The 139,970-nt window shown below is 50.7% G+C and overlaps 7 protein-coding genes across 22 annotated transcripts in view; 2 read left to right on the top strand and 5 right to left on the bottom strand.

Moving 5' to 3' along the window:
* MSLN (mesothelin) overlaps positions 1-7,474 on the bottom strand; it is a 44,618-nt gene extending 37,144 nt beyond the window's left edge. Inside the window, exons 1-2 of one of the 2 annotated variants that reach the window (XM_074885856.1) lie at positions 7,425-7,474; positions 5,086-5,187 (exon numbers count right to left, since the gene is read on the bottom strand). The gene's annotated coding sequence lies outside the window, so the exon portion shown is untranslated. Of the gene's footprint in view, positions 1-5,085; positions 5,188-6,528; positions 6,584-7,424 lie in introns of those variants that run through there. The other variant, XM_074885855.1, reaches the window with a different exon arrangement.
* Positions 7,475-7,891: 417 nt separating this feature from the next.
* Positions 7,892-22,914, top strand: CIAO3 (cytosolic iron-sulfur assembly component 3). Of its 3 annotated transcripts, XR_012631144.1 has the most exons (12): positions 7,892-7,996; positions 9,840-9,935; positions 11,438-11,581; positions 11,912-12,044; positions 12,418-12,552; positions 12,902-13,020; positions 14,142-14,271; positions 14,517-14,589; positions 17,827-17,964; positions 19,017-19,174; positions 20,943-21,314; positions 22,534-22,914. XR_012631144.1 is itself a non-coding variant. In XM_074885992.1 (11 exons), exons 1-11 carry the CDS (start codon positions 7,931-7,933, stop codon positions 21,179-21,181), a joined length of 1,431 nt encoding a protein of 476 aa, XP_074742093.1. In that variant the 5' UTR covers positions 7,892-7,930; the 3' UTR covers positions 21,182-22,914. The 3 variants fall into 3 exon arrangements, 2 of the variants coding, with proteins under 2 accessions (XP_074742093.1, XP_074742094.1); XM_074885992.1 differs by having other exon boundaries at positions 20,943-22,914; XM_074885993.1 differs by lacking the exon at positions 7,892-7,996 and adding an exon at positions 8,446-9,654 and having other exon boundaries at positions 20,943-22,914.
* Positions 22,208-28,538, bottom strand: HAGHL (hydroxyacylglutathione hydrolase like). Of its 5 annotated transcripts, XR_012631146.1 has the most exons (10): positions 28,150-28,536; positions 27,166-27,230; positions 26,973-27,090; positions 26,277-26,385; positions 25,967-26,070; positions 25,760-25,861; positions 25,595-25,674; positions 25,034-25,273; positions 22,415-22,471; positions 22,208-22,330 (listed from the first exon to the last, which is right to left on the bottom strand). XR_012631146.1 is itself a non-coding variant. In XM_074885995.1 (8 exons), the coding sequence occupies exons 1-8, from the start codon at positions 28,252-28,254 to the stop codon at positions 25,108-25,110; spliced, it is 846 nt and encodes a 281-aa protein (XP_074742096.1). In that variant the 5' UTR covers positions 28,255-28,538; the 3' UTR covers positions 24,197-25,107. The 5 variants fall into 5 exon arrangements, 3 of the variants coding, with proteins under 3 accessions (XP_074742096.1, XP_074742095.1, XP_074742097.1); XR_012631145.1 differs by lacking the exon at positions 22,208-22,330 and having other exon boundaries at positions 22,386-22,471; XM_074885995.1 differs by lacking the exons at positions 22,208-22,330; positions 22,415-22,471 and having other exon boundaries at positions 24,197-25,273; positions 25,595-25,671; positions 28,150-28,538.
* Positions 28,539-29,315: 777 nt separating this feature from the next.
* Positions 29,316-41,846, bottom strand: HAGH (hydroxyacylglutathione hydrolase). 9 transcript variants are annotated; one of them, XM_074885981.1, is made up of 11 exons: positions 41,520-41,846; positions 39,140-39,170; positions 37,499-37,680; positions 36,967-37,031; positions 35,230-35,347; positions 34,047-34,155; positions 32,982-33,085; positions 32,406-32,507; positions 31,857-31,936; positions 31,205-31,328; positions 29,316-30,895 (listed from the first exon to the last, which is right to left on the bottom strand). In XM_074885981.1, exons 1-10 carry the CDS (start codon positions 41,844-41,846, stop codon positions 31,229-31,231), a joined length of 1,218 nt encoding a protein of 405 aa, XP_074742082.1. In that variant the 3' UTR covers positions 29,316-30,895; positions 31,205-31,228. The 9 variants fall into 9 exon arrangements, with proteins under 9 accessions (XP_074742082.1, XP_074742081.1, XP_074742085.1 ...); XM_074885980.1 differs by having other exon boundaries at positions 29,316-31,328; XM_074885984.1 differs by lacking the exon at positions 39,140-39,170 and having other exon boundaries at positions 29,316-31,328; positions 41,520-41,618.
* FAHD1 (fumarylacetoacetate hydrolase domain containing 1) lies at positions 41,845-43,045 on the top strand. The gene has a single exon (XM_074885990.1). The coding sequence runs from the start codon at positions 41,845-41,847 to the stop codon at positions 42,517-42,519; it is 675 nt and encodes a 224-aa protein (XP_074742091.1). The 3' UTR covers positions 42,520-43,045.
* A 119-nt stretch (positions 43,046-43,164) lies between these two features.
* MEIOB (meiosis specific with OB-fold) lies at positions 43,165-58,565 on the bottom strand. Its single transcript, XM_074885989.1, has 13 exons — positions 58,497-58,565; positions 55,101-55,158; positions 53,604-53,735; positions 52,789-52,861; positions 51,234-51,429; positions 50,645-50,745; positions 48,896-48,948; positions 48,716-48,811; positions 48,239-48,340; positions 47,585-47,738; positions 47,027-47,210; positions 46,453-46,539; positions 43,165-45,583 (listed from the first exon to the last, which is right to left on the bottom strand). Exons 1-13 carry the CDS (start codon positions 58,563-58,565, stop codon positions 45,455-45,457), a joined length of 1,434 nt encoding a protein of 477 aa, XP_074742090.1. The 3' UTR covers positions 43,165-45,454.
* A 22,544-nt stretch (positions 58,566-81,109) lies between these two features.
* Positions 81,110-121,559, bottom strand: HS3ST6 (heparan sulfate-glucosamine 3-sulfotransferase 6). Its single transcript, XM_074885899.1, has 2 exons — positions 121,192-121,559; positions 81,110-82,123 (listed from the first exon to the last, which is right to left on the bottom strand). Exons 1-2 carry the CDS (start codon positions 121,557-121,559, stop codon positions 81,505-81,507), a joined length of 987 nt encoding a protein of 328 aa, XP_074742000.1. The 3' UTR covers positions 81,110-81,504.
* Between the last annotated feature and the right edge of the window lie 18,411 nt (positions 121,560-139,970).

Here is a 139,970-nt window from a genome sequence, read left to right as displayed (position 1 = left end):
ATACTTGCATTGTTGCTCCAATGCTATGGCCTCTTCCTCTTACTCATGGGATTCAAACATCCAGCCCCACCTTTAATACTAACTCCACTGAGCACTTTTAATGATGTCTTTTTCTTCTGGTTGAAGCATAACCTATCTCAGCTTCCTCATGGTGACGTGAGATGATTCATCCTGGGGCAGATCTTCTGTCACTTAAGCACAGTATTTGAGCTCTTCTCTACCAAGGACTGAGTTACCTGGTTTGGAGGAAGGCTTGGCCTCTTCCAGAGCAGCCTCAGTGCACAGAATCTCGACTTCTTACCCAGTGACATGACTTGTGACTCTTGCAGCCATGTAGGTATCAAGCCCATTATCATTTCAGTGACACTCTTATTACTTCTCTCTTTGTCTGTAAAAACGGGAGCCCAACCCCTGGGTGAGGAGAGCAGCTTCTGCTCTGCCAAACCACCAGTGCCAAACCGGAGATTCTCACTTGGTAAATACCATTATGATCCTACTTGGCTGCCACTGCAGTTTTCATATTTCAGGCCACAAACAGAAGACCCTAAGCAGAGGCTCTGCTTCACTCCCATAACACCTGCAAATCCACATAAAACCAACCAAAGGGCCTCTTCTCCTGAAGCAGTTTTGGTCACATTCCAATTGATGTGTTGGTTCCCTGGCATCAAGGGAGGGGAAACATCCCCTGAATGCAGCCCTAACACCACTCCACTCACCAGCAGAGCGCTCTGCGGGTTCTGTCCCAGTGGCTGTGGACTACCTGGTTGTGGCTGGCTCACCCTGACTATCCATGTCCCGCAGAGTGAAGATCCTAAACAAACACAAAGCACAAGGGCCCTATGAGAATCCAGAGCACATCTACTCCTTCATAAAGGGAGCTCTTCACTTCCAACTGCAGAATCCGGGTAACGAATGTCTGAGCCTGCTCGTCTCCAGATACTCAGCAACACCGAAAGGTGTAAAGATTCAGTCACCTCATAAAACATCCTTGATTTCAGGTGACATGCAGACCTTTCAGTGGGAAAGTCATTTTATCATTTCAGCAATCTGACAGTTAAGTGCCTAACCAATGCTAGGTCTTCAGGGTCCGCCAAAGTCAGCAGACAGAGAAGTGTCTCTGCCTTTGGATAAGCTGCTTCCCTGGAGGATAAATATCCTGAATCTCTTGCTAATTCCTAATGGAGTCCCCCCTCACTCCTCAGCCCTTCAGCTCACAGTGGTCAGGGAAAGGTACTATCCTGCTCTTTGGAGGACTGAAACCTCTCTCAGATGGCACAGAGAGCTGAGGTCAAAAAGCAGAAGCTGTATCAAGAATGAGACTAGAACATGCTGACACTGCAGGAATCTGGCAACCCCAGCACACTCAAAAGCCAAACGATTCTCCCATCCCCTCTCTGGTAGTGTCTGGATCCCACGGGGAGCTTGCAACACAAACTATAACATATATTTCACTGCCAGTGAGGACTCACAGTATTACACGCCTCAGCGATCCCCTGAAAGAAATCATGTATCTTCTGAACTTTGCTTTCCCTTTTGCAGGCTCCGGGTGCACACAGAGCAACACCGCAGAGAATGGCTGCTACAGTATTTTGGTTTGTTGACTGCTTTTGGGTCATACTCAGATTTTGCAACACTGAAAAGCAACTTCCATGGGGTAAGGGCTAGATAAAAAATATCTGGCATTTTATTCTTAGCCATGAAACATGCTGACAAGAACAGAGTTCAACTGGATTAGCTCATTATTGGTGTTGCTCGTTTTCTCCTATGTGCTTCCATTTTTTTCTCATTAAGTTTCTTCTCGTGAAGTTTTAATGATAAAATAGTGTCAAAAGCACTGCCCCTAGGAGATAACCATCTTATCAGGAGAATATAAATTCCGCAGGAAGACACGGATTTCAATGACAAGCTCCAAACAGCAGTGGCTGATAAGACACAGGAAGAGCAGATACTAAATTACACATGGTCTGCTGAGAACATTCTCACAAATCACCTGTCTAGCAGCAGAGAACAGCTATTATTAAATTAAATCACAGTAAACACTGCATACTGCTGGTTGTCTGAAACCCTGTCCAGAGAGGTTAATATTTCTTAGATGGCAAAGCTCCTGTGGGCTGAGAGAGGCGAGCAGAGGGATGTGGATCAGTCTCCAGGCCTCACTCTATGCTTCATCTTCTTCAGCACGACTCCCTAGACCTTTTCTCAGCTGACCGATCAGAGCACAACCATCTACAGCCCCTCAGCCATCCAGATGGTCCTGGAGGTAACTGGGAACAAGGAGGAGCCTCTCCAGTACCTCAGTGCCTTCCTAGAGGACTTCAACACTTTTGTCCTGAAGGAAAGTAACCCAAGCGCCTCTGATAACTGAGTCCTGGGGAGCAGAACAGGCCACAGGTGAACTCTCAGACTTCCAACTCTGGTACTCTCATGGCCAGATATAAAGTCAATCTGGAAGATGAGCCAGAAAGGAGTTCCTGCTGCTCCAGTATGATCTTGATCTCAGTCCAGCCCTTACTCTGGTTTAACTTCTGTGCACAGACCCGTGTAAAAGGTTATTCCTCAGAGGAACTCCGAGAAGCACCCCCACTACTCCAGCCTAGAACCAGGATGTAAACAGCAAGGGCTTCTCTACTGCTGATCTGTGTGAGTATAATGACTTATGAAAGGTGCTGGACCAGGCCCCTAAAACTGTTAACATCCATTAAAACGTTTGTGCATGAGTGAGCAAGAGGGAGACTGCTGCTTGCCCTGGTCCTGCTGGGCTGAAGCTGTTTGTAAAAGTTAACGATAAGCCAAGCTGAGAAGCCTGAGCACGCCCCAGCCTCGCTTCATACACAGTGTGACCACTGCTGACTGCTGTAACAAAAGCAGTGGCTGTGGGAGTGTAAGGGAAAGGAAATTCAAGCACCTGGCTTGCTTTGCTGTCCAACTCTGCTGACAAAAGAAAACCTGAATTGCCAAGGTCAGCTCCCCAACAAGGACACAGTCAGGTCATATTTCCAACTTTTATTGTTAAGCAGGAGAGGAAGGAAGGGGAGGAGAGCAGCAAAGAAGAGAAACTGGTTATTTTGTCAATTTTTCCTTCACCACTTTTTCTGTTTAGCTTCAATATTCAAGGCTTTCTAACAGCTCTGCTCATCACCTGCTTCAATTTCTCCCTCCTTCCTTAGAGCTCTGATTTCCTAGGAAGCACTAAAGTTCGAGAAACAATGCTAATGATGTCAGCTGAGATCGTCTTCCCACAAATTACCGACATGTCCCTGGAAGACACAGCTACGTGGCTGCACAGACTGTGCACTCTGCTCCCCCACGTGAAGGTGACAGTGCTGGAGCTGCTGCCCCACAGCACGCCGTGCCCGCACTACCAAGCTTTGTAAGTGCCTGCGGGGCTGCAGCTTTTGTTGCTACAAGGGCAGTTGCTCTTGCATCACTAGTTATCGATCAGGCAAGAACTGCTTTTTATCTTCATATTTACCATTGGGTAGAATCAAAATCAGTCAATGACTCTGCTCCAAAGGAGGCGTTTTCTTGTAGGCAGATACCAAATATTAATCCTTGCTCTCAAGCACACCATAAATTTCATGGCCCAGCAGAAAACAAAACCAATTACCCACATACTACAGCCAACTACTAGCACCTGCCACCTTCAGTCTGTCAGCTTTAAGAAGTTCTCCTCACCCCACTACACTCACCTCTGCTGCTCACCCACATGGAAATCATCTGTTCTGTGGTTTGCTCCCCAGCAATTGATGGAGTCTACCCAGTGTTGTCAGCAAGGAAGAAACACGATGTGTATGAGTTTCAGAAGGCTGATTTGACAGCCCAGTTCACAGACTCAGGTAAGGTGCCTACACAGGCTCCCTGTAAAACACTAGTATTTGTATGGACCACCATTCATATTCCAAACATTGAAAATTTTTATGCCTAACAATCACACATCTTCCCAACACGGAGATTCAGGCACTTCTGCTGTTCATTATAACCCTGGGAAGTTCACAACCACCCTGTGAAAGAGGAAGGGAAATCCCTTCTCCTTTTGAAGCTGCAGGGGATACTGGTGTAAGGAGGTGTGATATTATCGAATGAATAAGATATAGGCAGAGAAATAGGATTTCCATTTGGTGTAGCCATCTCCCCAGTCTGGAAATGAATCAGCAAGCAGAAGATCAGACCCTGTGCTTGCAACAGATTAGCCATTCTTCTGTCAGCAGACATTTAATCATTCACTTGAAGGATCGATGGTTTTGCTTTTCTTCATACCACAGGTAAATCTGACCTCCTTACCCAGCACGCCGGTTAGAGACACGATACCGAAGACAGTACTGCTAAAGCTGAGACCTGAACTCCAAAACTTCTCTAGTGAAAGCTGGGCAACCTGGTTCCAGCAGCAGCTGCTCCTGTTGCTGTCTGATATGAACAAAACCTGTCTGGGATGGCTGGGGCCCAACGTCTCTTGAGATTCCTATCAAGCAATGCAAGTTTACCATGACTCTTAGGGTTATGACAGCGCTGCAGTTAAAAGCTAGTGTTTCAGCTGAGAGCTCCACGTTTTGGATTTCTAAGACAGAAGGACTGAGCTCCAACTCCCTTACTGTTCTGTTTATTAGCTGAAACCAAACACAGAACCACTAGGCAGGAATCTCCTAGAGATCTTCCAGGTCGCTTAATTTGCTTGTGACTGTTGGAAAGCTGTGAGCAAGTCGCACATATTCTAAAACATTTTTCTGTTCATATAACTGGAAATATTCATGAGGCTCTTCTGTGAAGTCCAATTAAGAGTTGTAACAGCCTCAGGCACCACCCAGGTGGTTAGAAACAATGGGGCAACTTGCTTAAAACTCCAAACGCAGTTCCTTTCTGAAAATGTCCTCTTCTATTTCCGAGTCAAAGGATTCAACATTGCTTATGAGTCCCTTTCACCTTCCAACAAAATCAACAAATATAACAGCTACATTAAACCCTACCTGAGCCAACAATCACGTTCAACAGGTACCAGCCCCAAAGACACAGAGTAATTCTAATGCCCAAATAATAGTGAATGAAGACAGAGTTAGTTTCCGGGCTACAAAGTCAGTCAGGGGTTCCTACCTTCACTCAGCTGTCCATGGGGCCACTGAGCAGGAGCAGAGCAGGTCCAGACTTGATCTGAAGTCTCCACGGAGCTGGTCGGGTTTATGGGTCCTACTTACACTGCATGGGGACATTTCCCAGAGTGAGAACTGGCTCCCATTTAGTCTCTTAATTCAACAAATAATCTAGAACAGTCAGCACCCAGAGGAGTGGTGTCCTACTTCTGTGCCTCCCATTAGCATCATCATGCCTGCCCTGAAAGGACATCAGTTGTCTTACTTTGTAACGGTGTCTTGTCAATAGACTTGTAGGTTTTTTTCCTCGTTCTAGGGATTGCCTGTGACATCCAAAGAGGAATTAGAAACTGGATTGACATAAATCTTGGGAAATTCATAGAACAATCCTCCATGCCAGATCCCATTCGCTTCAATGCCAAATTTAAGGTATTGAGCTGAAAGTCTGTACGGAGGGATCAGCAATGCCAGAGTTCATTCTTGGTAAGAATGTGTTGGACTGGGCTGCAGAGGAGTTAAAGTTTCCTACACAAAGGCCAAATCACAGCCCAAGAGGTCATCAGATTTGCCTCCAGCTACCTCATCACGGTCACTAATACATTCATAGGCCTTAATCCAGAAGAAAGAACATAACACACAGTAAAATTGAGCACTGCTGCTAGCTCTGCCTTGGAGACACCACCATTTCTGTACAGACCAGGGCCAGGTTCTTGCACAATCCCACCTGCACTTTGCCTGGGAACAGCCAACACGACCCAAGCGTTGCTGTGCAGCTTAAAAGTCTATTATGTAACTACAGAATGAGCAACTCCACATAATGTTGCATGAATGTACCTAATTCTTGTATCACCATTTTTCCTGCATAGGAACTAAGTACTTAGAGCCTGAAAGATTTACTGGGACCTAGTTTTGGGTTTCACCTTGAAGCAGGATATTCACAACAGCCATCAGCAGGTGACTGAAAGAGGACTTGGGAGTTACCATCAAGTTTTCCCTAGTAGTGACACACTTGTATTTGTTCAGAATGCAACAAGTTCCAAAAGGCTTATGTCTGCATAGCAAAAGTATATAAAAAGGTTATTCCTCATCTGCCTGATGGCAGAGTCTCTCCTGCTGTATAAAAAATAATAGCTTATTACATGAAAGAAAGGACATGCCAGATTTTGCACTGGGATCTGGCATACACTCTGCTGTAAGCTCAGCATCACTGCACCAAATACTGCAGAGAAGGTCAACTAGAAAGTCACCCTGGGTCACGCTCAGTCCGCTGTGAAGGAGCAGCAGGACTTGTTGCACACCGCATGTTCCCCAGTGCTTTGCACAACCTAATTGTAACTGACTTCACAGATGACTTTCACTCCTTCCCTTGGGAGTCTATTCCACTAGTAAAACATTTCCAAATGGGCTTATGGGAAAACTATCAGGAGATGGAATGGTTATTCCATACCCTTGAACAGATCGCTGTCTCAGAGGAAAATCTCTGCAGATTCAGAACTGATTAGGTGCCTTAATATTAATTTCAGCTCCTCCTGTAACTGGGAGAGCAACAACATATACAAAAAACCCACACATTTCAGATTTTTTACCATCTTCTCCCCCTCTGGCTGCTAAACACTGTTTTGTAAGATTATATCCTACCCCTAAACGATAAGGTATTCTAGCACAGAGAAAGCTACACAACACGTCAATCAACAACAGCATTTATTTTCTTCAGAGCTTGTCCCTTCTTAACAATAATCTAGAGGTGCAACTGCAGGATGTTAAAGTTGTATCAAAATCTGCAGTGCCTGGTGCATTTGTTGGTAAATTATGTATCCTGGAACCCCAGCTGCAAGGACAAAACCCAGTAGTACTTTCAGGATCAGATCAGGCCCTAGACACTACTAGTTTCTCCTTGCATTCTGCCTACAGCCAGCTAATAAGCAGCTCTGCTTATTAAAAGCACACCACACTTAGCACTTTCCATCAGGGTAGTACCTCAGTGTACTTCTACAAACAGCACAAAGATAATTTTTTGTTTCATTTTGTAAGAGCCCAACTTTGCAAGGCCTTCCTTGAAACGGTGACCTAGGGAAATCTCCAAGCAGGGTCTGCAATTACAAAGGTGCCAAGTTCTCAAGCAGACAGCTCTACAGCCTTACCAGCAACCTTGAAAACTTGTTACACCACTTTTGCTACCGCTTCTCATGGAAATAAAATTGTCCCCTTAAAGAACTAATCATTTCTCACACTGAGCTTCGAACCTCTAACACACAAAACACCGTGCCTTTCCATGAACGCAGCAAGCTGTTCAGGGAGGATTTACAGCATCAAATCCCCATGCTACATGGGCAGGAACCTCACCAGCTGCCACCTCGGTGGGAGTGCGGTCCCAAGAAGGGTGGTGGGTATCCAAAGCACCCCCACAAACTTGAGGGCTTTGAGGACTTACTCCCTGCAAGAACATAAAACCAGCACAGACCTCCCACTATTTAGAAGGCCAAGGGCCTCGATACCTCCCTCTCTACAGAGCTTACATCTTTCCTCAGACTAAAACACCTTCTTCCGTAGCCTATAAAGCAACAAATGCCGCACAGACAGCCCGCCGACAGAATCCCCTCCCTCCAGCCCCTCTCCCGCTATCATGGCCACTCCCCCCTCAGAACCCTCCCAGCCCACCCAGCCGCTCCGCGCATGCGCACTCCCCCCCCCCCCCCCCCCCCCAGCGGCGGGCGGTAGCCTCGCACACGCGCATCGCCGCCCCGCTTTCCTTTCCGGCAGTGTGGCGTTTTCCCCTTTTACGACAGTGTCGTCGTCGTCCCCCCCCACCTCCTCCGCTGGCTGCCGCGCTCGGCGGCGGCGCGGCCGGGATGGCGTCTCCCTTCAGCGGGGTGCTGCAGCTGACGGACCTGGACGATTACATCGGGCCCTCGCAGGTGGGTGCGGGCCGGGGGCTGCCAGGGCTGGGGGCGGCGAGGGCCGGCCGCGGGGGGCAGCCCTGCCCCCCGGCCCGGGTCGGCCCTACCAGCGCCGCCTGGGAAGGGTGAGAAGATGGCGCTGAGGGGAGGTGGGTGACAGCCCTGGCTGTGCCGCCGGCCGGGGCAGCAGCTGGGGATGAGTCTCTTTAACCAAGTAACAAGAGATAGGACGAGAGGTAATGGCCTCAAATTGCGCCAGGGAAGGTTTAGTCTGGATATTAGGAAACATTTCTTTACAGAACGGGTTGTTAGGCGTTGGAATGGGCTGCCCAGGGAGGTGGTGAGTCCCCATCCCTGGAGGGGTTGAAGAGTAAGGTTGACTTAGCGCTTAGGGATATGCTGTAGTTGGGAACTGTCAGTGTTAGGTCAATGGTTGGACTGGATGATCTTCAAGGTCCTTTCCAACCTAGACGATTCTGTGATTCTGTGAGCTCTCGGCCTGGGCTGGGCCCCTCGGCTTGGCAGTGTGAGGGAGGCGGCACAGCGGGCACGGGGGCAAAGGTGCCGAGGCCGGCCCTTTCAGACGGTTTTCGGGTGCTGGGAAATAAAATGGTAAAAGGAGAAAAGCACAGAGATACCTCACTGTCTCTTCCAGCCAGCATGCAGGGAACAGAGAGGGCAGCAACGCTGTTCAGTGCAAGCCTCTGTAAGCAGATAGAGAGAGAAATCTTGGCCCAGCAGCCAAATCATTCCCACCCCGATCTGGAAACTGCCCTATTAAATGTTCATCTAGACCCCCCGGAAAAAAAGCTTAAGCCTGACCAAGTTTACTTGTGCACCACTCATCTGCACAGATGTTCGTGCCAGCGTAGGGGAGCAGGTGGCAGAGAGGTGGGGATGAGCAGCAAGGATGGGTCAAGACTATTCCTTTCATAGTCTTCAAGCACTAGCAAAAGTACAAAATACTAATCCTGGATGTATTTGCTGGCAAGTACAGCGGAAAAACTATCCTGAAATGGGATCAGCGGAACGGAGCGTAGCAAACCACATAACTCTCCTTGCAGTACTTGGGTTTCCTAGAGAAGTCTTTCATGTAAATAATGCCACTTGCTTTGCTGTTTCAAGTAGAGATCATTGTTTGTTTTATTCAGTGAGCATAACTGAAGAATTGTAGCATGTTCCTGCTGGTCTCTGCATTTTGCAAAATGTAGTACAGCTGGATTAATTCAGGGGGGGAAACCTGAAGATGTTGGCAGAGCCAGGATGGTAAAAGGCAAAGAGAATCCTAGCTGTGGAAATAGGACAAGGAGTCATAAGGTGCCTAAAGAATAAAAATTGCACAAAATGCAAAAACACCCTTGAGATCTCACTTCATCACAGAACAATACAGAAAGCTGGAAGCAGGCCATCTGAGGTCGTCAGAGTCCTTTCGACATGAAGTGAAACTTCATTGGCACTAGCCACATGTTGACTGTAGTGACCACGCCTCCGTCGGTTAAAATTTGCAATGAAGAATGCACGATCATCTGTAAGATTTTAGAGAGGAGGACTGTGCAGGCAAGCGTCTGTTCCTTTCAGGGCTCCGTAAAACACAGCTGTGTTCTTCAGAAAGAACAACAAAATTGTCCTCTGGTTTTGGTATGATGCTGGAAAAATGCTCCTTCTGTAAAAAAGGGGTAAGAAGTTTTTGCTTTTACGTTTTCCCTTGGTGGTTATAGAAGCTGTAAGTAAATCCAGCATAGCTTAAGGGAGAGTAAGCGGCATTCACTCTAGAACTAGTGTTTGGATTTAATCATTCTAGGTTGTATTAAATCTACCTCTTCATTGCTCATCTCCTTTTCGGGCTTTATTTCTCTTTCAGGAATGTATCAAACCTGTAAAAGTGGAAAAAAAGCCTGGAAAAGCAGCAGCTAAGATCAGAATTGAAGCTGATGGAAGCTATTTTCAGATCAATCAGGTATGTGTGATTTTTCTTCATTATGGTGTAAAATATCCAGAAAATGTATTATTAAGTATTTGCATAGCCTACAGCTGACTAATGCCTCAAAGAGGACTAAGATGTTAAAAAAGTGTCACTATTGCTGTCAGCATTCTCATATCTTTTTTCCAAAGTCCAACTTCTTTATTACTCGGTTTTATAAGCAGTAATTCTGATTTTGTGTCGGTCTTTTATGCTCTGAAACACTGACAATTAGCAATGATTTTCAGTATAAGAGCAGATAAGCTGAAAAGTCTATTTTGCCATCAGTACTTAAGTTTGAGCAATTCCTAGATTATTTGCAACAATGTCTTTTCTTATTGCATTACGTCATACAGCAGAGCGCTCACAAAGAGATTCAATTACATACTCCTAAATTTTGCTCTGATTTTTTTTTAATAATATTTCAAATTATTTGTTAAATAGCCTGCAGAATTCATAAGCCTCCTTCTTCCAAAATTAATGCTGAGTTTTGCAGAACAATTTTCCTGTTTACAAAGAAAAGGTTAGCATTTCTTAGTTAACCAAGCTGGGAATTCATCTAGAACTTTTAACTTTAGGTAGATGATGACCTTTTGGCTTAAAAAAGGGGGATACAGCACTTCCAAAGTAGTCTGGTTTCTTATTTTAAAATTTTAATTTAATAGTACCTAATTGCTTGGTCTGTTTCTGACTTTGTTGAGAAGTGACATTTAAGAGGAGAGTCTCATGGGAAAACTGACTTATTCAGGTCAAATATTATGAAAAATATTTCCAGTGGCAAGCCACACACTGGTTTTGATACGCTGCCACGCAGTTTTCCCACCAGTGTCCGTGCAAGTTTTGCACGAAAGATTTCAGAACTCTCCGTATCAATTAAAAATGTTAGCGAGCTTATAGTCTGGTCACACAATCTGTTTAGAAGGAGTGAAATTCAAGTTCCTGTGAAGAAACATCTCCAGTGCTGTTCAGTAACGTGAGCAGCATCTGATAGAGGTGCCTTCTCCAGGGTGATACTCAATGCACACTGCAGGTGGGTGCTGAAGGGCTTAGGATCTCTGTGATCGACAGTTTTGTGGTTAAAACAGCAGTCTTCAGCCACCCACAAGTTGAAAAACCAAGCAAGATAGACCCTATTTGCTTCTGGGACAGTATAATTTCAGTGTTTTGGAGCAATGTTAGCCCACCAGAGAGCACAAATAATTACGGCCTAAGCAACTGTTCTGTGTTTGGTGAAAGTTATGTTCTTGGTCTTGCTAAAATTTTCCTGAAGGTCCTCAGCATATTTGCATCGATGTGCCAAATAATCCTATTAAAAGCAGCAAACTTCAAAGATATTTCTCTTCTTTCTCATCTTACTAAAAATAAAAGATAATTTTTTTTAAATGATAAACCGAGCATGAAAAGGGTAACGTCTTTGTTACTAAATATAGTAAAGGTGGGAAAAACGCTACGTCACTCTACACTGTGATCAGAACTGAGTCTAATCTGTTTCTTTATAGGATGGAGGAGCACAAAAACTGGAAAAGGCTAAAATTACTCTGAACGACTGTTTAGCTTGTAGTGGCTGCATTACATCAGCAGAGAGTGTTTTAATCACTCAACAGAGCCACGAAGAGCTCTGCAAAATGCTGACTTTTAACAAGGTAGGTGACAAGTCATGGCTAGGTAGGCTGCAGAGTCTGAAAGTCTTAATAGAGTGGTATGATGCATCTGCAGAAGCACACGTGGAAACAGCAACATAAAAATTGCTTTCAGAGAGCTGAAGAATCTGAGGATGTTCTCAGTGCACTGTTGTGTTTTTTCCGATTTTTACAAAGAAATCCTGGGTTTGGAAAGGGCCTTTAGTGTAGTAAGTTACTGACGTCAGAGTTAAGCTGGGAGATGCTTTCTGATGTTCTGGTGTGCTGAAAGTTCTGCATGTGCCATATTAATATTGTCTGAATAGCGCTGGGTTTTGTTTGTTTTTTTCAAAGACTGCCGCTCCCGATGAACGGAAATTGGTGGTGGTTTCTGTTTCACCACAATCCAGAGCTTCACTAGCTGCAAGATGTAAAATGGGTGTTCTGGAAACAGCAAAGAAGTTGACTGCATTCTTCAAGAGTTTAGGCAAGTGTGGCACTGCGTTCCGTGAATCACAGAGGGGGCTGCTGCGGCGTACGTGGAGGTTGATGTGATTTAACCTCCCCGTGGACTCATCTTGTTTCGTAATTGGCATTAGCTAAAATACGAACTGTCTGCAACTTCAGTCACATCATAAACTTGGAGTGAGGGAAGGAAGGAACTTTAAATTTTACATTTGCAGTCCTCCTGTCGCTTCTGCTCGCCTCACTATGCGGGCTAGGGAGAAAGCTTCACTCTCAACAGCAGGTTGCTACCTGTAAATAAAACGTGCAGTTTGAATTTGCTTTGACTGGAGGCTTTCTGTTGTAGTTTGCCGTATCTTTCTTGTGAATTTTAACACAGCTGCTGTATTGCCTAGGTGTGCACTATGTTTTTGATACAACCTTCTCAAGAAACTTCAGCCTGCTGGAGAGCCAACGAGAGTTTGTAAAACGCTTTCGAAAGCAATCTGAAGACAAAAAGGCTTTGCCGATGCTCGCTTCTGCCTGTCCAGGTGTGGTATGAAATTAGTTATGGAAATAATAAAATGGCATGCGAATAGTACACTGGAACAAAAAAAAAATCAAAAAGCTAGTCAGAAAACTTTAAATGGATAAATTAACTTAGAGGATTACTCTCTTCACAGTACACAGAGACCTTGGTGTTAATAGCAGTAGTGATCTATACAGTTACCTGGTGATCTCTCAAATTAATCTCCTGTTACACTTCCTTTGCTTTTTATGCAGGAGTGAGACTGAAAATGGTTATTAATGGGTGCTAAGCCTGGGGCTGGGGGGAAGGTGGACAGAATGAAGGGCTGCTTGTTATTTTTAAATGTAATTTGCGAATTACACTCTTGCCAGGTTGGATCTGCTATGCAGAGAAAACCCACGGCAGTTTCATCATTCCGTACATCAGTACCACCAAGTCTCCACAGCAGGTCATGGGCTCCTTGATCAAGGGCCATTTTGCAGAACAGCAGGTGAGGGGCTGACCTATACTGTGCTTAATGGCAAACTGCTACAAATGAACACTTGAAGCTGCTGGTTTTTTATTTTGCTACGTGTTAGATTAGATTAGAGTTTAAATTAGTTTAAATTAGAGTTTAAAGGCAAAAATTGTCTCGCAGAAGCCAGCAAAGGCAGCATCTTTCTCACTTCTGTTTCATCAGGCTACTTCAAACCTCTGCGTGTTATTTGGGAAGACTGGAGAAACTTATTTTTCAGTGTCTGTGCTCCCGTCTTGTCTGTGTGTGGTATTTTCATGTTGTTTAAAGTTGGTGAATAACTTAAAATAAATTATCCTAAGACAGAACTTCAGTCAGTGCATACGTGCAGATCATGTCTGGTCTAAAAATTACTTGCTCGTTCCCAACTTAATGTTCTGTTTCAGTTTGACTTAGTTCTGTTCTCAGTCTTTAACCTTTGGAATCCTTCCAAATGTAAATTTGATACTTAAAGACTAGTTGTACTAATAGCCTAGATTTGTCCAGTAAGAAACTTAAGCAGCACTTCTGATTGTATGATTTATTGTCCGTTAATGAGCAGTGGTTTAACACTTGCATTAAGTAAATGCTGACATCTGCATACTCCTTACAAAAATTGGCAGCTACTTAGAATATTTGGCACAAGATACTGAAACAGTGGCCTTGAGTCAATGACTTGTTTCCTCGGTCTGTGCTTATTTCTTGGATGGTCGTGAGGTTTTTGTCTGACTCCAGATCGTTTCTTAGTTGCTGATGCAGGGGCTGGGTTTTAGTAGCACGGAGAAAGCACGTTCTCTAACTGCATAATTAGGAATTCACTTCACTCACTGTCTGGATCATCTGCACTAGCAAAAGGAGGTGGGGGGAAACCCGTAAAAGGCCACACTGCTGACACTTGCTACAAACTAAAATGGTGTTCTAGGAGAGAAGTAATTTAATGTGTATATAAATGTGTGTATATATATATATATAAAAATAAGTGTTCAGTAGCAGTGAGGAGTATTCCCAGAGGCATGGTGGCATTAGTTTCATCATTCTCATTTGTACCTGGAAAATACCTCCCTCGAGATAGGTCTGATATTGGTCAGTCCAACCCCACAGCTTTGTCTTTCTTCCAGCACCTGACACCCAACCAGATCTACCACGTAACAGTGATGCCCTGTTACGACAAAAAGCTGGAGGCCTCAAGGCCAGACTTTTTCAACCAGGAGTACCAAACTCGTGACGTGGACTGTGTAATCACCACAGGTAAGCAGAGCCAGAGGTAATCCAGCTAATTTCTGGAAGCTTCAGAGCAAGGCATTTGCTAGTTTGAATAACCCTTTGTCTCTGGTGAAGGATGTAACTTATGGATGTTGCTGTATAATTACACTTGAATCATGCAAATCATATCCTGGTAAAAATTGCAGATGCAGTCTTATGTATTGGTCTGTGGATTTTCCTTTCCTTTATCTCCAAAATAAGAACTTTTTATGTCTGTGGTTCTGTTTTAGGAGAAGTGCTAAAGTTGTTGGAACAAGAAGGAGTGTCTCTGTCAGATGTAGATCCTGCTCCATTGGATACCACGTAAGAACAAAACCTCATTGGTATCTTCAGTCATGTTCTTTTTCATCCAGTAGTTAGAGTTCTTCAACAAAATTTGCCTTTCCACTACTGTTCTACACAAGGCTGCACATGTTTGCATTTGATTTGCTTTCTTGGGCCACTTGAATCAGCACAATTGTGCATTAAAATACTTATATCTACAGAAAACGATGAATTTCCACTTTTGTACAGTCTGCAACTATTTGTTCTAGATTTTAGTAGCCCAAGGATTAGCAGCTCTCACCGTAAATCTGCAGGATTGCTAGAATTAGCTCAGTAAGAGTATAATGGCAAACTAATTGTGCAGAGAAGCACAAATTGCATGACAGTCATTTACTTCAAATGCTGTTACACTACAGCTGGTGGAATCCTGCAGAAATCTACCTGCAAACTTTGAAAAGTGGAAGAATCCAGATCAGTGATAAAAGAGTTTGCTAAAACAAAGCCTGTTACATCACTGTGCTCCGTTCCTAGCTATCGGAGCTACTATAGGGATTCCAGAATTAAAGCCTAATTAGGAAATATTTAGGTCACTCAGCTAATCTCTAGGAGTCTTTATTTGTAAAAAGAGGAGATCTAAAACATGTGCAAACCAGATGAGACTTCAGTTGCATTGACAGAAAAGTAACAACTTCAGCTGCTTAAGCGACAACTGCACAGGAATCTAAGTGACTACGGAAACATTAAAATCACATTTTACTCATCTAAATTGACATGCAGAGGCGGTTCCATGCTGAATGCTAAACCAAAGCATTCTCCAGCTTAAAAGAAATGTCTTTGTAGCACTTTGCACGTTGTAAACAGAAAGGCTACATGTGCAGCACCCTTTAAGAATTATAAAAGATGATTATACGATTCAAAAATTTACTGCTCAGGCTCCTTAAGTTTTTAGGAGAGATTTTGATACCCCAAATACGCAGCGTCTGGCACATGATTAGTCTGTGACACTAGCCTGTTTTCAGCTGTACCCCTTGTGGATGTGACACTCTGGGTGTGAAATTTGGTTTATTTCTAAATAGGCTTCAAGTCTTTGTAGTGCAACCAAGTGCCCTTGCTCAGGAATTGTCTGATCAGCGCCTGTACGTTGACAGAGCTGTGAAGGGAAATGTCCTTATGTGCAGCCTATTTCCTAGATTAGTTTTAATTGTTATAAACATTGGTCATTCCTGTGCTTCTGAAAAGGAGAATGTGAGCTAGGGATGGTCTGTTGCTGTCCAATCCCTTTCATGTAAGGGATTATTAATTTAAAAAAAGAGATTTAAAATAACATGCATGCCCAGAGCCTTGGTTTCCTTCTGCTACATCTCAGTGGATCAGTAGGTGCAGGTTTCACAGAACACATTTACTAGCACAGATCTATTCACGCACACTTTTTCCAGGATTAAGTGTCTTTTTCTGACATAGCGTACGCACAGATTGTTTTCACATCAAAAAAGAAAAGCATCCTCAGCTATAATAAGTATCTGCATGGTTGAGTCCCAAAACTTCAGAAGTTGCCCCTGTAAACTAGAACTTCTGTTCTACCTGCTTTATTGTTACACCACTGATAGCAAATTGAGGAGAACGAAAAGGTTCTGAAGTGTTTGGGATTGCTTAGGAAATGACATTATGGAAGTGTCAGTTATAACAGAGAACTGAATGTCTAATAACTTGATAAAAATCTCTGGCCTGGTTCTTAGGAGCGCATTCTGAGTGCTGGGCCTCATGCTTGGGGTGATAAAGTGCCTCTATAACCTTTTGCAAGCTTTAACATACTCAGTAAATTGACTGGTTACAAACAGCACGTATTCCTCAGAACTTGGAGCGTTCACATAAGCAGGCCAATGGCTGTTGTTCTGCTTTGTCCTCCAGCACGTGGAAAAGCCCATTAAGGGGTTATTACATTTGGCAGCAAGAAGGAGGTGAAGTGCCAGAAATCCCAGGACTTTTGCTGGTGTAACTGCGTGCCCCAGGCCAGCGCTAAAGCTTACTGGCAGCCTCAGTTTAAGAGAGTAGCAGTACGTGAGGCCAGACACACTGAAACATTTTGTTAATGAAGCTCAGTTCCTGTAAACAAGATCAAATTAAAAATAGTTTCTGAGGGTGATTGCAGGCCCAAGTGTTGCTTTCTGCAGCTCTTCCAAAGCTGAGATTTTATCTGCAAGAGGCAACATCTTCGCTTTGACTTAAAACTCTTTGGCCTGGGTTCAAGTGTTTTCCCTTCTGCAGCTGTTGGGAGCAGAATGCAAGTGTCGCTGCCTGATGAGTGCTTCAAGCAGATCCCTCATCTTGTTATTCTCTCGTAACAAAAGCTATTGTTGTGGCTTCCATCTGGTGGGCTGTTCGCAAGAAACATTCTCTTGACCTCTGAATAGTTGGTTGTGTTCTGGCACGACAGTGAGGTGGAATTACTTGCACAGAACTAGAATTACAAAACTTCTGTTAACGTTCAACACCAAAAATGCGTTGAACTCGAAACAGGATCCCGCCGAGGACAGTGTTGGATGGAGGAAGCGCCCTGGCATCAGGGGGTTTGGTCACCTTTGCTGTGTGACTGCGCGCAGAGGAAACCACGGCCGCAGGGATTTCACCTCTCTGCATGCTGAGACCCCCCCAGCAGTGCTCTCGTGTGTGCCGCCAACCACATCTCAAGGAGCTGGTTTCAAAAAACGTGTTGTAACACAGAACTAGAGCTTTCCATAAGGAGCTCTGCTTCTGTTGATGCTTCAAAAAAAGCTTTAGCGCTGGTGAGATGTCCCTTGTCTGAGCCAGGACTTGTGCTGGGTTGCGTTCTCCAACATACTGCCATTGCTTCAGTATTTCCCTCCCGTTTCTAAGTGTAACCCAGGATGCTTGTAGAGTTATTAAACAGGAAGCGAACAAAATACACGTCAGGTAATTGCCCTTGTAACTCAAACATTCCCAAACGTGTTTTTCATACGTGAAGATTTAAGTTGGCAGTGCGTGGGTCAGGCCTTGCTGTGGCACGTGACTGTTTCCACTGAGCTTGACCCAAAGGCAGCTGGGCAGCACAGGGTTAAATCCCCGGGCTCTGGAGCTATAAATAGGGGGTTCCCAGGAGAAGGGGAAAAGCTGGGAGCTCAAAGGGAGCTGCCCTGGGGCTTGTTCTGTTGCTTTTGAGTCCCCTGGACCTTTGCCTTTGTGCTGGCTGTTCTGTTGGATCAAAGAGTCCCGTCAAAGTGCTGTTTTCTTCCCTCCCTCCCTCCCTCCCTCCCCCAGGCTCAGTGGCGCTGCCGAGGAGGAACTCACCAGCCACTCTGGCGGTGGCTCGGGGGGCTACTTGGAGCACGTGTACAAGTACGCAGCCAAGGAGCTCTTTGGAATTCAAGTGGATACAATTCAGTACAAACCTCTAAAGTAAGAATTTTAAAGTCCTACAGAAAGCCCTGTTTTTGTTGCAGTTCTGTTCATGCTCTTATCTTGCTGATGTCGGCTGAAACTTTCTTTGCAATGTTAAACATTTTACTTCAAGGCATGGGAATGGGCTTCTCCCTCCCACAGTGGCTGAGCAGTAAATCAGCCCCTGCTCCCTCCGAGACTTGTAGCCCCTTCACCACCCACGCGCTTTATTTTGGCCTGATGGATTTTCCCAGTATCCAGTTGCAGACAATTTTTAGAGTAGTTTAGAAGACAGAGCTCGCCTGGATCTGGGCTTCCTCACCTGCAGTCAGAGCAATAAAGTAGATTTGATGCTAATGTAGCGATCACAGGAAAAAAAATCTCCTGTCAGGGCTTTGGGGCTCTGTTTTAACTGTGTTGTAAGACAGAAAACAAGTCACGGGAGTTTGGGCATGGAGGCTCATTCAGCTGAGATTCCCACTAGCTTCCCTATTATGATATTAATGTACCATTTGTAAGGAATTATATCCCTGATTAGCAATTATTTATGTTTAGGATTCTCTGGTCTAGGAAGCAGAAGGAACAACCCCCCAGAGTCTCAATATGAAATACTTAATAAAAATCAAATTACTTACTCTTTTATCAGGAACAGGTATTTCCATTAACCTCTGGAGTCTGGAAGCCTTCAATAATGGTTTGCTCCCCAGTTTTATGACCCACTGCAATTTCAAAGTTTCCTCCGAGGCCCCACTAATGCATAAGTTGGCTGAAGCCAACTCAGAAGGTCCATCACAATGAAACTTTTGTTCAGGCTCCCTTTGCTTTGCTTTTAAGGGTTTATTCAACACAGGTGTTCTTCCACAAACTCAGTTCAGGTGGCAGGTCCTCAGACAAGGCTGGAGAAGGAGCTGTGAGCTCCTTCCTTCATCCCTTCTGTTCGGGTGGCAGAGAACTGGGACAGCCTCCTTGAAAAAGATTTCACAGAGAGCTTTGTTTTAGCACAGGGCTCTTTGAAGTTTAAAATAGAAGTTAATTTAGATAAGACATTTTTCTCTGCTCTTGTTCCTCAGAAACAAGGACTTCCAGGAGGTGACATTGGAGAAGGAGGGGGTCGTCCTGCTCCAGTTTGCTTTGGCGTATGGGTTTCGAAACATACAGAATTTGGTGCAAAAGCTGAAACGTGGGAAATCGCCCTATCACTACGTTGAAGTCATGGCCTGCCCGTCGGGTAAGACTGCTGGGGGCCTTCCGTGATACACCCGAAGCTGTACGAAACTGGACCTAAAATACAAGAACGACAGGCAATTTCTACATCATGAATATTGTGGCAAAGCTGTCAAATTCTTGAGATGTGATAGTCACAGCTTCAGAATGTCAGAATTGTTTGTGTGTATATTTTCCTACCTAGAAGCTAGTAATTCTTCAGGATTTAAGTAATTACGGTTAAATTCCGTTGCACAAAATTTGCACAATTAGTGCTTTTAAGGAGGTCCTCCTGGTTTTCTGAGCTCTTTGAGACATGGGGAGATTCACCCTCTAAAATTGCACAAAATTGACCATTGTGCTTTTAGAGAACGCTTGCTCTGGCTGGTGAAGAAAGTCTCTTTCTACCCATTTTAATCCTTTTCCCCTTACAGAATCCCAGAATTGTCTAGGTTGGAAAAGACCTTGAAGATCCTCCAGTCCAACCATCAACCCAACATTAACAGTTCCCAACTACACCAGATCCCTCAGCGCTGGGTCAACCCAACTCTTCAACCCCTCCAGGGATGGGGACTCCCCCCCTGCCCTGGGCAGCCCATTCCAACGCCCAACAACCCCTTCTGCAAAGAAATACTTCCTAATATCTAGTCTAAACCTTCCCTGGCACAACTTGAGGCCACTCCCTCTTGTTCTATTGCTTATTACTTGGTTCAAGAGACTCATCCCCCCCCCTCTGCACCCTCCTTTCAGGGAGTTGTAGAGGGCCATGAGGTCTCCCCTCAGCCTCCTCTTCTCCAGACTAAACCCCCCCAGTTCCCTCAGCTGCTCCCCATCAGACCTGTGCTCCAGACCCTGCACCAGCTCTGTTGCCCTTCTCTGGACACGCTCGAGTCATTCAATGGCCTTTTTGGAGTGAGGGGCCCAAAACTGAACCCACTCATCGAGGTGCGGCCTCACCAGTGCCGAGTCCGGGGCTAAGATCCCTTCCCTGTCCCTGCTGGCCACGCTATTGCTGATACAAGCCAGGATACCATTGGCCTTCTTGGCTACCTGAGCACACTGCTGGCTCATTATCAACCCACCCCCCCAGGTCCCTCTCTGACTGGCAGCTCTCCAGCCACTCCTCCCCAAGCCTGTAGCGCTGCTGGGGGTTGTTGTGGCCCAAGTGCAGCACCTGGCATTTGGCCTTATTGAAGCTCATACAGTTGGCCTTGGCCCATCGCTCCAGCCTGTCCAGGTCTCTCTGCAGAGCCTCCCTACCCTCGAGCAGATCAACACTCCTACCCCATTTGGTGTCATCTGCAAACTTTCTGAGGGTGCACTCGATCCCCTCGTCTAGATCATCAATAAAGATGTTAAACAGGAGTGGCCCCAAAACCGAGCCCTGGGGGACACCACTCATGACCGGCCGCCAACTGGATTTAACTCCATTCACCACAACTCTTTGGGCCCAGCCATCCAGCCAGTTTTTTACCCAGCAAAGTGTGTGCCCATCCAAGCCACGAGCAGCCAGTTTTGCCAGGAGAATGCTGTGGGAAACTTTTCCCTTTGCACAAGCCCTCCTTTCTCACCCTCTTCGACCCCGCTAGCAGAGCGTGGGCAGCTCGCGCCCAGCCCTCGGCTCTCAGCCAGAGCTCCCCGCTGCTGCTTACCCCTCTTACACGGGGAGTAAACGCCAATTATAGTGTTTTCATTTCGGTAACGGCAGGTGCAGATTAAATTAACTGTTTTTTTCTGATAAAGCTGAAGTGCTTTCGAAACCCAGTGACATTTTCTCCTTTTGTTGCACGCAGGCTGTTTAAACGGGGGTGGTCAGATCAAACTAGACAGTGAATCCAGCAAGGACCAGCTTCACCAAGTCGAGAGGTTGTATGAGTCTCTTAAGACCACGATTCCCGAGGAGAACTGGACTGTAAAGGAACTGTATGAGCAGTGGCTGGGGGGCACGGAGTCCGAAAAGGCTGCCCGAGCTCTGCATACGGAGTACCATGCCGTGGAGAGAGCAAGCACCGGATTTAACATCAAATGGTGAAGCTTGATGCCGTGAAGCCCAGACACTTGGTGCCTTTTTAACTCTGTTGTATGGTGGATTCTCAAAAGACAGCTAAAAGCTCTGTGCCCTCACTGGGACTTGGCAGTTTCTGACTCTCGTTAGGGATGAGAAGGTAATGTGCGTCTAGGCAGGCAATATTAATTCCTAGAGCCTTATAATTATTGAAGTGATGTAAATAAAGACCAAACACTGACTTAAAACGCACGTCAAAAGGAGCAGTAGTGCGACCCAGCCTCTGCGCAGTCTTTAAGGACTAAATCTGCGCTCCCCTTACACCCCTAAACCTCCCAGAGCTGATGAATTTAAGGTGCTGGAGGAGTTGGCTTGCAGGAGGCTGTAGCCTCACCCCAAGGAGCTTTTTGCTACATGATGATGTTACTCGTCCCGGCCTCACTGTGTTTGGGGCACTAGGTTTTGGGGCTGGCTCTGTCAGGACACCCTCACTGAGTTAGAAATGCCCTCATTAGACCCTGGGGTCTGGTTTTCCACTTCAGGGGCTGCCTGCCCCTGCCCTGCAGCTGCAGCATCCTGGCCCTGGCTGAGGGCGTGGGTACCAGCAGCGTGAGAAGCAGGACTGAAATGGGGCCTAAATGAATGTTTCAGAAGAAAAAGCAAGAGTGATTTTTTTTTTTTCCTTTTAATTATAACAATTGTCTCTAACTGTGGGCAATTACATCTCTCTTTCTCTCCCTAAATTACACAGTAGGGAGAGTCACAGAATTGTCACATCTACCCCATCCTCAGCAGCCAGTTACTGATGGATAATATCCTTAAATTCAGAGAAAGCAACTTTTTACAGTGTTTCAAGTAAGAATTTACTGCCAACTTTCCAATGAAGGACAAAGCCCTGGGTGTCTCTGAAAGGTGTTCCTTTACAAAAGTTAATAGAACGCAGCTGTGAGCTGTAATCATTACGACGAGTAGTTTACCAGAACAATCCAAGAGGTTAGTAAAAACACACCTGGTTTAATGCAGCATATTCTTATGCCTCGCCAGAAGAGAGGTGGATGTGGAACAGATTTGGTCTTTTGTTGCTGGAGATGACGGGTGCCTGTCATGCTGTCAGTGTTTTTACATACGGGTGTTCTCAGAAGATGTGTTTGCAGAAAAACAGCTACTAAGTCTGGTCTATTTAATGAGAACATCAGTTTTTGTGGAGTTGCAGTGTGGCTGGGGAGGGGCAGGCAGGAGTGGGAGGCTCTGTGGCTGTACCTGAACTCGAGGGGACGGGACGCCAGCAGATGTGGAATCTCCTTGTGCCCGCTGCAGCTGCAAGTGAAGATGAACTTGGAATCATTACTGAATCACTTCAATATTTCTCCTTTTTCCAGTTACTGCTATGTGAGGAAGAAGGACTGTACAGAAAGTAGAGTTAAGTGGACGAAAACTTGAAAACAAAGCTGCCACATTGCTTTGTTGCTTCAGAGTAAATACAAATGCGGAGCCGGTTACCGCAGCTAATCCTGAGAGGACCTTGCCCGGACTCTCGCCAGGGAAAACCCTCACCAGGGAAAAGCCAGGGAAAACCCTCACCACGTTACTGCCGCCCGCAAGCGCAGGGCTCAGCCCTTCACCCGCCTCTTGTACCGGCTCCTCTGGCAGTGCTGGCCTGCGTCCTCCTCAGAGCCTCCTCCGCTCTTTACTAAAAGTAAGCCAACAGTGTAAAAGACTTTTTTTTTTCATGTTTTTAATTAAAAGCTTTACATTTTTCAGGTGTTGCTGCTCAATTAGTGAATTCACAGTGTTCATAAGGCAAGAATCTCCCAGTGCTTCCCCCTCCCCACCCCGTTTATTCCCCAGGCGAGGCGGCAGTTCAGCGAACGCCCTTTTCCACGCAGATTTAGGACGCAGATTTATAACAGAGTGTTGTGCCAGACCATAACATTGTTATCTACCGCCGGAGATACTCAGCCCCATGTGCTGAAGGGCTGAGAGCAGAAATGCTGTACATCAGTGCGAAAGAAACACATTCTGTTTCTGTTGAGAACACACACGTCGAGCCAGAAGTGCACAAATAAATAAAGCTAAATGAGCTGTAAATCAAACAACGGGGGCTCTACCTTTTGTCTCCTCCCCAGCTACCAGCGCACACACGGCCTGAGCCACCGCAGGAGTTGCCCCTCCCAGCGCTCCTGGGTGTCTGTTCCTGCGAGAGCAGCTTGAATCCTGCCCAGCCTCTGAGTGGGTGGTGGCTCAGGGACACCCCCCAAACACGCAGGGGTGCCCCTCTGCTCCCAGTGTAAAAAAACATCCAGAGGAGTCCCCAGGTAACACCTACAAACTGCACCGTTACAGTTAAACTGAGCAGCTTGGGGCAATAGTACCGAGGCAACTTGTGCAGCAGGATTAATTCTTCCTCTCCTGGCAGGGAGAGTAAATTCTAACACTATAACTTAATAAAAGGAAAAAAGAAAACCTTAATCTAGTTTCTGGCAAGGGAAGAAACAGCCACAACCCAGGCTTCAGCGGTAACGGGTGCAGCCCACAGTCCATGCATGAAAGATCCTGAAGTCAACTCAATTCCAGTGTTACGAGCTATGAAATTTATAATCGACGCTGATTAAAATGACAACACGCAGTAAAGGATTACGGGACCAGCTCCTCTGCTCCGTGTTTTCACCTGAACTACATAGAATGGGTGTAAACTCGGCAGCACCAAGACAGTCGCACATGCTCTGCACGCTGAGGTAAAGGAGAAACCAGAGACTGTCCCACACGGAACCTCCTGCCCACACCCAGACCCTTCAGAGGGATTTTCACAGCTATTTACAGAGCTACCATCAAACTCTACTTTTTTTCCCCAAAAAAACTACTGATTTGTAATGCACCTCCCCACCACCTACAAATAAAAGCTTTGCGCATTTCTCAGACCTGAAAAAAATAAAATACAGTACTGATTTTGCACAAACTGAAGGCTGAAAAGGCTTAAACTCAGCTGTTCCCCACCTCTTTTTCTAAAGACAAGGCAACATAAATGTAAGTTGAAGCCAAATGTTTTTCTTTTCCAATTTTTTATCTTCGGGGGCGGGGAAAAAAAAGCACATGTTGTTGTTTGCGGCCTAAAAACTGTCACACCTTGAGAAGTATTTCACAAAGCCAGGGGGTCAGAGCGCGCTCTCCCCCAGGCCTGACCTCCACCTGAGCGTGTGCTGCACGGTTCGAGGGGTTTGGACGGCTCCTGTAAGTCAGTGATCACGTTACAGATCCCTACACAATGTTTCTATGTTGGCCTGCTATAAAAATAAGGGGGAAAAAAAAATAAAAGGGGGGAAAAAATACCCAAACCCCCACTGCAAGGAGGGTTTCTGTTAGCCCAGGTCTGGAGTCGCGCAGGTGCTGCTGAGCGCCAGTGAAAACGCCTGTTCCCTCCCCAGCTGCGCCTTGCTTGGCCTGAGAAGGGCCCAGGGAGGGCCCGGCGCAATGAAGCACCCGGGTCTGGCAGGAGTACAGGCAGGAGTACAGGCAGGAGTGCGGGCAGGAGTGCGGGCAGGAGTGCAGGCAGGAGGGCCTTACAGCCCCGGCAGGGCCGTGGGGTCCAGCACCGCGGCCCCCTGAGGGTTCCAACCTTTTCCATGCTCTCCCCTGGCTCCCACACCACACCCCCCGACCTGACCGTTGCGAACGTGGGTGTTCTGCCCCCCAAAACACCCCCGACCCACGGCGGGGGGGAGGCTGAAGCACCTTCCCCCGAGCTCCCTTCCCCCGGGGAAGCTCAGCAGAGCTCCTGCAGGCCCCGGGGAGCCGGACATGGGCGCTGGAGGGGACGTAGCAGAGCAGCCTCAAAACGAGCAGGTTAAAGACAAAAACCACTTCCCAACTGCTGAGTCTTACGGGAGGAAGTCGCAGCCGGCCAGCCGTGGGGCAGAAAAGCCACCACCATGACAGGGATGCTGCGTTTTGGCCACTCACTTCTTCTCGAGGAAGGGGCTGAAAAGACCCCAGTCAAACGCGAGCACGGCCTGGGGATTGGGCCGCTCCTTGGGCTTCTTGAAGTTATCCTTCTCGGTGCGCAGCGTCCTCAGCACCTCCACCGGGTCCGTCTTACCCGTGAACTTTTGCAAGGGCTCCTCCCTGCAAGGAGAGCGGCTCCGCTGTGACCATGGGGGATGGGATGGGGACCCCCCTCCCCGCTGGGACAGACGTCGGGGGAGTCACATCCTCATGCTGGGGGGCTGTCTGGGGGGACCCTGTGCAGGACCCCACATCCCAGCACCCTCCCCTCCCTCAGGACTTGGATTTCCCACTGGGTAGCGAAGCCACGGGAGAAGGGGTGACACTGGAAAGAAAAGGGGAGCAGAGTTTGGGGGCAGGACCAGCCAGCCGGGGCCCACCCACTTCGGGGTTGACCCACGTCAGGGCCCCTCATGCCCCCCAGGCACTGCCGCTGCTTACGTGACCCGCAGGAAGGGGTTGTAGAGGAACTCCTCCTGCAGCGTGGAGGGCACTGTGGGCAGGTCCTCGTCATCCCGCTGCTGCCGAGGAACCAGACACGTCCAAAAACCTGCCGGCACCCAACACCTCCTCCGCCCCTGCCCCGGCAGGGGCTCAGCCACTTACTTTGGCCCACGCGAGTTTCTTCTTTACTATTTCATTCTCCGGTTCCACTTTTAAGGCAAACTTGAGGTTTCGGACGGTGCATTCGTGGCCGCAGAACACCTTCTGCAACACCAGCGGGAAGTACCCGGTGTCACATGTGCCACCCTCAAGCCCCCTCCCGATTTTGGGGTCCCTCCCCAGGCTGGAGCTGAGATACAGGGCACTCACCGTTTCCTTCGGCAAAGCCCCCAGGATCTGGGTGAGGTTGGTGTACATCTGCTCCGCTGTCCCCTCGAAGAACTTCCCGCAGCCTCCCACGAACAGGGTGTCACCTGCAGGGAAAGGGGGGAGGTCCAAGCACAGAGGGGACCCTGCCCCGCGCTCCCAGGGCTGGGGGGCTGGGTGGGAGCCCCCCCCCACGCTGGATTCTCCCCGCAAGCGCTGAGCACAGGGGGGCCAGGCAGCACACAGACAGCACGCAGGCAGCACGCCCCACGTCCCCGGTACCCCCGGGGTGCCCGGCAGCAGGGTGGGATACCTGAGAAAAGAGCCGGAGCGTCTGGGGAACCGTCCTCCCACATGAAGTAGCACATGTGGCCCGAGGTGTGGCAGGGGGTGAAGAGACACCTCACCCGGATGGCCCCAAACTGCGGGGAGAGAGGGTCAGGACCCCACCGGGGCTGTCCTGGCGCTGACGGGCAGCCAGACCCACCCCCCCAGTCCTCCCCAAGCCCCACGGCATCGCCCACCCAGGGCTCAGCGGGTCACAGAGGTGCCTGGGGCATGGTGGTTTGGGTGAGTTGCACGTGTCTGCCCCGATGGCGTTTGGCAGCAGGGCCTCAGGAGAGGGTTGGGTCCCCCCCACACAATCCCAAAGGGAACGGGACGAGGTTTCTCCTCCAGTCCCAGCCCTAAATCCATGGTGCCATGTCTGCAACCACCCCATGACAATGGGGAGCCCGAGCACAGCGGGGCCTCAGGAGAGGGTTGGGTCCCCCCCACACAATCCCAAAGGGAACGGGACGAGGTTTCTTCTCCAGTCCCAGCCCCGAATCCACGGCGCCACGTCTGCAATTGGCACGGGGAACCCAAGCACGGCTCCATCCAGGCACCGATCCCGTTAGCTCCCGGCACGGTGCCATCGCCCGGCTGTGCTCCCCACAGCGGGGCAGGATCCGTGCACGGGGTGGGGACCGAGCCCCGTGGCGCTTCCACCGTCCCTACAGCCACATACCGTCAGCTCCTGGCTGTGGGTCACCTTGTGAGTCAGGGCCCCGATCCGCTCATCGGCGCCGTACACCTGCAGACCCGGGCAGAGCCTTGCCAGCTCCTCGTTGCCCCTCGCGTGGTCCCTGCGGTGGCAGAGGAGGGATGGACACCTAGTCCCACACCTGGCACTGCTGTCCCCGACCCCCAGCGACTCTTACCAGTGGTGGTGGGTGGTGAGGATCGCTCTGAGCACCACGTCCTCCTTCCTGATGATTTCCAGCAACTGAAAGGGAGGCAGAGCAGAAGGAGGTGAGCGCACAGAGGGACACCATGGCTGCTACAGCCGCCCAGCGCCACCATGAACAGCCGGCGCCTGCCGTGCCCGTCCCGTACGGCACCGCTCTGCGAGTGCAGAGCAGAGCAAATGGTCAAAACCAATGGCTGGAGCAGTGAGAGGATGAGGGTGGGAGGAAGGCTCAGCTCCCCACGCCTGACCTGCAGAGCGGAGCAGGCAGATGGGAACGGTGGCGTTTTATGGCCGGTGCTTTCGCACGGAGGCGCGGCACGGGGTCACTGCCACGGCCGTGGAACCCACCCTGGCGCCGGCGAGGGGCCACGTGGGGCTGCCAACCCCGCAGCTCTGCTGCCAGGAGCCTTTAAACGCCAACTTAAAATTCATCGCTACTCACAAACCCGCCGGCTGCTCCTGATTACGTTCCTCAAAGAGGAAGGAAACGTCCGAGTCAGCAACAAACGCTTAAAAACCGCGACAGCGTTTGGACCGGCCGAGGGTGGCACGAGGGGGTCACCGGGCTGGGGGGGTCACAGTGGCGAGGGGTGAACCCGGCCGCTGCTCTCCCTGCCTGCCCCCAGCTGACTCCTGGAAAACCAGGACTTCATGTGGGAGATGCACTCCAAACCCTAATTTTGGGTTAATTTTACTTGCTTTGGGGTCTGCAAGTCTTCCAGCTGGGGCATGGGGAGGGCTGGGAGGTGACAGTTAAGGCGATGTGGGGACCTCCCGCAGCCCAGGGGTGGGTGGGAGTGGGGTCTCGCACAGGGGTTAACCCAGCCAGTGGGATGCACCCTGGTACACGCCAAGACCCCGCGTGGGGCCACCGCCACGGACACGTCCCCCGAGTGGGACCCCGCAGCCCATCCGGGTCAGGGGGCTGCTGAGGGGGGGGCAAAACACCTCTCACCCTTTTGGGGACGGCGGCGTCCACCGCGATGGCGTCCCGGGTGCTCTCCTCGATGACCAGGTACATGTAGTTGTCCTCCAGGACAGAAATCACCTTCACCTTCATGGTCCCTCACCCACGGGACACGGTGGGGGGGCCCGGCCCCACGCAGAAAAACAGGGGGGTGGCCCCGGCCCCACGCAGCAAAATAGGAGGGCGGCACGGTCCCCACGCAGCCGCAGGGCGGGGACACGCGGGGCTGTGCGGTTTCCCCCACCCGGCACACACACACACACCCCTCCCAGCTCCGCCGCGTCGCCCCCAGCGCGACCCTCGGCGGAGCCCACGCGTGACGCGGCCGGTACCTGCGGGCGGCACCGCCCGCAGCCCCTCCCCGCAGCGGGCGGGCGCGTCCCGCCCCCACCGGTGCAGTGCGGGGCGGATCACGCTGCGTGGGGCGGGGTGACATCCCGCACGGCCCCCGCTGCGCGGCGTGGGGGGGGGGGTCCCTCCTTCCTGCCCTCCCCCCCCATCACGGCGCAACGCGGGAGGGGGGAAACCCCCCCCGGGGAGGGTGGGGGGGAGGCTGAAGCACCCTCGCAGTGTCTCACCGTGGAACCCCGCATCCACGCGCTTGCGGGGCCCCACGACCTGCCACCCACCAGCAGCCAGGCGGGAGCACACAGCGACCCTCCCCACACAGCCCCCCCCAAAACCGCAGCCCAGGCGCCCCGAGTCACAAAACCACGCCGCAAGGCTCAGGACAGGTCCCGCACACGGATGGGGGTCACGCAGGACCCAGCTGGAGCCCCAGCGTTGGCCTCCAGCCCACTCGAGCCCAAATCCCACCAAAAGTGGGGGGCAGGCAGGCGCAGGGCTGTGCCCCGCTCCCTTCCCAGCCAATTCGGCGTGACTGTGGTCCCCCAAATGCCACTTGGGAAGGAGGGAACGGTGCTGGGCAGTAGGAAATAAGCACCGAACGTGCTCTGTTCTTTCAAAATAAAATACAGTTGTAGCAAGACCTTGAATAAAGCCCCAGAGGATCCCCAAAATGCCACCTGCTGCCCCCCAAGATTAGATACAAAAATGCTTCCAGTTGCTCATCTTCAGTCGCTAGCACAAAAAAAAAAAAAAAAAAAAAAAGTGAGATAAAGGATCCCCTTTCTTCCAGACCGCCCCACCAATGCTCGGTTTCCAGCTGTTATTTATTTGCTCGTTTGTCAAAGAGCCATCAGTACAGTCACGCTCCGGTGTAGCAGCACAAGTTAAGGAGGCAGTAAAGTTTCAGGTACCACTTCTCTTTCTGAACTACATAAAATTTACCTTTTTAAAGCAAATAAAAAAACGGTGCTACGCCAAACCCTGCTCACACACCGCCACTCAGCGTGTTGGTTGGAACAGCAACGTTACAGCAGTGACACCCTGGCGGTTACGGACTCCAGCGTGGCGTTACTCACCAACACGCACGGGGAAGAAGGGGAGAAACTGGAACCAAAATCGGTTTTTGTTAGTTCCAGATGCAAAATGTTTCTTTGAAAATCTCTTGTACTTGAGCAGATCTGCAGTATGCAGCTGAGACCAAGAAACAAGGAAGAAACTGTAATTAGGAAGAAGATGCATTAAAGACACAGATGCCAAGCCCGCAAGGCTGGGTCCTACCACTCATCTCTTTTGTTTAAAGACACTGAGCTGGAGGGTGGGAAGAGCGGGAGGGGGTTGACCCACCCACTGAAAATCTGGATGTATTTTCCCCCAAAGTTTATCCTACTCATCCACTTCGACACCCCATCAGAAAAGCCGCCTGAGGGGACGTTCCCTCCCTGCAGTTTTCAAGCTGGGGTCACGCAGCACTAGTCCAAGAACAGAGATGGCTTTTAAGCCCCGTGGACCAACCAAGACAAAGAAACGTGCCACACTAATGTGGCTTCTCAGGGGGTCCGAGATCTGAGCCCTGTTTAATGTGGCAAGGCTTGGACCCCCTCACCATTTAGAACATTGCCTCTGTGGCCTCTCTAGCTGGGCTGGACCCGGCACAAGCTGCAGGGTGATTAATCCCAGCAGCACACAGCATCTCCTCTAAACCAGGCCTGTTAAACTGGAGTCTCCCAGGCCCAGCATGGCTACTGCCGGTGCTCCCCAGGACTGTTGCCTCTCTGGGGACCAGCGCCCAGCTAATAACCCCACATTACTTCCAGCAAGGTGCAAAGCAGCTGCTCTGGCTACCGGCAGCAAGGCCTCTGCAGGAAGAGCCTCACCGCTGCTCAGCTGTTAGACACGCACTTAGGCACTAGGTAAGTGGTTTCTTCTCAGGATTTTGAGCCAGCAGACAAATCCCTTCTTCGTTTGTGTGGTACTAATACAACACACAGATCACACTTAAGAGCAGTAAGCAGGTTCATGCAAACAGGCTTAAGTTAAAGTGACAGGGTATAAGGAACAGTGCAATCTCTAAGCCAGCACACTGCCTGGAGAACTTACTGCAGGCCACGACTGGGAACGTCAGAGCGAAAAGCTGGACAGTCCCCGTGTGCCATTCCCAGACCCGCGTAATTCACAAACTCAGCTCTGAGCTGGCGGTGGCAGAGCAGGTCTGTCACCCAGAACCGGGTTTAGCAGAGCCACAAGCAATAGACTCAGAAGTGTTTAAGTAGCAGCACAGAAGAAAAGTTCAAATCTTCAGCTGGCAGCGTAGCTACTGCATTTTGTCTCTGTTGTAAATGAAGACATCTCGGGCCACAGTCCCACTGTCTGCATTCGCATGAGGCTCCTACAAAAACAACAGGTGCTTTTTCCTAGACCTCAACGTTTGACCTTTCCTCAGCCCAGACTCTGAGCCACGTACCACTACTTGTAAAATGATCTGCATGTGACACACGTGACAGTTTGAGAGCCAGCAATAGAAGGATAAATATTCTTCATCATAATATAAATATGCTGTAAAACATCTCAACAAGGGCAAAGTGCTTTTTTTTTCCTTAATTAAAACAAAATAAAAACCTAAATATGACTGTCTCAACCACAACAGAAGGTTCAACTCCTAAAACATCTGAATAGTCTAAATTACACTTAAACTGACATTAAAGTGATCCAGGCAGGGTGCTCAGTCCTTTGGGACACGGAAATTATCCTTCTCCTTCCTGATGGCCCCCATTGTTCGGATGGGGTCGGTCTCCCCAGCGTGCTGCTGAACCGTCTTCTCCCTGCCAGGAGGGAACACCAGGGACAGCAAATGCAAAGACTGCCAGAAAAAAATCTCATGTATGAAGTCACCACTCTCACGTTTCGCCTGCATCAAGGGGAAATGTTGCACTTAAAGATCAAAGACTCGGGGCTTTGGCACAGGCTTATCAGCTCCCTTGGTTTAAACGCTCATCGGCAAGAGGAAATTGCAAACACTCTTATGCCTCGAACAGCATCTTTTGCTGTGCCCGTCTGCCAAACTCTGCTTGATGAAGGAACATAATTACACAACAAAGCTTGTTCTGTCTCCTGAGTCAGGGACTTCAGCGCTGGCAGAGATGTTCACCACAACCCTTCAAATTTCACTGCAGCAAGCTCCTGCCAGGACAGCCAGTATTTTTTAAGGAGGGTCTCAGGAGCATCAGAACAGGAATATGTGAGGCAGGAGAGCAATTCCCACTTAGGGCTCTTTCTTTGGAGGCCTCCCCCTTCCCACAGCCCCCACTCCCAGCACAAGGACCATCCCCACAGCCACATCTCCTCCATACCTCACTCGCATGAAGGGGTTGTATGTGAACTCCTCTGCGATGGTGGAGGGTATGGTTGGCTCACCACTGTCATACTTTGCCTGTAACAAGGGAGAGATCTCTGCTTAATGAGGCATGTTTTGGTGAACAAGAAATGTCCTGTACATTAACCACGCAGGGTTGGTGGTGCACCCAACGGCCTGAGCTGCTCTCCTCAGGCCAGGCCCTTCCCAGGGCCTTGCACACAGCTGGTCAGGCAAGCACTGAGCTACACACAGAGAGACCTGGGACAGAGCTGACCCTCCCAGACATGGGCATCAGCCTGTAATTATACCAAGAAGTTTCCAGGGAGGGTCCCATCTCCACCAGACAGCAAACCATCTTCTCTGGGCCACCCATAGACCCTGTTCCCCAACACGTCGCTCCCCTGGATGCACAACAGCTCCTGGCTCTTAACTCCCTTTCCTCAGCCTCTCTTTCCCCCCAGCATTGTCTTCTCTCCTCTACCTCCTCAGAGAGGCCCTGCCTCTACAAAAGCATCAAGCCTAGGGGAAGGATGCACCAGCTTACCTTGGCCCAAGCCAGCTTTTCCTGGATAGTGATGTTATTGGGTTCAACGTGTCGAGCAAACTTGAGATTGTTGATGGTGTATTCGTGACCGCAGTAAACTCTCTAGGAAGAGAAAGGAAGAGTGACACCGGGTAACTCTGCAGACACAAAGGGGGAGTTCCAGGTACCACCATCAGGTTATGGCACAGCAGGAACAACGGAGTCAGCCCTCCAGGACACACAACACTCTCCACTGGAGACGTGCACAGGAGAAGGGCCCGGAGTTATCAGCCGGTATCATCTGCCAATTTAACGATGAGCCTGATGAAAGAGCCCAGGCATCCCAGCTCATTAAGTCTTTGTTTTAATAAGCAGGCCCTACTCTTTCCCCACAAAGCACAGAAGTATTTGGGGTAGGTATTTCCTTCCCAGATGACACCAGCTATTCAGCATCAAAGACAATTCGTGATGTAAGCATTCATTCCTCCAATACGTGAGAAATTCTCTCTCTGAACAATTCTTAGGAATACAGTTTTTTTGATGTCTGTGGTAGTTTTTGGCCGGTTAACTTACAAGCACAAAAGGAGAGGTTCATACCGTTTTGGGGTCCAAGCTGCCCAAAATCTCAATCAGCGCTCTGTACATTTCCTCCGGGGTTCCCTCGAAGAATTTCCCACACCCAGCCACAAACAGTGTGTCACCTGCAAGGGAGGCGTGACACAGCATCAGGACCAGGCAAGGCTCCTCACAGCAGAGAGTGAGCACACGGTCCCCAAGGGCCCAGCCCTGCCCTCGCTGTTCTCGCCACAGCTCAGCAGGAGGCACGGGCTAAGCCAGGCTACGCTGCTGCCCCACGCAGGCTCAGTTCTATGTAAACCCACGCGGCAAACGCAGCTTCTAAACACAGAAAACCCTGCGGCCTCGCCAAGAAAACCGTGCCAGCGCTTCCCTACCTGTGGGCAGCCCCCTGTCCCCACTTGTCCTTTCTAGAGTGGACAAGGAATACTTGTTCTCTTTGCTAAAGGAACACTTGTTCTCTTTGCTAGGAAGCTGAACAAAGAGGAGTCGCCTCTGCGTTTTCTCCCCAGTGCGCTCTAAAATCTCACTTAAGCCATTACTTCTTCCATGCAGCAGCTGGTGCAAGCTCTAGAGAATGCCCGTCAGGAGAGGGATGACATGGCAGTCTGGGGAGACTGGGCGCAGCCCCAGGGAAGGGGGAACCCTATTCTCCAAAACAGGATCCAGAACCTGGCTACCAGCCCTCTCTTTCTCCCCTATTTTCTCTTCTCTCAGTTTTGTTACAGACATGAATACAGATCTGTGGAAAAGCAACAGGTTTTGGAATCAGCCACAGTTTGACCTGAGACAGTAAACCAACAGCTCTTGTTTCAGGGAAGAAACTGCTGTAGATGTAGGACTCATCCAGGGCTCGCTCTCGACATTGCTTGCAAGGTGTCCAGCAATGGATAACAAACCCAGAGGGGTTTCACCAGTTTCATCTACAATTACTACTGGGTAGCACTTGGTAAGGGGGCAAGACGTGGACATTAACCACTGGCAGAAGAGATGAATGCACATCCAGAGTCAGGAGCACACAGGCAGAGGGGTAGCTTAGTCCTTTGCAACACAGACTGCCAGCAGTGTAACCTCCCGACTCCTCACCTGTAAAAACAGCAGGTGGCTCGGAGCTATTTGGCTTAGTCACATAATAACAGATGTGTCCAGAGGTGTGACATGGCGTACAGAGGCATTTCACATTAAGAGATCCCACCTGAGAAGAAGGCAGAAGACTAGAGCTTTAGCTACTGTTTGCTAGCATTTGTATGATTAGAAAAGAATTGCAACTATCACAACGGTCTCGTAGTGCTACAGGCAAATTCTCACATAGCTGGCCAGTAAACATCAGCTCTGCTCCTGGGAGAGTCCAGCAAGAGAGTTTTATGGCAGGGATTTGGAAAGGAGCTGTCTCCTCCTAGCAGGTGCTGTGACAAAGAGAACTGCCAGATTTTTTCATTTACATGCAGAGTGACTCAGTGTCTGGTTGGCAGCACGAGCAAACAGATCCAGAGCAACACAAAATCCTAAACAAAGTTAATCGAGTGTAAAAAGCTCCAAACAAAAATGAAGCTGAAGGGAAGAAGTGGATGACACTCACAAAAAGGGAAGGATTAAACAAGTTCATGAGGCCAAGGGGGTGTTTCCCCCACAGCCCCAATCTGCACACCTTCCCATGTATTTCCGTGCTTCCTTCTTTGCTGCTGCCCCCCAGCAAATGTGGACTAGCAGTGACATTCACGCCAGCCTGCCCATTTCACAGCAGTTTATGTCACCTGCCAGCTCGTCTGTAAACAAACAGCCAGGCTCCATCAAGGTTTGCTGCTTTAGCTCTGGAAAAGCAAGGCGGGCAACTAGAACTGCTGGCCTACTTTCTCTTCACCCTGTATTCCAGCCTTCGTTCGGAGAGGACCACTTGTGTTTGTTGGGTGTTAACCAGGTTCCAGGCAGAGCACAAGCCCTGTCCTTTCACACATCTGTTCTACCAGCCCAGATAAGGTCATTGTTAAGGAGCACCCACACACCAGCACGCCCCAGGCAACGCCGGTGTCCGAGCCATGCCAATGTTCTCATCAGTGAAGTATCACCGGCCAAAACAAGACAGAGGGGTTATGGTTCACCGGGCTGGAAAAGGGCAAAAGTTGTACTTAAACTATCACCTATATCCAAGAGATGGTAAAGGAGCTGTGACCACAGTATTAACTCAAGTTGGACCACACTGGCCCATCTCTAAGGCTGCGACACAAAGGGGAGATGCCCCCGGCCGAGTCCTGCAGCTCACTCCCTTTACCTTGAGTGATGTAAGGTGAGACACTTTCTGCGTCAGTGCTCCCACTCTGCTGTCTCCCCCATACACGCGCAACCCCGACTCCATCTTTACGAGCTTCTCATTTCCTCCAGCATGGTCCCTGAAAGGTCAGAAGAGTAGATTTGGGCAGGGATAGAGACAAATTTATCATAACTCATATTGCAATGGCAACCTCCAGGTGACCATTTCTAATCAGCTGTTCTCCCAGTATCTACCACTGTCCTCATATCAAAGGATATGCTGCACCAACATGAGATAATTTCTCCAGTAACGGGCCAGCGAGGGAGGGAATAACGTCCCACAAGTTCATACCTAGTTGGGAAACACCAGCCTTAGGGGCTCACAGTCAACCCCCCAGTAACTAGGGCAGGAAGAGACTGGGATAACTGGGGTATGTGTAATTCAGTGTCCCACACGACACCGTGGAGCAGGCACACAGATGTCCAAACAGCTCAGCATCCGCCTGAGGTGCTGGTCCTGCAGGTCAGGGCACAGAGGTGGCTCCACTGTGACCCACGGGAGATGTTACTCAGGTTCAGCACTGCAAAACTGCTAAAGCAAAACTGGTTTTGGCTGGGATAGAGCTAATTTCTTCTTCTTAGTAGCTAGAATAGTGCTGTGGTTTGGATTCAGTATGGGATCTGGTATGAGGAGAATGTTGATAATACACTGATGTTTTTAGTTGTTGCTAAGAAATCAAGGACTTTTCAACGGGGGTAACACTTTTAAACTGTGAGAGTGGTGAGACACTGGCACGGGTTGCCCAGAGAAGCTGTGGCTGTCCCCTCCCTGGAAGGGTTCAAGGCCAGGTTGGACAGGGCTTTGGGCAACCTGGGCTAGTTGAAAGTGTCCCTGCCTGTGGCAGGGGGGCTGGACTAGATGATCTTTAAGGTCCCTTCTAACCCAACCCATCCTGGGATTCCCATGTCCTGCTAGTGCACAGGTGCCCAAGAAACTGGGAAGAAGCACAGCCAGAGCACAGGACCCAAACTGGCCAATGGAATAGTCCAGATCATATAATGTCATGCTCAGCGTACAGGTGAGGGTTGGCTGGGAAGCTCACTCTCTCACTTCCAGGATTGTGGTTTTGGGATTCTAGCTTCTCTGGGATCACAAGCCAGGAACGGGCTGGGCATTGGTCAGCAGGTGGTGAGCAATCGTATCGTGCGCCACTCATTTGTATTTTCTATTATTACTATTATTTTATTTCAAATATTAAACTGTTTTTATCTCAACCTACAAGTCTCCTTACCTTTACCCCTCCAATTCTCTCCTCCATCCCCTGGGTGGGGAAGGGTGAGTGAGCAGCTGTGTGGTGTTTGGCTGCCGGCTGGGTTTAAACCACGACAACAACCCTGGCAGAGTTAATCTGCAACGCAGGTAATCCTCCCACAAGTGCTGACTGGGAGTAGCATGCCTTACAGGTACGTCCTAGCACCTCAGTGTGCTCCCTCCCACACTCCACAGCTACCTTCACACACATTTATTTCACTGGCCACCCAGAAGAAGTCAGCATTTTAAAGGTTAAAGGCACCAGAGTTTGCAGTCTAGACAGTGAATCTGGTCACAGCAAGCCCAAGGAAACACCTTCTGAGCTCTGATCCTTCTCCTCACACCTAAGCTCCTGCTTAGAGAAGAACAACTTGATCCAGAAAAGCAACAATTGGCTGTTTGTGTTTCTGCAGAGGGAAGAGGGATCCCAGCACAGTAGATAGTTACCAGTGATGATGTGTAGTCAGGACAGTGGTCAGCTTCACACCGTGCTTTTTGACTGCATCCAAAACCTGCAGGCACAGGGCACAGCAAGGGCGTTACAACTCACATGAAACGACTTAACAGCACACCCGGTGCCTGGCATAACCTGGACACAACTGCTCCAGGGTCTGAGAGCCAAACCAGCACCTCTGCAGAGAGCTCATCCCTCTCCAAGTTGTAGTTACAGACCAGGACACAAGGTCTCTAATCCAACTAGCCATGACTAAGCTTATTTTCTCTTTTCTGCACTACATCAAACTAAGGGCAAAAACCAAAATCAGGTCAATAACCCTTGAAGTCAGGGACAAGCTGCCTGAGCCAGCAGCACTCTGCCTGTGAAGCCCTGTCCGTACCTATGCATGGCCAGTATTTCCTGCCTTTCCCCCACGCCTGAGTCAGCATGTGACTAATTCTCTCGTGGATGTGGCAACCTGGAAGGATCTCCCAGGCTCGCAGCGGTGAGCGCCCTGCTCACAAGGGCAGCAGACAGCATTACCTTCTGGGGCTGCACAGGATCAACTATTGCAGCCTCCTTGGTTTCCTCATCAATGAGGAGGTACATGTAGTTGTCTGTGAGGGCTGGCAGTAATTCCACCTTCATGTCGGCTTGTGTGACCGTCTTTGACTTCCTCTGCTCGTGCTCTGTGTGCAGGAAGACAGCTCGCAGCTGCGCTGGACCTGGGGACCCCAAAACAGACTTCAGGTTAGCCCAGGGAACAAGGGAGACAGAGAACAGCAGGTCCCCCAGCCCATGGCCCCAGAGAAGGAAAGGTGTGGACAGCCCAACCTGCCTCCTTCAGAGGAAGAGGAGAGAGGCCACCATGGGACAAAGCCGTAGTGCCTGGCTGTGTCACCTGTGCCCCACAGCTGCACCAAAGAGGGACGGGACACTTTGCTCTCAGAGATGTGCTCATGCAGGGAAAGCGCTGTACCTTGATCGGAGAAAAGATTTCAAGGGGCAGGAAAACAGAACAGAGAGGGAACAGCTGGACAAAGGTCAGCCTGGGATAGTGACTTTGCAAAAAAAAAAAAAAAGAAAAGCACAAAAGGCCATGTTACAGCCAAAAGACAGAAAAGGAGAAAAAAAAAAAAAAGACAAATACAGAAATAAACACACTGCTACAACAGAAATATCTGCTTCGTTACTTGGGGAAATCACATCCTGCACAGTGCATGGAGAGAAGACAGGCTCTGCGTGAGGAAGGCAAGGCTCCCTGGCTGGCCAGGTACCAGGCACGCACTGTGGGCAGGCTTCTTGCTCATGGGCTATCTTGATGCAACAGCAGTGCTTTTCTATTTGCTTTTAGTTAAATGTTTAATCAGATCCAAGAAGCAAATCTAATTCCAGATGCAAATAACCTGGGCTCCACTGTTCGACTCACAGATATGCAGTTCTTAAAGAAACAATCAATCCTTAAGAGGCTCTGCCATAAAAAAAAAAAAGGAAGGGAAGCAAAGGGGAGAAGGTCTTCCATCACTGGGGCCCTGCAGTTCAGGCCTGGGTCTGTACACATGCAGGGAAGGAGGCGTCAGTCTCTGCAAGTCAGAAATCAGTTGTCTGAAGGCCCAAGGCCCTCGCACACCCCTGAAGGTGACTGTCTGGGTCTGAACTGCGCTGGCTCAGCCGCTGTTTCATTTTGCACCACTGACTCTCTCCCTAAAGCTCCCGACGCTCGGGGCTTGGCCACCGCCATCGCCATCGGTGCCAAAGGGAGGGGTCACCACGCTCCTAATCAACCTGCCCCACTCTCCCAAAACAGGGCAGTCCTGCCCTGATAAGAGCCTGCTTTAGGGAGAAGAGGCCCCACGGACTGGCTGCAGCCAACACAGACAGCCCCCCCCGCAGCTCTGCAGACCCACGGGGCCAACCAGGCTGCAAAACCTGAGATCCAAGCTCTGACTGGGGCGTGCAGCTGCTGTCAACCCAGCCCTGGAAGGTCCCTCTGGTACAACTGTCCTGCCCAGAACTTCTTCTACCTCCACCATCTCACTTGCTTATGAGGGAAGGGAGGTAAGGAGGGGAGATGGTAGTAAAATTAAACACAGTGCTGCAGAGAAAACCACAAGGCACAACAGTGTAGGCATGCGCTGGGTATTTGGTGGTGAAGGCATGTAGCATTGAGAAATGCATCCGTACCTGCTGAGTGTTCCTCTGGAGCAGAAGAGTCCTTTCAAAAAAAGAGCAAAACAAAAAAAAACCCCTTACTATTCCTTGACAGGAGAAAAAAAACCTAAAAAAAAAAATCAATCGCTCTTTAACTGCGCCCTAACACGAAGCACTTCTGGATGCTATCAGTCACAATAGCTATATATACTGTGTGTTTGTTTGCATGCTAGACACTAACTGGGGAAAAAAAAAAACAACAAACAAATGAAAACAGAACCTTAACTTCAAGTCCAAGGAATTATTCACATATTTAAAATGCTTTCCTCCTATGAACCATTTCTAACCTTGGCCGTGATCCCAAAGTCTCTTTGCCTGTTTAATTCACAATTCTTGCAAAACAAACAAACAAGCTACACCGCATAAGGAAACGTTTTCCAAAACATAGTTTAAACAAAGGAATGAGAAAACATCCATGAAGCATGAAACTCATTCTGAATCCCCATCTGCAGCTAAGCTGCACCTTTCCAGCCTGCCCACTCAGCGAGCAGACCAGAAGTGCTCTCACGCACGGGCCAGTGCTGCTCTTCGGGGAAGGGTGTGCTCGGACCCATCCTGCTCACACGTAACCCCTGCCCTGGCCCAGCACTGACACAGATCGTTTCAGGATGGCTGTAACGCCTGCAGGTCTGCTCCAAAATTAATGCCCCATGACTTCATTTGTGCTCCGCTTTGTAACGCGTCCCTCCTGACTTCATGCCTGAAGCAGAGAGGACTGGGAAGAGCAGAACACCAGCGGCCTTTGAATCACACGCTTCGGCTTTCTGGAACGGTTCATTAGCGCAGCCTGAGTCGCCAAGAGGAAAGGGTTTGCAGATGAGAAGCATTAATGTTATCACACAAATGCATACATGCTGGAGACTGAAGGCAAGCAGGCAGCAGCACGGTGTAAAAAAGTAGATTCCCTCAGAAAAGGGGTGCTTCATATCTTTTCTCTATAGCATTTTGTTTAACTCTTTTTATTACAGAAAAGAGTGGAAAATTCTTACTTCAAACATGGCTGTCACTCAAAAAACACTGCATGCACATACCCAGATGAACATCCCTGTTGCCTCATAAGAAGAAACACTACATTCACTTTTTAGGTACTCTGCACACGGATATTTTTTGGATACCCAGCAGGTTTGTGGCTCCACACAATACCAAGTCCTCAAATCCAGGGCAACTCCCACTCCCACTTGACTTGCCCAGCTGGCCCACACTGCCGGCGGCACAGCTGGGTCCAGCCCGCACAGGCAAGGCACCCACCCACTGGTGGAGCAAAACCTCTGTGGAAGGTGCATCACCCACCCTGCAACCTGGGGAACTCGAGAGCTGCTAGTTCCTCAGTTTGCCATACTTGTTCTCAAGATAGCATCAGGGTTTCCAAGTCTGGCAGTTAAGGTCAATGGATTCTCACTCGTTAAGGCCAGGTCCCAAAACCGGAGTGATGCAATAGGCCTCTGGCAAGACTTCCCAGAGACGCTGCGAAGCTAAAGCCCAAGCTCTACTTCAAGGAGATGCTTTCAGAATTGAGGCCCTACATTTAAATGCAAAGCTTTGACAGTTTAGGGTTTGTTTTCTGTTTACATTGCCAATACAGACTGCCTCCATCAAATCCAGTTTAAATGCCAGCCCGCGTTGCCCAAGCCCTCCTCCCAGGGCAATAACCAGCGCTTTGGCAGCCCCAAAACTCGGCAGGAGCCTCCCAGATCGGTTATTGATGCAAAAAGCCACCGACAGACAGGCTCCAGCTGAGCAGGTACTGACCTACTTGGGGCTGTGAGTCAGCTTAAAAACCTCGGCGCACCCCTGAGCCTGGAAACGAGAAGAGAACCCCCCCCATCAAACTTCCAGGGGAGGACCCGCTGCCAGCCGGGCTGAACCCCACCGCCAGCCCCGGGGCCGGGTGCCTGCAGCCGCCCAGCTCCCCGTGGGTCCCGGCTGTACGGGGGAGAGTCGGGGGGGAGGAGGGGGGGGGGGCGGGGCACAGCACGGCAGCCCCCCCGGTCCCAGCTGCAAAGGGGACATCGCACACCCCCTCCACCGCGGGTACTGGCTGCAAGGAGGTCACCGCACAGCCCCCGGCCCCGCTGCAAGGGGACATCCCACCGACCCCCCCTCCCCGCCGCTACCTGGGGACGCGGCCCAGTCCCCCGCACCCCGGCCCGGTCGCAGAGGAGGCGCAGCCTGGCCCCGCGGGTCCTACCGGGGGGTATCCCCGGCGCCGGGCGAGCCGCCCCGCCCGCCCCACGTACCGGCTCGGAGCAGGGCCCCAGCTCCCAGGGCAGCCAGGGCGGTGCCGAGGCCCCGCCAGCCCCCGCCGAGCATGGTGCGCCGCGCCCCGCCCGGTGCCCAGGCCCGGCCCGGTTACCTTTGCTCCCCGCCCTGCGGCCGGCCGCGGGGAGGCGGGCAGCGGCAGGCAGCGGCGGGCAGCGGCGGCCCGGCCCCGGCCCCGGCCCCGGCCCCGGCGTGCGGCGGGGGCGGCGCTGCGCCCGGCCGGCCCCCTCCTTCCCTCCCCGCTGCCTCTCGGCACGCCCGGGCCGGGCGATTTGCTAAACCCCGGTAAGGAGGGCGGCGGGCAGGAAGGAGAACGGGGCGGGGGAGAAGCGGCGGCGGCGGCGGCAGCGCGGCTCCGGGCCCGGCAAGGACGCCCCAAGGGCACCCGCGGTCCCCGGGGAAGGAGACCCGCCGCGGCCATGGCTTCCTCCTCCAAACCCCTGTCCCGGTTTTGGGAGTGGGGCAGGAATATCGTCTGCGTGGGGCGCAACTACGCCGAGCACGCCAAGGAGATGGGGAGCGCACTGCCCCAGGAGCCCCTCTTCTTCCTCAAGCCTTCCTCGGCCTACGTGCGCGAAGGCTCGCCCATCCTCCGGCCCTACTACTGCAACAACCTGCACCACGAAGTGGAGCTGGGGGTGGTGATGGGGAGCAGAGCCCAGGCCGTGTCTCAGGAAGCCGCCATGGAGCATGTGGCAGGTTATGCCCTGTGCTTGGACATGACGGCCCGGGACACGCAGGAGCAGTGCAAAAAGAAGGGCCTGCCCTGGACCTTGGCCAAGGGCTTCGGTTCGTCGTGCCCGGTCAGTGACTTTGTGCCCAAGGAGAAGATCCCAGACCCTCACAAACTGAAGATCTGGCTCAAGGTGAACGGCGAGCTGAGGCAGGAGGGGGAGACCTCCTCGATGATCTTTTCCATCCCTTACCTGATCAGCTACATCAGTGAGATCTTCCCCCTGGAAGAAGGGGACTTGATTTTGACAGGGTCTCCCAAAGGAGTTGGGTCTGTGCAGGCCGACGATGAGATAGAGGCCGGGATAAGAGATGTCCTCTCCATGAGGTTTAAGGTGGCGCAGCAGACGCGTGGATCCTAACTGGGATCCAGTCTGGGACTCTTGTCTGCGTAGGAGGCGGCGCTTTTGGGAACATCTGGTGAAGGAAGAGGCACACAAGCTGTCCTGTACGTTAAACACTTACACCCAAGCGTTGAACGGACTATCAAAGACATGTAACCCATGAGCTCGAAAGGCATTTGACTAAAGCAGCCCCGTTTCCATGGAGGCTTCAGCCTCCGCCGAGCCTGTGAAAACCTGGAGACAACCCAGCTCGGGGCAGACAGTTAACACCAAAATGGTACCTTGGAAGTGTCGATGGAGACGGCGTGGCGGGGAGCTGGGCTGGCTTCACTGTGCACGCTCCTCTGTTCCGCTGATGCTTTGAGCTTTGCCAATGTATTGCCTTAAAATAAAAATTAGAAAATAAATGATGATTGCAGGAGCTAAAGCTCACCCATGCTATGTAAAATCAAAGATGTATGTGTAACACTAAATCAAGAATTACAGCTTCAGAAAAAATTTCTCTCCTTGGGGTATTCTACAATAAAAAGATGTTTGCTTTTTAGATTAGTTTCACGATTCCTCCGTGCATTTTTCAAATGTACAAATTAAATGAGGATTGCTTTCCCTCCCTCTCCAAGGGGTGTAATGCAGCAGGAAGTGTGCCAGATGCTTGGCAGATTTTTTTTTCCTAAACTGAGCTTTAAATATGCTTCTAAAAGTAAAATAACACAAAAGATGAAGAATAAGGAAGCTCATTGGTGAAGATCACCAGTAAACCTGTCTTTACTTTTACTGATTTAAGTATATTTTTAATAAAAATCTAACTGCAACAATTATCGTTACTTACACAACGCAGTTCAACAGTTGGACTTTTTAAATATTTCCAGCTGTTAAAAAGCTATGCTGTGTAACTTCTCCTGTTTCCAAACTCCAACTGATCTAACACTCTCTACCAGTTTGCATGACAGCGAGTTCCCTTTCAATTCAAAGGAGTGACAAAGTTGTAAAATATAATTAAAAAAACCCTCCTCCCCCCGCAAACATCAAAACTTACCATTTTCAAAGGTTGCACAGAACTGACTAATTTCTAACAAAAACAGATGGATTATTTTTTTACATATGTGCAAGCACCAAAGTTAAATGCTTTCATTTATTGGAGCCAGATCTTAATAACCACTTTGGTTTTAAAAGTGCATTTGGAGAGTCTTGCAGAGAAAATGACTGTAGCCCAAAGATGAGCACCTCTGTGAAAGAGCAGCATGGTCCAGGATACTGCAAATGGTAAAAGGACACGTGGTAAAAAGAAAGCAGAACATGTCGCAGAAGGAAAACAGACATTTTCCTATCAACTTACTTCTCCAGCTGCACGCATCTGCAGCACAGCGCTGTGTACACACCTGCACCGGGTACCGATCCTGCAAACACACAGACCCTTCATTTCACTGTATTTTGACTTAAGCCAATGACTTAAAGCGCATGTAGATGTTCTTTGATGAGGCCTAAATGCTGTGGACACAATTCAGATTTCATCGAAGGGAAGGCTGAGGAACCGAGGCCAATGGAAACAAGCATTCAGCCATTACATCTGAACAGAACCAGCCCCTGGCTCATCGAAGGCAAAATGCTCCTTGATTTAAGCCTGTCCCTGTCAGCGGGAAAGCCGTGCTCTGAATTTGTTGCGACTCGATGAGCTGGGCCAGGCAGCGAAGTCAGGCCAGCAGAGCTGGGCTGAGCAGGGAAGTTAGGGTGAGTAATTCTGAAGGAGGAAGGATTAAATTCACTTTCTATACTGTTTCCTTTGTGCCTGTCAAACATTACTGCCTATGGCAACAGCAACAATGCATCATTTGGAGTTTGGTCTTCAGCACTGTGTATTGATAGAGGAGCTGAGTTGTGGTTAAAATTACTGGAAACATTCACTTCAGAATATTAGCTGGAAAATGTTGAGTTGTTTATTGCTGCAACAGGAGAGATGCAGTGACCCAACACTGGCAACATTTTTTTGTGCGTTTAATCCCTTGTTCCCACTCACATGAATAGGGGGATGCAATCCTGGAGTATTGCTCGTCAAAATTCACTGTTTCTGTAGTTGTTTTCTCTCTGCCACATTGTTTTAATGGGTACACAGTGCACCAGGGGTGATCAGAGTTCATCAAGGTGTTCTACCCTACCAAATACTTTCAAGAGAAGGGCTGTGGTGTCGTCCCACTCTTAAATAAGCCAACTCCTGATATGCTCAGAAGGTGAGGACTGGCAAATGTAGCAAATACACCAGCTGCAAGGGAAGCTAAAGACAGAAACATTGAAAAATAGGAAAAAAACACATGGAGAAGGGCAAAACTTACGTACGTGGGTTCTTTATGTTCAGCCAAGAACAATTATCTTGGTGAAGAAGAGTCCTTTCTTGTCCATCGCTTACAGCCTCAGCTTGCTTGTTTGGTTGTCAGAGGTCCCTGGTAATTGATTACTTCATTCTAATAAGGCTTAGTCTGCCCTAAAGAAAAGCAGCCTTGCAAACATCATGGCTATTTCCAAGCCTCTGCAGTTGCCAAAACTTCCATGTTTGGACTCACCAACACGCGCCACAAACCCAGGCAGTATTTCAAAGTGGGTATTTATTTTTTGAACCAACACAAAAGTAGCAAGGCAGTTAAAAACACAGAAGCTCAACATATCTGTCTTGTACTATTTGTTATTGCTGATTTTTTCAAATATATTTTACTAAACTGACTAAGAAATCTTCTGTCCCCCTTGTAAAGGATTGAATTCGGTAGAACCAACTTTTCTTAAGCTGAGGCACTAGTATACTTTTTAAGGTACAACCAGTTGAAAAAGATCAACGCAGAAGCCTGCTTACAGGAATTAGTAACGCATATTCCTTCTTTACTATCAGAACATACTTAACATGTATGACAGCATCAGCATTCTACCTCTAATAATACAGTGAAGAAAGTCTTTTTCCCAGCTGTTATTAATAGTGTAATCTCTTATTTCCAGTCTCTTGTTCCAACAAGCTCTGACTCCCCTCTGTCGGGTCTGCCAGTCTGCATGAAAGAACATTCACTTTCAGTCCGGTTCTCCAACTGGGTGACAAAGTAACCTGTAAAAATAATTAAGGCTGTATAGCACTTTGAAATATATTACTTTCAAATATCACACAGCATGTTTAATTGACAGATTTGGTTACACATATTTTACATTACTTTATGTATGAGTACACACATTTTATGCTATAAACCTGTGACTACTGAAGTAACACACTTTCATTTTTTCCTGGAAATAGGGGCAGAGAGTGGAGGAGATGGGAAAGAACAGTTTTGCTAAGAAGGGCAGGTTTAAAAGTGGGAGCCAGTTTAGAGTTGTCCTAGAACAGGCAGTTCTAGGAAGAAGGAATCCGGTCCAGTATGCAGCATGCAATTAAAAAAGGATATTGCAAATAATAGTAGATCTTTCAACAATTGCTCCAGGTGTGTGAATCTACTATTGTTGTTACTTTAAGGAGAAGTGCAGATTTTAAACATACCTAATTTCCAAAAATACAGGTAACTGAGGCATATACTTGGGTAAGCCCATACACCATACAGTCTATTACATATATTGCCTGTGCCTTATTCTTGCAGACAGATACTGTTAACTTTATTAATTAGGAACCTGCAGTCATAGAAGTCAGTGACAGAGTAAATCCTCTATACATGCTTTTGAAATATCAGCTCCTTAATCAGTACCAGCTAAGGGCAGTTTGTGTCTTTCATAGTTTGCCTGAAGAAGCCCTGCATATATCTGGTCCTGCAGGGACATCCCCTAAAGTTGAAATTATGACAAAGACTATTTGCTTGGAATATTCAGAATATGTACAAAAACTAATCATTATTTTTAAGAGTTCAGCAGAACTGACATGGAATTTTTCAGTACTAAATATACTACTGAATGGGAAACAGCCACTGTTTTAAATTAACAGTAAATACTAACTTTAAAATAAATCTTGCTTCGTTCCAAAAGAATTTTCCATTTCAATGCAGTCTTCTTGTCATCTGCTAGAGTGAGGAATTCGTGGACCTGTTAATAACAGGACATCACAGAACACTTCCTCAGCATATAGTTATAACATCTCCACAACAAAAGGATGATGAAAAGAGCATCTTACACATTTTTATACATTTCTAAGCTGTATTTTTCCATTTTAACATACTGTTTGGTCTGATATGTGTACCAAGACAGTCAGATTAATCAGAATAAATTGCAGGCTGTTTGAGAATCAAAGTTAGGGAATTCCAACCATATTCTCAGAAAAGTGTGAATTAATTAAAATAAAACAGTATTCTTACATTTAACACATTTCTTCTAATTAGCAGCTACTGACTTTTAACTTTTGACTTGTTAAAAGCTGTGTGTGTGAGCGTGTATAGCCATATGTACACACAATTTTTTTAACCCGTGTAACACACACACATATATACATGAAGAATATTTACATATATTTGTAATTTGCATCAGGCTTCACAGCTCAGATCCAGTAAGAACAACGTAATTCATTTCTACTTACTGTGCAGCCTAATGTTTCCTCAGCTACACAGTCAGACAGGTAACAAGAATAAAGAGTGCCTGTGTGATCTGTCAGATCAACGAGTATGTCAAAGCTTGCAAAAGTTGACTTTGAATCTGGAGACACATCACTGCAGAAAGTGCATGTGTTTGACATTTCATTCACTATGAAACGGCATATTGAACTGAAACATAAGAAGATAATTAATGCATATATGCAATTCCTCCTTGTTTGAAACTGTTTTCCAGACTGAGATTTCCCAAGAGACTTTTAATCTTTAAAAAAATTCTTCATCTTCTAAACTCTTAAAGTCTGTCTGAGACAAAATGGTCTCTTTCTTCTTCTCTCCTCCAGGACCAGAAATAACAAGCCTTTCATAAAGCCAGCTCCTCTGCCTTGCTGCTTCTGGAGGTCTACACAACAGAAATCCACATGGCATCCTCTAGAAGAGTTTTATTTCTTGCCCAGAACTGGACTAAAATATTGTTGTATCTAATTTGGGTCAGGGGAAGAACAACAAGACATTTTAACACAAATTTAAAACAGGCAGTTGCTTACCATCTGTTGCGAATAACTTTAGATATATTATCATCAATGTCCAGTGTAGAAATGTAGCCATAAATAATGCCATAGAGTGGTTCAAGTTTCCCATCACTCTGTAAAGCTTTTTCCTTCAGCTGTTCCACGGTATAAACATCAGCTATTGTCTCCACTAAAAATATAAAACATGTTAAGTGCATCTGAGAAAGAAATAATGCAGAAGAGCAACAACAAATTAAGGATCTTAAGGTAGTAAAAAGGAAAGGATTTGATCTAAAGCATCAGAAAAGCCCCACACAACTTGCTTTGGATGCAGGCTTATCATTTGAGGACAAAAAGTAAAACAAAAGGGGACTCAAACCAGGAAAATATCTAATATTTAATCTTTGTATCCCCCAAAATGAGCTTCTGACAAAAACTTTCCCTCTCCGTTTTTCGTACTTATTTCAGACAGAAGGAACATGCCAGACAGGCTGCAAGTGGGCATAGTCACCAACCCTGAAGATATAAGGGGTAGCCCTGGTAACAACACTCCAAACTTTAAGTATTCAGCCAGGCCATACCTTAGTTTTGTTTCTACAGACACAAAGAGCAAAAACTTGGTAATTCAGCTGCACTATGAAACCACACTATAGAGTTAAATAAAATCAAAGTGTTTGGATCCATGCTTACAGTTAACGGAGCCTTTTGAGTGCTCCTCCATTTTATCATGCAGAGCTCCCGTCTGTGCACACTCTTTTACGAAGCTGAAGAGAACATTTGCTTCTGCTGTTTCTTGAAAATGTATTTTTAAAAGTTATTTGTGTATGTAGCATGTAAAAATAACAGCATGTTTTACCACTTTTTATTCTGGTAGCACCAACATGTTGTCTCTTGCAATTAGCCAAGAGATGCTTTTTTCTTTCTTACTTTGTTAGTCCTACATGGCATGTATGAAGGCTGCTTCGATAAAATTTTAAAAAATAAAATAAAATTTTAAAAAAGAAAGAAGTGTGGAAAGCCAAGAGCATTGGCCACTGCGTAACAAACAAGAACCAGGGAGCTTTCTGAGGCAAGCAGGCAGAAAAAATCAGACCTCCAACAGATCCATTCATGCATTCTAGCCTATAATGATTACTAATACCAAAGCAATACTTCAACAGCTCTTACCTGGGTTAGTGGTAATGATGGTTTTTGATATCACAGTTGCAGTCATACAGTTCCTAAATTTGTCAAAATTTATTCTCACATCTGATGCAAATATTACTGTGCACAAAAAAACCCCTGTTACTGTAAAATAAGTTTCACATTAAAAACTACGGTAAAAACATAAAAACCAGACTATTATACCTGTTTCTCGTGGGATCCAACTCTGTGCAAGCTGGATAGATTCATTATCCCAACTAAATTAAAAAAAAGTTAATGTATCAAAATATTTTTGAAACAGCACTCAAACTGTTTAGTACTAAACTACTAAATAATATAGTTATAATTAAATTGGTCCAAAGGGGACACAACTCCTTTGTTACACGCAGATGAAATGCTGTGTATATCCCCAGACATCTAGTTGCAGCCAGCCAGGATGCTTTATGTACAGTCTAATACAGTCCCTATTTTTTCTGGGATAAAATAAAAGACTATTAGATTGCTCAGGATGATTCAATGCAGAATATACCTGGAAGAATACTGTGTGTATTTCAGAGCTTTGACAAAAGTAATTTCTAGCCAATGCCAATCACTGTTAAAATAACTGCTTATCAGCTGAGCCTTTTCTGTGGGAACAAGTTGATTGCTCACATCACTAGGCCAGATGTTCAGCCAGCTTTCCAACACTGGAATCCTTGTAACTGTGGATGATGAGACTAGAGTGAGGTCAGTGGTATCCCTCAAAAATGATAATTTGATGCTTAGGTCCCTCGATAAAATCTCATTCAGTTCCTTGTATGTTTGGATGGCAAGAATACTGCCAAAGCACAGTTTTGTTCTGGTGGGTTTTTTTCTTAATCCTTGGAAAAAGATTGAAGATATTTACTTTTCATCCAGCATTGCTCAGCCACCTCTTCACTGATGGCCTCTGAAATACCTTCACTACAATACAGTTGCTCAAGGATTTCCTGAAACTTTGTCTCTACCTACAGCTTCATGAAAGCAAAAAAGGCAGCGTTTAGTAACAGTAACACCACCTGGACTCTGTTTCAGATCTCCTGAAGGTTACCACTCTGTTTCACTAGTATTAGCACTGAAACACAAGTATCAGAGGTGTTGCTGCAAATTAACACTGGTGGCAGCTTGAGGCCTAGAAAACTTCCCACCATAGATGCTTAGTGGTGCTCGTGTGTATCCACTAACTGTGTTAAACATTACACTGAATGATAATACAGTTTCTAACTCGGACACAGAGTGCACCACTATCCTGCTACTTCTATCTAGGGAACAAAGGTCACCTCAACCAACAAACAGCAAACCCAGTGCAAATACCCACGTACCCTTGCACTTAGATAAGCCAGGAGATTATTGAACAAACTATGGGCAAAATGCAAGTGTTCCTGTGTAAACAAACCAGTATTTACATGCATAAATGGAATGGACATTGTCATGTCTGTAAATGGGATAGAGTGTCAAAATATGGCCAAAGTAATATCAAAATGCTTCTACACTATTTTAAACATTTAAAAGCTCTTTCAACCTATTTCCATTCCGCTTGTTAATTCTGCTTGGCTCTAAAAGTGAAGCATACTCCTCTTTTTTTCCCACTAGTCTGTGGAAGAAATGTACTGCCTTTGCAACTGTTTTTAAATGCCGTTTCCTGAATTAGTTCAAGTTTCCACATTACAAAATGTAACTGTTTGGAACTAAGCTTCGTTTTGCCATTATGAGCTAGCAGTCTGTCAGCAAGTCATAAAACTAGACAATACATATAAGGTCACTCTAATCGCTTTTTTAAGCCTCTCTTTAACACATGTTGCTGCCTCATCCCAGTTGCCACGCAAATAGCAATACATTTAAATTAAAATATAGTATTATAACAGTAGGTATTATAGTTACTTTACCTACTCTTGCATTAATTTGTGTATTTTAGGGAATTAAAAAACATTTTACCATACTATTGGAAAAGACATCTCTGTTTCATCATACAGCTTTACTTCACACCTCTGACCTTTTCTTTTGTCTGAAGTCGTAAAATATTTTGGCTCCCCGACCTTTAAGAAGAAAGAGAAGCAGTCACTTTTCATCTACTAAGTGTTTAGGAGAATAAAAGTGATAACCTAGAAAACAGAAGAGTTTAAAAAAGAGAAAAAAAAATATACACTATTAAAAGAAAACCTATACACCACTAAAAGTTCAACAACAGTACCTTTACTTCAGGATAAAGGGACGCATTTTATTTTCTAATAATTCACGGTTTATGTATTTGCGAGTTATCTGCTGCTTGTACATGCCTGACTTCAAAAAGACAACTCATGTAGGTCACTTCCATTCCCTAATTTCCCCCCTCATGTTGATGAAAATCTTAAGCAGCTGGTATGGATATTGTATCTCAGCTGAAGTGACTGCCAACCTAAACAAACAAACAATCAGTGATTCCTGTCTACTGTGAGTCCCAAAATCCACGTTCATACTTCAGTCAATTAAGTTACCCATGGTATAGTAGAAAAAAACACTACTCTGTTGTGCCTCCTTAACTTACTGACATTACAGCAGCAAGCACATTCAGGATTCTCCCATCGAGGCTTTGTCCATTTGCAATGATATCACCCAGTGAATAATAATCCTGAGGGTCCTTGACAGGCAGATGCAACAGAGAAAGAAGTTTCACGTCCGTTTCATAACATGAAGACATTTTGACCGTTGAATGATTTTCACTGAGCAATAACTTGTAGCGGCTAAATAGTACACAGAAATCACATCGATCAACATTTCACTCACCAATATATTAACAGTGTAAATTGTTAATTCAATTCACACGAGAAAACAACTGCTGATTTACTCCACTATTGTCTTCCCTAAGAATAGGGAAAAGCTCAAATTAATTTGTTCTAAAATTATTTTTTAAAAATATATACTATACTCTTACAGAAGACTTTTTATTGTGTACTTTATATTTATTTATAATTGAAATGCTAGCAATGTACAATACATATTGGTAAATCTTTCAGCCCTTATCAATCACTAAAAATACATTAAGTTCTAAAATGTCTGTAATCCAGGTAATTGAGAGATTTTGGAGTCATGACATAATAAGACACTCCTACAGCCTGGACTTGGTAAGGTGTTTCCAAAATTAATAGCCCTGTTTATAATGCACTGTTAGTCAGTGGAAATAAAATATATTTAATATATTCTGGATAAATATATTTTACAAATGCTTCTGAAATCTATAGATTTAGAGAGAAGCTCTTTTCCTCAGTGAAGTTTCTACCTGACACCTGTTCTTTTACTCCATTCCATTTAGCCAGGAAGTAAGTAGTGAGTCTAACTACTACAGCTATACATTTGCTACGAAGCTTAGAGATGATCACTGAGCAAGAACATGAAACTTCTACCTTGCCAATTTAATGTGCATATGTGCAATATTCCTATGACTGCCATATGATTACAAGTATTGAAATATGACCAATTAGGAAAGAAACCCTAATTAAAGAACAGGTGTATCCGTCTATCTTTACCTAACATCTGCATCTTAGATAGATAAGCTAAAACATATCTAAATTAAGACTTGCAATGTTAGTTTCATACACCAGTTCCAATTGTTCAGATTTTAGAGAATACACCGAAAACAACGTATATACATTGCACGATACAAAAGAAGTGACAATGCCTTACCAAATAAGTAATGAATAACATTATAACATATTAAAATACCTTCTAGATAAACATGTTGTGTGAATGGATTTTGATACAGATATACCTTCCATAAAGCAGTTATGTCTGTTAAAACACTTTAACAAAATCAAATCAATTTCAAATCATTTTAGTAGACTCTACTCAAAGAACAAAATTTACTCTGTTTAGTTACAAAGAGCATTATTACTTTAGGACAAAGACCATCTACTGAGAAAAGATTCTCCTTTGAGATTACTTGACCATACATGGTTGAACACAGGGAGGAAGGAACAGCAATGTAAGAAGACTAACTCCAAATACTTCTACCAATTGCACGCTGCTGCAATCAGCTGGCAACTAAAGCAAGGATTAACTTGGATCTTTCTGGAAAGAACTACCAGTCTATGCTTTAAATTTACCTAGGAGTTACAGGGTTGAATTTTTCTTCCCTTTCCGCTTCCTTTGACTGAACTAAAGGATTTTCAATTGTAACTAAAATAAAACATTGATAAGTAATGTTAGAAAACTGAATATAGATACATATAAAGAGAGATGGCTTTTAAAAATGGTTGGTTTTAAGCTCGATGTGGGAAGGAAAAGGTACATGCAGTAACTACTGCTAAACGTTTTCATACTGAAAACCACATCTGTCCAGACAGCTCACATTATAGCCAAGGTCCCACAGGAGCCCTCAAGATATTTAATGGAAACAAAACAACACTGAGTTCTTGTGTGTCTACTCTTCACAGTCACAAGTTTTATCCCAAGACTCTGATTTAGCAACCATGGGCAGCAAAGTCTTTCCATTAACGTGACAAGGTAAAGGCACAGACTGTAAATAAAGATAAGATTTTCATTGTGTTTTTATGAACAATCATAGTCATATCTAAAACTAAATGGAGATGAGCTAGAGTTTACTTTTTGTAATTTATAAGAACTGAATATAATGTAAGAATTTAGATCGATTAACTGTAGGTAAGTTCTGGGTGGCTGCATTCAGTGGGTTTGTATCTGGTCTTTTTGTTGACATATTTACTGGTTTTGAATTTAAATCCTTGAAATCTTATTCCTTTCCTCTTTATACTTAGCATAACTGAACAATTTGTTTCCAATTAGACTGTTTTCTGAGTCCTCAGAGAAAAACATAACAAAACCACAAACACATAACACTGATTTACTGGGGGGGAAAAAATGCATTCAAACAGAAACATGTTAAGAATAAACTCCAGCTTACCACAGTCACCGACTCTAAAGCTTTGTGAAAGTGATCTAATATAGTCTTCTCTGCCCCAAGAATGTACATTTATAAAATAAGTCGGTGAATCACGAATAGTAAAACTGAAGGTGTATCTTTCAGAACCAATGTCTGCAAAAATAAACACCACTGTTACAATTCATTAGCACAACTTGATTTCAATCCAGAATATATGTATAAAAACTATTCTTTCGAGGCTTTTCCTAGATTTTGTCATGGATTTACTATCCGCAATCTGGTGAGTACCTCTAGAGGTCAGCAGGCTGTGCAGTAAGCACTGGTGTTCCTGAAGGGATGGCTGCAACTCCTGCCCTGGTTGTACCCGTGCCATCCCATCTCATATACACATACACGTATCGCTGAACTTTAGGCAGCGCCACATAAACTTACAGATCTAATAAAAGAACCGTGCGATGCTAGACTCAAGGCACAGACGCACACATAAACAAATGCACAAAGCAAATCTATGAAGGAGTTTCTGAATTCTGTAACAAGTAGGCTGTCTTTAGCTGGCTGTGCCCGTGTATGAAAGCCCCACGACAACGTACAAGGCTGCAGATCACAGGCAGTATCACTGCCCAGGACCAAGGGCTTTAACTGAATAAAGCAAAGTGTTTCCAGCTCTGTGGAAAGCTCATGGTCAAGAGGGTATCAGGCTCTGAAACACTGCACTCCCTCTTCTCTTACAGCTAATAACGCTTTCCATGGATCATACAGCTATGCAATATTTTTAAATTATCAATAAAAACTGTATAGTGATCTGCACAGAGTGAGCATAATCTAACTGTATTTCCACGGAGGCATAAACATGACCACCCCACTTTCAGACTATGTAGAAATGTTTCTGGTGACGATGATGACTTCCTTCTAAAAATCCACTACTAGAGCAGCTCAGCAGGACGACAATGCCAACAGAATAGCTGAGCACTTCACCCAGAGCCGGAGTGGCTCTCTGTGACTGGAGATGCTTCCTGACAGCATCTGTATCAACCCTAAGCGGTAGAAACATTATTTCAATTCCAAGCTAATGCTGTATTAACAGTGTATTATTCCCATTTTTTCTTTAGGAGTGTATGATAAGAAGCTGGTGCTACTCAGACCAGCAATTACTCGTTTCACTCCTCAAGACATCTCCTTAACATTTCTGTTTTAAGAGAGAATGAACATGAAGGGACCAGATCAATTCCAATGGTATTTATATAATAGTGGATTCATATTGGTACCATCTTCTTCAGACCCTGAAACCCTTAATTCCATGACGGAGTTTTCCCAAACAAATTCTAATTGATAAGATTTAACCAAACTAATGTTGCGCTTTCATCTTGGTTCTCAAACACACACAATGTTTTTGCACATTTTTATTCTATATATTTTACACTAAGAAGTCTGTTTATCATTTAAATACTGATTTCAGTCATATATGCCAAATTATACCATATAAGAAAATGAAGTAAAGGCAGTGAAAAGGGACTGTACTTTTTCTGTCTGGAAAGCCTCTGACATCTGTTTTCCCAATAACCACACCGATTACATTCTAAAAAATAAAGAGATTACAGAATACAAGTATTAAACACAGATGTATATGATGAATTAGATTTCATGGACTTGCACTCTATTGATGATAATAAACATATTTCTGACTGGTAATCATTTTAATCTATTTATTCCACAGTGCCATACGAACTAAGGATTAAAACATAAACATACAATTTCCCTCTAAGAAAAAGAATGACTAATAAAAATATTAAAAGAAATACATCTGTTTCTGTTTGTAAAGACAATGGGAGGACAAAAGTTCGCCCAAAACATTCACAATTTTGGCTGCTCTACAGCAATCTCTCCTCAGGTAGGCAGCAATATTGTTGCTTCATGCTCTCTGCACAGGTCTCAGATCTCCTTAAATGCACCGTGAAAAGTCTGGACAGGATTTATTTTACAGTTAAGCGTCCAAGGTTTCCCCTGCTGTCAGCACCTATACACACACGTGTACATCCACAGGGAGGGCCATTTATCCTATCCTCATCTAAGCAACATAAATTTCTACAGGTGCCTCTTTCTTGCTGTCTGTCTCTCAACAGACTACAAAGGGAGCTTAGGCAAAGAACTTTTTTGATGATTCAAAATCAAATCAATCTTATTCAGCTTTGCTAAACCTGCATTTGTTATGCAAAAGCACCCCAGCCTCAATTGTCAAACTAAACTACTAGGAGCAAACACAACCAGGAAGATATGTATAAAAAAATATATATATATTAATAATATATAGCTGTGTGGTGGTGGTTTTTTTTAAAAAAAAAAGGTTCTCCTCAGCGTGAGAGTATTGCCACGCTAGTTTGGGATTTAAGAGGTAAGCAACGAAAGTTGGTATGGTAAGAAGGACTGGAAGGAGAGACTGACATTGCAACAGTGCAAGGGTCCTTCCAAACCGCAGCGTCCCACATCTCTCCCACTTCCCACATGTGCTCACTTGCAGCTCTGCCCAACTTCCCTATTCGAGCAGGGGAGCGCCAGCAAGCGAGGGGCAGTGTAACAACTGCAGAATCCCCAGACTGAATTCTGCACCTATCGCAGAGCAAAGCAACCTGACTGACTTCACCGTAACGATATTGACATGTGCTCAAAAATTAGACCTCGTGTTCCCGGTTTACTTGGAATCACTAGATGGAGCAAGGTAACTGTCTTATTCTACAGCGGTGGCAATGCACTCATTAAGAGGACCTATGTGTACAACAGTGCAGTATCCTCGTTCTTCCAGTCTTTCTAACAGAATAGTTTCTATCTGTCCACAACAGGTAGTGACTTAGATTAGGTTTTTATTTTTCTATTTTTGGCTCTGTTTCTTAAAAAGCAAACGTTTCCAATAAATCAGATTGCAACATACCCTGTATCTCACCACCAGTCAGAAGAACTGACATTTAGGATGACTCTTCGCATGAATTAAGCTGATGTAAATCTGCAGTTTCCAAAAAAGACCTTCCCTCCCCCTGTTGCAAATATATTCACCTCTCGTATTAACACAGCTTGCCTGCACAGCAAGCTGGCAGAAGGAAGTGATCTGGCTGGAAACTTTTTGGAGGGGGGGGGGGAAAGAGGGTAGAAAAACTTCTATTTCCTATATCAGCTTATTGTGCAACTACACAAGCACTAATTTCACCAAAAGAGGAGGAGCAGAACACGCCTGCAGTGAGGAAGCAGGCCATACGGCCTTTTTTGGCAGAGCATTGCTTACGGCTGCTCAACCAAATCATGAGACTACAGCATTAACACACTGCAAGTTTCTTAGTCTTTGATCTATTTCACTTAAAAAAAAAATAAACTGCAATGTAAAAACATAGGACATTTTGAGATACTTTGAATGATGTTGCTCAGCTGTTTTAACATCCTAAACACATACTGATTATTCTATCATGAGACACAGGTGATATACTTTTCTATAAAAATACTTTCTTTACTATATGTTGCTAATTGCAGTAGTCAAGATTAGTTTTATTTGTAAAATAAAAGCTTTTAACTGAGTGGATCACTATTTGAGAGTAACTGTGAATGACAGCTTAAATTAGCTTTGCTGGAGACCAGGAGTTTATAAAAAGTTGGAAAGAATATACAACACTGCTGCGAGGGGACATACAACTCCTTCTCATAGTTCACCCCTTCCCTGTGATTTCCCTTTTATTTGTTTAAAATAAATGAGAAAAAAGGCTAAATTGTGCCCCTCCCAAATGAAAAGCTGTGGGAAGAGGAAAACTCCTTGTTTTCACTCTCTTCACCAGCATCAGGACTTCCACGGGACACACAGCTCTGCAGCCAGTGCGTCTGCTTGGAGCTGCACGGGGAGATGGGGCTGTGACATGGCATCCGTGGGGAAACGTGGGCAAATCCGTGGGCAAAGCTGCCTCACTGCTTTGCTCTCCAGGCTCCAACACCCAGCAGCACTGAACACGCAGAAGACAAATTCTCACTGATGGGCTACACAGGGAAGGCTGGGAAACACTGCGACAGAGAATCATGTAGCCTTCTCCTTCCCATACTAAGCCAGCATCTTGGAGAGCAAAGAATGAAAAACTGTGCTCCCCAGGCTTCCTATTTTTTATTCAACCACCTAAAACCCAATGGAGAAAAATACTGTTTTACAGCACACTGCCCTGTTCAGCTCTTACTGCAGTGATGATAGTCCTCACTCATATGAGGACAATAAAAAAATCATACACAAACATCTGTATGAATCTGCCAACTAGAAAGCCTTGCTGTTTGTTAAGTTTCTTTTTGGTTCATCCTACTCTCCTGTACTCCCACAAGCAAAATTCTTAGCTCCTTATAAACTGACAACCGCAAAACCTGGCTTTTGTTCTAAAGAAACAGAAACGATCCTATCTGACATGTAATTGTGAGATTTTTATCCAGTTAAAACACCATACCATTCAACAAGAGTTTTGTTTGGATAATTCAGGACTATATTATCTAGCTCAGAGGGACTGAGCACACAAGACTGCAGGATTGGGCCTTACATTCATAGTTTGTAGTGAAAGACCATTGTAGGTTACAGATGTATTGTGACTACATAATGCTGACTCTGTACATGTCTTTACTAATTCAGCATCCATTTAAAACATTACAAAGAAGCCTCTGATACTTTCAGACATTGAATTGTCCAGTCAATATCTGTAGTTGTGGTATCCACATCCTATGGACAACAACAGCATCAATTTTCATTTTGCTGGTTTATACACAAAGAAGGTAAGGTACTTTATATCTAACAATTATACTAATGTTATTAGTATCTAAATACACGTCAATTACATAATTTTGCAGTAATATAATACAGTCATATACAATTTCATTTGAGAACAAAAGTACTATGTCTATGAGACTTACAGGATGAGCAAGATTTGGATGCAGATCTGAAAGTGCAACAAAGTCCCGTGTTGAACTAGAATAAGCCATTCTTTATCTGTAACTTGAGAAAACTAATTTAGGTTTTTTAAAAATCTAAACAAATCACTTAAAACTATTCATAGTGAGAATAACAAGTTATTTTTTAGCACAAATGTTTTGACCTAAATAGCATCTGTTTTCAATAAAAAGCATTTTAAGCCATCTGAAGTAGACAATTCTTTATTGTTTGCATTTGGCGATGTAAGTTATGAATTTTACTATAACTACTCTACCTATGCTCTCAAATAAAGGTCTGTAATTTTTATTTATTTATTTATTCAGCATTAAATTACACCATTAGCACCAGCCTCTGAAAAATATTTACCCTCCTTCTCCTGTCTGGGAAGTCCAACTGAATTTAATGAGGCAGTTCATAAATAAAAGACCATTTACATGGGAGGAAAGAAAAGCATTGGGTTGCAAGCCACCTTAATTGAGGTTTTGGACTTAAACTACTTTAAAATGTGAGTTCATTTCTTCTTCAAAGTAGAAAAGTTTTGAGTTTATTAAAATAAAATTTTTGAAAATCAGCTATTTTCAGGCTGCCAACATAGCATTACTGCCCATTCCTGCAAGCTATTGCACACTCAGGTCCTCTCTATTGATGCCAAAGTCAGGCCATGGATGCTTTGTTAGCCCATCTGAATGCCTCTTATTATTTCATGGGTACCCTCAGATATTTAGCAAATAGTTGTCAGATTCCATTTTTTTGTAAAAGGAACCATCAAGTTGTCCAAATCTTAATAACCTTTAATATGAGAGAGCTGCTGACATTTTTCAGAGGATGTCTGTTCAAACTTTATAACAAAAGTCCTGAATGGCTTTTGCAGTCTTTATACCTGGCACCTTCTGTGAGAATTGTTAACCATTTCATTGGGTGTTAGTCTGTCGAACACACTAGAAAAAAAATAGACAGTCTACCCTTCAAAAAATGTAAGCAGTTACCTGAGAACAAAGTGATTTCTCTAAAAGAGCATTTCAGACTAAACTCTCACAGAAAGATCTCCCAAATTTGCCTTACAAAAACTGCTGAACAATGGGGCCCTCAAATCTATTCCCAGCCCATTATATGGAAGAATTCATGTTCACTTATGTAGGAAAGTCACCTCAACTCTCCCTCCAAGGCATGGTAATATTCTTGCCTCAAAAGAAGTTAAATATTGTTAAATGACATACCTCACACCACAGCTGAATCAGGTTAAAGAAAACAGCACTGGGAACACTTGTATCCAAGGAAGCTTAGAAAGGCAATTTAGGATTTAAATTGTTGCAGGCCCTGACGGAGGAAGCTGCAGCACGCAATCGCGCCCCTCACTTACCCCCTCAGAGGCAGGGGCTGAGCTCTGAGAACAGCCACGAGAACTTTCTCTCACCACCACCCAGGATCAGACCTTCTTCTGAGAGAAAGAACAAGATGGAAATCACAATAAACAAAAGTATGAAGCCTTTGGCACCACCACTACCTCATCCCAAACCGGTATCTGGCACCAGACCGGCTTGCACCCCCAAAGCCATGCTGGGCTCTACACCACAAAGAGATTTTTCTTGCGTGGGCCCTTCGTCATTCTCATTCCTTTCCCTGCCCAAGCCCAAACAGCTTATGGCGGCCGTCCCACACAGACAGGGACAGAGTCTGCTTGGAGGCTGGTCAGACAGGGGCCCTTACCGCAGCTCTACCTACCACCAAGGGGCTTCAGGGGAGACACAGGTCAGCCGGGACGGGAGTGCCCTGAAAGGAAGGTGTGTGGTGCTCAGGACAGGGAGACAAAATGGCGGCAAGCGCTGTGGGCGGGAAAAGGGCTTTGTGCCCTCTCCCTGCGGGGAACCTTCCTTCAAGGGCCTGCATGGGCGCGACGGGGAACGGTGTGAGGGTGGCCAGGGCTCCACGCAGTGGGCACTGGCCACGGCCCTTTGGCTCAGGGGATGGCTGCCAAAAAAAACCCAAACAAACCCACCAGAAATTCAGAGTCCTGGGGCTTTCATGTACCTGAGGGAGGGCACTCAGCCCAGAGCACAGCACCGTCAGCTTTGGCTTCAGTCAGTGAGCTCTGTGTCAAGTCCAGAGCTGAGGGTTCAGTGCTTGGGTTTCACTTTCTTTTGTGAGTCCTCTGATCTGTGGGGCTTTACCCAAGTCCCCCCACCATTACCGCCCTGTCGCTCCCTCTGGGGCAGCAGCTTCATCCCAACATACACGAGGTTTCCCAGGTAGGATGTTAATTTGAACCTCCTAGCTGCATCTTTTGATTGCTGTTTAACAACATTTCTGTATTTTCTTGCAGTGCTACTCCACAGCAGGCCCTGGAAGATTTTTTCCTAACCAAATGCATTTAGCAGGATCGCTGAATCTCACATCCCCAGACTTAAAACCAACAAAGCACCAGCCCAGGAGTCTAAAGTCAGACTTGTTCTGCTACAATTATAAATGCACAACACACCAGCAAGACAAAGCATATTTCAGAAAGCTTTGGAGGAACAGTTCCCTAGTTGTGTTTTTTTTTTTTTGTCATAGCTCTAAGAAAAAAAAGATCACAGCCTATATTTTATAAACGAATTAAAATTTATGGTTTAAGATATTATTTGTATTGATTTGCAGACAGCACTCTGGGGTTTTCAAGGGCCTGCAGAAGACTGGCGTGAGCTATTTTCTCCATTTATATTGCATATAAAATTATTTTTTATAAAATCGATACTCTTCACTTCTGTATCATAAAAAATTTTACTCCTGATGAGTAATTTTATGACCTCAAGGTCATGGCTATTGAAGTTTTTAGTGTAGCCTGACGAATTCTCTGTGTTGACTCTGTATTACAGGATCTTTCATTTCTTCAATTAAACAGCTGAAAATGGATACCACCTGTGCTCTCATATTTATTGTGTCACTAAAGTCCATGATAATTACACTGTGCTGATGACAAATGGCATGCCAGAGAACTGACAGCCTGGGTGGTTGTTTTTTTAGGTCACCTTTTATACAGTATGATCCATGGATCTAACTGTTCCATAGGTTTGAAGTCTCCAGTAAACAGAATGAGGTAATTTTTTTTGTTAGTTCTGTCGTTTTAATTATCTCAAGCTAATAAACAAGCAGAAGATAATGAACATGGTGATGAGATCCTAATTGATTGGGAAGAATTTGTACACTAGCTGGAAAATGCTGGCAAAGGTACAGGTCTCATTCTTACCACCATGACTGCAAGGTAAACCAGGAAAAAAAACCCTGAAATGAGATCTGTGGGGTCTCCACTGCTGCAGAGGGTGATAAAAGCAGGATCCCAGCCCATGGCCTTGCAGGCATTGAGCTTGTCTAGTATCTCAGCAAGGTTTTGGTGGGTCATAAACACCTGCTTAAACGGAGCCTTGCTGAACCGAGCTGGGATCTTGTGCTGCTGCCCAGCATGGTCACCCTTTCGTTAGGTTTTGTCCAGGTTTGTCTCCCACAGGCACAAAGGGCAGGTGAAACCCGACGCTGCCGGTGTCCCCGGCCCAGGACTGCAGGCTTTGTTTTATTTCAAAGCCACCAGAACAAGGATGCTGTTGTGCAGCACTCCTCGGCGTCCCCATAGCCTCAGTAGACATCTAATGATCAGGTGGTTTTGCTTTGCGGTTTAGTTCCACTCCCATTTTCAATGCGCCTACATTTTGGGGGAAAAAAAAAAAAAAGCTGCATTTTACTTTCCCATGATAGCTCCTGCTAGGAAGATGTTATCAGGGCCATCATGAAGGGATGCACAGATCTGTCCACAGGCACAAAGGCAGTGGACGTGAGACCAGAGTTACTTCCCTCGATGATGCGATTAGATGTTGAATTTCTAACTTGCAGATACTGAGGCAAGAATTCATCTGACTGACGTACCTGTCTCACAGCGATGCTGTGATGTCTGCCGTTCCTACGGCACGTGACACAGCGGGGGACGGTCGGTTGGACTCCTGTAGGTTACTGTAAACAAATAACGTCTTTTTTGGTGCTTACAATAAACAAATGTCTAACCTTAATGTCTCCTGTTAATTTACAATGTGAACTGATTCTCCAGGTTAGGAGAGCCTGAAAAAACAAAAGTTACTCAGCTTTACTCAATCTTTCCTCCTCAACTGACCTCAAAGTTGTCTCTAAAGAAATCAGCATCGTTATCTCCCTTTGACAACTGGAAAAACAGAGGCAAGAGAAAGACCAGAAGCAGTTTCCTGAGCACCACATGAGGACCTGCTCCCCTCTCCAGAACTAGCACCAGCCCCTGTGGGAGGGCAACAATATTAATTCAGTATTTTTCCGATCTAGTGCTTGATCTCTGAAAGGTCTGAGTGATTTTAACTCTCCAGCACTTCAGCGGCACTTAGCACTCTGCCAGATTCAATCTGTGATTAGCAGACACTTCCTATACACGGCGGCAAATTGCACGGTCCCTGCTAATGAGGCCTTCATGAATGGATTTATTTAAATTACACTCATTGGCATGGTCAAGGAGTGCAAATGCCATTTTGTAATTCACTTAGCAATTTGCTACGTGACGATCAGTACCGTTTGCATGCAGGGTAAGCTAGTCCCTGTCCAGCGACAGCAAGGACGTTTCAGAAATCATCTTCAAAAGGATCTTCAAAGTTAGAGCAATATAAAAATATTTGCTCTGCGAGTTTTGTGCTGTTGACAGCGTTTGCTGAGTGGGTTCATTGAATATTTATAAATTCTTAGGACAAAAAGAACCTGTAAAATGAAAAGGCCAGACCTGTAATTTTATGTAATTGACCTGACTGAATGCATTAAAAGCAGCAAATTATTAAAGGTATTCACTGTTCAGTGGCTTTGGTTGATACCTGAACTGGCTGTGAATCGGGAGTGCTGATGGAGTAATGATGGACATCTTTAGCAGAAGTAATGCAGGTGCTGATGAGCAGCCAACAGGTGCTCAGTGTGTTGAGGGATATTTAATCTAAATTTCTCCCCAGCACTGCAGTGAGTTATTGTTCATCTCTCGCTTTGCCTTGCGTCTCCCCCATCCTGGTCCCCACTAATCCCAGTGCTATTTCAGTGGGATTTCCTCGCTCTGATCAGCACAGGAAAACACAGCAACCTGGAGGTTTATTTTAAAATTAAAAATAACATGAACCATGGCTGGTTCCTGCCTAATCTGTGCTAATTCTGGCTTCTTTGGTCCAGGGAAGACACCAAGACCCGAGGCTGGTGCACCCGTGCGGCAGCAGTGTGAGTGGTGCTTGTGTGCCTGCAGGCAGCTCAGACGCCAAACGTGTGCGTGAGCAAACAGAACCACGTGCCGGGTGCTCGGGTGGGGTGCCAGCAGCTCTCTTTTGCATGAGGAAAGCCCTATTGCTGGCAAAGAAGAAAAAAAAACGCTTTCTTTAAGGTGTAAAGCTATGTGGGACATGTAAGCGCTGCTCTTTCCAGCTGTCCAGGAAGGACAGTGTTTTGAAACAACAGCTGCTCTCAAGACAACAAAGTCTCCCTGTTCTCTCTGATGATTTCACATGAAACTGCTTAAAACCAGACCCACAACCAGGGAGTGAATGGCAGCTACAGGGCCCGAATGCAGCAAGCATGTCATTTCTGCAATGGTCTGTGCTGGAGGGAGGCAGCGTCCTCGCTCTCCAAGGCAGGGTCTGGATGCCCGTTCATCAGCAAGCTCAATTCTTAACTATTTCAACGCTAATTAATCCCTTCTGCAACATTCGCGCAACGGTGGAGCAGAAACGTCACGCAACGCAGGCAAGCAGCCACAACCCGGAGAGGAAAGCAAGCCGTCGGCGCCAGCCTGTACGCTGAAAGCAGCTCACGTCAGGTGGCTGTCGCAGAATTTTAGCAAAAAATAAACACCACAATTGAAATCTAAGACCTTCTGGATAGTCGCTAAGTAGTTGGTATATTTTCAGGGGCAACTAGCAAATAAACATATCCCAGAACTAATCTTTCTGTGTATTTTTTATAGCAAAAAGTCAGAATAAGATGTCCATGTAGGAATTCTCTGCTTGAAAACACTGACACAAGTCTTTTCTCTTCAGTTCTCTTTGTCCGCACAGTGATACTCTACCTTGCTTTTTTGAAGATTAGCCTTTGATTGCCCAAGATTTTAAAGCCCTCAGCTTGCTGTTCAGTTTGCCTGAAACTACAGAGGTGGAAAGCGTTTCTTTTTGGAGCCTCCAAGAAGCATGAGAGCATTTAGGCTACAGAGAATAACTTCTCTCGCATATAATTCCAAAATAATTTAAGTGAGGTCACTGAAATTACTTGGATTTTCATCACTTTCCCCAAGACTAGAATTTCCTCCTCCCTCTCTGAGAAAACAAATGATGAATATTTTCCAACAAAACATCATTAATTAAAAAATACAACAATTAAAAATAGTTTTAGTGACAGCTCTCTGACACTGGGGGAGAATGCTTTGGGAGAAAAAAAGAAGATATTTAGCATCAGTTGGCTGCCATTCAAACATTTTCAGCTATTCAAATCAATGAAACCAAAACCAAATAAATTATATCTGGATTTCAGTTTGAGACACATGATACTGAACAGTACCAATTAGGACACATGGGATGAGCGTCTTCCAGCGACAAAACTGGGGGAAAAACCTTCCAACCTTCATTTGCTCCAGTTTCCAACCAAGTCTAAAACTTGATCCCTGCATGAGCAGTTCATAAGGAGGAAAACCTGGGACATAATTCTTAGAGACATGTGGGGATGGCTGTAAAAGAAAACTGGGATTTTAGAGTAAATAAAATTTTTTCCCCCACCACAGAATTCAGTGAACAGAGCACCAGTGAAATCCAAACGACACGTCCAAGCTAAACTTTCCAGCAAAAATATACCTTTGATCTGGCTGAGCGCTTGGCCCCGGCGCGGCGGTGGCAAGCCTCCCATTGCCTCCGAGAGCCAGGACCACATCCAGCCCCTTCCTAGGTAATCATGTGTCAACATTTCCACGGTACGCCTGGCTGCCTGTCAGCCAGCTCGTTAGAAAATTCCTGCAGACTGACACTGACATTTTAAGTTTTTATCCATTAGAAAAACAAAACCTCCCCCCAAAGCCTGTTCAGAGTGCAAAGGTACGAGACCTGATCAAAGCAGGACGTTATCAAGAAATTTTCCCTTAAGAAAGTGAACACTAGAGGTCAATCTAACAACTTGTCCCGGAAATATATATCCCTGGAATAAAATATTACAGACTTTTTGTGTGTACTGTACACCTCTCTAACTACATCCAGATTCACTGGCTTGGCAACGCACATCGTATCTAACAAGAGTTCCTTCTATTCTCTTGAATTTGTTCTTGTCTTGCTATACGTTAGTATTTCCTTTTCTGGAGCTTGCCCGTATGATTGCTGTCCCAATTCACGTGGCTCTCTAATGTACTTAACTACCCGTTTATGAAACGAAAGGGGAAATTGGCACTTGCGTGTGTAAATACTGGAGGCCAAATGTGTCCCTGATGTAACTCTGCTGCAGCCGGTTGAGTTCGACTACAGATGAGCGCAGAAACAGAGGAGCAGCCATCGCCGCGCAGATGAAAGCCTAACTCGGGATCTTGAGTGTCATGGATAAACCCACGGTTTCAAAAAGGCAACAAGGAGCTTGCGGAGAACTGGGCTGGGATGCGAGCGATGGGTTTGTGACTTCCAGCCTTCAAGTCTGATTCCCTTCCAAAGCGTCTCCTATCTAATAGCCGAGGGTATGACTTCATTACCTGCGCCTCACGCTTTCTTCGTCTCGTCTTCTGCCCTCAGATTCTGGAAGACCTTGTGGCTACAAAATCCCATGGACTATTTACACATAACGCACACAAAACTGGTTTTGGTTTGAGGGGTTTTTTTTCCTTTATCATTCTTAAATACCCAGCCTTCCAATTTCAGTGAATTTCTTTCTCCCTCTTCCCTGCTCTTAACAACAGAAATAAGACGTAGCCCTGCCAGCCTGCTTCAGCCTCCTCACTGCAACCTTCTTTTGCAAGTCCCCAGCTCCCGTTTTATACAGCTCCTGTCTCAGCCAAACCCGATGGAGACACGGCGGGAGCGCAGGCTTCGCTGACACGGAGGCTGCCTCCACCAGGAAAGCCAAGGGAGATTGAAGGCACAAAAGTCAAGTCAGATGAAAGTGCAGATCCAGCAAAGAGTGTGTTTAAGCACAAAATTTCTCCCAGGGAGTCACCAGGACCGCTTGTGTGCTTCGCACTGAGCACATATGTGAGTGCTTTGCTGAACCCAGGCCAAAATGCAGTTCTTCTTTATGAATGCGGGCCAGATCCTGTAGCACTGAGTAACGCCGATGAGTAACATTTATCCACAAAAGTGGTCTCTGTGGAGAAGGGTTGCCAAGTCCTGGCCTTGTATGATTTTTTCTTTAGCAAGCAGCCAGAGCAGAGCTCCATATGGCAATGCCGACTCCTCACTCAGCAGCTTGCCTGCTGCCAGCTCCTCAGTGGAAACAACCCAGCGAGGCAGAAATCTTTCAGTTCAACCTTCATGTTACAATTACCTTTAAAAAACTGCCAGATAAATTCCTCACAATTCTTCCAGGGAGTTTCTCCCTGCTGTGGTTGCCTGTATGACTCTGGTGGTCCTGGCTATGGCCGGTGATGCTCTCCTGGAGCAGCATCCAAGCCCTTCCTGCATGAAGGCATCTCCCAGGGCCTGTCCAGAGGGTGTCCATCCTTAGTGCCCAGCTCCCTAGTGCCACAGAGGTGATGGGCTAGCTGGAAAAACCTCTTACACTCCTCTTCAGACAACCTGGCCCTAACATGGAGCTTAAGATTGTGCAGGGACACATATTTAATAGCCCTTCTCAGTTGATGCACGCACAGGAGAGATTTAGGAGGGGTACGAGAGTGGTTGGGTACAGGGATGGATGCCTCGTGCCACCATGTAGCTGTCGTGTATTAACACCCTTGCTCCAAGACAGTCAAAATTGGGCAGCGCTGAACAGACCTCCCTCTTCACTGACTTCCCTTGCAGCTTGCCCCCAGAAGCTGGGGACTCTCAATGCCTCACCTTGATAGTTTTTCTTCTGTTAAAGTGCACAAGGGAAGATGCAATCCTCTGCAGCCTCAGGTGCTGCCCTTCCTCCCCATCTGCCAGGGAGTTACTGCAGCCAAAGGCTGGGTGTACCCAGAGGCTCCTCCCAAGGGCTGACAGCAGTGAGCACAGTAAGAAACTCCTCAGCACATCAGAGGCACGGCACAGGGCCCTCACCAGCCATAAGGACCCTTCAGGCACTGCGGGAACCCTGCCCAAGGCCCCCAGCACCACAGGGACCCTGCAGGAGAGAGCAGTGACTGCCCATCCAGGGTCCTACACACATTCCATGCTGTCTCCATCCTTCACCATCCCCTATTCTGAGGGGCCACACGTGCGATTCCCAGCAAAGGGAACATTTCACAAAGGTGACATTTCACAAAGGTGTCCAAAGATGCTGAGTGCAGCACTTAGAAGATGTAGCTGCCAGCATAGACTGGCAGCGGTCAATGGAGAGCACGGCCATCTCCCATCCCTCACCACCAGCAGCTGCTCCTCACCACCTCCAGCATGGCCCTTGGTGCCATCACCCTCCTTGTAGGGTCTGGACATATGGCAAAGCCAGGGGTGACACCAGAGCAGCAAAAGCCACAGTGCATTAGGCACTGCTGTGGGCTTAACCCAGCCAGGGTCAGGCCTGCTGAGCTCCTAGGCAGGATCAAGCCCAAACCAAGGCGAGCGGTGAGCCCAGGTTACGCTTATGGAGTCTTTCAGCATCCCCACAGCCTCAGCCCTGCCGTGTGCGGTTACTGCCAAATCAATATGTGCGTCTTCCTGGTAAATAATTGTGTCAGTGGGATGTTAATGGTGCACAGCACTTGTGGTGTCAAGGCTTTTCTTTTTTTTTTTTTGTCAACGAAGCAAAGTCATTCGTTTTCCTACCCCTTCCCCCCCTCCACGCCTTCCCAAAAGCACAAAATGGGCTCCAGACCCACCTCCTACAAGGAAATGAGAACCAGCCCCGGAGGATCACCCAGCAAGAAGCCTCTGTTCGGAGATCTGACGCCTCTTCAAAGACGGGGGAGCAAATGTGCTCCTACCTCCGCTGATTTATGAAGAACGTCTGCATCACCGATGCGGGGGAAATGCTTAAATGCTACCAGAGGGAAAGGGAATCGAGCGCTTGCTGCCCGCACTTAGGGGGTTGCATTGAATAACCCCGCTATTTATTATAGCTTGTTTTCATATAATTAGATCTATATTGCATTTTGAAGGAAAACAAACAACCTCGTGACTGCAGCACATGCTGCTGGATTATATTCTCACTAGCAAAATAAACGCCAGCGTGCCACTGCCAGGACCGGCCGATGGCAGGTGGGACATGCTAAAGGTGGCTCTTGAATTGCTCATTGCAGCCACCGGCCTGGGACTGTGTCCCCAAGTGTGAAGGGACGTGGGGAAAGCAGGTGGCTTGCCCATGCTGGTGGGAAACAGCCAATATTGCCTCGGCTGGAAGCAGGAGCAAAGCCAGAGCCATGGGCAGCCAACGTAGCAGCCTAGGAAAGGCAGGAGAAAGGCTCTTTTAAGTGAGGGGCACAGCCCAGAAGCGTTGTCTGAAGCTGTTGTTTCCTTCCTTCTTTCCCCACTATGTTGAAAAATTCTGGGTGTAAACTGTTCTAAGTTATATCTGTTTGTTTTTAATTTCTGCTGATGCCCCAGCGTTATTTATGCTCTTGAAATACAGCAGTAGGCATGTGTATAGCGTTGCGTTCATGAAATACTGCCCGCTGCCTATAGTATTTATTGATCAGTGTAGTAAATAATTCCAACAAGCACAACTCATGTGAGCAAGCAGAGGACACGGCTGAAGGCTGCCCATCTGCCAGGGCCTAACGCACACCCCTTCCAGAGCTGGCGGGACTGTACCAGCAGCACAGGGCTGCCAGAGCTGCTCCTGAAATGCTCATTTTCATCCAAAAATGAAGCCAAGAGAGCCAGTGCAGCTCCCAGGTGGGTCCTGGTGACAGCTGTGCCCTGGGCTGGCACAGGGCTCCCAGCCAGGATGGCCAGTGCTGTGAGGACACCCCTGGGGACATGGGAGGCAGCCCTGTGCCCACCATGGGATGCTCCCAGTTAATGCCAGAAGGGCCATAACAGACAAAACTGCATCCGAGCTGGAGCAGAGGCACCCAAGGGACACACGGGCATGCCAGGAGCTGGATCCCCACAGCACCTTCAGTGCCACATGCTCCACGACAACCAGGAGGCCACTGCTAGAAATAAAAGTCTCTGCAAGGATCTTCTTTTGGTTTGATTTGACCACACTTGGGGAGAAGAGGAAGGCACTACATAACAGTCCTGTGTATAAGCAGTTGCTTGATTAACAGAGTTAATATCTGTGGAATTTGCTCAATGTCTGAATTCTTGTACTTTTTCCAGGAGAAGGGCACCAGGGGACTCTGCATAAAGCTGTCCATGCAGAACTGTGTCTCTCAGCTGTCCCAAGTATTTCTCTGGAAGCCCTCCCTGTCCTGCAGCAAGAAAAGAGATCAGGGAAAGCCCAGCACAAGGCTGGATAGATTTAGTGTTGCTACACTGGGACTCATTTATCTTAGCTTAAAGGTGAACCGACACCTTCCTCAAGGACAGGAGCTTAACAAAGCAATGTAGGAAGGTCTGAACTAGATCCTGACCTGGTCTCAATCATGCTGCTGCACTGAACCAAACAAGGTTGATTTATACCAGCAAGAAGCCAGTTTCTTCAGCTCAAATTCATGCCCAGCTCCTACTGCCACTAGCATTGCTGGAGCTGCCTGTCCACACTGGGCAGAGCTCCTCCCACTAATGCCAACTCTCCCAGCAGCTCCAGGACCGCCAGCAGCCATGACATGACACCAAAACAGACTCCATGGGACACTCACACCAAGACACTGTACCACTGACCTCAGCGTCCCACCTCATCATCAGCCTTTAGAGTCTCAGGGTAAAATAAAGACCCACAGAAGGGGCTGTGCTGCAGCAGACACTCCTGGTTTCACACGACTGCCCATCACTGTGGGATGCCGTGCGTCTTAAACACAGCCTGGTTTTAGGAGAGACCCCCAGCACCACGTGGTACATGTGGGACTGTCCCAACAGGCATTCACAGGCAACTCCTCCTGACTTTGCTGTAAAAATATCACTTCCTGGAGAAGATAACCTTGCACCAAGCTAATATCCCAGCCATGAAGCCAGTCTCAGAGAAGGTCCCCATTCAGGGACCAGAGCAGTTCACAGGGGAGCAGCAGAACTGTGCAGACCTACAGATCAAGAGCGGATTTTGTGCACGGGTCCTCTTGTGCTGCCTGCCTGGGTGACCCTGCACACGCAGCTGCTGTAGCACCTTTGGTGGCACCTGCAGCATCCCCACACCCTCTGCTAACACAGGGGCCTTGCACCTTGCAGTATCCCCCCACTCTGATGCGTGACAGCAGCGACAAGGCTGTTGCAGTAACATCTCCAGCGATGTTGCGAGCTCTGGCCTTGCTGATCCCAGTTCATCTCAGGGCAGCATTTCTGAGCAGGGTGGTACATAGCGCAGCACAAAAGGGTGCTTTCATCAGCTCTGCAAATTTTTACCCTGGGGCTTGCGTGATACCCTGCCGGCCTCTCACCAGGGCACAGCTCCTTCCAATTTAGCTGGTCGCTACCCAAAGAGGGTGAGCACAGTCCGAGACACCCCAGAGACCAAAGTGGGATCCCCGACTCCAGACAGCAGAAGCTGTCAGATAGCTCTGCCACCGGTCAAGCTCCTGCTTTGCATCACTGCCTGCACACACCAGGGCCTTTTACCTTCCCCCAAAATATCCTCTCTTGCTGCACAGGCAGCAGACACCCGGTGGCCCCATCTCTCAGCTCACCCTCGAGCTCAGCACCTACTGCTTTCCACCACCAAGGAACCTTTCACAGCCCCAAGAAGCTACAACATCTTCCACCTCCTGCAAAATGCCCCAACTCACTGCCAGGGCTGAAGGCACAAGTCCTCACTGCTGGAGATGCCCCCATACACCCAGCATCAGTGGGGTGGGGGGACCAGCACCCACTCTGCTCCCCAGCACCACAGTTACTGAGCAGAGTCACTTCACCTTGGCCCACTCCCTGGGTAGGAGCTGGTTGCCAAGCTCAGACTTGAATCTAGCGATAGACTTTTGTGCTTTGGCTCACAGATCCTGAAAACAAGAGCTTTAATCATTGCTTGCTTTTATGCACCGAGAGCCAACATTTTCTTGTTAAATACAGTAAGTGATCAGTGCTCGCAGTGAAGAACATTTCAATGACTGCTTGTGTGGGTAATTATTTCAGGCTTGCCTCTCTTCCCCTCTTGAGAAAAATTACGGAATGTGGAAATTATTGCGAAGCCTCTCCAGACTTGGAATGTTTTCTGCCGGTTACAGGCGCTTGCTCTGGGCAGTGTTTCAGCCTGTGCCTACATTTTGCTGCCCAGTTGTGCACCATCCCACTCACCGATGGGCGCCTGGCCCTGGGCACGCTGTGCCAGGATCACATCCTCCACAGGCAGGTACCCGACTGGCCTTTAGCTCAGACAAATCTAAATAACCCCGATACCAGTCCTAAATGTGACAGGACTCTGCTGTGCCAACCGTGGGGTAAGCCTGTCCTCCCCTTGCCCGAGCACAGCACATCAGCACACAGCAGCCAAGCCCAGAAAATGTTGATTTTATATTTTTTCCCCACTTCTGTGTCCCCGAGTGGCAACCATGGATCCGTGCTTGGGAGCCCTGGCTGTGCCACAGCCCTGGCCCAGGGCAGGACCCCTTTTCTCCCAGCACTTCTCATCCAGTCTTCTCTAATACTACACTATTAAAGTTGCCTTTTAGCTTTTATTGGGATTTTTTCCAAAGGTAAGAGCACTGCAGAAGCAGAGGGAGCCCCAGCCCTAACCATGTCATAGGAGTTGACAGTGGGGAACTTCAACCTGGGAGTGCTGCAGTGAGGCCGGGGTGCGCAGAGAAAGAGGGGGAGGAGGATGGTGCTCAGCCATCCCATCCTCAGCCTCAAATTCAATGAAGGGACTGCAGTGATGGTGCCTGCTCCAGCAGTCAGGGGATATTTTGCTGAAAAAGGGGGATTTTTCCCTTTCTAAGCAAAACACCCTCAGCCCACTCACAGCTGGGTTTGCATCACCTCCTCTGCAAATGCAGCTCCTGGCTGAAACCTCGGCAGGAGGAGAACGAAAAACCCCAGACAGGGGACAACACTCAGTTTGTACTCATTTCTAGAGAAAGGTTTAGGGTTACAGAGAAACGCACAAAAGTGGTTTTTAACACAGGCAGCTCTGCACACAGCATGCTCCGCGGCAGGGTTTGGCACCCACGGATTTCCGCTGAGCCTGGAAACACTGGGAAAGCCCATGGGGGAGCGGAGGGAATAACCTCCATCTGCAAACACACCGCCTGCCCTCTCAAAACAGCTCTGGCCTTGGCGAGGAAGGGCAATGGAGCACCGTCTGCCCAAACCCCTCCTCCCCTGCTACCAGAAGCTTAAACCTAATGCAAGAGGAGAGGCAGGGCTGGGGGTACACCTGCAGACCACCCGACTAATACCAGCCTCCTGCATCATTACAGCACATCGTGATGTCCCGGTGCGATGCTGATTCCTGGGGCAGGTTCCTCCCTTTCATCACACGGATAAATCTCCTGGCAAAGCGGGGACGGCGCATCACAGCACGCACCCATCCCACCCTCATGGTGGCAGCTCCCCTCTCACCTCCAAGAGGATTTTGTACAAGGTAATTTTGGCAGTGCTGCATGGGATGGAGGAGTAAAGGCTCCAGGAGGATTTGGGGGAGCAAATGAAACTTAAAAGGCAGAACAAGTCCCCACGTAGTTTCAGCATAAACACCTCTGTGCAGGTTTATGTCCAAAGCAAAGTCTAACCCCAGCTAGCAGGTGGGCGAATGCTTCCACTCTGAAGCTCATTTCTGCAAGTTGATTGCAGCAGGAGAAATGGGACAGAACCATTAGCTCCAGCAGATGCCTCATGGCACCCCCATCACCCCCCCTGCAGCTGTGAGCAGGAAGGGCTGGACAGCACAGCTGGATGTGGCACCCCACGGGGGAAACAACATGAGAATTGCAGCAGAAAGGGCCCCCGCCATAACTTCTTCCCACTGCAACTAGAGCAAGGTCAGAGCAGAAACCTTTCAGGGTGGACGTTAACATAGGGCTGCATCGCCATGAGTAAAACCTGCTGTGAAGGAAGACTTGAAGGCAGCACAATCCTGCCCAGCACCCAGGCACGAGGGCAGGAGACGTGCAGGGCAAATCTGAGCACTATCAGCAGCGAAAGCAGTCGTGTCCTGTGGCAAGCACAGCTCCACGGCACCAAACCGAAAGCAGCCAGGCACAAACAAGTACCCGAGGGGGAGCAACCGTCTTCGGAGAATATTCCCACCCTCAGCTGGGTGTGAAGTAGCTCCGCAGCACCAGCTCAGCCGCACGCACATGATGGTCGCTCCAGGCCGACCCTTCTCTAACTCAGATGGGTTTATGTGTTTGTTTGTTTGTTTTTTTTTTTCCTAGGGCAGTACAAAAAGCATCAGTGCAGCCACAGGTACAGCACAGAGCAGCAGTGTTTACCCACTTCGATGAGAGAATATTCACGTACCTTCACCATGCCAGACAGGCACTCCTGCACTTCAGGTGTAGCCTTGACCTCCTGTACCTGTCCCCAGACCTCCCCACAACCCAGCCACAGCCCCAGGGCTGGTTCCTGGCACCAGTACCCACCCCAGAGCTGGATCTGGCACTCCCAATCCAGCGCTTGCATGCTGTGTGTGACACCACGCCGTCCCCTCCCAGCGCCTGGCGATGCCACCAGCTTCTCCCACAAACCACTCTGGGTGCTGCAGAAGCTGCGTTAAAGATACTTGGGTGTTGCAATCAGGTCAGAGAAATGGGCTTCTTCCCTGCCTCACCCCTCTCTGAGTGCAGAGGTCTCCCCATCCTCTCCACCCGGGCATGGCCCTGTTTTTCTCTGCCCCATTTTTTGGAAGGTGTGGGGGACTGGGAGCAGTGGGGTGGGGACCTGTCACCCACACACAGGGCCAACAGGAAGGGAGTCATTCCCAAGGAGCATTGCTTCTAAACCACTCCAATATGGCAAGGCAATGTTAACCAGCTGGGAAAACGCTTTAAAGACCCTTAATTAAAGGCTGGCTGTTGCACAAGCCCCTTTCCCACCCCCACCAGAAGCGTTTCCCAGTTTCCCGGCCTCTCCCCCGCTGCCCTCCATCCCTCGCACTTTCTTTCCCGCTGGCATCTGCTGCGGCTGCTGCGGGGTGTCTCCAGCAATCAGCCCCTGCTGTCAGATGGAAGTTTGCACTCATAGCAAAAGGAAAAAAAGTGCAAAATTCTCTCCCTGTTGACTTTCAGGCGTGGTTGGAGGCAGCAGCTGCCTGTGTGGATGGTGGTGCTGGGGCAAAGCCAGTATGGCCATGCCAGTCTCATCCTGCCCGGACACTGGGAGCATCAACTTCATCATCTGGCCGTGGTCTGCACCATCCCTCACCAGCCATGGTAAATTGGGAGAAACGGGCTGAATCAAACCATCTAGAGTCATCACTTACCTCCACGCTGGCCCTCATGTAATGAACTGTGGCATCACTTGGTGTCCCACCATGAGCCAGCCCCAAAGGCTCAGGCCATCCCCCTCTTCCTCCCACCAGCTTTGTGTGCCCGTGGCCCCCGGGGAAGGGGTGGTGGTGGCAGTGCCCCATCCCACACGCCTCCCTCTACCCCGCACACATGGGAAGCAATGGGGGGGTACACGATTAAGGCCTGGGGCTCGCCTCCCGCCAGGGAAAAGCTTGCCAGAAAGGCACCAATTTATTCTTTCTATTGATATAAATTGATTAATTATGGGAGGCAATGTGTTGCTGTTTCTAATCAAAGAAATAAATCAGAGCTCTCGCGTTAGCCGAGGGAAGCGCTCAGCCTGCGCGAGGGTGCACAGCCCGACGGGGCGGCTCTGCCTCAGCCAGGATCCAGCCCCCTCGCACGACCAGAATCTCAGCTCTTGGAGTGGGAAAAAGGGTGCTGCAAGCAAAGGAGGCATTCTTCTTCCTGACCACATATGTCACAAATCCCACGCGCAGCAGCACCCCTGCAAGCCCACGCACCCATGGCACCACCAGCAGGATGGAGACGACCCCGAGCACCCAGAAGGAACAGGGTGACCAGAGCATTTTAAAATGCTGCTGCAACTGAGTTAAACCTGCACAGGAGGAGGCTGAGACTGACACCCCTCCTCCTTCGGAAACCACATCTGAATGCCCAGGCAAGACTTAAAATCTGAATGGAGAAGCAGCTTGCATTTTCAAAACAGTTTAAAGAATACTTTTTTTTTTTTTACACTAAGAAATGCAAATAAACTCAGCAGAGCTGGTTTCCTCCCAGCAGCCACACCACTTGCACATCTTTCACATTTGCTCTCGGGAGCCACAGGGTTTGGAGGCGGCAGGGGGGACCTGGGGCAGTGGCAGGGTGGGGATCAGGGCTGGGGGATCCAGCCTGCAGTGGGACCCCCGGGGACACCCTCGCAGTGGGGACATGCCAGCAGTGTGCCCTCTCCCAGTTTGGACAGGCACTAATCCCAGCAGGCAGCTCACAACTAAATCAAGTGGTTAATTATTTCAGTAAGTAACTATTTTCCTAAAAGCACCTTACTGCCTGCTCACAGGCTTCCAGAGGGGCTGAGCACATGGGCTGCGCTCATCTCACCCCAATTCCAGTTAAACCAGTGAATAACCTCACCCAGCATCAGGGCACAGATGAACCAAGGCAGCCCAGCTTGCTCCCACGTTAGACACAGGCCCTGCATACTTCGTTTTCTTTGTTACGTTCGTGTACCCCGGCGCTGCCTACACCTGATGTGGTTATTTGTGCCCACACGTGGGATCCAGCCCACACTCCACACAACTTGGAAGCCACCACCGGGCACCTGGTTGCAATTACAGCGGTCTCTCCCCCAGCGTGGCCCTTGGCTTGTCTATTAGGGAATATGGCACAAGTTTGTTCTGCGTATTGAGATCATGTCAAGATCAAAACCAGAGCAGGAACCAGCAGAGTTGGCAGCCCTGGGTGCCACTCAAGGACTGTGTGTGGTGCCGGGGGGGTTCGTGGGAAGGCAGGGCACTGCGAGGGGACACTCATGTCCCTCCCAGGAGCTCTCCTCCATGCCAGCCCAGAAGGGAGGCCACCACAGTGCGCCCTGCAGCAAGAAGCATCACAGCCCTGGACATCCTGAAGCAGGGCACACGGCAGAGGTTTGCAGGTGATGCTGAACCCCCCGTGGCTCATTTCACCAGGAAGCAGAGCCATGTCCTGCGGGGACAGCCCCAGCCCCTCTTGCTGCCCCACTCCCACAGAGCCCCCAGGCCCCCATCGTGCCCCAAAGAAGCACCAGTGGCCCGAAGGTAAGCACTCATGCGCCCAGGGAGATGCAGGACTGCACCATGGGACAGACAACACTCCTCTTGGAGACCCCAGGCACAACACTGGAAACTTTAGGGTGCACCAGCACCCACAGACACCCCCTGAGCACACAGCCATGCTGCTCCATCCCCAAACACCAGGCTGTCCCTACAGCCCCCCAAAGCAGCACAAAGGATGCCCAACATCCCTGGCAGAAGCCCCCCCTTACCAGCCAGCTCCTGCTCCTGCTCCCCAAGCCAGGACAGCCCTCTGCTCCCTCCACACCTGTGGCAGGTCCTGCAGGGAGGATCCAGTCCCCCCACCCTCCCTGCATTTATAACCCACAGGTGCCCCACGGCCCCGGCAGCACGAATCCCACCTGGGACTGTGGCAGAATGGGGACAGATGGGGCATTTTCAGGGAAAAGCATGGCTCTCCCTGTTACAGGTTATAAAACATTCCCAGGGCACATCAAAATGTGTATAATGTATAATTGTAAATCAGCCCTGCTGCTCTCCTGCAGCTCCAGGCCTACACAATAGCAGGGAAGTTTTAATTTCTTCCTTTTGAGCTTTTTTTTTCCCCTATTTTTGTTCTTTCCCTTCTGCCCTCCTAAATTTGGAATAAAAGAAAAAGGAGTAAATACAAATTTTTGAAAGCTCTTGCAACCGTGCTCTTCCTGGTTTATGGAGCAGTTGGGATGGAGGGGGAGGCCCAGGGCACAAAGGAACCACAACACTTTGGATAGCTGGATTTTCAAAACGAAAATGGGGTTAGAAATGGAGACCTTGGTTAACTGCAACGGGGATGAAAACTTCATTTCACACTTGGCAGTGAAGCTGGATCTCCATCACCCTCTTGCTCTGGCACTTCCCCCATTTAACCTGGTGCCCCAAAGGCATTTCTGCAGCTCTGGCAGCGTGGGACATCTTGCCACCATCCTCTGAGCAAGCAGACGTGGGCAAGTCACTGCCCAAACTCTCGTGGGAGCTCACTTGGAAACGCTTCCTTGAGGAAGCACCAGCGTTGGGTAGATAGAGGTTGGGTGCTCGCCTGAGTTTTTAAGCACATTCTCCCAGCACCTGCTGTCCTGGGGGAAAACATCACCTTCCAGGTTTCTGGATTTTTAGCAATCACAGATAGACACAATGAAGGGAAAAAGTCATAAAATCAGGCACGTGGGACTGTGTCCCCTCCCCAGCCCGCCCCAGCAGTGCGTCATAGCAGGCAGACAGAAGACATGAACACAGTGCAGCAGCATCTTTTCATAACTTTATTTCAAGAGGTCTTGTGCAGAAAGATACAGCGGTGATGCCTGTCCCTGAGCCTCCACGGGAGTTGTCGGGGCGTATTTCTGAAGGATCCCTGACCCCGTGGCACTTCCCGCGCAGGGACCGCAGCATGCTGGAGGGAGCGGCCGGTGGTCCCCGGTAGTGCCACTTCCCTGCAGCATTGTGGGGTCCCACTGGGTGAGACCCCCTGGCTCCTGCCTGAGCCTGGCAGTAGCAGCCCCAAAGCCGAGGTCCACGGGCCGATATCGCTGATTACAAGACACCACAAAGGGGGTTTGAGCTTAGATTTCCCTAAGAACCCGCTGCTTGTTATCAGGGAAAAGGCTCCTAAATAAGCTCCACCAAAGCACATACAACAAAGAGGCAAAGTTTCTTTAGTAGCCCTTGGCTCTTGGTGACACGCACAAGAGCCTCTGCCGAGGTGCGACCTGTCACCTTCAGTAAATCAGCTGCTGACTTTTCTTAAATCTCCTTTTCTAATTAGGGGCCCATCCTGCAGGCCAAGGGAACCCACCCGACCCTGGGGAATGAAACATCCCGGTGGAGAACTGCTGGGTGAGCCCACTGAATTTCAAGCAGTCGCTGCTCGAGCGATGCCCCCCCTTCCCAAATCCCAGCCCATCCCTCACATGCCGACTCGCTTCTTGAGCCGAAACCCCCATGACGCTGGTGGACTCCCACCACAGGACAGCGCCAGTGGGACGTGGGTGCTGCAGGTGACCGGGGAGTGACGCGGTGCAGATCCTGGCAGAGCCACCGGCCCAGCCGCCATCCCGCACCGAGCAGCTTCAGCTGGAAGCGCATCGCTCCGCTGGGGCTCTTGAAAACAATAGAAACGACCCAAAACGCTGCTGTGGTGGACATAAGACTGTGCTTGAGCTCAGAGCAAGAGCCGGGAGATTTCATCCGGGCACCTTCCCCCTTCCTACCCAAAGCCACTTTTATTGTCTTGATCTAATGAAGTGCAGACTTCACCTGGACAGACCCATAAGTGGCTCCTCTCGGAGGCAATGAATACAAATACTTGACCTCATGAGCTGCGGGGCAGCAATTAGTTTAAGCAGGGGGTTTGTGTAACACTTCAAAAGTCTTAATCCGTGCGGTCAGCCCTGGCACAGTATTTGCCAGAACCTATTGAGTAGTCTTAATGAGTCTGCAAAGCAAGCTTTCAATACATTTTGGGTCGCTTCAGATGCTTTAAATGGCATAGTCTATATGGTATTGTGCGGCTTTAGAAAGGCCCGGGCTTTAAAAAAGTATGGCTCCCTTTCACAGGGCAGACAGAAACCATCTTTAGAGCCGGGACCCTTAACGTTTTGCATATCAATATGGCTGGGGCTGAATGCAGTCACTCAGCTGAGAAATAGGATCACTATCAGCGTTTCCAGGCTTTCACAGGCACTTGGGAAACTTTAAAGCCCTTCGTGGAGAATAATTTGGTCGAATGTCGTGGCTGGAAACAAAACCTAAACAAGCAGAGCGCAGTCCATCATGCGGAGCTGCCAGCGAGAATGACAACAGGCTCCAGCCGCTCCGACATCCAACCCCCAGCGGGTCGGTGGCCGGGACACTTGCAGTCCCGGGGGGACACAGCCGGGGGGACCCCGCACTGAGCACAGAGTCCCACCTGGTGACGGCCGCATGGCTCGGAGTGCTCTGGGGTTTTAACCAGCAGAAAACCAGCCCTGATTTTGTCTCTTCTTACTATTCTTTTACAATGTCCCAGTTTCTTAATACTGGCCATAAAGGCCCAAGCTCTGGCACCACACCGGTGTCATCTGCGTCTGTCCCCAGCACCCCTCACACAGGCAGGGACCCACACCACAACGCCCCGCTCCCCGCACAGAAACAGGCAACTGTTTGCATTTAACTCCAACATCACGTTAAGCCCGTCCCCACACATGTCACTTGTCCCAGCAGCGACCGAGCCCAGGGGCTGAACTGGACAAAGGTGCCGAAGCTCAGCTACAGCTCAGCACATCGGTGCAGAAAATACGTGTCACCTCCAAGGGGCATGAAGGAGGTGCCAGCGGCCAGGATGTGGGGAGAGCTGTGCAGGGTAAAGCACAACGTGCTGGTGTAAAACCGCCCTGGAGCTGGGAGGAAAGGGGCTGGGGCCTGTCGTGCACCCCAGGAGAAGGGGTACCTGCTGCCTCCATCGCCCCCAGACAGCAGCAGCGAGGAGGGGAGGACACGCCTGGTGGGACGGTCAGCTTTGCATGATGGAAGAAACCGAGGTCAAAACATATTTGCAAACAATGCAGGGCCTGAGGGCCCTTGAAAACATATAATTAGCTCATTAAAGAGACAAATACAAGTCACTAATAAGATATGAGAGGTTAATTAAATGTTTTCCCCATCTTTAATTAAGGGAAAACTAGTTAATTCAGATTAAACTAATTTCTGCAGCCTCCCATGATGGCCCTCTACGGCTGCAGACTCGAAAATCTATTGAGATTATTGAACTGAAAGGTCAGAGTTTGGGGCTTTTGTCTGCTGTGCTTGGGTGAATTCAGGGGAAGCAGGGATTTTCATCCCAAGGGTTACAAATGCCCTGCTTTATCATCTGGGTTACTCAAAGAACATAAGAAGGTATGTGATATGCAACTCCCTCTCCCTAACCCCGGACCTGGCATTTATTCAAAACTACTGCCGTTAATTGTTTTTCTTAACTAGGACATTCCTGCAGACTATTTTCTGTCTGCAAAACATACCCCACGCTTGGGGTCTGCGGCTCGGACGGCCTCACCCACCGCCCCACAGCAGCCGCTGCCTGTGCTCAGCACCGGAATTTGATTTAGCAAAAACCCACCGGCCGCACAGCCCAGAGACCAACTGGTTTCCAAAGCTTTTATTGTGGATGGCAGAGCCGATGTCCCCACGCACACACGCACCCGTCCACGTGCTCACACGCTCCCACTCACCACCCAGAACACTCACGGTTAATACAGATTAGCAAGAATTTATGTGGAAGAATATTTAATCTGGTCAGGGAGGGGAGAGGGGTCACCTGTGGTTTTATTTCTTAAATATTTCTCTCTACTCCAGAAGGGTCCGTTTCTCACCAGAAAAGGTCTGATATAAATTAGAACGAAGGGAGGAGGTTGCTGGTGGGGCGGCCACGGGCATCCCTGGACCACGGCAGCCCCGAGTATCCCTGGACCATGGTCCTGGCTCTGCACACTGCTGGGCAGGCCAGGTCCCAGCTCGGCAGCGTGCCCTGTGGATGGCTCAGTCCCACCCAAAGTCCTGCCCCGTCATCTGATAAAACTTCATGTTGAAGGGTCTGTAAAACTCCCGCAGGCGTTGGACCACCTGCACGTCGATTTTGGGGTGCGGCCGCCCCTTGGATTTCCCCAGGCAGCGGGGCTTGCTGCCACCCTCCGGCTTCTTCAGGCAGGGAAAGCCCTTGGTCTCATTAAAATAGAAATGTTTGTCCGTCACCACCCTCTTGAGACCCAGAAAGTCCTGGACACGGCCCATCTCCCCGGCTGGGTCGCTGACAAGCCTCTCCCCACTAACGAAGAGGAATTTGGAGAGAGGGAAGTACTGCAGCCAGTTGTCCAGGTGCTTGGCATAGATCCCGATCCTCACCGCGCTCCAGCTCGTGTCAATCAGTCCCGTGCTGACGTTTTTGAAGGCCAGGGCCTGGAAGCTGGGGATGGCGGGGTTTTTGGAGAGCGTCTGCGTGTAGTCCGAGATGGCGCGGGTGACAGGGTTACGCACCACCACGATCAGCTTCGTGTCCCGGGACATGTTGTAGATGCGCCGGGGAGCCTCCTTGGTGACGAAGTAGCTGGGGGTCTTCTCCATCGTGATCTGCCCCTCCAGCGTCCGTGGCATCAGGCTCCTGGGGAGAGAAAGGGACACAGTCAGGGCTCACACAAGGCACAGCTGCTCTGACCTGATGCCGTGATGGGGACGAGCAGGAGCAAACCCCAAAACTCGGCCAGAAACGCCCAGAGGCTCCCCAACTGCAACTGCCCCTCTCCTTTCCCTCCTGCCAGCCAGGGACGCTGCCTTGTCACACCCCACTGGCCACCTCCTCATCTTCAAAAGCCTCCCTAGGAGTCCCCCTGCCCAGGTCTTTCCTTCCCTCACCTCATCTCAGCCTCCCCTTCATCCCTGCCAGGGTCTGTCCCAGGGAAGGGGCTCCCTGTCACTCTGCCCCACAAGCAACACCATCCAGAGGGTACTTGCAGGCTGTTGGTCCACCTCAGAGGTCCCCCACAACCCCCTTCCCAACCCTGGGAATCCCTCCTGCCCACTCCTCCTCCACCCTAGTGAGTTTCAGTGGTGGCGACCGGTCTCTTGGCATGAAGGTTTTGGGATGGGGCTGGTTTTTGACCCAGCCTCTGACCGATTACAGTTACTGGATGTGCTGACAGGCCACGTGGGGTTGCAAAGAAGAAAGAGGTAAATGTGCACCCACGGGGTAAACCCAAGCGGCGGCTGGGGACGGAGATGCCCACCAAGGCTCCCACGTCCTCTGCCTTCAGACAGCAAGCAGTTAAGGCCAGAAAAAGACTGTTTCCTTTTTAAAAAAAAGGCAGAAAACCTCTCAGGGCCCAGTCATTGTGCTGTGTAAAATTCACTGCCCTGATTGTTCCCTTGTGCACTTTAATGAGGCATTAATTGCCAGAGAAATTACCCAGGCATGTCACCCTGTGAGGAGAGCCAGGGGCTGCAGAACGGGTGACCCCTGCCACCAGCACAGGCACCTGCCCCAGAGCCCCTCACGTCCCCCAGAGCCCCTCACGTCCCCCTTCTTGGGAGCAGACATATCCCCTCTGGTCGTCCTGGTGAAGAAGGGACTTGGTTTCCCCCAACAGCAGAACACCCTGAGCCAAGACCGCGGGGCCAGCCAGGAGGCAGCTCATGGGCCCAGAGGGGCTCCCTGACACACAGTGCCACCCCGACCTGCTGCTGCTCCCCACGGTTCCCCTTGCTGACAGATGTGTCAGGGGACCGGCGCTCTGCTGCTGCATCCCAGCCACATCCCACCAGCTCCCTCCCACGGCATCCGCACGGGAGCCCTCGCCAACAGGCCCCACACGGACGCAGAGATGGAGCTCACTCTTCGGGGGGGCTCATCTGGGATTGAAACAGCTTCATCTCCTCTGTGCTGTCACAAGCTGTGCTCCCCATCCCCTCCATCATGCTCGGGGTGACGTGCATCCTCCCCCTTCCCAGCCACGTAAAACAGAGGAGTCTCCTGCTGAAAGCCCTGGGCTGGAAACTCATTCTGCTCGGAGCACAGCAGCGTTCTGCCCTGGTGCCAGGGGCTCAGCCCTGCTGTCCACCCAACCTGGGAGGCTGTCCTTGCACCAGGTCTGTCCCGAGCAGGAGGCTGCTTTCCCACAGGGAGGGGATGTGAAGCTTTCAGAGCGTTGCTTAATACCAAAGGAAATGACCAAACCACTTCATTAGTTCTAAAATAAAAACTACATGTCTGTGTGCACACAGAAATACATGTAATCATATACAGAATAATCCCATCCTTTGCTCCCGCCTAGGATTTAGCAGATGCAGAATACTTAACCCAGCAGGCAAGCACTGGTTTACAATGGGAAACTGAGGCACCAAGCAATGACATGGCTTGTGTAGAAGCCTCCTACATTCATCCAGCCAACAACATCCTGACACAAAATCACTTGTATGGGTCAGCAAACACACGGGGATGCAACCAGAGCTGCTCCACACCCAGAGGCATCCCAGGATGAGCTCCAGGGATCAGGAAGTCTCCTGAAAAAAGTACCAATACGCAAATCTTAACCATGACAAGGGATAAAATAAAGCACAAAAAAATCAAGTTTAACCAAGATGTTTCACTTAACTGAAAGGAGAGAGTGGACAGACTCTTTCCTGCAAGGACTCTCCATTTTGCCTGAACTTGGAAGAATTCTGATTTTAAAACTCGAGGATCCCCCTGGGGCTGCTCCACACCGTGTCCCTTGGGGCTCCCTGGAAAGGAGAGGAGCTTCCCTGGCCTGTCCCCGCACAATCTCTCCTCCCTCACCCAGGCAGGGGCAGGTTTTTTTTAACGTTGCTTGTCTGAGGCCAAGCTGACCCACTCAAGGACAGGGAGAGCTCCAAATCCCTGCTCAGGCGATCCCTGCGGGAATGCTGGCAGAGCAGGAGGATGAGGATGGACCTTCCCACGGGGCTGCGGCTGGGTCCCACAGCAGGGCCGGCTCTTGCCAGCGGCACTTTGGGGCAGGACGGGGTGTTTTAGGGGATTCCCACCCCACTGCTCAGAGTGGTGGCACTGGAGGGGGAGCTGGGTCCCCATGGCGGGAGGGGACGGGCTGAGCTGGGGCTGTGCTGTGGGGAAGGCAGGGCTCTGCCCAGCAGCATCTGTTCTTTATGTAATGGGAAAAGGCTTGAGGTTTCTGGGTTTTTTTCCCCTGGACGCAGGAAAGAACACTTTATTAAAAGCATTTGCAAGCGATGCTGAGCCCCGCACAACTCCCTCCCCCAAACAAGAGGCAAAATCCACTTGTGGCTTTTATTTTCCCCCCCTTTTCTTTCTTTTTCTTTCTTTTTCTGGACAGTGCCAGCATTTTCAGAGCCACTTCTCATCCCCAGCATCACCACCCAACAGCCTGGCCCCTCCATTTGGCACCCGGGCAGGCGGGATGCCCTTCGGGGGTACCTGCATCCTGGGGCAGCGATGGGTGCTTTCCCCAACCTCTTCAGCACCTTTCCCCCCCCACCCCAAATAACCGTGCTCACGGAGGGGCTGACTGTCGGGGTTCCCACTGGGAAGCACCTTCCGAGTTCAGGATCAAGTCCTTGCACCCCACACCCTTGCCCGGAGCCAAGGAAAAACCAACTGCACATCTCTGAACGCCACTGTTAGCACCACCTCCAACCTGCCTGGGCGCCCCTCCCCGGCCCCAGCCAAGCCAGCAAAGTATGTTTAACTCTAATTACATTCAGAAACCTGCCATAAGGTTTGCCAGGCTGCTTCTCACAGCATTTTCTGGGCAACTTGTTGAGGAATTTCTGCAGCACTTCCCCGGATACCATCGGGATTTCTGCATGGCAAAAGGGCTCATTCCTTGTGCTGCTCGGCCACCCAAAACCCTCTCTCAGCTAAAGTGGGCTTAAAACCTAAATCAATCCCTCTCCTCAACGGGCAATAAAATGTTTATTATCAAACAGTGAACGCTTGCGATGACGTGATCCTAGAGCCTGGAGAGCTCACGTTAAACCAAAACACTGCTTTTCTCAGCCTGTGCTCCCCAAAACTGGCACTGATCTGACCCAAGCTCAGGAATTCATGGTTGTGCTCAGCTTTCGTAAAACACAACGGTTTGGGTTTGCTGCAGTTGCCATTGTGGTGTTCCCGAGGACATAAACCAGAGAGAAAACCCGTGAGCCACCCCAGCAACAGCAGTGCTCTCCGAGAGCATTGACACAGCGACCACGAAGATAAGTCTGAATGCCCCAGCAAAGGTTTTGCTAAAATATTTTAATAAAAGGTATTTACTCCCCTCCTTCCTTTTTGCAGACAGACAGCAAGGACCAGGCTGAGCCCCACAGAGCTGAGGCCGTCCCTAAGGGGTCTGTGGGGCAGAGGGACCCCCAGAACCCCCCCTCACCACCCAGGACACCTGCACCCAGCATACCAGCACCTTCCCCACACTCATCCTGCTGACCGAGAGCGTCTCAGCACGCAGGAACGACACCAGCTTTAATGGAAGTCAACCACGCCATCCTAGGCTTAATTAAAATGTAATTAATTTAGAATTTTTAATAAAGCCCATGTTGGGGCAGGGATTTCCAGCTCTGTTTGCACAGGTACTACCGGAGCAGCAGCGCCCAGCTCCTGTGATGGGGTACAGAGACCTTCCCCCCCACCAGCACAGCCCCACACTTGGTCCCCCCTCCAGGGACAGCAATGGGGCAGTGACATCCCGTGCAAAACCCCCCCAAGGCTGGTCCATCAGCACCATAAGCTCTGCAAGCACTTAGATGGACCCTCAGACAGGCTCCAACACACCCACAGCTTTGTTTCTGAGGGGAATGAGAGGTGCACGACTCCCCCGTGGGCCAGACGCCGCTGACTTGGTTTGAAACCCTCGATACCACACTCAGTTAACGCGGAGCCACCGGCCGCTGGAGTCAGGGTGGTGGCGGTAGAGCTGGGTCCCAGCATCATCCTGGGACCACGCCGGGAACAGCAGCCTCCAAGCGGTTAATTGTGCCACACCTCCTCTTCCTCAGCAGCTCAATCACTCCCAGCTACTTGCAAGATAATTACGCTACTTCACATTTTCGTTAGCTCCCTAATACTTTCCCCTAAATTACCCCAGTTAATTATTGATAACTCCTGTCTCCCTCCAGATCTGGTTTAAACTGGCAAAGAGCAGACCATGCTTTTGTTATGCTCCACTTTAGCGCAAGCACTGGAAACTTTAATTAAATTTACAGTTAATTCTTACTGACCTTAGGAGAACATCTTGGGAATGCTAAGCATTGCCTACAGGTAGGCGACACTACAGTGAGGGAACACCCCATCAGCCTTGGAGGGAATTTGTATTTTAAGAGGAGACTGTGTGCCCAGACAGAAATAAAACCCTTTTTTACCTTTCAATTAAGCTGATGAATTAGATAGAAATACAACTGGCATTTGAGAGGCATCAGAAATGTGATTACCTATAGTAGAAATACTGCTTGGAGAGTGGGAACAGCAGTGCCCTGCTCCTGGGTGCACCTTGGAGGTGCACTGGGACAAAACCTTCATCCCAGTGACCCAGCACTGGTGTGACAGCGCTGTCCCACACTGGGCATTATGGGTCATAGAACCACAGAATGGGTTGGGTTAGAAGGGACCTTAAAGCCCATCTGGTCCCACCCCCCTGCCACGGGCAGAGACACCTTCCACTAGCCCAGGTTGCCCAAAGCCCCATCCAACCTGGCCTTGAACCCTTCCAGGGAGGGGGCAGCCACAACGTAAAGAAAACAGCAACACTTCTTGCTTCAAGAAAATAGCAAAATCAGGGAGAGGGATGGAAAATGCCACTAACTACTTCAAAGCCTGCCAGGAGTCATTTAGCTCATTGTTTCACCAAATTTTCCTTTCCACCCACCCCGGTGACCCATCCTCATCCTCCTCTCACCCTCAAGCTGCGGTACCCGCTCACGCGGAGGCTGTGTGATTGCTGCCGTACCATCCCGGGCTCGGCACGGGCAGCGGCCACACCCCGGGGCTGCCGTTACCAGTCACCGAGGGCCGAGCTGACGGTAACATCCCATAATTGCTCTCAGCCGAGATGCATTTCCAAGGGCTGCTGGACCTCTCCGGGATGTTCCCTCTACTACAGTCAATGGGAAATTGCAGATTACGGCTGCGCTCCCCAGGCACCCTCATTTAGATTAATTACCTCCTCTGTTGAGGTAGCAAGGTGCAATAACTTACAGCCCTGATAAAAAAGCAGAAAGCTGCATTAAATACAGATTAACAGCCATAGCAGGCAGGTAATCAAAGCAGACTTCAAAAAAACTGGGCCAACATAACTTTCTAGGGTTAATTGGTTCACGATGCCTCGACTCCGGGACGAAGGAGAACTCCTCCCAGTACCGAGCTAACACAGGGATTTTCTCAGACTGTAGACTTATTTATCAGCGAGGTTGTCCTCCGACAGGCGCATCCGTTACTTTACGCTCTCAGCTTCACATGCGGGACAGGCTCTGCCCACAATTCCCGCCCCCGCCCCCCCGAAAATGCCAGGCAGTATCTTTAGCATGTCCAAGCTGTGCCAGGAGCGTGAAGGGAGGCTCCGAAACCCCAGATAAACTGCAGATGTGGGTGATGGGTGCCACATTTGGATCAGCGCTTGCAGGTTCTATGTTATTGCTAAAAGTGGAAAAGAGGGGGGTGGGAACTCTCTCCATTATTATTGAAAAAAACCAAGCACTGATGAAAAAAGCCTCCGACAAAAGCAAGTGAAAGGCAAGGGGATTTCTGCGGGAGGGGATATGGTTGAGGGGCCAAAGAAAGTGACTCTTTCAAGGCGATAAGATGGGCGATGGGATGACGTGGGGGACAAAACCGGCCGGGACAGCCCAGCTTAGCGCCGGTGACGGCTCCGCTCACCCAGCCCAGCCCGGCTGTGTCTGGGCAGGGGGCACCCAGCGGCGTCCGGCTGCAGTTCCAGGGGACCTCCTGTCTCAAAGGCAGGGTGACAGGCTGCCCGGGACGGGGCTCAATGGGGGACAGAACCTTTTTTGTGTAAATGTAAAACAGTTTGGAACCAGGAGAGGGGGACAAGGCTTGGGACAGATTTATCCTCTCCCAGCAGACACCCAGTACCACCCGGATCTGCATATGAATCGCCCCAACAGGCTTATCTCACCCGGCGGGACAAGGCTGCCTTTGTGGCCACACAGCAGCTATGAAGTTGTTAAACTGGAACCAGTTATGTAGACTTTAAGATACCGGCCTCTTCCTTCAAAGCAGCTAAAATAGCAGCACCTTTGCTGGGAAGCAGGGCACAAAAAAGCAGCGAGGGGGATAGGATGTCAGGAGAGACAGATCCAGCCTTGTGTCCTTGATCCTGGCTCTGCCAAGGAGACCCCGGCTGCTGGGGGACATGCTGGACCCCCCATTCCCTAAAGTGGGGTGGGGGGCACGCGTGGGCATCCGTGCTTACCCCCCCACCCCAGTCCCCTCCATCACCTCCTCTTCCCAGACCAAGCACCAGGGCATCTGTTGAACCGCTGTCAAGCCGCCCGGGAGCAAATTAGGCCATGTTCCTTTTTGTTCCTAATTACTGTGATATTCCCCCTCTCCTTCCCCACTGCCCCTTCCAAGCAGGTCCTGCCAGCAGCCCCCCAGCAGGCAGAGCCCCCCAGGCGCTTTCCATCCCAGGCCTGCCTCCATTATTTTTGATTCAAAAATGTGCAAATGAGGCCACGGCTCCCAAATCAGGGCTGGCCAGGAGCTAATTGGCTTTAAGCAGGGAAACCTGAATATGCTAATGATGGCAGTAACAAGCCTGTGATGCGCCTGGAAGGGGAGCCAAGCCCTCGGCTCAACAATCAGCTGACTTGGAGACACGTCAATTAACAACAGGGAAGATAATTTATTAATGCTCCTTTGCACCCCACTGCCCTTTGCTCCTAATTACAGTTTGATACATGAAACATCCCAGAGGTTTCCCTGGTCCTGCTCCCACCCGGAGCATCCCTGCAGAGCCCCGAGCATCTCCTCCTGCCCCAGAGCAGCCTCTCACCAGGGCAATAGCCCAGGACCACGACTGGAGGGTCTCCAGCCAACGCAAAGGACCCCAGAACTCTCCCACCACCAGACCATGGGGAACAGGGTCCCTGGGCTGGGATTCAGCCAGGTCAGGTGGCAGAAGAGGCTCAGAGAAGGGAGATGTGAGGGGCTGGGTGGTGCTGCTGGCCAGGGCTGCTCCCCATGGGGTCCAAGCCCCCCCAGACCCTTCCTGAGGGGCTCCCTTGCCGGCTGCAGAGCCTGGCTGCTTCATCCTGTGAAGGGCAGGGGCTGGAAAGCAACAGGAAGGCAGCAGTGGGGTCTGTTGGGGGGCTCTGGGAAGGGCCGGGAGCCAGGGAGTTTTGTGTTTGACTTAGCATCAAGATCTGGGAGATGTGGAGCGAGGGAAAGGGGAGAAGCTGGAGCCAGCATTAGCATTTCTAATGGAGTGGCTGCTTTCACAAGTCACCCGACACCCAGTTATTAACCCTGATAAGAACCGGGGCCATCTGGAAAACCACGGCTGCTTTGCCCATCTATAAAGCCACCCAGATCCCTGTGCACCCCAAGTCCTGGAAGGAAGGCAAGAAAAAGGCCTTTCTCACCCCACCCCCAAAACACCACAGGGCAGCCGCAGCCCCCTGCACCCACTCCTGCTTCCCCACCGACCCAGACCCGCTCCCCTCCACCACCACCCGGCATTTGCATCACCATCGTGCTCATGTTTATGGCTGCGGGTTGCAATTACGGGCAGCTCAAGGCCCTGAAGGTTTTTTCCTTTGCATGGTTATTCCAGCAGGGTCGTTAAGGCCAAAGGGCTCCCGGTGAATGCACATAACGGCATCTGATTATAAGAGCAGAAACTAGAGTTAATAAGGGCAAAGCTCCTTCCCTGCTCAGGAGTGACAGCGCTGGGAGAGGCCATTTGGCCTCTGTCAGCATCCACAGGATTCATGGACAGTCCCTCCTCACCCTTCTCCATCGTGGAGCTATGATGCCTGGGGTCACCCCAAAAATGCAGAGCAGCTGAACTCCCCGTTCACGTCTGCCAGGGACCCATTGCAGCCAGAACCACAGAATCACAGAATCATCTGGGTTGGAAAAGACCTTGAAGATCATCCAGTCCAACCATGAACCTCACACTGACCGTTGAACCGCTCAGGTCCCCCCATGCTCTTGCCGAAAGTGGTTCCCCTTGGCCAAGGCACAAAGCCACGGCCACCCTGGGACCTGGAGTCATCGCCCACAGCTGCAGCAGTGCACATCGGGCACCCCACAATCCACAGGGCTGTTTTCTACCTCCAGAGCTCACCCCGAGACAGAATAACAGCAGGACGGTGCCGCCTGCAGCCCTCAACTGCAGGCGGGGGACACGAAGCAAAACCAACCTCCTGCTCCCCAGAGCAATATTTGCTTTGCAACAAGCAAAGATGTATTTTGAACAACCACTAGCGAAACAGCGACCGAACCCGCTGCTTGGGTTAAAACAGGTGAGAAACAGCTACATGAATCGCCCAAAACCCCACAGAGAGCGTGGGCTGACACGGGCCCAGCTTGGCAGGACGCTGGGCTGGGGCCAGTGGGAGGCAAGGGCAGGGGCACGCACGGCCCTCTCCATCTCTCCATCCCTCTGGCATGAAGCGCGTCTGCACAGCAGCAATTAGAAACCCTCTCCTGGGGGCTCTCTCCCCCGTATTCCCGCGTCCCGGCGGCCCCGGGGGCGTGGGGACAGCCTGTGGCAGGTGTCTTGCCTGTGACCTGGGTCAACCGAGGGCTCTGATCTCCAAATGACCCTTCCCAGCAGTGAATATGTACCCGCGCTCAAACAGCTTGCAGATGAAGGAGCAACAGACTGGAGATGATTTATTCAGGAATTAAAGGTTCAGTACCCCTTTTAAAGGCTGCGCCTCGGCACTGTCAGCCTTCATTGCACACAATTAAAGGGGTTAGCTGCCCCGGCTCGCCACGGCCCTCCTCCCTTCCAGGGGAATGAAATCAAACAAAACCAACCCCCACACACACCCCCACCAAGCCCCAGTCCGGTCCCTCCAGCGTATGGTTGGGGGGATTGCAGAAGGACTTGCAAACTCAGCGCACGAGTGGCCCTGAGCTCCAGCCCACGAAGCTGCTCCATTCTCTGCCAGGAACCAGCTCGGCTCTGCCCAGGGTGTGGGGGGGATGCAGATGTTTGGGGTTTGTCCCCACTCGCAGGAGGGGATGCTCAGGGTTGGGGTCTCTGCTCGGCTTGGTTTCACCCCTGCAAAGCCTGTTCCTGCAGCTGGGGCTTGGTGAGACACCCCTGGAGCCCTGGGCTGGGACGGGGCTGGGGGTGGTTTATGCCTCCTCCTGTTTAAGCCTCCAGAGCAAGACCCGACCCCTCCTCCGCCAGCTCAGCACCTTCAGGCTCTGAGCAGGGAAGGTGCCGGTCGCCTGTAAACTCACACCAGCACAATTCAAGCACAGCCTCGAATTTCCCTCTCACACCTGAGAGGGGAGATAAGGATAAAAATTGGCATCTTCCGGATCACTTTTCTCCCTTCTGAACTGTGAGAACTGATGTGGTGGTTTGGCTGCAGGATGGGGGGAGCATCGCTCGCGGGCGCGAGCAGCGGGAATTCAATGAAAAGCTTCCTTCCTCTTAGAAAAGAAAAAGGAAGAAATCTGCTGGCAGCAGCGACTGCTGATAATCTCTTTCCAAGGCAGTAAATTTTCCTGCAGCTACCCTGGCAAGTAATCCGGCAGATTATTACACCTTTCAGTGGAATCAGCCTTTTAAATACGTTCTCCCCTCACCATGCATCTTGTGTTTTACGACCTGACTTGCTGTCGGAGCACAAGGAAACACAAATTATGCTCTTCTGCAACCAGAGCACAGGCACCGGTGACAAATTTTATACCTCTGGTAACCGGAATGCTTGGGCGCTGCAATAAATAAGGAAAATTTGCTCTTAGAGCTGCACGGGGCTGCCAGGCTGGGGGGCTCCGTATCACTGGGGCACAACAGCCTGGGGAGAGGAAAGGACCCCCTGTCTGCTGCTGTGGGCGAGCACCCCACTAACCCAGGCAATTGCAACGCACACGCCGCTGGGACAGGCATAACACGATTAAGGCATACTTATATGCTTCTAATGGCCAGCTATTTTTTACGGACCAGTTGGCCCCAGTCTGAGCACTCCAGACAGGCAGCACGCTTCTGGCAGGCTGTTCAGATGTAAAATTTATTGCTGTTTAAAGAAAAAAAAGGAAAAAAAAAAAGCCCTGAGATCACTGTAAGTATGTCTAAGGTCTTTGTTTTCAATTACAAATAAAAAATACACATATTGGTTTTCACTAAATTATCCTCTTGATCATTCCTTGTCGATCCTCTGATCCTCTGATTGTTCTTGGTTTCCTACCTAACCGAGGAGAGCACAGGAAGGACATAAAAAGCCCACAAAACCTCATTTTTTTCAGGTTTAAAGTTACATGGCAAGCAGAAACAGGAATTCCTCCACTTCCCGATGCTTGAGTGGGCAAAAGGAAAACTAGCCTAGTTCAAAAAGTTCCTAAAAGACAAATGTGAAAGCACAAGGGCATCAAAACTGGTTTTCCCACAGCACTGTGCTCTCAGGTCACAGCATCACCCATCCCTCCGACCATCTTCTCCCTGAGCCTCGTGACTCTACCTCGTCCCACACAGCCAAACTACGGCCGGATCCTGTCTGGATGCTCCAGGGATGGAAAAGTCGTGCACCCACCGCACCCCAAGCCCCCACCTCGGCCCCTCCTCAGGCACAGGGGCTGCCCGGGCAGCCTCTGAACAAGGGACGATCCCAAGGATCCCTGTGCCCGCGGGTAGATGGTGTTTTTCTCTCCCATGGTTTAACCCCACACACAGCACAGCAGGAAAAAAAAAAAAAAAAAATTATCTATAATTTTGCAGTTGCCTGCAGGGCCTTGGGCTGCTGCACGCCAGCGCCCGCCACGCCGAGGAGCTGCGGTACTCAAATTTGAGGCAAAATCCTCCAATATTTCAAGTGCATCCATCCCCTCGCTGCCACGCGGTGCCATGTCCTGGGGGACAGTGGCTGCAGGCGGTCCCAGCCCATGAGCAGTGCCAGCCAAGCCACAAGCTCTCAGCTAAATAGCTCAGACTAATTAGCCAGGGTGAAGCGCTGGCGGCAGGACTTGCACTGCCCTCTGCGGCGATGGGTCCCTGGCATCCCTCCTTGCCTCGATCATGCAGGCGAGGGGAGCCCCAGCAGCCGGGGCAGCTCTGCCCAGTCCTTCCCAGTCCTGGGGAGGGTGCGTGGGCAGGAGCCCCACATCGGCCACCCCAGTCCCAGCCCCATTGCAGGTGCAGGAGCAGCGGGAGCCCGCGCGAGGGAAGAAGAAAGGAGGAATCCACACATGTCTGCCAGAGCGAGACCTTCCCGCTGGCCGGCGAATTGACAGCTGCTTTGATTTGATTAGCAGATGCTGACGAGGCATCGAGACAAGTCCCCAGAGCCATGAATAATTTCAGTGTCTTTCTGTTTATTTGATCTCAGTATGGGGCTGGCCGCAGCGCCTTGCCCAGCGCCAGCCCGGACCCTTGCAGAGCGATGGGGAAGGGGCTGCCGGGCTCTCCAGATGGCCACTCCGAGGCCACTGCCGGCAGGGCTGGCTGTGCCCCTCCGGCACATGCTCCGGGGAGGAGAGAGCCCTTTGCCGCGCTCTTTGCCATCCTCCACCCGCTCCTCCTGCACAGCCATCCACCAGGCTAGGGGGTGAGGAAGGGACCCCCCCCAGCAGCTTTTGGGGAAGAGATCCCCCCAGCCTCACAACTGTTAACATAACTCATTCCTACATTTTCAAGTCTTTTTTACCTTTCCTCCTCTTTTAAAGAGACAAAAATGGGAACTTTGCACTTTTTGGTTCCTGCATCAGAGCTGGGATCGGAAGCCCCACGGCCACCAGGTCCTGCAGGCACCACCAAGGGTCGGATGCTCTTTAGAAAGCAACTAATTCATTTTAGAGTAATGAATTGGCCATAAACCCCCATGGTCCGACACATAAACCCACTAAATGTTACCTCTGAACCAGCATACCCAGGCACTGCACGGGGTATTGGATCTCCCCCATGGATGAGGGGGGTCAGGGGGAAGGGAGAGCTGGTCTGGGCCCCAAACTGGGCACCCAGTGGAAGATGCTACTGGTGGAAGGGATCAAGAAAAACTCCCTCCCTGGGATGCTTAGCTCCTCTGCCCCAGCACCAGTGTGTGATGGCACATGGCCAGGGCTGAAGAAAGGGGGTCTGAGCCCAGGGCGAGAGCTGAGATTCCTCTCACGGCTCCTCCCGGGGTGGCTTCAGGAGAAAATGAGCCAGGACCACGCTCAGCAGGCGCAGCCCTTGCCATGACGCTGGTAGGGGTCTTCCTGCATCTCCCTGACCGAGGACCCCCAGGTCCTACTCCAGCAGGTAAATCAAGCAGTAAAAGCTAGGCACACAGCCCGTATTTTACACCAAGCAAAGTCAACTGCTTTAACAAAAGTAATTTTAACGCAATTCTCCTGCCCACAGCACCTTCCACATCCAGTTTAAAATGGCACTGGTTAGATCTGATGACTTAGAAATCCAAGATGTTCCCAGTGAGGCCAGAGCCCGACCCCTGCCATCAGAGTAACACCTCTCCCACCACCATGTGCCGATTCAGTGCGTGGCAAGTCCACCGACTACATTTCACGGAGGCTTCTGCAAAAATGCTTTCCCAGTCTGGCTCTCCCCTGCTGAACAAGCACCGAGTCCTGCTCAAAGCTCCGGCTTCAAACTAACCACGAGTCATTCTGAAACGCGTCCAAAACTGTCTCATTTCTACCTAAGAAAACATAAATCAGTCCTCGCTCATGAACCGGAGCCAGGTTTGAGGTCTGACACGAAGCCATGGGGATCCATCAGCACAGTTTCCAGTGACAGTTTTAAGCTCTCTTGGCTGGATCCACAAAGGTATTTGGGAACGTAAAGCTCACCAAAATCACTGGTGACTGCGCACCTCAATCCCCCTGTGAATGGGAGACCCCGGCACCGGGGTTTGGGCAGGAGGATGTCCTGGGCTGCCCGCAGTGACGGGGGACGGGAGCCAGCAGTGCCAATCCTGCCCTCGCTGCATGGTGCTGGACCAGCCCAGCTCTGCTCTGAGCAAGCAGCAGCTTCAACAAACAGCCTGAAGTGATGCATGAGCTGCAGGGTTTGGCCCAAGGGAGGAAAAACACCATATTGGTGCAATTACCTGAGTTTAGACAAACCTCCGTGGATGCCTGGGCCGGGTTCAATAGCTGGCAGAGGAGCGGCATCATCTGCAGCATCAGCTTTTGGCTGATGTGGGGACCCTCCGCGGGGCTCCCGGGGGGCTCAGGGCGGGGAGCAGATGTCCCGCAGGCCCCAGGAGCCACTGCGGGTGTGGGGCAAGGGGGGCTGGAGGACAAGGAGGCAGCGATGCCGCAGCTGCGCGCAGGCAGGAGGGGTAGAAATGTGCTGAGGCAGCAATGCCACAATCGCAGACCCCCTGGTCCCCAGCCGTAGCCAGGATCCGGCCGTTCCCATCTCCCCAGCACCACTGTAATGCCTTTGACAGCTCGAGCGGGCTATCGCTGGGCTGCTGCCCGCCTGGCCCTGGCAGCAGGCATGGCCACACACTGCCTGCATGCTGCCTGATGGCCTGGAGCAAGCAGCATCTCTGCGGAGCAGCAGGTTACTCCCATCCGAAGGCAACGGTTACCCTTAACCCCTCAAGACAGCTGCCTGCAAGGAGGCAGGGATGGAGACAGGGCTGCCCAACCCTCCTGCTCGCCACCTTCCCCAGCTGAGCAGGGTGAGGGAGCCATAACGGCAGCTGAAAGCAGAGAGGTTTCACCCTGCAGCTGGAGAGCAAAGCCCAGAGGGTGCCCAAAAGCTCCCAGGCAAGAGCAAACCATCCCCTTGTTTCCCCCTTCCCTGGAGTGGAGGTCGCAACAGCATCCATCAGCCCAAACCTCTGTCCCTCCAGTTTCTGCATCGGTGCTGCAGTTTGCACTCTCCTTCCATGGCTTTGGGGTCAACAGGGGAAACTTTGACTTAAAACCCGCTTGTCATGGTCATCGTCTCTGTCCCCGGTCAGTGCCCCTCCGGCGCAGCTCCCAGCAAAGCACGTGCTGTGTGTACTACAGCTCACGATAGCTGGAGGAGCTCGTCTGCCCTCCCCGCCTCCGTCAACAACAAAAACCAGAAATACGGTTTGTTTGGTGTTTGTCTCAGGTCGAGTGCTGTCACGCTGCTCTTGTTGGGATGGAAAATGCATCCAGTTTTCCACAGAAACAAAAAAGATTCCCCATCTGTGTCAAATTTGTAATACAGCCTGGGGGAAGATGGGAAACAAATTTAGCTCTTTTTTTTTTTTTTCCGCTATCAGAAAAAGCCCCGTTTCCTGGCGAAGAGCGGAGCCGAGCTTCGCCCCGGAGCGAGGTGGTGATGCAAGCCACCACCATTCACACAACCCAAGCTGCTCCGTGCCATCCCATCCTGTGGCATGTGCCGAAACACCGGCAGGAGCCGGGCAAAGGGAATTGGGGGAAGAGCCTTGACACGCAGCTCATGGCCCCGGAACGGCTGCCAAATGGTTCTTCTCCCCAACAACCTGCTCAGGCACTTCCATGCCTGTGCAGGACTTCCCTCCCCACTCTGCAGCCCATCATGTGGGAGGTAATAACTGTTTCCTCCACAGATAAGGGTCTCAGAAATCCAGCCAAGCCCAGACAAGGCAGCTTCAGGATGCTGGGGATGCTGCTGGGTGCGCAGCGGGGCAGCAGCCCGTCCTCCCCCGCCCCTCACGCTGCGGTTCAGCTGGTCCCCAGGCGAAGGAAATCCCCCACCGAGGAGGGAGACGTGGGTGGATTACGCACTTTGCTGGGGAAAAAAAAAAAAAAAAAAAAGCTGTTTTTCCAGCTCTAGAGAAAGAGGCTGTGGAGATACTGGGGGATACAGGGGTTTCTCCAGCCCCACGTGCCCAGGAGGAGATGGAAGGGCTCCATCCGCAACCCGACAGGTTCGGGTCTCTCACCCCGGCATTGGTGCTCCCTCCCTCCCTCCCTCCCTCCCTCCAGCAGGAACAACTGGGAATTCTCTAACAAAACATTTCTTCACTGGAAAAGCATCGATTTGCGGCAACCAGAGCTGTTTGTGGGAAAGGACTGGATTTTGATTATTTTTAGCCTGGCTTCCTAAGGAAATGTGGCTTAAGCAATCACACGGTCTGTCTGCCTGTCCGCCCAGCTGTCTGCCCGTCTTCCCCCAGCCACGTCTGATCCCACCGGCCGATTCCAGCCGGATTTGATGGAGAACAAGGATCAAAAATAGGAAGTTCGCACATGTCCATGAAAAGCTGTGGCCAAGTGGTGGCTGGGACCCCAACCGCTGCCCTCAACTCCGGGCAAGGCAGCTCCAGCATAGCCCAAAACCCAGCAGCCCCGTCCATGCCAGATTTGCTGGGCTTCAGGCTCCCCAGGTTCTGCTCAGTACCAAGGTATTTGGGTGGCCAGTGTTGCGGAGGGAGGAGAAATACACTCCTTGCAACTAAAACTCATTTGCAGAAGTTGGAAAGGCTCTCCATAATCTTCTCCTTGGGAAGCTTCCCAGGCAGACCCACCTTTGGCAGAGCCATCGCCCCAGGCGGAGCTGTGCTCACAAGCAGGAAAGTCTTCCCTGGAGCCAGGGACCAGATTCTGCCAGGTCCTGAGCATCAGTTAATAACAGCAGCCAGGCCAGATGTCCTCAAGGTCACAGTCCTGACCCCACACCCCTGGGTAACACCAGCCTCTGGGGACAGCTCGCTGCTGGTTTGTCCCCAAATTGCCTTTTTCCTATGGAAAAAAATAAGCCAGCATCCCAGCACACCCCAGCCCCACAACGTTAGTGTGTCTCGCTGGCACAGCCTTTCTTTCCGATCAGAAAAAGACCCTCAGGTTGGGCAAAATCCTGTCTCCACAGCAGGCAGGGCGGTGTGGAGGGACTTGCCCATCCCTGGCAGAGCCATGCAGAGAAGCCAAAGCAAAGAAAGGACAGTTCTGCAAAGCCCCAGGCTTGGGACTTCAGGAATAAGGAAGAGGAACTCCAAGGCTACATTATTTGCTCCCAAGTTATTATGTGTCATTGTATATATTTGAGATAGTCTTAAGCCCCCAGAAGCTGGCGGCCAGCGGAGCAGTGGAGGTGGAAGCGTGGAAGCTGGCAGAAGCAGAAAGCTGCTCTTCATTTTGCCCTGGTAGAGGAGGGGAGTAAATCTTGCACCGCCTTTTCCACCGGTGCAGTGATGATAATACATACTTAATTTAATCCGTGCTGCTTCCAGTCATCAACTCCTACGCGCTTCCAGGAAGCAACGGGTTGACTTTCATTCCTGCATTTGAAAATTGGGACATCAACCACCAGCCAAGGCGGGTGCTGCCCCAAGGGCTGCCACCTCCACGGCTCGTGGCTGAGCCCCCCGGTGCTGCGGGGAGTGGGGGGGCACCCAGACCTTCAGCCCCTCTCCCCGAGGAGCTGCCCCTCTCCTGCCTCCATCAGTGAGCGTGGTCGAAACCAGGGCAAGGCATCAGAGGCCTCAGGGCTGCTCTCCAGACCTGCCAGCCTGCCGGTGTTTGCCACACGAGGTTCTGCCCCATCGGGATGCTCGGGGCTCCCTCGGGCTGCCCCTGTAAAGCCAGACAGGACCCTCAGGAGCCTCCTCAGGAGCCTGAGAACATTGTGTCTCCACTGAGCCCACCGAGGTGGGGCGGGAGGAAATGTTTGTCTGTCCTCAAGCCACGTTTCGCTGTCAGAGCAGGAGCCTCTGGCAGCCTCCAGCCACTGCTCCCCCAAAAGCCATCAGCTGCCCCTCATCCCTGGGGATCAATTTAGGGTGAGAAGCACAGGCAGCCCTGCAGCGTCACGGCAGCCAGTCCTCTGATGTGGGCTCTCTCGCGTCTCGTAACGCCTCTCATAGTGAGGCTGCCTGCGTGGATTCTCTGGTGTCTAATAACACAGCATCTCCCCGGGACAGGGCTGGAGGGGCACCGGCACTAGTGGGGTGTCCCGTGTGTGTCCCCCCTCCTGCCCTCAGCTGTCTACTCACAGCCTGTAGGTTTTTCCCCTAAATTTATCAGCAGTAAAATATTTCCATAAGCACCAGAGGCTCTCCCACCTCAGAGCCTGGCAGAGCGGGGAGGGGGCAAGGCACAGCAAGAGATTCCGTGGCGGCAGAGACCAAGGCTGCCTGGGACTGACACTGTCCCCCCCTGGCCTGCAGCCAGACACACAGAAACTCCCAGGAGAGGTGAGAACCCAGCTCATTCTTTCAACCCAGCTCATTTTTTGAACCCATTCATTTTCTCTCTGAGGCACCAGCAGCAGACAGGCTGGCAGCCACCTCCGTTGAGGACCTGCAGGCCAATCGCTGCAGCACAAAACTCTCTTGGTCCAAAGGGAGTCAGTCCCGGCTGCAATACATGGGCAGACCACAGCCACCTGGCACTCTGGAGTCATGAAAAAGCAAGAATCATGTTTCCATGGGCTCCTCACTCCCCCAGAGCCCAGCACAGCACCACAGGGATACTCAATTACTCACACCGCACAGGGAACGGTTTGGTGTACCTGGATGAAAGGGAAAGCAATAATTCCTCCAGCCAGGAGCTTGAATCTATTCCTCATCTCCTACAGAGTCACCGCGTTAGCATCCTTAACTAGACACTTCAATATCTGGGTGATGATGGATGGGCAGAGGGATGATGGATGGCAGCGTGCAGCTAGACGGACAGATCGATCCCCACATCCCTGGCAGCTGCTCCCGATAACCCAGCCCGAGGCAGGGAGCAGCCGGGGGCTTTGTGAGGGCCGGGGTCCGCAGCGGAGGTCCAGACGGCGAGTGTGGGCTGCAGAGCCTGAGGACACGTGGAGCCAAGCCCACAGCAAGGCTGTAACCAGTCCAACAGGCTGTATTTAAAGGACTGGTAACACCAAGGCTTGCAGCGGCTGATGGTCCTGCTGTGAAAGAGCTTCCAAACAGCCACTGATAAGGAAAAGCACCAGAAACCGCAGCTGGGGACACAGTGAGTGTAGCAGCACAGTTTGGGCTGTTGTCTGCTAATACCCAGCCTAGGAAATCATCTGCAAGCAGCAGCCATAGAAACCCCGTCCTACACAACTGATGGAGACAGTGAGCACCAGGCACATCAAACGAACCCGCTGGCAGTCAGACTCTCTTGCCACCATCCCTGTCCCCTCAGGCAGCAACTGCAGCCAAAGAGCTGCACACAGCTGAATCGACAGGTCTTTTATCCCCCCGCACAGCTACACCCACGCTCACGCACGCACCCAACAGCATCTCTCTTACAAATAGTCACGAGCGGGGCAGAGCAAGGGCCAGATCCCAGAGCCACCTTTACACAAAGATCCCATGGCTCTGGCTAGATCCTCCACTCCGCAGGGACCCAGGGAGCCCCGTTCCCAGTAGCTGTCCCAGCAGAAAGCGAGCAGGACCCTCGCGTGGTCTGTGTGTTCTGGGGAGGCGTGGGGGAAGCTCCCCAGCCCATGGCCCCGGCAACTGCTGCAGGACCACAGTTTTCTCTTTCTTCCTCTTTTTGAATGCAACAGAGGAAAAATGTGGGGCTGTTTGGAGCGCATTGAGCAGTGGGAGGCCAAGAGGCGTTCCTCCCAAGGCACGTTCAGCCAGTGGCCAGCACGCCTGGCAGCTCCAGCTGCTCTGTAAAAGCACGGAGGACACTGGCAGCTTGTTTGCTGCCGGATTCACACCGGGTGGGACGTTACAAGCTGACAGGAGCATTTCCCAGAGCCGTCCCCCTGCTGCTGACTCAGTTTCTGGGGTGCCACCACGGCCCCCCCACCCGTGGGACATCTTCCTCCAGCATCCTTGGCCTCATGTCTGCAGTTGGCGATGCGGAGAAGGCACCCACAGGCTGACCCCCCACTTCCCCCCAACTTCATGCCCCAGGCTGGGCTCTGCTCCCCTCGCAACGGGGCCAGCAGCCACAGAGGAAGGGGGAGGCTGGAAACTGGGGAGCTGTGCTCAGGCATAACGCAGCTCCAAACCCAACCGAGGGGTGTTGGGGAGCACCGGCACGAACCACCCAGCGCTGGAGTCACGGCTCCACACCACAGTCACAGGCCACAGCTCGGGAAGCACCAGCTTAAAAGCCTCCAGGGATGCAGGGGGGATTGCTGGAGGAACCGGCCAGAAACCCAACCTGTGGATGGGGACCCAGGCAGCTGCAGGGAGCCACAAGATCCCCAGGGTTCATCAGATCACGCTCCCCCAACTCCAAAACAGCCACACACAGAGGCACACCGGCACCGTGACGGTGCAAACGCCAGGAATGTGCGCTGGCTTCGCGCTGCACTGAGGCACCCTGCTGAACCACCACGAGCTGCAGGGTCCCAGACCCACCCACAGGGTCCCACCAACCCACGGACCCCCAGGACATGGCAGCAATGACGAGCCCACGGCATGCCAGTGGCCAGCGTTACAATGGGACCTGCCCAGGGGCAGAGGGACCAGGACCACCTCTCCTTTAAGGATCACCTCTCCTTCAGCACTGGTTTTCCACCCAGCTGTGTAAGGAGAAAATGTGGAGGACATGGCAAATTAACCCCAGGCTGTCAACGGCAGCGGTGTTTGCGGGGACACCAAGGGCCACTCCGAGCTGCGGTTGGGGTAGAGAGACCCTGATGGGAAATGGCTTTTAAGCCAGGGGTTGGTCTGTGGGGACAGAGCTCTCCTCCCGGTGACAGCAGGTCACCAGGCTGGGCTCAGCTCCAGGCTGGGACACCAGGAAAAATAAAAGCAAAATACAGGAGGGGGTGGAGGGAGAGAGGTGCTGGCAGTGGGGTGGGATGGCACCAAGCAGTGACTGCCTACGCCCTCCCTGCCCACCCAGGCCAAGGGGATGTCTGGGATGCTGACAGCGATGCTGCATTGACCAGGCTCACACCACTGGCTAAACTCACAGTATCACAGAATTACAAAATCACAGAATCATCTAGATTGGAAAAGCCCTTGAAGATCCTCCAGTCCAACCATGAACCTCACACTGACCGTTCCCAACTCCACCAGATCCCTCAGTGCTGGGTCAACCCGACTCTTCAACTCCTCCAGGGATGGGGACTCCCCCCCTTGCCCTGGGCAGCCCATTCCAACGCCCAACAACCCCTTCTGCAAAGAAATCCTTCCTAAGAGCCAGTCTGACCCTGCCCTGGCGCAGCTTGAGGCCATTCCCTCTTGTCCTGGCGCTTGTTCCTTGGTTCAAGAGACTCATCCCCCCTCTCTGCACCCTCCTTTCAGGGAGTTGTAGAGGTTGATGAGGGCTCCCCTCAGCCTCCTCTTCTCCACACTAAACCCCCCCAGTTCCCTCAGCCGCTCCCCATCAGACCTGTGCTCCAGACCCTGCACCAGCTCCGTTGCCCTTCTCTGGACACGCTCGAGTCATTCAATGGCCTTTTTTGGAGTGAGGGGCCCAAAACTGAACCCACTCATCGAGGTGCGGCCTCACCAGTGCTGAGTCCGGGGTAAGATCCCTTCCCTGTCCCTGCTGGCCACGCTAGTGCTGATACAAGCCAGGATGCCATTGGCCTTCTTAGCCACCTGGGCACACTGCTGGCTAGCGATCAACCCTCCCAGGTCCCTCTCTGACTGGCAATTCATCTGTTCCACTCCTCGACACCACAACTTGAACTTTATCAGCAGATAGAACAGCACTATTTTTAACCTGCTAGCAGAGGCAGGGCGCTGGCCCAGCTCGAGTTAACCGAGCTTGTTTTCACAATCACCAAAGCCAAAGCAATGCAGAAAGAGCACACGTAACCAAACGCCCTGAGAGCCGGGCAGAGGCACTGCCTGCCGACCACACGCCACCCCCGAGGAGAAGCCTGCAGCGAGGGCACTCGGCTGGCTCTGCCCAAGCTGGAGAGGCTCAGCACAAGGGTTTCAGTGTGGGTTGTACACCAGAAAAAATCATAATAAAAGAAGAAAGAGCGCAACACACTGACTGGAGCTGAGACAGGACGACGTGTGTGTCACCCCGTGCCAAGAGAGGATAAAGCTCCGAGGTACCCGACTGGATCACAGCTTCCCCCAGTTAAACATCTCAATGGTGAGAGTGGTGCCCACTGCGAAATCTCCCCGGCAAGTCCGTAATTCATGCGGGTTTGTGCCTGAGTGGCCGGCAGCACCCAGCCCTGGCTGGGACCTCCTACCTCCAGCAGCAGAGCCCTCGAGTTTTCCATCCCAATCCCAGGGACTGGTCCAGGAAAGCCTCGGGATCAGAGGGGCCGGTACAGAGAGCAGCAGGATGGGGCGTTAATGCCACTTTGTGCTCCCTTTTTCAGGGTGGAGGGAATGAACAGAGCCCATCGCGGAGCTCCGCCGCCCCTGCGGGCACCGGGCAGCTGTCTGTTTGCTTTTGATTGAATAGGCCCGTCGGATGGATGGACGGACGGATGGACAGACAGCAAGGTAGCCCAGAAAGCCCTGGTTGTTCCCCTTTCAGTGAGAAGTGAGCACAGGGATGGGCTGTCCTGGGATGTGGGGGTCTCTCTGCACCCTGCCGAAGGATGCCCTGCCTGCTCAGAGCGCTTGTCCTGGGGGTGTCTCCCCATGCACCCCCCACCAGCATGGGCTTTCTGCTGACAGAGGGAGGACAGGGTCCCATGCGAGCACCCGGGCTGCTGCCAGGCACGGGGCACTCGCTGTCCCCCCCCCCTAGGGACACAACCCAGCAGGCACAGGAATAACACCGCGCTGGATCCCACCGCGCCGGCCAGTACCTGCCGAGGATGCCAGGCAGGGAGGATACACCAGTGGGCAGGATGAATTCTGCGTTAGGATGAAATTTAATATTGGGGGGGGAAAAAAAAAAAAAAAGTTCTGAAAAGTCACTTTCCAGTAAATTGATTTTTCTCTGCACATCAGTAGCTTTAAAGTAAAAAACACAAAAACAAAACAAAAACTTCTTTAGGCATTTCAGAACAGTTTTTCCTAGTTATTGTGAAAATTTAGATCAGAAAACGTGTTGGGTAAAATATTCAATTCCCCACAGCCTGGAGAGCCTCATCAAAAATCCATTTGAAGTATTACTCTCAAATCCCTCATGGCAATGGGATATTTTAAGGTCAGTTAAACTTATTATTCACTCAAGATTTTCTTTCAGGTCCCTGCATATTTCAAACAGATTTTTCTCCATCTCTAGCCCGACTGTGTTACAAAAAGCCCTTTCCCCCTTTTTCTTTTTTCTGAAAAGAAAAAAAAAGTTGTCAAAAGAAAAGATATTAATCAGAAACAGCTTCTGAAGTCTTAAAACCTGCTACAGTTTGTACTTGTTACCAAAAAACATTGACACTACCTCCAGATCCCTAAATCCCTTGACTTTTAAAAACACTGAATGGAGCTGTGCCGGAAAAGAAGAATAAACTCGAATTTGTTTTTCTTATTTGCAATTCATTTTCCTTGAAACAGGGTATATACACAGATATTTTTGTTCTCCCTTCCATTCTGCAAGGAAAGCAAGCAACTTCTAAAACTGCAACCTGCATTATTTTGGATTATTTAGGATTTTCAACTTAATGTAACTCCAATTTCTGCTCCTACCATGCCTTTCCCCTCAAAGGACACCAGGTACTTTTGGTTGGTTGGGTTTTTTTAAATAAAGATCATCCAAAGAATACAATTTTTTAATTTCTGAAGTGCCCCCACCTTGGGGAGGGGCACAACAGCTCTTCTAAAACCCAAGAGGGGTCAACTCGCAAATCAGTGAAACCCGCACAGGAGTCAGCAGGATCTGTCCCTGAAGAAGCCACACAACAAGCCTGAAAGCAATCTGTCTGGTGCAAAACAACAAGTATTTTAGAGAAAATATAACAATATCTATTTTTACAACCATCCACAGAGAAACTTGACAGCCGATGAGGAGGTTCTGAAGTAGCAAGAAGATCAGCCTTTCCCCTAAAGCACAAATGTCTGTTTCCTGCTCAAAACCTCCCCAGTTTTGAAACACCAACACTGACCAAATCCAAGATTTCACTCAGAAGACTGTCGCTTTCTTTGCATTTGAAAAAAATGTAAACTCCTGCTTTGAAGAAAGTTAAGCTTTTGACCACAACAAATAAAAGCTTGCATTCCCTGTCAACCTGCAAAGGGCTTGTATTTGTGACTTCCCAAAGAGAGAAGCTTTTCTGGAGAGATGAATCACCAACACAAAGCAGCTCCTCTGATGACCAGGGACCCCCAGAAAGATACGATTTTGGGTCATTTGCAAAGCCAGCCACACACCAGCACAACCCCCATCTCCCACGTCTGGGAAACTGGCTGGTGGTCCCCAATGCTGCAAACCTCTCCTCTCCTGTCCTGGCCAGCAATATTGCATGGTCATCATTTTCCATCTTATTCTGGCACTTCCAGATCTTCTTGGAAACTCGGGGAGAAAATCAGCTGCTAACCTCATGAGTTGAACACTGGGATGGACCAGAGAGGATGCGGGTTCCTGCCTGCTCCAGGCTGGCCCCTGTCCTTACACCACCACCCTGATCATGCACCACCCCATCCACATCCAGCATTAATTCGTCCCACTGCGCTCACCACCTCCTAGCATCCCTGTAACAAAGACGAGATGTTTGGCCATAGAGATGTAGTATGAGGAAGATCAGGATACCTGAAGGAAGCATGGGCTGGGAGGGTCCTCCTGGCTTCTCCAAGTCCTCCCCAGTTTCCAGGGAGGACAAGGTAATCACCAGAAAACTATCCTGAGGACCCATCCCTAGGAGCATTTCAGGCACCTTTATCTTCATAGAATCATTGAATGGTTTGGGTTGGACGGGACCTTAAAGATCATCCAGTTCCAACCCCCCTGCCATGGGCAGGGACACCTTCCACTAGATCAGGTTGCTCAAAGCCATCTTCATCCCCAAAGCCCTTCAAACGCATCCTCCCTCCTCCCTTGCCCCACATAACGCGTGGTTCAGCCACTGCCAGGAGGAGGATGGCACATCGTAGGACCCGGTTTCCAAATTCTCTCCCAGGAAGGATGACCGCCACAACGCAAACGGTTTGAACTCAGCTTCTCTGCTGAGTTTAACAGTTTGGTAGGAGCCAGAGGAGAGATGGTGAAAACCAGACCTCGCTTTGCCCGAGTTCAGAGGCTGGAACAGCGTGTGCTCATCCCATGGATCTACTCATGCTCTGCTCCAGGGAGCGGACAGTGATTTTTCTAGCATTTGGCACAGATACTCCTGTTTTGAAACTGGCCCAGCCAGGTCAGTGTGAATTAGACCAAGAGAGCAGCTTTCCCCAGGACCCACCCTGGTTACTCCTGAGCTGTTCAGACCCTATAACATATATGGTGCTGGGACAGCCATAAAGGCACCTCCAAAGCCCCACCTCCCTGGGACCCAGGGGTCATCCTTACAAACCATTGGCTGCTCCTGGAAAGCTGCTCAACACTAATACCCCAGATATTAATTTCACAAATTTCTGAAGGTCACAAACAATATTAAGAGCTCTACCCAAAGCCAAGAGTAACGCAGCCAACACAGGAGGCAAACTGAGCAGAGAGGAAAAGATTGCAAGTGCCCATAATCTTGCTCCAGAGAGCAACGAGTTCAGAAATTATTAAACAGTTCTTAGTATTTCCAGCCATCTGGCCTGCATTTCTCCATTTATTCAATCAGACATATGTTGCTTTTATCCCCACCACTGCCAGCTCTCCCCTGTTCTCTGAAAACATGTGCATCCTCCACTCTGCTCATTTTCAGCTCAGTGCAAAGCAGAAGCTGTGAGTTCAGCACAGTGCACACTTCTAGCAAGCGAACACACCCGTCAGAGCCGCTTCCACCAACAGGTTCCTCCCACTTGCACCTAAAAATCAGTGTTTGCCTAAAAAAACAAGGCAGCTCTGGCAGACTGAGATGTAATTTCAAGTTGGGAACCCCACTGCTGCAAAGCAGCATCACTCCACGGAAGCCAACGGCATCCTATCGATTCATGCCATCCAGGGTCTGAAAGAGGAGAGATCTCCTCCAGCTGTGAAGGTGTGGAGGACCAGAGTCCACATAAAGAGTGTTTTCTCTCAGATCCCACACTGCTCTTCAACCCTACTACACGCAGGCTCTGTTGTACACTAACACCTGCAATAACACACCCAGGCCATCCCTGCTGAGATAGCACCACAAACCTTCTTGATCAGCCCCCTCTTTGACCATTGTGTTTCCAGCTATGATTTCTTCCCTCTAACGAGCAGAACACCCGTCCAGGGGGACCAGAAGCCAGAACTGCAAATAATGGATAGAAAAGGAAGAAAGGGGAATGCTGCACTGCTCCAGCAATGCAGGCTCCCAACACCCAAGCCAACAGCATCGCCCAGGACCTCTACACTCTTCAGAGGACAAGAGAACAAGAAGATCCAGTGGTATGTCCAAGGTCGTCAATGCTGTCACACTAGTGCTGGACATGGGAAGAGACCTACGAGTCACAGAGGCTGTTTCGGAGCTGCAATCATCACTAGCAAGAAGACAGAGCTGCTGGTTGGGATCAGGCTTAGCTTCCACCAAGCATGAAAACTCCAGCCCTGGCTCTTTTGCCACCTGGAGATGACCGCTGTCCCACAACACGACTCTCATCCCCCAGCAGCCCGCAGCAAAGCTCGTCTTCATCACCACATCAGCTCTGGTTGCACATTCCTCTTCCAGGAGGCTCCTCCGAAGACCGCCCTTCAAGCAGGAACAGCCTCTTCCAGTCCACAACAGGGCAAGGAGTGAATTACGTTTAATTACACACTGTCCAGGGTCTTAACGATCAGGCCAAGTGTTACCAGATGTGCAGGGATCTGTCAAAGCGATCCGCAGGCTTGAATGCCTGTTTGGATATTTAATATGTTGGTATCTGGGGTGTGAGGGTCAGAGACGGGGTTTTCGATGCAGATGTTACAAATCTTTTCTACTCTTACCATCACCTTTTAATAACACCATAAATCATCAGGCACTTCTCAGGTGACCACATAATTGCCCATATTTGTATCTGAGCAAGCTTATCTGGACTCTTACTCTTTGCTGCCCTACAAAACCGCCAGCAAAGGAGACCTGCTGCGAGCAAACTCCAGGGTTTTGCGTGCCCCATCTCTCCTTCAACAAGTCATCTCTTGGCATATGTGCTTCAGATGCATTGTGGCAGCGCAAGAAAAAGACAAGTAACTGATACAGGAAGATTAAAAAAAGGTTGGATCGGTCTGTTCCTAATGCAAGCCTTGCTGCTCACAGTCCTTTGATTGCAGCAGAAATAAAAGATGGAAATTCACTGGAGGCAAAGGAATTAATTAAAAGGAGAATAAAGGAACATCAGTCTGTTGGAGTCCTGGCATCAATTCTGAGAGTAGTTTTGAAGTGGCAACAGTTTTACTTGTTCTTTAAAGTTGCTGTTCTATGTCCTGCACGGTGACTCAGGGCACTAACATGCAGCACGTGCGGTGCCTTATGCTAACGGCCATCCAGGGACGAGGCGACCCGGCCGGCACAGGACTGACCTACCTGCCTGTGGTGGGGACACCCCACCACTCCCCCAGCATTCCTCCACCGCCTTCTGCTTCTAGGGTCTTCCTCCAGAAAGTCCTGCAGAAATCAGGTCTCTTCAGGACTTTACACCAGGATCCTACACTGAAGTGCTCCTAAGTGCCTTCTTCTGATCCACCAAGATCTTCAAACCATGGTGGAGCCACCATCCTTCACCGGGCTGCCAGCACTCATCTGGGGCTTGTAAACTGTCTCTGATGGTTTCATAACTCTGCAAGAAGTAACTGCTGAGGTTTTTCTGTAGGTGAGAAGAACACTAACCACCTTCAGCCGAATCACGGCTCAAATTTGGATGGTCTTCAAATACAGCTATGCGTATACATAGGGACTATGGTTCTCCAAAGCTTTCTTCTGGTTCCTGAGCCTTCAAGTTTTCTTGTCTTCAGGAGACACTTGCTTCAAGCAAGAACTGAAACTCTCACTGTCCCATGACTCCGGGAGCTACAGCTCAAAAAAAACACCAAGTCTCTTGAGATTCACAACAAAATCTGAAGAGGTTGTGCTTTAAAAATTTATGTTCCGCTGCCATGCGAAGAGCATGATGTGTCACTGAGAGCATCGCAGCTGAGCTTGGGAGGGTTTCACAGCCAGATGTCTTTCCAAAGGGTACTGGTTACCCTTCCTCTTCACCCATGAACTGGGCTCCAACTTCACCCAAACAGAAGCACGGGGTTTGGAGACTACTTTCAGGTCAGAGCTGGGTACAGCGCACACAACCAATTGTGTAATTCATCAGCCCCTGATGTCACGCAACCAGAAACCCACCAAGAACAAGGCATATGTCAACACTTCCAGGCAACTCGCTGAGCTGTGATCCAAACACTGACATGAGGGTCCCACAGCTGGACAGAGCTGGAGTTAGGTGGTCACCAAACCTTGGCAGGATTTAAGGCTGAATTTGCCTTTATTTTAAAGAATGTTTGCCTAGAAAAAAAAACGTTCAGAAGAGGTCTTGCACCATCAGAGTAATTAATGCTAAAAAGGAATTGCTCATTCAAAGTTCCTGTTCAGTAATTCAAGTTTTAAGAACCTTTTACATGACAGAGACCTTATTGTGATCCCTGCTAAGTCCCATGAATACAGCAAGCTCTCACACACTTCCCGATACACCTCAAAGCAGAGAAATATTAAATTTTAATATACATAACAAGATCAGAACGGAACAAGGCTATCCCTCGTTATCTGCCTTGTAACAAGATCAGGATCAAACTGAGTGCACTCTCGGAGCGGACCAGGTGGCTGGGTCACACCAGCACCACGCGTCCCTCCCATCTGCGCAGCAGGTAATTAGCCGGCACGCCACGCTCGCAGCCCACACGTGGGCTAATTACGGCGACCCCCTGGGACTCGCATGAGCTGTACTGGGATCAGCATCCCCATCTCCTCCCCAAGGCCAATGGGCTCTGACCCCCCTGCCACCATGCCCCGAGGTCCGGGGCAGGTTTGGGTGATCATGGCAGCGGTTTGTCTCCGGTGGTCTTCTCAAACAGCCCAGGCATGCTGCAGAGACCTGCAGCAGAGCTGGGGGAACCCTTCATCGCTGACTGGAAAAAGAGTGAGGGGTGTGGTGCAGGCACCCGGAGAGCCCTGATCACGGAGCCAAGGGACACGAGTGACCCGGAGCTGTCTGCCAAGCGCTGACACCAGGATAGCACCCTCCAACAAAACCATAACCCACTGCCCTCCCATCTAACCCACCTTGTCTAAGATGAGATCTGTGCTTCGAACCCAGCTGGATGCAGAGCACTGCCACCTTTAGCAAACCTCCCTCTCCACACAAACTCAAAATAAATAATAAAGCCACAGGACCCAGCCAGATGCAGCCTGGACCCCAGGAAAACCTGGTGGGTGAGGGCAGGACGGTGCCCAGCCACGGCAGGTTTGGTCCCACTCCTGCACATGGCCCCTTCCCCGGACCTGGGCGCGGGGATGCTCCCACCATGACCGTCAGACCCTCGTCTCTGCCTTGTGCGCTGATCCAGCAGGATCAGGCCCTTGGGGGATGCCTTTCTCCCCTCTCTTTCCGGCAGCAGCCCGGCTCCCGCCCGACGGCTCCTTTGTGAAGGAGAGGCACCAGTAACAGCTCCGCGCCGCCCGGGTGGCAGCGGAGCGGATGCAGGTTGTCACGCTTGGGGCTCTGACACCGCAGGGGAACGTTCAACTCCCTCCCTCCCCCCAAAATGGGCTTTTCATGGAGACAAACGATCCCTTCCCTCAACAAAACCTAAATTCTCAGCCGAAAGTACTTGGCAGCAACCCCTTGAAATTTTTCTCATGGCTTGTGTGGCGTAGGAACATGACTTTCTGAAATATAAAAGCAGCTGGAGGAAGCGGCCGATGCTCTTGTTGAAGAATAATCCCCCTCCCGCCCCGGCTACGTGCCCCGCTGAGCTGTCACTCGCAGGGATGGAGCCGGCAGGTCCCAGCAAGCCAGGTCCAAGGGGCTGGGAAAAGCTCTGCCCGGCCATCAACAACCCACCCAGACCTGGAGAGCCACCGCCACGTGGGGGCTGCGTCAGCCGGGGACTGGAGGGGCAGCCAGCGGCCCCCTCCCACTCCGCAGCATCTATTGACAAGTGGCAGTGATGAGGGATCGCGCTGACGAGCACCTGATCAATGGCACTTATCGAGCCCCCTCCGTGCTCCCAGTAATTGGAGGATTTCTTTTGCTTCCACTCTTATTGACATTTCCTCCCTGGCAGGGTGTCCGTGGGAGTGCGTTGTCACTCGGAATTAGAGGGGAGCTTAGTGGCACAGGCAGGATCAGGAACAACGGCACGGCACGTGGTGGGAGGTATCCTGCAGGTAGAGCCAGGGGAAACCTTTGGGGCACGACCAGCACCCACAGCCAGCCTCAAGAAAGGAAAAAAATTAAGGAAAATAATCTGACGTAGGACTGCAGAGGCATTTCAGAACCCTGACTGCCTGTGGCTACAGCAGGGAGGCAGAATTCTGCTCCCGCATCCCCTCCTCACTGCGCCATGGTTTGTCTTGGGGGCTTGATTTCCCCCGCAGCAAGAAGAGAGTCTGCTTGCACTCACAGAGGAGCCATCCTGCCCTCGGCTGGGTGCTGGGGTGGGGAGCAGAGGGGGGGCAGCCTTACCCACAGCCCAGGCTCCCCCCAGGACCGGGGTTTGGGATGCTGCGGGCTCCGGAGCAGCTGGGAAGTTGGGCGGTACAGGAGGGCTCCGCCAGCCCCCGCCGAGCAGCACCACGCAGCGCCGGGCAGGAGGCAGAAGCGTGATGTGTCCTCCGGGGACAGGATCTGTCACTTTTCTTGTCCCTTTCCATCAATCACCAGCAGGTCCTTTTTTTTTTTTTTTTTTTTTGCACAGCACAGTGCGCACCGAAAGCGGCTGCTAATTCACCGGCTGAACTAGCCCAAAGGGTGCAGGTGAGGAGGTGGCCAAATCTTCATTCCAACTACAGAAACACCTCCCGTGCACCCACGCATGCCCACAGACACGGCCACGCACACACACACACGCTAAGTAATAAATCAATAGCAAAGTGGTCAGCCTTTCCCTCAGCAAGGACACTTAACAAGGTCACATCCTTATTCTCTCTAGACTAATGAGTGGAGATTACTAATAAGACCTCAGTGACAAGTGACTATATTAATGTAATTCTCTCCTGCTTGTAATCAATTTTGTGTGTTAAAATGCACAACAACCTCAGCCACCTGGGATGCTCATGCCACCCCAGCGCCACGGAGCTGCTGGCTGGGCTGGGCTAGAGGAGTTTTATTCTCCTCATGTCCTCGCCAGGCCGTGCGGTTTCCTCAGCAGAGCACGCTCGGTCGTACAAAATCACTCCTAGGAAGAGCCCAGCAGCACATCCCGCTCCCACAGTGCTGCCATTCCCCTCGGCCGCCTAAAACATTTCTCTGCTGGTGCTTTAATAGCCCAAACAGCGGAATTTTTCTGCAACTGCTTATGAGAAGCTAATTTCAGCCATTTCACTCCATATTTCAGTCGTGAATGGTGCTGGTCCCAGCACTCTACGTGCCCCAGGCCAGGGCGGTTCGTGCCACCAGCAGCCCCAAACTGAGCAGCACATGCTGGAATGGGGATGCTCTTCTTGGTGTGTGGCTCTAGAGCACCTCGGCCACGCAAAGCCTGGAGTTCTGCAGGCAGAGCCAGCCCTGCTGCCTGCAAATACCGGCAGCGCACGGAGTTGGGTATTTACAACCCCCAGCATCGGGATCACTCGCAGGTTCAAATTCAGTTAGCTGGGCATGCTTCCTCTGTGCCCTGGTTAGCGCCCCAGTGGCCTGACCGACTGCAATATTCTCCATTTGCATTTCAAACGACTCTTCAGATCAAGAGTGACTCACTTAAGAGATGCATGAATAATTTTGAAGACGTTTAGACTTCTGTGATCTGCGAGCTGGCTCTGCGCAGAGGGAGGAGGAGGAGGCGAAATCAAATGAGTCGCTGTGAATTTTCCACCCAGGACCATCACCCCAAAAAGTGAGCACGTAAATCCTGAGCAGCCATGAGCACACCGTGCCCTGAGCACCTCAGACCCTGCCGAGGGGAAACCCCCCGATCGCACAGCCCAGACGAGACTCCCCCAGCCCAGGACACACGATGAACACAGCAATGCCAGACACAGTGCCCAGGCGTTTAGGCAGAGCCCCAGTAATTAACGGAGTGGTGCAGGATTAGACCGGCGCTTCTCTGGACTCTCAGCACATCCACAGAAAGCTGCAATGTATTTCCTGTGTGCAACCACCGCGTGTCTGTCATTTCTTTATTACAGAGCAGAGCTGGCCCACCCCACTCAGGGGGACTGATTCAGACAAGCCCAGGGTAAGACAGTCTGCTAGAGAGATCCGAGTCAGATCTTGCAAACCCTGACTCGTGAGAGCAACACACGGCATCCCCCGGAGCCCCGAAAGCTGCTGGGGAGCGAGGACTTGTGCTTCACAGCACCCACTCCCACATCGACTCTGCACATGAATCCTCTTGCAAGGAAAGACTCTAAACCACCACCCCAGCCAGTCCTGGCCAGTCTGCCTCCACCCCGCACCTCCTCGTCACCAAGTGCTTTTGAAAGACCCGCAGAAAACCATCCAGAACATCCCTCTGCTCCTCACTTTAATACATTTCTAAACAAACGCATCAGAAAAATGTGGTGGGAGGCACAGAGAGAGATCCAGGAGCTCCGCTGGCTCCTCTGCCGTCCACCCCCGGATAGATGAGCTGGTGATTTTTTAGCTGGCTGGAGGAGGGCATGGCTGGCAGAGATGCCTGGCACAGCTCTGTGCCACAGGCAGGGCTAGCTGGCTCACTGGAGGGGCCACCTGGGCATGCTGCACCTCCTCAGGGCTGGGGGACCCCGAGCATCTCAGTCTCCCCCCGCCCCCCCCAGCACACGGTTTGGGCTGAAATGTAGCATGAGAGCAAGTGCAGGAATTCAACCGAGATGGTCCACGGAGAGGGCAGCAGTGGGGGGCACCTCGTGGGACCCAGCTGGGGTGGGGAGGAGACCACCCCGCGGGGCTCTGGGCAATGCCAGCCTGCCCGAGCCCCTTTGGCCACACCAAAAGCTGGGAAAGGAGCTGCCAGGCTCAGGTCTCACCCAGCTCCTGGAGCCCCATCAGCTCCCGCTCCAGGGCACAGCGCGGTCCTGCAGGACTCAGGAGCATCCTCTGACGCCGGCGGCCTCCCTAAGCAGGAGGATTTCCAAAGCCCTTTGAAAAGCCATTTAGAGCTAAGTCCTGGTATTAAACCTGGCCTTTCATTAGTCAGGTTTTCAATCTCTGCCCGAGCCTGTTTCAGCAAAAAGTTTTTTAAAAGGTCAGGAAGAAGCTTTTAAGCATATTTGCCAATTAACTATTGTAACCCCCTCCTTGACTCGAAGTGAGCTGCCCACTTCCGTCTCAGGGGATGGTAATTACTGTTTTATAAATAAGCTTTGAACTCTCTTAAGTAATAGTCTCTCCTTGCATAAAAGCACCCTCTAAATCCACTGGCCTTTTCCACCTTCTGTCACTGTCTGCATCTAAAAATAATCTAAGAAAAAAACCCACTATAATACTTTTAAGAAGAAACTCAGAAACTCTCTCTTACTCTGTGATGACTACCTCTCCAGCCCCTCAATAACTCAACTAACAGAAACCTTGCAGCTTTCACTGCTCTTTGTGAAATTTTCATGATATTTGACATCTTTTCGGAAGTTCTCTGGAATTATACGGAGGTGATAAAAAACCTGTCCATGTTTATATGTTTAAATTTCTAGCCCCTGAGGTTACAAAAGAGTAAGCAGGGGAGCACAAGAAAAAGGGCATGAATGAAGAAGTATTTTCCAAAGGTATTGATTCACATAATATTGATTTTTGTTTTTTAAAGCAGCCCCATGATTTCTAGGTGCCCAGCTTTACATATTTATTTAAGCAGTCTGGGATAGCAACACTGGCAGACTTGAAATCCTTTAGAAACTCAGGTTACTTCTGCACACCCCACTGCACAGCCCGTATATAAACCCACCATTTATTTAAAAGAGACAGCGACACAGAAAGCATTCCTCAGTCGGGAAGACCACGACTCGTTCCACTCTGCAAGTCACAGCTTTTATCCGAAAAATCGCAGCCAACACTAACATACAGCTTTAATCACTTTAGCCTGACACTATCTACGTAACAACACATGGAATAACCCAACTTAATTTTGCCTTGCAGCTGAGCCAGGCTAAAATTCAGACTCACAAACCTGCTTGTATCAGCAAGAAGCCCTTCATCAGCTTCGGTGGGCTTTGGATCAGGAACAAAACTCGGGAGCTGCCACATCAAAGCAAGGGAATAGCATCAGCGTGAAAGTGGGGGGCAGCAGGGCCAAGTTGTGCTCCTCGCCCCATCGCTGACTCAGTGCCAGTAAGAAAGACCCCCCAAAACAAGGCAGCCACAGCCCCTCTTGCCTGCCCTCGATAATATCTGCCTAGGATCCCTTTAACCAGTTTCAAATGTTAATTCCTCATCATGGCAGTAAAAGCTATTTTTAATCCCACATGAAAACAGTTTGCAGAAGACCAAACTTCGCACGTATTACAGATTCCTTCCTAAGGCCGGGTGCTGCTGTGTGTCGGGGAGCAGTAAAACGGGGACACGACATCGCGGGGAGACCTGTCCAGCTGCTACGGATGCACAGAGCACTTAGGCCCTCTCCTAATTGTAGAGCTGGGACTAAAACATTGCCCAAACAGCCAGCGATACAAAAGGGACCTAGAGCCCCTCTACATGTGGACACATTTTTTCTGTCTAACAACAAATCCCAAGCGTTTTGCATTAAGTAAAAGCATCAAAATAGCTTCTTCATAGTTACAAAATTACAGCTTTTTCTCAGGTTTCCTGCACTTTTTCTTTGCATTTCAGGATTTATTTTCCAAACATGGGGGTGAGGATAGGGGAAGCTGATACAGAAAGTTCCTATTTTTGTAATGAAAGATAAAAGAAGAAAAAAAAGAAAGAAGAGATCATGAAGTAATAAACCCAAGAAGCACGTTGCAGGACTGAGTTTCTGCAAATGCACCAAGAAAAACAAGGGCCACTCTCAGCTGAAAGGCGAGTCCATCAGGAGAACAGATTAGGTGGTGTCAATGAATAAAGATAATGTCCCGGAGCAGCTCGCAGTGCATCGCCATCTGACTCCTTGCCAGATTCTTTTGTCTGTTCCCACCTATGTATTTCTTAAATGCGCCTGTGAAAAGCTCTGCCTGGAAGGGGATACAAGTTCCGTGCCAAAATGCAGCCTGGTGACTCCAGAGTAGCTGAAACGTCGGATTTTATTCAACAGCTTGCGCTATAGAGTGTCTTGATCTGTCTGTACAATCACAACACACACAAAAACCCCTCAAGGCATCTACTTAGCTCTACTTTTCAACTGCCAATAACACTCACAGCAAAAGTCAAAAGAGCAGCGCTGGAGCCGCGTCCTTTCCCTGCTGCTCAAAGGCTTCAGGGTTGCAAGGTTCGGAGATAACAAAGTCTGGCTCAAGAAATCCTGGATGCCTTTCAAGAACATTATTAGCTCCCATGAATGGGTTTGAAGGAGGGGGGGAAAGAAAAAAAAACACAAAACCAACCAAAAACCAACCCACATCGCATGTAGCAGCTCTTTGCTAACCATCCACCTCCCCCGGACACACACAGATGCTCCCAAGCTTCGACACCCCCAGCACTGCCTAATGCATGCACGGAAGCACAGCGTAATGCATGACGAACCACATGAAAAGTTCCTTCCCCCCGCATGCAAACCTGCATGCGCTGCGTCTGATCACAAGGGGAAAATGGCAATAAAAAGCTAAATTCAGCCTCCCGGAGATTCAGAGCTCTGGGACGGCTCTGCAGTGTCGGGGGACGCTCGGCGACGATGCCCGCTCGCCGTGTGCCACCACACAGCCTGGCCACTCACTAGGAAGCGTTGGCCAACTGTTACTAGCCAGCCCATACAACTTTTTACTACTTCTGCCCCAAACTGTAAGAAAATAAGGAATTCTTTATATTTCCTACGAAATCCAGTGTGCGCCATCACCCAGGGCACAGTGTCATGGAGCACAACGGCTGCTCTCCCGCAGCGTGCTACACTCAGGGATGTGAAGGGTTGTTAGGAGCCTTGGCCCAGCCCCGTTTCTGTGCAACTCTTTCTTTGGCTAATGGAAAAAAGCAGGAAGAGGAGACGGAAAAGAGGGACTCAGATCATAGATCATACGAGGAGATATAAGACAGAACAAAAGTGTCACACTGAGCTGATGTCACTGCAAAGTTTTGGTGGAGACAAGGAAACTGTTCTTTGTATAAGCTACACCAGGCTGAATTCCTCAAAACTCCTTTTTATGCAAGCCAGCATCTGCAAAGAGCCTTCCCGGCACTGCCCTCGTGCTCCAACCTCGCCGTTATCCACCGGGTCTCCTGCCCTTTTCCCCACGGCACCAGACCTGCCACGGCCACGCCAAATTACGGCACAAGGCAGATGGAGCGGCCCGAACCCCCGAGCAACATCGGGCGGCTGCGTGGGAAATGAGCCCGGCTCTGGCAACCGAAAAGGGAACAATCCCCTGTGAAATCTCAGCTACGCCCCCAAAATGTTGCCAGCGGAGCAGAGCGGGGCAGAGCAGCGTCCGCTTGCACAGGCATCGTAGGAAATGCGAACACCCCATACGCTGCTTGTGACCCTGACTCTGCTCCCCCTCGCACCGAGAAGTCCCTGGGCCGAAAGCTCTGCAGACACAGAGGGGGTTACACCGTTACACCCCGTAGCGACTCGGCCCACGAGTGCAGTTTTTCTCAATTCACACAAGCGAGGGCAGGATTTGGCCCTGTGCTGTCACACCAAGCATCTCTTCAAAGTTTTGCAATTAAATTCTAAATATTACTGGCAAACATCTCAGATTCCATTCAGTTCTGAACGTTTGCCTTTGCCTGCGTTCCCGTAAAGCAGACAGACGGACAGACAGCAAGGTTCCCAGGTTCCCAAACAGGACACTCGCACTCCCCAAACTGCTGCGTGAGCAGAGCAGTAGACACACCAACATCACTTCTTCTTTTTACTGAGGTTTACTTTAAGCCCTGCTGAGTGCCAAAAAAATTAAAATAGTGTTTTGCTTTAGGATAAAATGTCACATCATGCTTGGATTATCCATTAGGTAATTTATGTTGCAGTCTAGAAAAGGTGTTTAATCTTCTTATAATTAGCTAAACCTATAGTAACTCATGGAATTTCATATGAGATGCTCACTGCTTTTGCAGAACATTTTCTTTTCGCTAGCAAAAAGAACTACTCTAAAAAAGGGACTTTCAGCTATTTCAAATTTAAATAAAATAAAACACTCCAGTAAGAACAAATGGTTTCAGACGGTAACTCAGGTTATAATGTAAACAACTCGGCACCCACAAGCAGATTCTCCTGCCACAGCAGTGAAATTGCTATGGGACTGAACTACCGAGAAAGAACAAAATAATTCTGTGGCGATATTTCCAAGGAATTTTTTTAAATTTTTTTTTCCACATTTACTTAAGACAAGCAACGACCTACAGGTGCCTTCGGGCCAAATATCTTGGCATGAGAAGCAGTTGGTGTAATTTTGGTTTCCTAGCAAGTTCAAATATTTTAAAAATGTTTACACCACTTCGAGATATTCATTGGAAAAACCTGAACCTCTGTCCAACTTTTATTTTCCTCCACTCCAACACACCCCAGCTTAAAACATTTAGCTCTGTCTGACTTTCCCAGGAAAAAAACCCTCAGTATAGCAAGGCCCTGTAAGAAGACAAAACAAGAGAGGCAAAAAGAAGAGGAAACTAAGAAAAATAGTTGTGCGTGTGATTGAAAACACACTTGCTCTATGCAGAGTTAAAGCAAAACATCTACTGATTTTTTTCTCACTAGAAAGGATGCAACTTCTTCCCAGCACAGCGTACGCTTCCCTGCGACGCATCTGGCCGCGCCAAAAACCTTCCCTGCTCTAGTTCTCCAAATTTACCATAACCATATGCAGAATCATCTTAAAACATCTCGCTGGTATCAGGCCAGGCTCCCTGCAAGCACTTACAGCACTAAAAACTCACTACACAGCAATCCAAAACTAAAATTTATTTATTCTTCTCTCTGTGGTCCATCCCGCGAACATCTTGCCGGACTACGGCGAGTGATATGAAAGCGTTCAATCTTCCACGCTTTAATTACGTGCTCGCAGTCATTAAAGTCCCATTCTGCCGAGCGAGATCTATCTTGCGACCCTCACCCAAAAACATTAGTGATCATCGTTATTGTTTCTAGAGCAGCGTAGATACAAATGGAACTGAAAAATGAGCTAATAAATCACGGCAATATTAATACAGCCATAAAAATAAGTGCGCTACTTACTGCGTTTGAAGGTGTGTTAAGTCAATAACTTTACAGTCCAGATGTGGTCTTACAGAGCTGAAACTCTGTGGGTAAAATTACCACTAAAATTACACTTTCCATTAAACACGCTGATTTTCACAGGTTATTATTTTGGCGAGGATTGCCAAATTGCAACCTTCCCCCAAACATTGAGAAACATTAAGAGCACGTAGGAAACACGGTATTCCCGCGGGGCGTGGGGAGACGAGGATGGAGAGGCAGGAAGGACAGGGAGAGCTACTCCTTTTATTATTTTCAGATGTTTCCCCGAGAACACCGCAGCGCTTTTATAAATCTACACATTTGGACTCTCTTCAAACTAACGGACCAGATTCTTTCCCTGGCTTCAAGGGACTGACTGAGCGCTCCGACTCCGTTTGGCCTGGCCACTCCGGAGTTGGCCAGGAGACGGGAGTTTAATAGACACCACATGCACAGTAGCTGCTCTTCCGACTGCTTTATCGCCCAAAGAGTTCAATTCCACTGAAACCCTCAAAACTAAACAGCTCCCTTGAATCAATACGGCTCTGCCCTTTGACACAGACCTGCCGAGGAATTCAAGCGATACTGTTTTACCCCGTTTTACCCTTCTCCTTCCCTCGCTGGTTCACTGGTTCAGCGCACAGCCAGGATCGAGCCCGGTCCTGCAAGCCGAGCTCCTCGCTGCCTTTATTTTTATAAGTCAGTCGGATAAAATAATTCCTAAAGGAAGCCGGTGGGGAAACGGTGGGACGGCTGAGAATAAAGTGTTAAAGGTTCAAATCACAATGTCTGGATAAGTAAAAAAAAGCAAATTTCTGCCGCCAGCCGGTCCAGCCACCTGTCCCTGGCTAGGATGGGGGACACGGGGACAGGGGGACACGGGGACAGGGGGACACGGGGTCTCACACTCCTGACTTCAAGCAACAGCCCCCAAAAAACAGCCCCCAGCCCACTCCCCAGCCAAGGCGGAGAGTCAGAGCTGCCACCCCCCCCATCCCGGGGCCCGCAGCTCGGCTCCCCCCGCACCCCCGCCTGGGACTCGCATCCTTTCCCCCCCCCCTTCCCCAAACCATTCACACCCCCCCGCCATCTCAACCCCCTTCATCTCCAAGGACCCGCCGCGCTCGGACCAGCCTGTTGCAGCGCAACCCCCATCACGGCACGGGAGGCAATTAAAGGCGGCTCAGCGCTTAATTACCGCTCCCCCCCCCCGCCCCTCACGCCGTTACCTGTACCAGCGCAGCCCCTTCTCGTAGCACCTGTCGAAGAAGTGGGGTTCAGCACCCACCGCTCGCACCCCGGGGTGCGCCCGCAAAAACTCCAGCAGCGCCCGCGTCCCGCCCTTCTTCACGCCCACGATGATGGCCTGGGGGAACCGCCGGCTGCCGCCCCCCGCCGCCCCCGGCCCCGCCGCCGCCGGTCCCGGGGCCGCGCCGTCGGGGAGGGCGGCGGGGGGCGGCAGGAGCAGGGCGGGGGGCAGCGGTTCGCAGGGCCCCGGCAGGCAGTAGAAGAAGTAGGTGAAGAAGAGGATCATGGTGAGGAGCAACGAGGCGCGGCGGCCCCCGACGGGTCCCAGCAGCCGCCCGCTACATCCCATCGGGGGCCGCTCCCGGCCCCGCCGGGCAGCGCATCCCGCACCGCCGCTGAGCAACCCCCCCCCCACCCCCCCGCCCCCCCCCACTACACCCACCCGCGCCCCCCTCCGCGCTCAGCTCCGCGCACACCCGGCCCGACCCCTCCCTCCGCACCGCCCCCCCCCCCGCCCACCCGCGGGGCGGGAGAGGGCGGGCGACACGCGCGTGGGGGGGGCCACGCCCCGAGGGGTGGGGGCGAGACACACGCGTGGGGCCCTGCCGGGAAGGGGGACACCCCCCACCCCCCCCAACGCCCACGGGCAGCTCCCCGTGGGGGCCAACTCGCCCGCCCCCCCCTCCCCCGCCGATTTTCCCATCCGATTTATCTTATTTTTTCCCCCCTTTTTTTTTTTTTAATAATTTCTGGGACTGCAGCGGGTGTTTTCAGCTGTTCGCGCCGCGCAGGGGAGGCTGCGGCTCTCCAAGTGGCGAACCATCGCCACCACGGTGGTAGCCCAGTAACCCAGTGTCACGCAATTAGCAAGCGGCACCCGGAGAGGCAGTGCTAATTAGGCTGCACGGGCTGCAGGGAGGGGGAGGGCAACGCAACCCCCCTGGGCGTGTATTTATTGTTTTGAGGGGAAGGACAGTCCTGGGGTTTCCCCCATTCCCCTGCACCTTACAAAATAAGCTCAAAAGCGGGAGTTTTGGTGGTGGGATTTGAAGTGCATGTGTGTAGTGGACGGTGGGGTGGGAGGAGGGGTCCTGGTGCTGTTGGGGAACCCCCATCCCCTGGGGCCTAAAGCCAAGTGCCTCCCGGGTGCTAAATAAATCCCGTCTGGAGCCGCAGCAGCGGTGACACATGGGAGCCCGGGTACCACTGGCCAGGCCTGGGCCTCGCTGGCAGCGGTGGCACCATCCCGGCTGGCTCCTGCCCTCCCGGCAGCATTTGCCATCACCAAACACAAAATAGCCGAGGTCTGGCCCCAGGGTGCCCGATCCCATGGGACTGTCGTGTCTGGGACCTGCTGCGGCGTCACCGAAACGCTCCCGGGGTCCGCCCTGCCCCACGCCTCGAAACACTGAGGCTGATTTCTAGTCTGGCGCTAAAGCCTTTGTATCTGAAATCATCAGTGTCTTAATTAACCTATTAATATAATTAGCTCTTTTTATAATTAGATCCCCCGAGCCTTCCAAGAGCTGGAGCATGGTGGGGAGAGGGACATCTGTGGCCCGAGACCGGAGGGTGCAGAGCTGCTCGCACACAGCTGCAACGGGAGGCAGCGACGCTCCTGCGTGCGGCCACAGCGGCACCGCTGCACGCGTGTACAACGGCAGGGGTGCAGGGAGACAGGGGTGTGGGGTGAAATGGCTGAGGGGTGACATGGGTGCAGGGTGACATGGGTGCAGGGTGACAGGGCTGCAGGGTGGCCCAGATGTAGGGTTACACAGCTGCAGGGTGGTACGGATGCGTGACAGCACGACTGCAGGGTGACATTACTGCAGGGTGACATGGCTGCAGAGTGACATTGCTGCAGGGTGACATGGCTGCAGAGTGGCCCGGCTGCAGGGTTGCAGGGTGACAGGCGTGCAGGGTGACATGGTTGCAGAGTGACAGGGCTACAGGATGGCAGGGTTGCAGGGTGACACAGCTGCAGGACTGCAGGGTGGCAGCAGGACGGGGCTTTGTGCCCTCTCGTGGCTGGTGCCCGGTGGCTGCACGGGGTCTGTGGCCCGTCCTTCCCTCTCCTTCCCTCTCCTTCCCTCTCCTTCCCTCTCCTTCCCTCTCCTTCCCTCTCCTTCCCTCTCCTTCCCTCTCCTTCCCTCTCCTTCCCTCTCCTTCCCTCTCCTTCCCTCTCCTCTCAACAAGAGGAAATAACCGCGCGCGAGTGCAACTGGAGATCCCGTCCAACTCGCAGCGCGAAGGTTCCCCAGGGAAAAACGAGGAGGAAAGATTATGACGAGGAAGCGAATCTGTTATCGGGAGCAGTTTGATAAATAAAAACGCATCCAAAATCTGCCGCGCGGCACTTGCCAGCTCTTGTTGGGTTTACGTAAGCGATTAGAAATAGGAACTGTTTCACTCCGGGCGAGAGCGGGTGGGAACCGCTCCAGCTCCCTGTTTGGGTTGGGGGGGGGGATGTTGTTGTTGGAAAATGCCAATTTGTCAAAATGGAACTGTTTGGCAAGAATATATCCATTTTGACAAACTTCTGTCAAAACACAGCCAGGGAGGCTGGGGAAAAGGCTGGCGGGGGGGGGAGTGCAGCACAGCACAGCAGACCCACCCTCCTCATCCTCAGCGCTGGGGGATCCCTTGGGGGCACGGGGCCGGGGCTGCCAGCTCCCCCCCTGCACCTCGGGCGCAGCCGTGTCTCAGCATTTCCCGCTGTTTGGGCACAGTTGGAGGAACCTTTTCCTTTCTCGCCTTCAAAATTGGGGAAAAAGGCTTAAAATCTGAGCTCGGGGCTCACTGCTGGGCCAGGCGCCCTGCGGCGAGGAGGGGAAGCACCAAGCACTGTGGGTGCTCAGGATGTGCCCAGAGGCTTCCCCAGCCTCACGTTTGGGGGGTCCCCAGATTCAACCAAGACCCCACGAGACAAAGGCTGGCTCCCTGCCTTGCTGGCAGCTCAGGGAATTAAGGACAACAAGTACTCAGGTGCAATTTTTTAGCAAAATTAGGACATTTTGTTAGGAAAAAAAAGGAGTTCTGAAACCTTGCTCCCCATGTTCCGTGCCCTTAGCAGGCAGTGGCTGCCCTCACATCTCCGTGGCCACCCGAGGATGGTTGTGCAGGACGTGGGACGTGGACCCGGCCAGCGGGGCCGGTGGCTGGTGCCTCTCTGATCCCCCGTCCTGTGCCGGGGCACCGCGGGCCTTCCCCCTCCGGTAGCACGTCTTTGGCTGAGCTTTGTGCGAGCGCAGCTTTCTGAGGGTTTGGTGATTCTGCTGAAATACCTCCTGCTGCAGCCACTTGCTGGGCTGCCGGTGGTGCTGGTGGCCCTGAGGGGACAGGGTGGCCTTCCCCGGACAGGAGCAATGCCACTGCGATGGGCACTGATGTGTTTGCACCAAGGAACCAAAGTCGGGCGGGCGGTGAGCAGCGGTACCCCATCGTGGGGCACAGCTGGGAATGGCGGTGGGATGGTTTATCCTCACCCCTGGGGAGAGCAGGGACAGGCACCGCCGTACCCCGTACCCTGACACCTCAGCCAGGCCGATGCACACCATGATCCCTGCTCTGGGTCGCTGGCATCAGGGCTCTGCACCGCGGTCACCCCTGGGCCACAGCTGGTCCCTAGGGCCACTCAGAGCATGCAGAAGCCGCTGGGCTGCCCTGGGAGAAGCTGATGAAAACGTTGGGGGCTGTCACTGGTGTTACGGGCGGGCTGCAAGTGCTGGCGGGGAGCAGGGCGCAGACACTGCGGGTGTGGAGGGAGCCTCAGCATTTCCGAGCCCTGATTGAGGAGATGGAAGCGTGGCTGTTTTCACTCCCTGTATCACTCTCTGACTGGGGCGAGGGAGCTTTGAACCCCGGAGATGATTATCTCCACTGAAGGATGAGAAAGGTCATTTTTTCCCCCAGGAGTCTCAGCAGGAGCGAGCAGGTCCCCGGGAAGCACCATGACCTGGCTGATGGCTCGGCAGCTCCCTGGGGACTGGGGATCTCCAGCAGCCCTGGGGGGGCAGCCGGGGCACCACAGCCACGCAGAGGAAGATGCTCCGTGGAGGGGCTGGGATGTGGCCAAAGGAGTGTGAGAAGGCTGCCAAGGGGACAAGGTGAGACACATCTGAGCTGGCTGGGAGCTCCCGTGGCTGAGATGCCCAGCGCTGCCAGGTGAGCAGCAAAAGGAGAAAATAAAGCAGCAGAGAGGCCTGAAGCTGCCGGGCTCACCAGAGGTACCAGGGAACAGCGGGCAGTGGCCCAGCCTGTGGGATGCTCAGCGATGGGGATGCTCCATCCATGCAAAGACCAGATTTTGCCTCAGGGCCACCTTTCATCCGTGACAGGCCAGCCTGGCTGGCTGTGGGCGTCCCTGTGCTGGCCGCCTGGGTGCTCCCCAGCGCTGGGGATGGCTGTAGGCTCCCTCCTGCCCTGCCCAGCTTGGCTGGGGGGGTTGTGATGTGAGTTCTCTCTCCAAACCACCCGGGTGCTGCCGCTGTGGTGTCCGAGGGGGTGAGCAGGGCCCCCCGCGTGGGAAAGCACTGCTCTGGGGGGTGCACCCTCGTCCTGTGGAGCCAGCTGCTCTGCCTGGCACCCCTTGCTGATGTGGGGCAGGCAGCTGGGGGTCCCTGGCCAGCAATGGTGGGGTGCAACTTCCCAGCCAGGCTGCAAATACCCACCGCCACGCCGGGGGCTGTGGGGTCGGGGGCTGGAGCCTGCTGTGGCAGATCTTGTGGCAGTTGGAAATGTCTGGAGACTGTCTCAAAGAGTGTCTGCCCAGCGGTGAGAGCCCGAAGCCAGAAGCAGTTGTGCACATATGTGTGGTTTGAATTGGGTTTTTTTGGGGGGGAAAGGCTCCCTCCAGTCCTGTGCATTGCCCTCTGCTCTCCCAACACAGGGCTGTACCTGCCAGCCTCCCCTGGGGTGGCTCAGCACTGGGACAGAGCAGGTTCCCAGGGCCGCCGTTCCCAAAACTCCCCGTGCCCCGTCCCAGGGCTCACCCGGAGCAGAGGGATTATCTGTTCCCACTGCGGGCTGAAATTCTGGTCCCAAAGCGGGTGAGGTTCATGCCTGATCCAGGCCAGCCAAGTGACAAGCCCCACCAAGGGCTAAACAGAACAATATCAGCACAGCACCACATCAGCTCAATGCTCCCCTTGTCCATCGTCTCCTCTACCACAAAACCAGCAGATGTGAGCAGGATGGGGCCCTGAATAACCAGCTAAAGCATCCCAAAGGGCCACCCCAGCACCACGACCCAGCCCCTCCTCCAGAAACCTCCCCTCTGCCCACCACAGCAGGCAGGCAGGAGCCGCAGCGTGGGTGCTCTGGGATTTCCCAAAGTTTGTTTTTACAAAGAAAGAAAGAAAAGGGCTCAAGAGATCAGTGGGGATGAAAAATGCTTTAGAAACACAGGAGATCATTTAACAGGTCACCTCCACAGCGGAGTTTGCCAAGTTGATAAAGGCGAGCAAACTTATTAAGGCGCACACAGCTTGATTCGAAACGGCTGCTCCCAAACAGCCAATTACTCCAGGCCGTTCCAATCCAATTAGGAAGGCTGTTTCCCTGATTACGGCAGTGTGTTTTACAAATACAGCACAACTCCTTGGGTTCAAAGAGCAAGCCATAAAAGAGAGCTCCGTAAGAGGCAAACCAGTGCCCGCAGCCAGGGGAGGCAAAGCCCATCCCCATCCCTGGGGATTCAGGTGTCCCCGTCCCCGGGGATGTGGGTACCACAGGGGATGGGATGCCCGAGCCCCAGGCATGGTGACACTTGCTGGAAGAGCTGCTCTGTGACCATCCCTAAAGCAGCACAGCCCTGCCAGCCAAGGAGGTAGAATCTCCAACCTGTGATCCCCATCAGGAGCTGGGGCCCTGGGGGCATCTGGATAGGGGATGCCACCATGGTCCCTGTCAGTGCTACCCCTCCATAGTCCCCTTCAAGGTCTCAGTGAGACCACCCCTCATCACCCAGCTCAGCTGGCCTGTGACATTAGCAAGCCTTTCCCCAGAGACCTGCCAAGCTTTGAGGTTTATCCGCTGGCTACTGAAAAAAAAAAAACCACCAAAACCAAACATCCTCAATGTAATGTTGCGGGGGGATTTGCTCTGGTCCTGTCGGTGGGGAGAGGCAGGTTTTGCAGAGGGAGAACCCAGATGGGACCATCGGGGCTTTGCCTGAGCTCACCGGGGTCCACTGAGCATGAAGGAGGAATGAATCGTGTCTCTCTCCAGTTGGGATCATGGGCACTGCGGTGCAGCAAACAGAGCTGATCCCCTGCGGTCCGGGTTTCCCATCACCTAGGGCAAAGGAAACACCAACAAACTCATCACCGCGCTCACTCAGAGGATGAAAAACGAACCCACAAACTCCGTCCTCGGTCCAAGAGGCTGAGCTGGGCTGGGGGGACAGGAAGGGCCAGGGCTGGGGCTGAGCCGCGGCTCCAGCGCCTTCACAGCCATCCAAACCCTCACCACAACCGCTCCAACGGGTTCGCTTCAAACTCCTGGCGTGCGGCCACCTCTGGGGTGTAGCACAGCCCCTGTTATTAAAATGTGTGACAGCAGCTCAAGATGGAAAGTGAAGTTGTACATTCTCCATCTGAAACTCCGGGAGGAATTTCAAGCAGGGGAATGCAATTTCCAGCCTGGAGGAGAGCCAGCAGCACCAGGGCGAGATTTTTCTTAATATGGTTTTGCAAAACTTGAACACAGAAAATTGCCCGTAGCTATAGCAAACCAGCAAGCTGGAGACAGACCTGCTCGAGGAGGATGTGAGGCGTTTGCACAACAAAAACACCCACCAACTCCAACAAGTGTCCTGTCCCCTGTCACTTGCCAGGATGTTCAGCCACCTTAGCTCCGCGCTCCAGCCCAGTTTCTGCTGGGATTTGGGGGCTGAGCCACACAGACGCTGCGTGGACCAGGGCAAACCACTCTCCAGCCCATCTTGGGATGGGAGCAGCATCCCGGGAGCGAGGATTTCAGCAGGGAAGCGATGCTCCAGCACCAGGCGCTGGCTGCAGCCCTGCAAAAACTCCCCACGGAATGACAGGATGGGGCTCCACAGCACGATGCTCCATCCCACAGCGGTGCAGGCAACCGAACAGCGACGGCATTTCACAGGAAGCAAAAACTGGCGCTTGCAGCGCCAAAGGCAGGACGTGGATTTTCCCAGCCCCTTGGCTCTTGCAGGTCTCTGCTCCCTCCATCAGCCCGGGAGGGACGTGGGATCGACAGCTCCACCTTATTCTGGTAACAGCGTTTTAGGGCAACAGCCTCCCCGGCCATGGGACCCCCACCCACCCCGCTGCCCTCTGCCCCCACACCGGCCCGGGGAGCGCTGCCTGCTCCCCACAGCACAGACAGGGCTGGCTCCCAGCCAGCTGGAGTTACAAAAGGAGCTTTCCCCTTATTTCTGCTTTTGATTTAAATAATCCCAATAAGGGGATAAAGCAGCCAAAACCCACTGGTTTTTTTAAAGCTTCAATTTAAAAAATAATATACATGAAATGTGCGATTTTTATTAGAGTAGGCAGAGCTGCAGAGTATCAGAGACCGCCCTTTGCTAACCAAACCGCCGTCCCCAGGACACCAGCTATCAGCTGTGCCATCCAGAGCGCTCAGACATCCTCCGCACAGCATCCCAGCTCCGCCTTGGCCCCGCTTCCCTTCTCATTTCCCATGCAAACACAAACTCGGGCTGGCTGTCATTATTCCTTTATTGATGCCCTCCTGGGCTAGGACACAAGAGTGACAACGGTTTCACATCATCCTGGGAGTGAAAAATTACAGGGACGGGGAGGAGGCGCAAAAGCAAAGGTGCTTTTTTTATGTTTAATTTGCTGCTAGCCAGCGTCTGGTCACACAGGTCTGTGGAAGCAGAGGGATTTCTTGATCCTGGTTAGATGTATGGGGCAAGAAGGCCATTTCCAGCTGAGAAAGTCCCTTTCTGAAGGAGCCAGGCGATGCCACGCAGCCAGACAGTGAAACCTCGCAGCTTGCAGCTGGCCGATGGCTGCAGCCGAAGCCGGCAGCGCGGAGCCCGCCCAGCAGCAGCCCACAGATGGAGCGGGACTTTCAGTGCAGTGCCCAGCACCCTGATGGATGTTTCAGAAGATCTGCAACCCAAAAATCCTGGGTTCAGTGCTGCAGAGGTGGCAAAGTCCCTGTGAGTTTATCAGAGCCGTGACCCAAGGGTGAGCTGATGGCACCTCTGCCTTTCTCAGGCAGGGAGGGAGCAAGGTCTCAGATCCCACCACCAGCCCCTCATTATCAGCCTCTCCGACACCCCTCACATCCCCACAGTTATTTCTGCCTGTCTGCTACATCAATCTGCACAAGAAGCAGTTGACTGACCAGCCCAGGGTATCTCAACAACTGCTTACCTGCTCTTTACAAGCTCAGTAACTCGGTAGAACCATAATTATGTGTTCATTGCTGATCTCATTTAGAGTTAATTACATGCCAAACAGACATCTCTCTAATGTGCTTGGAAGCATCCCAATGAAGGCTCTGCGCAGCCCATCAATATGTATGGGAACGCGGGTATTTGTTCTGCCGGGTGTTTCACCACCCAGTGCTTATTTGCAGGTCTAAATCAATAACATCATCCCATTTGGGTTGGGGCGGGGGGAGATGCAGCCTCAGTTCAGCTCCGAGGGAGGAGGCAAGTACAGGGGAACCTCTTCTGGCTGCAGTGGGTGAGACCTGACCCACAGCACCACCAGCACCAGGGGCAGCCCCAAACCCATCACCTCCGGTAGCAACACGGCTAGGACAGGGCCAGTTTGGCAGGTAAAGCAACACACCACACTGAAGCTGCTCATTTCTTTTTTAAAATGAATCAACAACCAGCTAGCAATAGGGTCGCCGCATAGTTTAATCTCGCTTTTTTAGCCTAAAAATGGAGCTGACTCCATCTGGGTTGTGCTCCTGTTGCATTTCCCTCTTTGCTGCTGGGCTGGGGGCTGCCAGCTCTGCCAAAGGCACTGGGACAGCACTGGTGTGGAACTGGGGAGCCTGAAGGCGCACCGGCACCCCACAAAATGATGGTGGCAAGCGGGGGGTGCCAGCCCCGAGCCCGCTCTCCTGGTCCCACGGTGCCAGACCCACCGGAGAGAGCCGGGAGGGCCGCTGGAGCCCAGCCGAACTCTCCCACATGCCGGGCAGGCAGGGCCGGCTCCGTGCCGTAAAAGACAGGCCCAGCTTGTCGCCTTGGAGGGCAGAGCTGGAGAATTATATCCTAAACACTCGCAAAAATCAGGCGGTAAGTGCGCAGAGCTGTTCCCAATCAAGCAGCGAGCCGACGCAGCTGGGGCGCATCCTCACCGCTCGCTTGCGGCGCGCTGGCTTCCCCCGGCTCGCAGCCCGCGAGCTCCGCGCCGCTGTGCCCGATCACTGTGGGAACCAGCTTTTTTCAAGCAAATCGGTTTACAAGTTTCCTCTTTTTTTGCAAAAAAACAAACAAAAAAAAAATCCCGACCTCAAAACCATTTGGGGGTAGGGGGTTGTTTTGCTTGTTTGCCTTTAAAAATAATGTCACCAGGCGCAGATGGCCGCATTTACGAGTCTATGAAGCTCTGGCATGCCCGCTGCTAATTCCATGCACAGGTGGGGGTAGCTTTCATTTGGCTCTGGTTCAGCCAAATATTCAGTGGCCAAAGGGAGAGGAAGGTGTGGGATCGGCAATTGGAACATCTGGAGCAGAGCTGAGCAATAACACAAAGCAAAGTTTTAAAGAAAATGTCTCAAATGGATGGAGGGGAAAAAGCGGAGTTCAAAAGGCTCCCTGCTGCCAACGAGGAGGGAGGCAGGATCCCAAGTGTCCTTCTGTCATGCATTTTGGTTGGGTTTTGGAAAAAGGAAAAAAATTAAAGTGGTGTTAAAGGGGGAGGCAAAACCACTGATCAAACCCTGGCCAGTTGCACCCCCAGCCCCCAGCAAAACCTGCTCCTCTGCTGCGGGCAATGCGGATTCCAGAGCTTAATGCAATAAAACCTGAATTTCAGAAGTTTTTCAGTAGTAGCAGAAGGATTAGGCTGCCAGTTTGGGTCAGAATCCTGACTTTCAGCCCCCACAAGACGGGGATGGTCCCGCTCCCTAGGCCAGCCTGGAACTCTCCCTGCATCCCGCGGTTGATGCTGGGTGGCCGCCGGCATCACACAGGCTCCACTTCCCAAGCAGCCTCACCAGCAGTATTTAAGTCCTATATAGGAGTAATGCATTTTCTTTGTCTGTTTTCATTGTCTATTCCAGTCTTAATTCTGCAAAACCCCTACTACAGCAAAATATTGCACCATTAAGAACAGCTAACGAACAGATAATGAATCGGGTAATGAACATAACGAGCTAATACTCTCATTCCCCCAAATAGTGGCATGCATCATGTGCACTCATGAATTACAGCTGCCAAAAATCAAAGCCCGAGCAGCCAGCAGGTCACGTCGGAGCTGCGCATGCCAAGAGCACCATGACCCTGTTTTCCGGGTGAAAAACACCCGCTTTCCGGCAAGACTTTGGGTCTCACCTGGGAGCGAGTAGAGGCGAGTGGAACGGAGCGGCGGGGAGCACCACTGCGTGCCGGGAGATCCCGCCGGCGCGAGGGCAGGGTCCTCGCCCAGCAGGCAGGGGCCGATCCTGCTCATCTCTCATCATCTGCGCTGCACATGCTGAAGTAATCAGCCGGGAAAGGCTGGAAAGCCTCCAAAATAGGAGAGGGCGCAGGGTACGCTCACGTTCCCGCAGCCTGGGGCTGCAATACCTCCCGCACCAATAAACTGCAGGTGCTGGGGGATTGCGAGCACTTGCCCACGCGCTTCAATAGCATTTGGATCCTGCCTCCTGGTACTCCGGCCCCTTCCCAGCTCATGAACAGCAGGGGAAAACATTGGGGAAAAAAGCCCCATTTAGAGACAAAAGCCTCTTGGAGGTGAGGATCCCCTTTCCCGGGGACAGTAGGCATCTGGTTCTTATAGCACAGGCACCCACATGTGCTGCGTGACCCCATGGGCCTCCATCCCCTCCCCAAAAAGGCAGGTCAGCATTCGCCGGCTCTGTGGGAAGGAGCTGGGGCTTTGTCTGGAGCCGGGCCGACGACAGGAGCTTTCAGGCAAATCACCCAGGCTCTGCTGCGTCTGGGAGAGATGGAGCCGGGACCGAAGCTGCCGGTAACCTGAGGCTCGTCAGTCCCAGAGCTCTGCTGGCAGGGAGAGCTGCCCCAGGGGCGGCATCGCTTCACGTGGTACCCACCAGCATCCCATGCCTCAAAGCTCCATCTGAATATTTAGGTGCTTGTGCTCTGGGACTCTCCTGTCCCTGCCCAGGCCACGGTCCCATGCACACTCATGGGGGTCAGCTGCAGAGTGGCAGAATCCCCCATCCCCAACACCGGCTCATCCACCCAGACACCTCCTGCCAAGCACATCCCAACAGCACCAGCCCCTGCGGGGCCTTCAGCGATGAACCCCCGCAGCCCCCTGGGGAAGGGGAGAGCCAACAGCCCTCACTGGGAGCATCCCCACCAGCTCGCCGGGCTGCAGCACCCTCCCTGCAGCCACCTGCACGTGGTGATGTACGTCCTCGCCTTGGGTCTCACCCGCCACCTGACCCAACTTCTGAGCACAGATTAAACAGCAAGAGAAACAACAGCTAAAAACCCAAAATGCTGGGAATAGGTTTTAGGATCACACCTTGGGTGTGAAGTGTGGCTAGGATGAGCCTGGTGTCTCTGCCCTGGCTGTGCCTTCCAGGGCATCCCTGCATCCCTCTCCCCCGTGTCATCCCCACCTTTAACTCTCACAACTGTTGGAGCTCCTTGGAGCATCCTCTGCCTCCCCAAAACAGCCAGGGCTGCCCCGGAGGGTGCTGGGGGGCACTTGGGTGCTGGGAGCCCCAATGGTGCTCACCCACCCCACTCAGCACCAGGCGCAGAACAGGGGTGTGGGGCCAGGCCCCCCCCAGCCCCTCTCCTCTGCCCCCCACAGCAGGACCAGCCCATGAGACCCACCATCCCCAGGCTCATGTGAACGCCCCGTGGCCATTTTTAACCTCAGATCTTTGGCATTATTAATAACATACATGTGGGTCTCGCTTCCCCTACGGGGTAACATCTGGGGGATATTCATCACGGCCACCACGGGCTGCAGCCCCCCGCTCTCCCCGCGGAGCGGGATGGGTCACATCTGAGCACCGAGCTGCTTGATGTGGAGTCATTAGCATGCACAGACTTCCAGCCCAATTACTTGACAGATGAAATCAAGATCCATTGGACTTATTGTTTGCATCTGGAGCGCTGCATCCGCACATACTCCTCCTCCCCAGCCCGGCCACGGCTGTGCCAGCGTTGGCTTCATCTGGATGTCATTTACCACAGCTTGGCATATGGGAAAATATCAAACACACCATAATAAAATTAGCCCTACACAACAGCAATTATCCACAGCACCTTCAGAGAGGAAAAGACGCGCCGTTTCCCGACCCTCCTTTCTCTGCCCATCTGTGGGAAGAGGATCCTGTTGATTTTCCTCCCACGATCAGCTCTCACAGAAGGTCTGTTCTCCCGGCAAACACGGAGCAAACCCCGGGTGGATCACACCACTACCTGTTTGCAGTCCCAGTTTTGCAGCCAGGCTGCCACTATTCAAGGGACTGATTTTACACAAAGGAACAATTACGCTTCGTTTCTACCCATTAACACGTTTGACAGTGTTGAGCTTGCTTTAGGAGGGGAAAAAAAAAAAAAGTTGCATCAGAAATATTTGAGGTGCTGAAGTCAGCATGCAGGTGTTGGGGCTGACGTGGCACCCAACAACGTGCCAGCACTAGCCCGAGAAGAAAGTTCCTAATCCTGGGGATTTTGGCCCATAATCGTGGGTGTGGGGATGGGGCTCACACCCCGGGCAGCACCAGCCACTGTAGCGGGTGGGTTTGGCTTTTCCGGGGAGCTGGTAATTAGGGAAGAGAAGGTTAATTCTTGCCACATGTCTCCCACTGTGCTTTGCTCCTCTCCAGGAGCTGATGCTTCGCCGGGGGCTCTGCTCCGCTGCAGGATGGGACCGCAGGGGCTCTCCAGAGGAAGCCCCGAGTCCTTGTGGGCCCTCACCAGGGAATCGGCGAGGATCAGCCGCAGACAGAGAGTGGGGATGGCCCTGGCTGCTGCAGGGGCATCACCCCCGCTCCCAGCTTGGCATCATCCCCAGGGCAGAGGTGCTGGTGTCCTGTGGTGGCTCGCCCGGTGTGAAGGAGGATGCCCAACCAGCCCCGTGGCCAGCACAGAGCCACAGTGGGGACAAGGGGCTGCCTCGGAGGCAGGCACCGAGCGGCAGAAGGAATTTGGGTTTCTTTTTTCCCCCCCGTAACCCATCTGTCCTTAATTTCTTTGGGGGTTTCACTCCAAATTCTTCAGATTCTATGGCAAATGCTTTGCAGTCCTCAGCTCGGCTGCCCAGCTCAGGGCTGCCTGCAACCAGAGCAGAGGGAAGGGAAAATACCAACCCTGCAAATTCACCAGCCAGTAACCAGTGTCCGACCAGCATTACCAGCAGCAACAAAGCAGCAGTGGAAGCTTTTACTGGGGACTGTGCCAGCCCATCCCTCCGTGCAACAGCAAGGGACAAGAAATCTTGTGGCAGGGGACACCAGATTCTGCACCAGCCCCGGTTCCAGCCGGTGTCCGTCCATCGCTATGCGCTGTGCTCCGCACACGGAGCAGGATCCTGAGCTCTGGCCCGTTTTTGCCAACAGCTGGGCCAAGCAGTGCCAGCCCTGCCTGGGAAGCGCAGGCACGGCCACGCTCTCGCTGGGCATCCCTTCCTCTCCTGCTGACCGCAGCACCAGGAGGCAGATATCCACCTTGCCAGAGCTCTGGTGGGAGGTGTTTCCATTTGCTCTTATTTGTAGCAACAAATCGCTTGTTTTGCCCTAATTTTGCAATTACAAGATGGTAGCTCTGGGCTGCAAGCAAATGAGAATGTCTCAGGCTGGGGAACAAAGTGTCACACACGCACCCGTCCCCGCATGGAGCAGCAGCACGGTATGACGTACGCTGCAGTCGCTGCTAATTAGCCACTAATTTTACAGACTTCTTTATGGTTTGCAGTCATTTAACCTTTCCCATGGGCTGGAGCCCTGCAGCCAGAGCTCTGCTGGTGGGCACCAGGCCGGCTCTGCAGCGGCTCCCTGGGGAGAGCAGGGCGGCAGTGCCGGCGGCAGAGCAGGACCCCTGGCACCAGCCACAGCCCAGGAAGCATCAGGACAGCCCAGAAAGCATCAGGAGGCACCTGAGACCTGGCTGAGACCGAGCTCTGGGTGGTCACAGCTCCCTGTGGGTGCTCCCACCTCCCTGGGACACCAGGATCCAAAATCTGCCCCTGCTGCTGTCATGCAAAGCAGAAATTCACATCCTGCACAACACCAGGTAAAAACGATCCTGCTCCAGCAGCGACCTACCCACATACAGGTTCAATTTGGGCTCAGTTTTGGAGAGTTAAGCAGCGCCTTGGCTTGACACGAGCTGTTTGTGAGAGCACGTTTCCTCCCCAGAGCCTACATCCAAGCCACGGGTTTGATAAGTATCAGGACACCGCGCTGGCCTCAAATGGAGAAATTAAACGAATACCTTGCATATTTTGGTGACTCACGCACGTGAGCAGCTGTAATTGAAGACACGATCCGTCTCGCCCTTCAGCATGTATTGACAGATTACAGCCTTTCGTTATTTCCCCCAGTTTAATCTGCACCGAGGCAGAGGCGTTCACCTCGCGTTCGCCCCTTGCAGGGAGCCCAGCTCCCAGCGAATCCCTCAGGAACAAGAAATGCTCCGGGCTTATCTTCACCCATTGTGCAAACACCCGTGCACAGAAAGCCCAGCACACACGTGGGAGGCTGCCCTGCTCCAGCCGGGCGTCTTGGCACGTCTGTGCCGCCACCACGGTGCTGGGCACCGCTGAGAGGGTCTGCGGCGTGCAGAGCGCTGCCTTGGGGAGCCTGGGTACATGGGAGTATTCAATTATTGTTTTTTTCTTTTCCCCCCATAAATACCGTACTTCCAGGCTAAACTGGAACTAGGCAAATGGAAAGAAAAAAAAAAATCCCCAGCAAACTGCAGCTGTTCATGTGGCAGCAGTGACCCAGGTTTGCGAGGAGCCTCCTCCAGCCCTGGAGAGCCCAAGAGCTCGGGGACGTGCCCCACGGGCAGCCCAGCGCTCTGGAGGGGAAACCCCTCAAAAAGAGCCTGCTGGACCACTCCTTCCCATGGGAAACCCCACTGAGAGCTGGAGTCCGTCCTTCCAAAGCCTCCGGCTCCCCTGGCAGCCCATCGCCATCCACGTGGGTCCCACCAGGGATGGACACAAGCCCTGGGAGTGAAGTCTTCCAGCGAAGACCTGCTTGGGCTCACAGCTCTCTAGAAGACTCATGCACCCCCAAAACAGGGTGTTCATTAGGGGCTGTGTGTGTGTTTGGGGCAGGGGGTGTGGGAACCCCACTGGGCAGCACCCCCATGATCCACCACCCAGACCAGGGGCTCCACACAGCAGTTCCCACCCCACAGCCAACATTTCACCCTGATGTTTACTAGCATTTATGCGACATCTATTGTTCAATTTTTTAAATACACAATAAAGTGTGGAAGAGGAGGATGCAGCTCAGAGTTGACATTTCATTCAGGCCTTGGGGAATTGCTGTGGTCAGCATCCACTCACCGAACGGGGCCATCAGGCAGAGGGTTTGCTGCTGCTGACTCCAGCAATCTCTACCTGGAGGAATTGGAGGGTCACAGCATTGACAGAGGCCTCCAAGCAGCCTCTGCCCTAAACCACAGCCCAGCTTATCCTGGGAGGGGCCAGACCTGACTGCTCCCTCCTTTAAACCCTGCTCTGGGCGACACCTGAGCCAGGTGGAGCAGCTCAGCCCCATCAGAGTCCCCAGACCCAGCCCTGTCCTGCACTCCCCACCGCTGCCCATCAGCTGCGCAGGCAGGATCAGGCCCACAGCACCCCGTTTCTGCAGGGCTCCCAGCAGCCAGGACCCCGCAGGCTCACGCCCAGCTCCAGCATGGGCCCATGCACTGGTGAGTCCGGCACATCCTCGAGTGATGCTTCCAGCTCTGCAAAGCAATGGGACTAGCAGGGCCAAGCTCTGCATGCCCATCAGCCAGTGCTTCTGGGCTGGGAAAGGAGGAGTTTGCCCATTGCTCAAACTGGGGCTGATTTTTTGCAGGTCATTAATTACAGTGAGCTTTGAAGAGCCAGGAAGGCAGCCTGATGGGCCCTGAGAAGTGGATAAAGATAAGAGCTTTTTGGCAATGCGATAGAAGACAGGAAGCGTGGCTGAGGCCAAGCCCACCACAGCACCGGCAAAGCCTTCGGCTCCCATCCCACAGCGCCGTGGGGCGATGGGGCAATCCGGACCAGCTCCCTGGAGGCTGCTGGTCTCTGCCTCACTTCGTGGATGAGCTGGGGAACGGGCAGGGTCAGATCTCCTGGGTACCAGCCGACCCAGGAGGTTCAAAAGCTCTTTGAGCACCAAATCCACGATCCCTCGGTGCCTGTTTCCATCCAAGTACCACCGCAGCGGCACAGGCAGCCGGTTCTCGGCCGTCTCCCCCACATCCCGCCGGAGAGGCCGTGCCGGTTGTTGCCATCCCTCTGCTGTGTGTGGGCTGGACAGGAAAAGCGGACAATCCCCAGTATTGCATTTTAGGAACCATCAGTTAAATGAGCTATTTTAATTAAGTGCAATCTAAGTTATGCGGTAATGTCAGGAGAGATGATAGAAAACACTCCCCTTGGCCCAGCCAGCGGAGAAGGAGCTTCATTAGCCGTGACCCGTCACCGACCTCACCTCGCGCGCGCTTGTGCACGCTTGCACCCACAAACCCCGCTCCCTTCGAGCTGGACTTCCCTGGAAAAGCGCCTGCCACCCGATTTCTGACCTGCCATCCGGGGTGGGCGGATGGAAAGCACCACAGTCAGGGTTAGCTCATGCAGACAGATGGCAGGGAGATGTGCTGTGCAGCGTGCCGTGCCCCCACGCCTGGACAGACGGACAGACACGGGACACGGCTGGGAGATGCAGCACCTCCCGCCTGTGTTACATCCCTGTCAGAGCCTCGATGCTTCACCTGCCAGAGCCAGCAGTTTAAATTAATCTGAGATTAACTAGTTTGAGCTCTTACTTTGAATCTTATGCCTGTGAGATTTTTTTTTTAAAGCACAGAGAAGTTAATTTCCAGCAGAGCTGTCGTGCTGCTGGCAGGCACAGCCATGGCCATAAAATACCAGCCCCGGCTCAAGACGTCAGAGGGGAACAAAGATAGACTGTGATGCAGAAAAGATGCACGCATTTAAAATAATCTCCAAAGAATGCAGCACAGCCCTGAAGACACATGTCTCCAGTGTCTCTCCCGAGCTGATCTTTTCCTCCTTAAATAGACTGCACCACTTATTCCCTCCTGGTGGCTTTCCACTCTATTTTGCATCTAATAACGATGCAGTTCAACACCGCTGTATCCTCCCTGCCCCTCCGGGAAGTCCCTCGCTGGGTGCTGCTCAGCCAAGTGCCCGGGCTCCTCGGAGGTGGCCTCGTGCCACCGCTGCGGGGCACCCGGAGCGAGAGCCCGCAGCCCCGGAGAAAATGTGGGTTTTGCAGAAATTCTTGGCAGTCCTCCCACAGCTTCCCTACTCCTGAAATTAAAGGATCGAGCCACAGCAATGCCTCCATCTAAATTAAAACGAGCTATATTTACTGTTCATGCTAATTGAATTATATTAACTCTGAGCTGGATGATAAGCAGAGCCGTCCCTTACAGTTCCTGGTCTTAATATGTTTAGCGTTCAGACAAATGCACGCCAGTGTGTCATCGTGTTCAAAGCGGAGGAATTTGGTCCTGGGCTATTTTCATCCTGCCCTGACAAGGCTGGCTGGGGAACTCGGGGGGGGGGGTTCAGGGGTTGCAGCGTGGAAGTGCTGGCGAGTCCAGCGCAAACACTGCATTTCTTCCGCAGAAACCCCGCCGGGGCAGCACGAGCGGTGCCAGGTGGTGATCGCAGCACTGAGATGGGCTCAGGGCGATGCCGGTGCCGTGTAGGCACTGAGCAGAGTGGGGTTCCAGCCACGGGAGCAGCTTCCCACCCTGGTCCATATCTCTGCAGGGCTGCCGTAGGGCAGGATCCAGCCTCACTCTCTTGCTGCTGCAGGATCTGGTGCCTGCGGTGCCGTCCCCACTGTCCCCATCCAGGAGGGTGCGGGGCCAGGCAGGGGGGGGCCCTGAAATTTGGGGCAGTGAAGGGGGCCAGGCTGGGGCAGAGAAGCATGAAAGGGCAGGACAGAGGTATCGGTGGAGAAGGAGAACATGCCTTCGGCCCTAACACCATCAAGATGAACTTAATTCAAAAAACCTCGGGCAGGAGGCTTCAATAAGACCAAAGGACCCTGCCAAGAGTCACACTTCCTATACCAAAGTGCATAAAAGCTGGACATGTAAGACATGAAGAAAGCACTGTCAGGGTAGGCCAGTGCCAGCCAGCAAATATATAATGGTGGGAACATGAAATATTAATCACTGGTGCATAAAACAATAGGAAAAACCTGCCTTTAGAGGCAGCCATCAATCCTCACTCAGCAGGGAACATCAAGAGACGCTAATACCATACAGGTTCTGCTTAAATATTTGCCTTCCTTAATGCTCACGCAAGAAGCATTTGCTTTGAAGTTGAAAATAGACTGTAAATGTCTTTTGTGTGAGATGAAACATGATAAGACATGA

Source organism: Strix uralensis, chromosome 16, assembly GCF_047716275.1.
Source record: "Strix uralensis isolate ZFMK-TIS-50842 chromosome 16, bStrUra1, whole genome shotgun sequence".
Classification (NCBI taxonomy): domain Eukaryota; kingdom Metazoa; phylum Chordata; class Aves; order Strigiformes; family Strigidae; genus Strix; species Strix uralensis.
This window is presented reverse-complemented; position numbering and strand designations above follow the sequence as displayed.

What these genes read in the sequence shown, in the direction of transcription:
- CIAO3 (XM_074885992.1), top strand. Translation starts at nt 7,931, where the DNA reads ATGGCGTCTCCCTTCAGCGGGGTGCTGCAGCTGACGGACCTGGACGAT. An exon ending in TGCATTCTTCAAGAGTTTAG is followed by an intron (nt 12,045 to 12,417) that starts GCAAGTGTGGCA and finishes TGTATTGCCTAG; the next exon opens with GTGTGCACTATGTTTTTGAT. An exon ending in AGTCATGGCCTGCCCGTCGG is followed by an intron (nt 19,175 to 20,942) that starts GTAAGACTGCTG and finishes TGTTGCACGCAG; the next exon opens with GCTGTTTAAACGGGGGTGGT.
- HAGHL (XM_074885994.1), bottom strand. Translation starts at nt 28,254, where the DNA reads ATGAAGGTGAAGGTGATTTCTGTCCTGGAGGACAACTACATGTACCTG. An exon ending in GGGCTTTGCCGAAGGAAACG is followed by an intron (nt 25,862 to 25,966) that starts GTGAGTGCCCTG and finishes CTGGTGTTGCAG; the next exon opens with AAGGTGTTCTGCGGCCACGA. An exon ending in AGAAACTCGCGTGGGCCAAA is followed by an intron (nt 25,675 to 25,759) that starts GTAAGTGGCTGA and finishes GTTCCTCGGCAG; the next exon opens with CAGCGGGATGACGAGGACCT.
- FAHD1 (XM_074885990.1), top strand. Translation starts at nt 41,845, where the DNA reads ATGGCTTCCTCCTCCAAACCCCTGTCCCGGTTTTGGGAGTGGGGCAGG.
- HAGH (XM_074885980.1), bottom strand. Translation starts at nt 41,846, where the DNA reads ATGGCCGCGGCGGGTCTCCTTCCCCGGGGACCGCGGGTGCCCTTGGGG. An exon ending in ATCCTGTGCAGCCCCAGAAG is followed by an intron (nt 37,032 to 37,498) that starts GTAATGCTGTCT and finishes CTGTGCCTGCAG; the next exon opens with GTTTTGGATGCAGTCAAAAA. An exon ending in CTGACTACACATCATCACTG is followed by an intron (nt 35,348 to 36,966) that starts GTAACTATCTAC and finishes CTGACCTTTCAG; the next exon opens with GGACCATGCTGGAGGAAATG.
- MEIOB (XM_074885989.1), bottom strand. Translation starts at nt 58,565, where the DNA reads ATGGCTTATTCTAGTTCAACACGGGACTTTGTTGCACTTTCAGATCTG. An exon ending in TGCTTGCTGCTGTAATGTCA is followed by an intron (nt 50,746 to 51,233) that starts GTAAGTTAAGGA and finishes TTCTTCTTAAAG; the next exon opens with GTCGGGGAGCCAAAATATTT. An exon ending in GAAGCAAGATTTATTTTAAA is followed by an intron (nt 45,584 to 46,452) that starts GTTAGTATTTAC and finishes TTATTTTTACAG; the next exon opens with GTTACTTTGTCACCCAGTTG.
- HS3ST6 (XM_074885899.1), bottom strand. Translation starts at nt 121,559, where the DNA reads ATGGGATGTAGCGGGCGGCTGCTGGGACCCGTCGGGGGCCGCCGCGCC. An exon ending in AAGGGGCTGCGCTGGTACAG is followed by an intron (nt 82,124 to 121,191) that starts GTAACGGCGTGA and finishes TTCTCTCCCCAG; the next exon opens with GAGCCTGATGCCACGGACGC.